The 144179-nt window shown below is 34.9% G+C and overlaps 6 protein-coding genes and 7 long non-coding RNA genes across 16 annotated transcripts; 8 read left to right on the forward strand and 5 right to left on the reverse strand.

Annotated features, from left to right (window-relative positions):
• Positions 1–5915: 5915 nt before the first annotated feature.
• nxf2 (nuclear RNA export factor 2) lies at positions 5916–24599 on the reverse strand. Its single transcript, XM_075305234.1, has 13 exons — positions 24419–24599; positions 22673–22908; positions 22163–22618; positions 21965–22102; positions 21757–21906; positions 17803–17904; positions 17440–17746; positions 17042–17379; positions 16846–16984; positions 16535–16782; positions 6471–6593; positions 6189–6394; positions 5916–6128 (listed from the first exon to the last, which is right to left on the reverse strand). Exons 1-13 carry the CDS (start codon positions 24438–24440, stop codon positions 6032–6034), a joined length of 2562 nt encoding a protein of 853 aa, XP_075161349.1. The 5' UTR covers positions 24441–24599; the 3' UTR covers positions 5916–6031.
• Positions 24600–27763: 3164 nt separating this feature from the next.
• Positions 27764–28435, forward strand: LOC142236542 (uncharacterized). The gene is made up of 2 exons (XR_012722080.1): positions 27764–28172; positions 28230–28435. It is a non-coding gene; the product is annotated as an uncharacterized LOC142236542 (long non-coding RNA).
• Positions 28436–29336: 901 nt separating this feature from the next.
• On the reverse strand, positions 29337–29694 carry LOC142234499 (uncharacterized). Its single transcript, XR_012721633.1, has 2 exons — positions 29607–29694; positions 29337–29539 (listed from the first exon to the last, which is right to left on the reverse strand). It is a non-coding gene; the product is annotated as an uncharacterized LOC142234499 (long non-coding RNA).
• Positions 29695–30737: 1043 nt separating this feature from the next.
• On the forward strand, positions 30738–39950 carry LOC142233806 (uncharacterized). Of its 2 annotated transcripts, none has more exons than XM_075304837.1 (6): positions 30738–31037; positions 31090–31557; positions 31614–31768; positions 32236–32491; positions 38740–38788; positions 39032–39950. In XM_075304837.1, the coding sequence occupies exons 1-6, from the start codon at positions 30965–30967 to the stop codon at positions 39804–39806; spliced, it is 1776 nt and encodes a 591-aa protein (XP_075160952.1). In that variant the 5' UTR covers positions 30738–30964; the 3' UTR covers positions 39807–39950. The 2 variants fall into 2 exon arrangements, with proteins under 2 accessions (XP_075160952.1, XP_075160953.1); XM_075304838.1 differs by having other exon boundaries at positions 31626–31768.
• On the reverse strand, positions 32753–33409 carry LOC142233465 (uncharacterized). The gene is made up of 2 exons (XR_012721411.1): positions 33273–33409; positions 32753–33209 (listed from the first exon to the last, which is right to left on the reverse strand). It is a non-coding gene; the product is annotated as an uncharacterized LOC142233465 (long non-coding RNA).
• A 1648-nt stretch (positions 39951–41598) lies between the features above and the next one.
• On the forward strand, positions 41599–42105 carry LOC142236459 (uncharacterized). Its single transcript, XR_012722042.1, has 2 exons — positions 41599–41834; positions 41892–42105. It is a non-coding gene; the product is annotated as an uncharacterized LOC142236459 (long non-coding RNA).
• A 5564-nt stretch (positions 42106–47669) lies between these two features.
• Positions 47670–48168, forward strand: LOC142234702 (uncharacterized). The gene is made up of 2 exons (XR_012721687.1): positions 47670–47897; positions 47955–48168. It is a non-coding gene; the product is annotated as an uncharacterized LOC142234702 (long non-coding RNA).
• Positions 48169–51622: 3454 nt separating this feature from the next.
• On the forward strand, positions 51623–53053 carry LOC142234708 (uncharacterized). Its single transcript, XM_075305883.1, has 4 exons — positions 51623–52140; positions 52245–52404; positions 52462–52579; positions 52635–53053. Exons 1-4 carry the CDS (start codon positions 52062–52064, stop codon positions 52974–52976), a joined length of 699 nt encoding a protein of 232 aa, XP_075161998.1. The 5' UTR covers positions 51623–52061; the 3' UTR covers positions 52977–53053.
• Positions 53054–56490: 3437 nt separating this feature from the next.
• LOC142236880 (uncharacterized) lies at positions 56491–57114 on the forward strand. The gene is made up of 2 exons (XR_012722244.1): positions 56491–56667; positions 56775–57114. It is a non-coding gene; the product is annotated as an uncharacterized LOC142236880 (long non-coding RNA).
• Positions 57115–57805: 691 nt separating this feature from the next.
• On the forward strand, positions 57806–79021 carry LOC142234768 (cleavage and polyadenylation specificity factor subunit 6-like). Of its 3 annotated transcripts, none has more exons than XM_075305949.1 (6): positions 57806–58262; positions 58333–58575; positions 62548–63021; positions 75840–75995; positions 76201–77024; positions 78177–79021. In XM_075305949.1, the coding sequence occupies exons 1-6, from the start codon at positions 58206–58208 to the stop codon at positions 78451–78453; spliced, it is 2031 nt and encodes a 676-aa protein (XP_075162064.1). In that variant the 5' UTR covers positions 57806–58205; the 3' UTR covers positions 78454–79021. The 3 variants fall into 3 exon arrangements, with proteins under 3 accessions (XP_075162064.1, XP_075162065.1, XP_075162066.1); XM_075305950.1 differs by having other exon boundaries at positions 75843–75995; XM_075305951.1 differs by lacking the exon at positions 75840–75995.
• A 2244-nt stretch (positions 79022–81265) lies between these two features.
• On the reverse strand, positions 81266–92264 carry LOC142234769 (bax inhibitor 1-like). Its single transcript, XM_075305952.1, has 4 exons — positions 92064–92264; positions 89448–89901; positions 89216–89386; positions 81266–81610 (listed from the first exon to the last, which is right to left on the reverse strand). Exons 1-4 carry the CDS (start codon positions 92117–92119, stop codon positions 81572–81574), a joined length of 720 nt encoding a protein of 239 aa, XP_075162067.1. The 5' UTR covers positions 92120–92264; the 3' UTR covers positions 81266–81571.
• On the forward strand, positions 83748–84648 carry LOC142235084 (uncharacterized). The gene is made up of 2 exons (XR_012721791.1): positions 83748–84361; positions 84429–84648. It is a non-coding gene; the product is annotated as an uncharacterized LOC142235084 (long non-coding RNA).
• Positions 92102–98023, reverse strand: LOC142234770 (uncharacterized). The gene is made up of 2 exons (XM_075305953.1): positions 97474–98023; positions 92102–92531 (listed from the first exon to the last, which is right to left on the reverse strand). Exons 1-2 carry the CDS (start codon positions 97766–97768, stop codon positions 92395–92397), a joined length of 432 nt encoding a protein of 143 aa, XP_075162068.1. The 5' UTR covers positions 97769–98023; the 3' UTR covers positions 92102–92394.
• Positions 98024–144179: the final 46156 nt, after the last annotated feature.

Consider the following 144179-nt stretch of genomic DNA (forward strand, 5'->3'; position numbering starts at 1 on the left):
GTGGAAGTGAGAAAGATGTGAGGGAATATACAATTGGGCAGAAACAAAATTTTGAGCATTCAGGTCGAAAACCTATGTTGTTAGCACCTATATTACCTGTTTATTTTCATAATTCATTATGATTGTAAATATATAAATGAATAAATAAAATTTTGAGCACAATATTGTTTGGGAGAATATTTTTTAAGCATATAATATTTTTGGGTGCAAAATGCTTCCAAACATATTATATGGTCACATAATAACATATTGTTTTTTGGAAGACAACATTATTGAATTTGGATGCAAAAATACAAAATGTTTGGAACTTAGACTACCCAAACATATATTGTTTAGACCAATATGCTTTCCAACATATTATATATTGGAAGAGATCAAACATATAAATGTTTGGGCAATAGCCAAAAATGTATATGCTTGAAGCAAAATATGTTTGGGAGTATATGTTACAGAAGCGATTTTTTGTGAGGGTGTAGATATTGGAATAGTCTCCCACTTACGTTGCGGAATTTTTCTCATTCCAAACATAAATTAAAATATCTATATTTAGATCACTTTGAATAAACAATTTATGATGGATTCATGGCAAGTATATATTCCCAGTAACACAAATTTATATATATTTAATATAAATAATTATTAAATACCATTTATATATATAATCAGAACATAAATTTATATATATATTTAAATGGAATTATTAAATATTATTTTTATTATAATTTTCTATCTGCTCATTGCGTTGTAGTATTACTATATTAATCATATATGGCCCTACTGGGCTCGATTAAATAAATAAAAACAAATGAAATGAAATGAAAATGAAAATTGTGTTCCACCCTAGTGCATTAGCCAAATTAAATTTTGAGTCTATAGATTTTGTAAAAGTCTATCAAATTCTGTCCAAATCGAGTGATATTTAAATGTATGTATTTGGGACAAACCTTTATATATATCACCCAACACATTTGACGGATGTGATATGGTATCGGAAATTTAGATCTACAAAGTGGTGCAGGGTATAATATAGTCGGCCCCGCCCGACTTTAGACTTTCCTTACTTGTTTAATTAATTGTTTTTTAGTATAATTATAAATTTCGTAATTTTTGAGTACGGAGTTGATATGTGCCAAACAACTAGTGCTTCCAAAACCAGAATTGTGAGAACTTTTTCCTTATAATCCATAGCGTTATCAAGCGGGAAATTATGACTCCTAAAAATGTGCAAAGAAAATTTTCAGTTTGTAAACCGGGTTCTGCCATGATCTGCCAGGATAGAGATAGCACATAGCACATCGAGATATTCTGGGCCTTTGTGAAATTCGATCGAGGCGATCTAGCGAAACCCGTCCGTCCGTCTGTGGAAATCTCGCGAAATTACGAACTAAACAAAGTATCGACTTGACGACGATGGCTTTTGGCTATGTGTGCGTGTGGTGGTGATGGAAGCGACACTGATAATCGCTGAGTAAACTCTGCTGTTCTAAATGTGCATTGAGTTGTACCTTTAAGACATATTCCGTAATCTTCGACAAAATTGGTAAAAACCATATGGGTCTGTAACTATCTGAGCGTACATTATCCGATTTCTTTCTTATAGGGTTAATTTTGGCTGTTTTCCAACCAGCTGGAAACGTCGAAGTCATTATAATGATATTAACTAGAGGCCTGCACAATTCCATTTGTAAATGAAGAGTACACGTGTACTTGCTACATGAGTACATCTATTTGAGAGAGCCGCAAAACAATTGGTACACATTTTGATGAACACCAAAAGCCACGAGTAACTTCTTGTTGCTACTCTGATGTCTTCACTACCAACAAACACATATTCCTCTTTCTCTCTTATTGAAGTGTACTCAGAGTGATCACGTCGAGTATGTTGCGAGAACAAAACTTCATAGAGTACTCCATGTACCACGTGCAGTTTCAGAAATACAAAAAACAGTTACTCTCCATAATATATGTTTTCGGTTTGTTATAAAGAACGGCAAACGTTAAGGTAAGTGTGTGACATACAGAAATATATGAAATATGTGACATACATACATATCTATGATTAATAATAATGGAAAGTTTTGCTTCGCACATAACTGAGAAATACTTGTGGTACCACGTGAAGTGAAGAGAATCCATGTTGTACTTTTTCTCAAGTACTTGCATTTTTATTGTTCCTTTTTTTCGGAACACATATTTTTTCGGATAAGTACTTGGTGGTATTTGACAAGCAAGTGTTCTCTTCACTTCACTACTTGCGCTCTGAGAGAAAGACAGTGTATGTACTATATTCGACAGCGAATTGCATACATGTAGTGAAAAGTTATTCGATGCAGACCTCTAGTATTAACCAAATGAAGCAGCATGCACGCTCACAAAAATTCGCTTCTGTAACATATACTCCCAAACATATTTTGCTTCAAGCATATATATATTTGGGTATTGCCCAAACATTTATATGTTTGATCTCTTCCAATATATAATATGTTTGAAAGCATATTGGTCTAAACAATATATGTTTGGGTAGTCTAAGTTCCAAACATTTTGTATTTTTGCATCCAAATTCAATAATGTTGTCTTCCAAAAAACAATATGTTATTATGTGAACATATAATATGTTTGGAAGCATTTTCACCCAAAAATATTATATGCTTAAAAAAAATTCTCCCAAACAATATTTACAATCATAATGAATTATGAAAATAAACAGGTAATATAGGTGCTAACAACATAGGTTTTCGACCTGAATGCTCAAAATTTTGTTTCTGCCCAATTGTATATTCCCCACATCTTTCTGACTTCCACGAGATTTTTTAGTTCTTAGCACCTTTTTCTGTAATACAAACATTGTAGAAGAAATTATTCAATTGTATGATTTTTTTTATTTTAATTTTACCTTTTGCCGGACGGGGATTCGAACACCGGACCACACAGTTTGTAAGGATCAAAGAAGTAGCTGATCAATTGCCCAAGGAAAAATAAAATGTTAATTTTGTAATAACAAGCAACAACCACCAACTTAATTCAATATCGCTCCCTGTTAAATAGCGCTCCAAGCTACTAAACACATATATGTTTATAGGCTATTTCTAAATTAATATATGTTTGCATCCAAGCATATTATATTTACAAACATTTTATGTCCCAAACATAATATGTTCTAACATATTAACATATATGTCCCAAACATGTTATGCAAGTTTATGGACATTATATGCTTGCACTCAAAAATATTGTGTTTAAAAATTTGTGTTCCAAACATATAATGTTTATAGCCAAACATATGAAAAACAGTCTTTTTCATCCGTGTGCCACAGATATGTGGAAAAATTATTTGATAAAATTTTAAAGGGAGACCATCATTGCCAGGGGCATTCGACTTGATAGAAGAAAAGGCAGTAATCAAGTCGTCATGCGATATGCAACAAAAGGAAAAACCTCCTTCGCTTTCAGCACTACCAAAAATGTGGTCAGCTTCTCCTACCGTATTAAGCTGATTCTGGAAAAATACAGAATTCAGTTCATCAACATCGACTGTATTACAATCGTGCTTATCCGTACCAATCAATCAGTTTTCCCGTATTATCCCCCAAAGCGCTTTCGGACCCTCACAACGGCTAAACATTTCAGTATGGCACTTTCTCTTCTCCCTCCTTTTTGCGGCCTTAGCCCTATTTCTTGCCCTACAATAAGCCCTCCAGTTCTCCTGGTCACGGTTCGCCAAAAAGGCCCTACACGCAAAAAAATAATTCTTTCCTCCCAAACGAAATTTTAGACAAACAAAGTTCGTTTCTCATTTGCTTTTCTTTGAAAGGAAGTGTATTTGGAAGAAAAGTATATAGTTTTTGTGATAAACGTTTATTCTTTTCCAGGATGTGAAAGCAATTTCATAAAGACTAACTCAAAAAATTTTTTTTCTGGCTAATTGCATTTTCCCTCACATCTTTCTCACTTCCACGAAGTTTTTTAGTTCTTAGCACATTTTTCTGTAATACAAACAATGTAGAAGAAATTATACAATTTTATAAATTTTTAAAATTTTTTTTACCTTTCGCCTGGACTGAGAATCGAACCGCGGACCATGCAATTTGTAAGGCAGCACACTATCCACTGAGCTACGTAGCTGTTATTGTCATCAATAGCTAATTATCCATATAAGTTATATTAATATAGCATAGCTTGCGGCGCCCACGAGCCAATTAAACAAAGTTTATTTAACAGAAAAATACATTTAGTTTGGCACCGTGGAGCAGTGGTTGCTACGTCGGACTTGCATGTCAAGGGTCGTGGGTTCAATCCCTGCTTCGACCAAAGTTTTTTTTTATATATATATATTCCAGATATGGTCGGAAGATTCCGAAAAAATGTTCAACATTACATTCTACTATATTAAATTTTTACTATGAACTGTAAAATGTGTCTTATTAAAGACCTAAAGTCAGAAAAGAACAGTGTTTGATATAAACGAAATTTTATTCGTTTAAACAATTTTGTCGCTTTAACACTTTCTACAACAAATTTAATACTGTGATTGTGATTGAAAATATCCCCAAATCACGACTTTATCCCCAGCCAAATCCCCAGATCCCCAAAGTGAAAAAAATATCCCCAACCACGTGAAGAAGTCCCCAGTTTGGGCGAAAACCCCCTAATCTGAAAACACCAGTCCGACTTTAAACTTCCCATTAGAGGTGTGCACGCTCACGACGGAGAAATCTTATTCACGCACACTCACGCACGATATTTTTTGGTAGGACTCACGCTCACGAAAAGCAAATTTGAACTCACGCACACTCACGCACGAAAATCTTTTAAATGTCGTGACTCACGAAAAATGTCGTGACTCACGAAAAACTTCGTGACTCACGAATAATTTTATGAGTGATTTACCTTTAGAACCTGACTGAAAATATGAGTATGGTTAAAATCGTTTGCGTTATAAAAATCTTACCACCTAGGATGTCACTAAAATTATAAATGAATTCAAATCGTAAGCATTTTACGTTCGTCAGCGGGATTATTTTCGTGAGCGTGTTTTTCCGAAATTCGTACTCACGCACACTCACGAAGATATTATTTTCGTGACTCACGCTCACGCACGACATTTGGTTGGTTAATCACGCTCACGCACATTCACGCCGTTGCCGCCAGCGTGACTCACGACTCACGCGTGTGTTACGAAAATTTTCGTGAGTCACGACAATTTCGAGTCACGTGCACACCTCTACTTCCCATATGCCATAACATAGTATGTACTATATACTATGCCATATATCTATGAGTTGTATTGTATTATTTCATATATCCTTAAAATAGGCTACAAGTGATTATCGTATTAGCTTATTGCGGAATCTTTTGGCAAGTTTCCATCATTACCACGAACCACACGGTATAGCATTCCAGGTCCTTAAAGTATACTATAAAATCGTGTTGGAACATGCATCACTGTATTATAAAATAGTGCATAGGAACATTACAAATGATGAGAAATGGTTGCAAGCACCATTGCAATTAGGGCCGACTGGACCCAAATTGGTCCAAAATTCAAATTGTTAAATCCGATGATCGGGTCAAATGGAATTTGGTTATTTTTGGTTCAGTTTTCATCAACATGTACAACGTCATGTTACTCAATTAAACAGTTTTTAGATTATATTTCCAATGAATCCATTTTGACCCAATTTCAAATGTATAAATATAAGATTTAATAAAAACATTACCTTTACATATGTAATGTAAAATCCACAACATATATTTTCGTTTTCCTAGTGATACTGATGTACAGCCTCATCCTGTAAATATAGAAATATGCTGCAATAACGTAACAACATAAGCATTAATAAAAAAATGCATGTAAGAGTTGCATTAAACCCGAAGCAAGTTGCTGTAATAACAAGTAAAATATCTATCAATAATCCTTTGCATGATCCAGATTCCAATTTATTTCAACAGATTGAAATAACTACACATACTTTGTATGTGTTAATAAAATAAAAAATAGACACATAAAAAAGAAAAAACAATAAGAATGTAATCATTTGAAAGCTGCATCGGGTATTTCCTTCTTTTCACACAGCGCAATAAACACTTCCAAGGCTTTCGAAAAGTTCCACTTTGCTTCTTCTAAACATCTGATTGACAGAAAACATAATTTAGCTATGTGTGTTAGTAAAATTATTTAGTATTGATACCTTGTACACCAGATAGACTTAAGCATAGTAGTTTCCTGAAACATAACCAACAGAGCTTCTTTATCCTCAACGGTTAATTCGAACTTCTTTGAAGATTCCATGCTTTTAAAATATTTGAAGGCAAATTTCGTTTGGGTTGCGGTAGGATTATATATATTAAGTTGTTCATTAGCAATTTTATACAGTGAAGCACATTTCAATGAACCCTATACGTACAACGAATATATGTTTATATAAATAATATTGTATTAATAAGTCTTTCTTATTTATTTACTATCTTACCACTTTTCGTTTAATTGGTTTCAGTATAAATGTCCTGGTAAAAGCCATTAATATATCTGTTTCCACAATACTGGGGGCCTGATCTAAATAAACACCATTTACAGTGATCACAACCATGTCATCCTGATATAAAAAATGATAATTAGTTGTATATAGAATATTCAACAATTATACTAATACTGAAAAACAAGTGAGTAAAGTAGAAATTCGGGCGGGGCCGACTATACCATACCCTAAATAGTAAACATAACCATTTGTGGGGTATCATTGCTATATATGGGAGCATGCATGTATATGGGAGCTATATCTAAATCTGAACCGATTTGGATGATATTTTGCAGGTTTGGTTGGCACCACAGAAGATTACTGTGTGCTATATTTTAGTAAGATCGGTTAATAAATAAGGCTAGTAAGACTAAATTTTCGCGAATCGGGCGCTGCATATATTTGGGAGCTATATCTAAATCTGAACCGATTTGGATGATATTTTGCAGGTTTGGTTGGTACCACAGAAGATTACTGTGTGATCCAACGGCGGCGGGTTCTGTGTACCGGATCGACCCGATGGATCCCATCCATTGGCCAGCGGCTGCCACATCAGTGTACGTGTTGTTTCGTCCGTCTTTTTGTGTTGGAGAAGGTGCATCCCGAGGAGCCTTCTCCGTTTGCTGTTGGTCCGAGCCGGGATAGAGGAGAACCCCGGACCATGGTATTGTTCAGTCTGCCGAAACCTGATCCACCACCGTTCGGTTTCGGTCAGGTGTAACAGGTGCTTGGAGTGGGTGCACTTCCGGAACTGCTCCGGCTTAACATCACTGCGGGAGTATAGTCATACTGACTACGTGGCAGGATGCTGTGCCAGCGATAGCAGCAGCGGGTCGTCTGACTATGCGACTCCCCCGACATCTCCCGTACAACAATATACTCCGCCGCAGCATCTCACACCCAATATTGTTGTTCCAGTTCCGGATAGTGCATCGTTTAATTGCAACGGGCTCCGGGGTAAGATTAGCGAGATCGTGGACTTTATGAATCGGAAAAGGATAAGGGTCGCGGCGATCCAGGAAACAAAGCTGAATTCCACCTGCAGCCTACGCCATTGTGATGGATACAATGTGCTTCGAAAGGATCGCACGAGAAGTGGAGGTGGTGGCCTGGCTTTCATATTACACCGTTCCGTGCAGTATAGACCTATCCCGCTTGTGCTAGACACTAGTGACCCGTATATGGAATGTATGGGGGTAGCAGTTAAGTCTGGGGCTGCCGAGATAGAGCTATACAATGTGTATATACTAAAGGCCTGCACAAGACGTCTTATAAGACATATCAAGACATTTTTGTCTATTGAGGGTCATTGTTTACTCTCATTTGTTCCCGCAAATCATTGTATTTTTCCCTACACATGAACTATTATCTTGTGTGTACAAATACAAAAACTCACGCCAAACACTATTTACATATTCAGCATTTGCAAACTTACACACATCTCGCGTATTTGCAAGTTTTATCCACCACCATTTGTTTGGAGTTGTGAGTAAGTGAGAGAAGGAGAAACTGAGAAGCAGAAGAGAGCAATATAATGTCAAGTAGGGATGCCATATCACAATAAAACAAATGTTTTTATAGCTGAAAGCAGGGAGATTGATGGTAATTGCGGTGGTAATCAAATTCCTAAATATTTTTTGGTTTAAACTGGTAATATTACTACTAATAACTGACTATTTTCAGACTATTGCACCAGCAACTAACAATGAAAATATAACGGTTCACATATGAATTCTCTCCATTAGTGTTACCGCCTATTTTGCCGCTGCATGTAAATATAAAACTCCAAAATCGCAATATTTTCAATAAGTATAGAAAAGACAACCATATTATGTTATTTGAATTTTGATATATAACATAGGTACCTTTATGTTTAAATAACTAATAAACCAACATTCGTTATTTTTAAATTAAGTTTCTTTGCATTTCGATTAATAACATTTAATTAAAGGAGGTGATTCAGAGTCGATCGGTATATATTTTATGGGGTCTAAAATCAATATTTCTGGTAGGCACATTTTTTGTTGTTATTATACCCTGACCACTATTTAGGGTATAAAAATGAATGTAATTGATCGAAACACAGTCAAAAAATACCACTTTTTCTTCCTACAAGTTGGCAACTCTGACTAACAAATGCACCACAAAAGCATAGCAAAGCAAAGAGATGAATCTCTAGGAATACTCGGTCGCTATGCTTCGTGTCCCGAGTATTTGATGTTGTTTTGTGTTATTTATTCATCGATGAATGTGTTTATGCATTTTGCCTTTGCAAAGAGAGTATTTGAGTTTGCGGGATCAGGGCAAATATTGGAAGTACGAGTATTTGTTGAAATAAATACACACTATGTTTAATTTGCTCAGAGCTTCTTCGGTTACAAATACTATTTGTACTCTCATTTATACTCTCATGTCTTGACTTTGGCCGTAAACACCATTTGGTATTTGCCTGCCAAATACATTTGTGCAGGCCTCTAGTATATACCGCCGGTTGGTAGCTGTGCTCCAGGTTATAGCCCAAACATTGAGTGGCTGTTGTGCGGGCATAACCGATTGGTTCTAGGAGACTTTAATGCCCACCATGAACTTTGGCATTCTCTCCTAGGTAATGACCAGAGAGGCATAGCTTTGGCAGAGCCAGCGTTGCCAATTTAGCTTTTTTCCCGCTAGATTTGGCTTTTTTTGAAGACGTTTAGCGGGGAAAAAATGCATTTATCTTTTAGCTTTTTTTCTGGCTTTTTTTCATGACCCTTTTAGCTATTTTTGGCTTTTTTTATTTTCGAGATGTTCCTATTGCAATATGGATAAAACTTCGATTTTATCTAAGCCTTGCAGCAAATACACCTTGTTGTAAAGTTTTTTCCTCGTATTCATAAAAGTTATCGTAAACTTTAAATCTACTATTACCTTACAAATTCCTTATATAAAATGTCAGTAAATTATTAGGAATATTAGCATTTGACTCGTTTATTCTTTTTATGTTATTATAATATTTCAAAGTTATTATGATATTACTAAATTAAAATAGTAGATGTGAATTGCTTTGTATACTGAAAAAATATTGTCGTGAGACCAGAGATTTCATGTCCTTAAAATACGAACGCGAATTTTGGTTATAATAGCATTTGTGAATTTCTCTTATATAAACTGTTTTCCTTGTCCAAAAGCCGATAAAGTCGTTTTGTCCTTATACGAGTAGTTGTGATTCAACTTAAAAATCGGTATCTTTTCATGAAAGAAGACTAGGGTCAAATCTAAAAATTTCTTAAAATTAATGATATAGTCTTTAAATTTGTGGATTTTTTGTATCTTGACCACAAACTAAAATAGCGTTCAAATAACGTTCAATAGAAGAGGTTTTTCAACATTTTATTCTTATTAAAGTCGAGTCTGAATTTGGAAATTTAAGTTGTCGTTAGCACGTTTTTAAAGCGCTGTGATAGCTCATGAAGAAAAAGGTGAAAAAAACGAATGAATTCAAATTTGACTCAGAATCAATACCAAAATCATTAGTGTACAAAATCTTTGGAACCGAACATAGAAATAATAAGGGAAATAAAGTTTTAAATGTGGTATTATTTTTTTAACATCAAAAAAATGCAATAAAAAAATTCGTAGTGATAGGATCAAAACAAATCTGCTATTTATTAATGAAATGGATTTACATTTACGAAAATTGGACAACAATAGGTTTGTATGGGAAGTTTGCGAAAAAAGTTATTCAATATAAACTTGCAAGACAGTTAGAATGGGTTTTATTCTCTTGGGAAAAATTAGGAGAATTGTACACGTTCACGAATTTATGATTAATTCGGTTAAAATATATAATATATTGATATTTTCTAATGCAGTTCTATGTGACATTGTGCAATATATCACACATTGGACTTGTTGATGATTAACCAGCTGATAATTGCAAGTTTACTGGGAAAAATGTTTTTACTAGGAAATATGAACGAAGGACGAAAAATTTGTGATAGTAACCAAAATGTATCGAGTACGCAAATAGAGCTAATATGACATAGATTTTCTTACAGTCTCACAGAAATGGAATTAAAATTAACACAACTAAAATAATATGCATTTTAAGTGAAATAAAGCCTTAAAGTTGGTTAAATTTCAATCAAAAATGTGACTTTTGATACAAAAAAAATTTAGCTTTTTTTCTAGCTATTTTTTTAATTTTTTTAGCTTTTTTTGGCTAGTTTTTTTGGATAAATCTAGCGGTTTTTGGTGAAACAATTCTGGCAACGCTGGGCAGAGCAGATAGATGACTCCACATTTTGCACGGTGAACGAAGAGGCCCCCACGAGGATTATGGGTGACTGCAGCAGTTCGCCAGATTTATCTTTAGCGTCGCCTGGTCTGATAAATGACGTCTCCTGGCAACCCGTTATTTCATTGGGATCGGACCACCTCCCCATAATTCTCACCATCAACCGACCCTCCGATTTCATAACCTCTGAACGCCGGACGTTTATTAATCAAAAGAAAGCCAACTGGGAAGGCTTCAGAGATTACACCGATCGCCGCTTCAGTGAGCTCCCGTCCCCCTCTCATGTTTATGTTGCCCAGAGGGCGTTCCGGGACATCATCAACGCAGCAGCCGCTCGCTTCATACCCGCTGGTCGAATTGCCCAAGTGAGGCCCAACTTCCCAGCCGAAGCGGCGGGACTCGCAGACGAGCGTGATGAACGCCGTCGTGCTAATCCTGCTGATCCTAGAATCAGAGAACTAAATCTAGAGATTAGTAAGATAGTCGACGAGCACAAGCGGAACACTTGGTTAGAGCACCTGAAGCAATGTAACTTAGGCACAGGGACTGGTAAATTGTGGTCAACAGTTAGAGCCCTCTCGAACCCCGCTACAAGGGATGATGGGATTTCAGTCACCATTGGCGACGTAACTGTGACTGATCCGAAGAGATGCGCCAAATACTTCAACCGACAGTTTGTCGAGCATCCCGAGAGTGATAGAGCGAAAAGGAGAGCCACACGTCGTATACGTGGTCTCCGAGCCGACGACACACCACAATTTACTGTAGCCGAAGTTACCAGTGTCATCAACAGCGCGAAACCATCCAAGGCGCTGGGCCCCGACGGAATTTCAATGCTAATGTTGAAGCATCTGGGAATACTGGGAGTTGAGTACCTGACCAGACTCCTCAATTTGTCCTTAGAATCACTCATTATACCCGATGTCTGGAAGATGGGAAGGGTGATTCCACTACTGAAACCAGGCAAAGATTCGAGTAAAGGTGAATCGTACAGACCGATATCCCTTCTCTCGCCAGTAGCCAAGACACTTGAGGCACTACTCCTCCCTAGCCTTGTGGAGAATTTTCCAGCTACCCGCCATCAACATGGATTCCGTAAGGTACACAGTACGACGACAGCCTTACATGCCATTTCGACACATATCAATAAGGGACTTAATCAGCCCAGGCCGTGTCATAGGACGGTCCTCGTGGCGCTTGACCTATCGAAAGCATTCGATACGGTCAACCATGCCAAATTATATGAGGACATCGAGAATAAGTCCCTACCGGCAGGAGTGAAACGTTGGATGCTGAATTATATGTGTGGACGCCAGTCGTACGTGGAATTCAGGGACAAAAAGTCAAAACCCCGTAGAGTTAAACAGGGAGTTCCCCAGGGTGGGGTGATATCTCCGGCACTGTTTAACCTCTACCTGTCCTCGATTCCACGCCCACCTGACGGCGTCGAGATTGTATCATATGCGAATGACTGTACAATCTTGGCATCTGGGCCCAATGTTGATGACATCTGCGATCGTTTAAATGTCTACTTAGCTAATCTTACCAGTTATTTCACTGCGAGAAACTTGAGGATATCCCCCACCAAATCCTCAGCCACACTATTCACTACATGGACGGCAGAAGTGCGCAGGCAGTTGAATATTAGTGTCGATGGCGAAATAATTCCGACCACAAATTACCCCAAGATTCTTGGGGTCACATTCGACAGCCTTTTCAGGTCGTCTGCCCATGCCACTGCAATTTGTAATAAGCTCCGTGGTAGAAACAAGGTCCTCAAGTCACTTGCCGGCAGTACTTGGGGTGCGGACAAAGAAACCTAGTTAGCTACCTATAAGGCAATTGGCCGGTCAGTGGTAAACTATGCAGCGCCAGTGTGGACACCGCAGACTAGTGATACGCAGTGGAATAACATACAAACCTGTCAGAACGCTGCCCTTAGAACTGCGACTGGGTGTCTCCGCAGCACACCCCTGGATCACCTTTATGTGGAGACAAAGATCATCCCTGTGCGAAGACACAACTACATGTTGTCAAAGCAGTATCTCCTGGGTTGTTAGCTACCTATAAGGCAATTGGCCGGTCAGTGGTAAACTATGCAACGCCAGTGTGGACACCGCAGACTAGTGATACGCAGTGGAATAACATACAAACCTGTCAGAACGCTGCCCTTAGAACTGCGACTGGGTGTCTCCGCAGCACACCCCTGGACCACCTTTATGTGGAGACAAAGATCATCCCTGTGCGAAGACACAACTACATGTTGTCAAAGCAGCATCTCCTGGGTTGTTATCGCAGTAATCATCCAAACCACCATCTCATGGATGCACAACCACCACCCAGGAACGTAAGGGTTGATATACATAATCTAGAGCGCGAGATCCAGCGCTACAAAAGAGAACCTCTAGATCAAGCAGCGTACCAGGCAGGTTTGAACAGGATTCATGAGGATACTGTAGCTGAAGCGGTGAGAAGCTACAAGGTTAATCCTGTTCTCGGAGTCCGTCCACCGCCCATAGCACCGGAGGAAAGAGACCTCCCACGGCAGATTAGGGTAGTTTTAGCCCAGTTAAGATCAGGCAAGTGCAGCCGCCACAATTCCTATTTATCAGTGATTGATAGCACCGTAGCTGACGTATGTCCAATTTGCAACCAAGGGCCACACGACACGCGTCATCTTTTCTCTTGCCCAGCTAAACCAACCCGACTTACCGCCAGGTCACTCTGGACGCACCCCACCTTAGTCGCAGAGTTCCTCGATCTGGCCACAAGCTGAAGTACCAAAGCGTATAACATAAAAATGGATGAAATCACAATAAACTGTTACAACAACAACAACTGTGTGCTATATTTTAGTAAGATCGGTTAATAAATAAGGCTATTAAGACTAAATTTTCGAGAATCGGGCGATACATATATATGAGAGCTATAGCTAAATCTAACCGATTTCGATGATTTTTTGCACATATAGTAAGTGCTATAGAAAACTAGATTTGGCCAACTTGAAGTCATATCGATTGATAAATAAGGGCCAAATTTGGGAAAATTTGGAAAGAATGATGGAAATTTGGAAAGAATGATGGAAACGCAAGGCGAATAAAATGTGAATATCGGTTATGTCAAACCCTTGCCAGTCCCTCGCAATTTTGTTTTCGTTGATTCCGTTCCCGTAATTCGAATGTCAAAGATACCCCAAGCACTGGAAGGTCAATTGTCTATAAAATTCATGGACATAGTTGAGTCCCACCGTCATGTAAACACTGCCAAAGGACTAAAGATTGCTAAAAGAATCGTTTGGAACCATTTCAATAAGGCTACCTCAAATATTTAAAAAAAATCGCATTTTTCTATATTTATTTATTTTTTTTTTTTTTTTTTTGACAATTAAACAACTACTAATTAACAAATGGTAATTAAAATGGTAATTCTGATAAGATATTTGTACCAATATACTAAATCAGCAGTATGGACAGGGGATGAGGAATCACAATATTTTAATGCATTTACTGGAGAAAAGCAAGGTTGTTTACTATCGCCATTATTGTTTACGCTATCGTTAAATTGTCAACAAAAAAATGGAACAAACAAATTGTCTACGCCTAAGCAATGGAATTTTTGCAACAAAGAACAAATGTTACGAATTCGATAACATGAGATTATTTTTTTGTTTCTTTACAGAATCAAATCTATAAAAATTAAAATAATTTTATTATTTTTTCTATGGAGATTTTTATGGGGAAAAATTAGGTTAGGTATTTAACAAATGCGTGCACCTAAATAAGTGTGCACGAGATAGTTTTAGAGAATCTCTCTCAAAACTATATACGAACATATTTACGGTCATACTCGCCCTACACGACCCTTCAGAGCAGTGTTGCCAGGTTAGGGGTTTTTTTTCATTTCATTTCATTTATTGAATGGTGGGTTTTTTTCACGTTTAGGGGGATTTTTAGGGGTAACATTTATTTGGGGGGATTTTTGGGGGTAAAAAATTATTTCAGACCTTATAAAGTGGAGCAATACTCAAGCAAATTCGGAACAATTCTAGCATGAGTTATGAGAAAAAAGATGCGGAAAGTCAACAAGAAGATCCTAAATACAAACAAGTATCCAATAGCATTATTTTCGTTATCTTTTTTAAACTCTTCTGTTGAAAGGGCATTTTTAATATTTGACAAAATTAAAAACAATCGTATCTTAACTCAGCAGCTGAAAGCTTTTTAAGATTAGGTTAGGTTAGGTTAGGTTAAAGTGGCAGCCCGATTAAATTTCAGACTCACTTAGACTATTCAGTCCATTGTGATACCACATTTAACTAAAAGTACATATTACATATGGGCACTTCTAGTCTTAACCACTGAACCTTCTCTATTATTTACTTTTGTGGAACCAACCAGATTGCTCCAAAAACATTAACAAACTGCTTAAGTTAACGTTTTCCAGGTCAGCCAGTAATCTAAAGCTATATGCTCCTAAAATTCGCTTACGCCTTACACAAAAAGCAGGACACTCACACAAGAGGTCATGACAGCTTATACAATAGTCATTATACTTCGCACCTATAGTTTTTGCAAATTCGCCTATCAGGCAGCGACCCGTTATAGCAGATATTAGGAGTGCTATCTGACGCCTTGAGAACACTAGCATATCTAGTGTGCGGTTTAAGTTTAAATGGGGCCATATTTGCTTGGTGTCGTTACAACCCTTGCAATTTTCCCATCGAATATTGGCCATCATAACAGCCTTAAGAGTAAGCCCGCTTTTTAAATTGATATACATATTGTATTATTACATCCATAGAAAAAAAAAATCCTCAGGGATGAAATTTTAAACAAACGAAAATCTCTTTTGTTTTAAAGTATTTTCTTAAATAGCAAATTTTATTTTTTATTTACTTCAAAGGAAAAAAAATTTAGCATCAAAAGAAAACTTAGTTTTTCTAAAATTTCGTTTCTCAGGAAAGAACTCTTCTTTCGGGATATATATTTTAAACAAACGAAAATCTCTTTTGTTTTAAAGTATTTTCTTAAATAGCAAATTTTATTTTTTATTTACTTCAAAGGAAAAAAAATTTAGCATCAAAAGAAAACTTAGTTTTTCTAAAATTTCGTTTCTCAGGAAAGAACTCTTCTTTCGGGATATATATTTGTGTTAAATTTATTTTTAAAGTGTGTCACTACAGGATTTTTTTCACGTAATTTTGGAACCACATTTTGTACTTTTATATTCTGAAAATTGTTGGGGGTTTTTGAAAAAAGCTTAGACCAATTTAGGGGTTTTTTTTCTTAAGATTTGGGGGGAAGAATCAAAAATCACCTGGCAACACTGCTTCAGAGACACACAAATTTACACACGCTCACAATTTAATCACGATTTTTGTAAAACTCATCATCGTAATTAAGTTCACGATCCGCCCATGATCCCGCCCATGAATTTAATAACATTATACTCATTTCTGTAGATTTTAAACTTATCCCATATATCACTTGTGAGGGATGGAAATTATCTTAAATCACATGAGAAGTTTCTGGATTTAGTAATTATAATTGTCGTGAGTCACTGTAATGTCATTTTACTTTTTGTTTGTTACAAGAATGTTTTTTAGTTGGTGTGTCACGAGTGTACGTGGGTTCAAATTTTGCATAATGATCTTGGGTGTCTCACGTGCACACCTCTACAAATTCCAAGTTTACTGCTTTCTTTACTTACTTTTGAGTTGTGATAAAACAAATGGCTTACTTACTCGAAATATTGTGCAGTCTGTAGTAAAACTTAACATGTCATATGTTACGAGAGGCATATCCATAAAGAGTCGCATTATTTCCTTTGAACCAATAAACGCTTTTGAACGTAATTCTGAGGCCTCAATCTTATCCTTAAAATTCCGTGAATGTTGTGTGTATTTCGAAATACGTTTCACATTGTGTGGAGTTGACTTGACGACATTATAATTACAATTTAAAGATAGAATAGAGTTTTCATTATACAATTCTGGAAATATCAAGAAATTAAATTTTGTTGGTTTGTTTACATAAAAATAAGACTATGACAAACCTTTTAGTCCTGATCTGTCATGCTCGAATGCCTTGAAAAATCTGGTTACAAATTCTTCAACAAAATCATAACCTCCAGTATTACATAAGAAATTTCTGGGCGAAGTTAAATTGTCCCTGGCAGTAATCTCAACTCCATCCTAGATTTATGATTTTTTAGTTGATGTCTTGTTCTTGTTTATGAATAAATGTATTACCAATTTAGTTAAATCCGGAAAATACTTCTTCACAGCTTTGATATATTCAGCAGCAAATGAAAATTCTTTGCATAAAGGATTACCATCTAGCCTTAATGATGTTATACCCAAAACAGCGAGATCTTTCACATCTTCTAATGAATGTATCCAATTATTGCCCAAATCAATAGCTTTAAGATTTCCCATTAAAGCCAAAATCTTAGGAAAATTTGCGCTTACTATTTTGTTATGGGCTAAACGTATTTCAATGCAATTGGATACAAATTTGCGCGAAGCTTGTATTAATACGCGCGATAAAATTTTTGGAGAGCTAAGATTGATGAAAATGTTTTCCAAACCTGTAAAACATCAATAAAAAATATCATATTTGTCATCCAGTACAAATTAAAGTGGATAACCTTCAGTTGTTTGAAAATTGTTCAAATTTAGCATACGTTCCATGGCACTGAATCGACGATTAAGGGCTTTCTCTATACACTCCATTGGCTCAATTTGACCCTTTTTAAAGGGACTGATATTCATACATATGTGATAAACCAAGGTGGAGTCCATAACTACCTGTGGTGTAAAATCTGTTGTGGACTCGGTGGGAGGTGGTGGTGCAACGAGACGGGGTATTTTAATTTCTAGATTACAGTTTTCGACTAAATATTTTATTTGATCGAAGCATTGACGCACCAAAAATTGATGTTCCCCTGTCGTGTACTAATAATAACAATGAAATATATCAACAATTTTATAAGGAAGGGTATCATTCATACCTTGTAATAGCAGGGATAAATTTCGCTAAATGATGTTGAAACCGTTAAAAAGAAATAATCCATAATTTCTTCTTTGGTATACGTCGCGTGCGGATCGGGTATCTTGATTTTGGACAAAAATAAAATAATATACATTTATTTCTGTGGGCATATATGATTTAAATATTTATTAATTTTATCCATGGTATAATTATTTATAAGGTAGCCTTAATTCATTAGGTGACTTTAAAGGGCTCATCAAAACGTCAGAACATCTTGCTGGCATTTTGACTTTTGTTGTAGTTAAACCAGTAAGGAAAGTCTAAAGTCGGGCGGGGCCGACTATATTATACCCTGCGCCACTTTGTAGATCTAAATTTTCGATACCATATCACATCCGTCAAATGTGTTGGGGGCTATATATAAAGGTTTGTCCCAAATACATACACTTAAATATCACTTGATCTGGACAGAATTTGATAGACTTCTACAAAATCTATAAACTCAAAATTTAAGTCGGCTAATGCACTAGGGTGGAACACAATGTTAATAAAAAATATGGGAAACATTTAAATCTGAAGAAATTTTAAGAAAACTACGCAAAAGTTTATTTATAATTTATCGCTCGATATATATGTATTAGAAGTTTAGGAAAATTAGATTCATTTTTACAACTTTTCGACTAAGCAGTGGCGATTTTACAAGGAAAATGTTGGTATTTTGACCATTTTTGTCGAAATCAGAAAAACATATATATGGGAGCTATATCAAATTTGGCACGAATAGCTACGATGCTAATTCTACTCCCTGTGCAAAATTTCAACTAAATCGGAGTTAAAAATTGGCCTCTGTGGTCATATGAGTGTAAATCGGTCGAAAGCTATAAATGGGAGATATATCTAAATCTGAACCGATTTCAATAAAATTTGGCACACTTGACTACACTACTAATTGTACTCCTAGTGCAAAATTTCAACCAAATTGGGGTAAAACTCTGGCTTCTGGGACCATATTAGTCCATATCGGGCGAAAGATATATATGGGAGCTATATCTAAATCTAAACCGATTTCAATAAAATTTGGCACACTAATTGTTCTTCTTGTGCAAAATTTTAAGCAAATTAGGGTAAAACTCTGGCTTCTGGGGCCATATAAGTCCATATCGGGCGAAATATATATATGGGAGCTATATCTAAATCTGAACCGATTTCTTCCAAAATCAATAGGGTTCTATTCTGAGCCAAAACACATACTTGTGCCAAATTTTAAGTCGATTGGACTAAAACTGCGACCTAGACTTTGATTACAAAAATGTGTTCACGGACAGACGGACATGGCTACATCGAGTCAGGAGCCCACCCTGAGCATTTTTGCCAAAGACACCATCTCGTCTCCTTCTGGGTGTTGCAAACATATGCACTAACTTATAATACCCTGTTCCACAGTGTGGCGCATGGTATAAAAATTAAATTCAAAAAAATAATACGGAAATATCTAAAACACAAGGAAGCAATGCTTTGTTATCTTTGTTACAAGCGGGTAAATTGTGAAAATAGCCAAAAATCGTGCACACAGTTAAATATTTTTCACTCAAAATGTATTTAATCATAACATTAATAAACATTAATAAACATTTCCCATGAGTGATACAGAATTCAAAAAAAATATTTTTGTACTTGTTTATTTACTTTTTACTGACATTGTGATAAGCTGTTTTTATATTTTTTATACCCACCACCATAGAATTGTGATGGGGGTATAATATGTTTGTCATTCCGTTTCTAACACATCTAAATATCGATTTCCGACTATATAAAGTATATATATTCTTGATCAGGGAGAAATTCTAAAACGATATAAGCATGTCCGTCTGTCTGTCTGTTGTAATCACGCTACAGCCTTCAATAGTGGCGCTATCGTCCTGAAATTGGCACAGGTTCGTGTTTTGTTTGCAGGTCAAGTTCGAAGATGGGCTATATCGGTCCAAGTTTTGATATAGTCCCCATATAAACCGACCTCCCGATTTAGGGTCTTGGGCTTTTAAAAACCATTATTTTCATCCAATTTGCTAAATTTGAAAATCTAGAGGTGTTTTAGGACTATCAAAAAGTGTGCCGAAAATAGTGCCTATCGGTCCATGTTTTGGTATAGCCCCCATATCGACCGATTTCCGGATTATGCTTTTTGGTCGTCTAGAAACTGTATTTTTTATCCGATTTTCCTGAAATTGAAAATCTAGAGGTACTTTAGGACCAAAAATTGGTATGTCGAAAATGGGGTGTATCGGTCCATGTTTTGGATTTTACTTCTTGGGCATCTGGAAACTGTATTTACAACCCGATTTGACTGAAATTGTAAATCTAGAGGTATTTCGGGACCATAAAGAGGTGTGTCGAAAATGGTTCGTATCGGTCCATGTTTTCGTACAGCCCCCATATAGACCGATCTCCAGATCTTATTTCTTGGGCTTCTAGAAACTGTATTTACTCTCCGATTTGCCTGAAATTTGAAATCTAGAGGTATTTTAAGACTTAAGACCCAAAATCGCTAAATTGTTAATAAAATCGGTTATAGTCGATAGAATTAAACGAATCATTTTTTGTTTATTTCTACTAATAATTGTCATTATATTATGGAATAACATTAAAAAAAAATAAAGCAGTGATTTAAAAAAAAATAATTTTCCAAAATTTCCAAAAAAAATAATATTAAAAAAAAAAACTGTGTCATGTATCCAAAAACCCCAAACTCTTTTTCCACTAAAAAATATAACAAATTAAATCACATCGTTTGACATAGAAATCATTCATTTCCGTTCAAATTTCGATTTTTAATGAAATTTTTAAAATTTTTTTGAGTTTGCCCAAAAATGGTCTTTTTCGAATAAAACTGCATGTGAATGTAGAAAATCTTAAAAACTCTTATAAAATTTATATATTTTTATAATGCTATAATATTTTCTTTTATTCTAAGATATAAAGCTCTAATATCCGTTAATATTTGGAATTTTTGCAAAATTTTTAAGAAAATAGACCAAAAACTGAAATAAAACGGAAATTTCACAAAAATTACACCTAAGGTTAACAGAAAATCATATTTTTTTATTTTTTCCATTAGAACTACGTACGCTTTAATAAACAAATTCATTTTGATGTATAAAACTTTTATTTCTGACAAATTCTATACATTTTATGGTAAATTTGATTTTACTCAAAAACGGGATTTTCGCAAAATTTTTACCAAACAATGAAAATATATAAATTGTTTGGTAAAATTGTGAGTATCGGTCCATGTTTCGGTGTAGCCCCCATATATACCGATCTCCCAAATTTACTTCTTAGGATTCTAGAATCTGTAGTTTTTATTCAATTGCCAGGAATTAGAAATCTAGAGGTATCGGTCCAAGTTTTGGTATAGCCCCCTTATAGACTGATCGTCCGATTTTACTTCTTGGGCTTCTAGAAGTCGTAGTTTTTACCTAATTTGTCTGAAATTGGAACTCTAGATGTATTATCATTTAAATAATGGCGGTAAAAACCTACAGATTTAAGATTTCAAATCAAGGCTTTTTTCATCATTTACACGATATGTTTATGATTTCTCTAAAATTCAAACAAAATTGTTTCTTATAAATCCAGAATCTGATCTAGCCTTCATAGGTAGAATCTTTAAATGTATCTTCGGGAAGTGTACTGGTTGAATTGATCTGCTTGGAGAATATCTGTCATCAAACCCCTGAAATTCTACACATATTATCAAGATTCCTGCACCGACGAAGAGTTTTCAAAGGAAACTATTTTATGTATTTGATTCATGGTGGTGGGTATTTAAGATTCAGTCCGGCCGAACATACTACTGTATATACTTGTTGTTGTTATTTTTGGTCTAGTGAGGCTACCTTACACATAATTGTACCATGATTTTATCCTATTGCATCGGAAATTTCAATAATAAGTAAGAAGAATTTCATCCTACCATAAATGCATGCCAATCGTTGCTTTTCTCAAATTTCTTAAGATCCGCTTTATTAGACCAATCGATTCGATATCCCTCAGATTGACCATTTACACTCGAATTGGTAGGAGGCCTATAATCTTTCGATAGATTCTCTGTGGGTATACCATCCTAAAATAAAATATTTAATTTAGTACCTTTTGCTTAAAACAAAATATTATTAACTTACCAATAATTTAAAATTTTTTAATATTTGCCTCAGACATTCGGGATATTGTGGCGATTTCGTTATAGGATTTCCCAACAGCTTTAACTCGGTGGCTTTAATTTTCTCCAAATCTCGACTTAGTTGTATGTATGACTGAATCTAGAGGGGCACAACAAAATTAAAACAATCAAAATAAATAAAAATGTGTGATATACATACGTTATTATCTCTCAAATCCAATTGTGAGAACTCGATACCATCAAACAGTTTAAATGGTGACATCGTCGTTATTCCATTATCTCTCAAAATTATACCTTTTATTGTGCGAAAACGTTCATCATTGCGAAATATCAATTCGCAAATACGTGCAAACACACTACGATTTCCCAAATTAACGATTATATCGAAAAGTTCACTGTTCTGATCGAAACGCGCCAAATTCAGTATACCCTCTTCTCCATCCAAGCTTCCCATGCGATCGTAAAGTTTATTTAAGGTTTTTGTTATTTGATTGATTGGAGATATTTGCCCATAATTAAATGCGGCAACATTCAATTGGACTTGTAGTTGTACAGGTACACCGCTTGATGTAAAAATTCGAAGATTTTGAGCAAAAAGTTTATTTAAAGCCTGCGGACACTGGCGTACTAAAAAGCGGTCTTCCTTGCGGCTGCGCTGTAATTTTTTTTATATTTAAACACACGGTCAACTTCACAGATGTGTACTCACTCTATAGGCAACAGGGTATAATTCTTCACCTTCAATGGCTTCATAAATGGTTTTTAGTATCTCATTTCGACCCTCAATGCCCATACCCATGTTGGAATTATGATGTACAATAATCTGATGCCAAATGAAACCTTGGTTCATAACTTTTTCATCGTAAGTGCTGCATTTCGAATAGCATATGGCGTTGTCGTAAAATATTTCAATACTCATATGATGTGGAAAATGAAGAACTTCGTCTGTAATTTATATAACACAATTATTTTCCATAATTATTTTAAGTTTTGTATAGATATGTTGCATCAGCCTTACGGCTTCAAATTACAAAATTGAGCAAATAAATGAAATGAAAAGTTCACAGCTATATTAGGACGCGATTTTCAGTCTCACATAAAATTTTTCACATGTTACACAGTTTGTTTAAATGCGATATGTACATGAAATAAGATTAATACTAGAAAACAATTTTAAAGGAAATCAAAAATATAATAAAGTTTAACAATTCGATTCAGAATTTAAAATTACTACATATGGTAGGGGGTCGGTTTATATAGGCATTATATATAATTATCAACCGATATGGATAAACGTTTACATGATATTAGAGAGCATATACTGACATCACGTACTAAATTTCAACTGGAACGGATGAAATATACTCCACCAAGAAGCTCCGGAAGTCAAATCTAGGTATCGGGTTATATGATGCAGACCAATTTTTGCACTTTCGTTGGAAAACATATGATGACAAAGTAATTGCAATTATGAACCGATATGGAACAATTTTTGCATTGCAATTAGGATGCCAAATTTAAACCGCATGGCATTAAATTTGTTCTTCCAGAAATTTAATATTGGGGGTCGGTTTTTTATTGAGGCTATACATAATTATCAACCGATATGGATCAATGTTTGCATGAAATTTGAGCGTATATACAGTGAGCAAAAAACAAAGTTGTACACCAATTTGAAATAAATTGCGGAAGAATATAAAAAATATGAATTAAATATATATTTAATTTAACTTAAATTAATCTCAAGCTTTAATTTAAAGTAAAAAAAGTAAAAAATATATATTTAGTTCATATTTTCAATATAGTTTCACAATATATCTCAGTTGTACACCAAACTTTATTCTTTGCTAACTGTATATTAACAACCGGATCGGATGAAATTTACGCCACCAAGAGGCTCCGCAAGTCAACTCTAGGAATTAGATTACCAATTTGTTCACGTTCGTTGGAAAAAAAATACTAACATCACGTACCAAATTTCAGTATCAGGGATCAGGATCCGGAAGTCAAATCGGGGGGGGGGGGGGGTGTTCAATTTCTCCGATGGGGGTCGGTCGAAGAAGTCAAATATTTGGGTTATACCTAAAAGTGGTCCGGTATGCCCATTTGTAATGCTAATTTAATTTCACCACAGCCTATAATAGCTCCTGAGACCAACATTTCCATGTGTTACGAACAGAATGCAAAGTTAGTATACCCCCAATCCTATAGTGTAGGGCACAAAAACAAGATTTCGAGCATAGTGTAATATAAAAAATTTTGTTTCATCTGTGAAACACAAACTTAATACCGGCCTTTAGATTTTATATTAAGACAGCTAGTGAGTTCTTTCCTTTCGTTAATAATTCTTTTTTGTCAAGTGCAAGCTTTCAATCATTCCCTCCATAGTTAGCAGAAATTTAGTGCATTTACTTTCAATGCAAAAATAAAATGTTCACAAATCACATTATCATACCGGGTTTCTTTAAAGACGTCATCGCTATTCGTTATGTCCTTTATTGAAATGAACAACAAGAGGAATTCAACGTAAAAAACATTCACTTAAATATGATCCCATAAATTCAATGAACACGGATAATTTGGAAGAAGTTTGTCTAAATTTTGTTTGTTTACATTTAGACCGCAAAGCGGCATTGAATTTGATCCTATTTTGTTATCGAAAATGGAACCAGTGTTGCCAGTTAATTACTGTCACCAATTTCTAAAAGATTCGTGTGTGCACACATTATGCGCTTTACAGATTATCAGTTATTCCGGACGGAATGTCGGTGTTTGTAAGGAATCTTACAGTGTGTCGGATCGATACGACTTGTCGGCGATGACTAAATAATCAGTAAATGTGTTATCGATCCCATAAACATGCAGCAGTATCGATTATGCCTTCGGACTTAACTTATAATGTGCAAAATATATGGGATATGTTCGACACGAGCACTGTCGTCCGGAATAACTGATAGTCTGTAAAGCGCATTACTGTCGATACGCGAATGGCGAATTATGCGCCGTCCACCTTATGCGCTTTACATAGTATCAGTTATTCCGGACGGAATGTCGGTGTTTGTAAAGAATCTTACAGTGTGTCGGATCGATACGACTTGTCGCGATGACAAAATAATCGGTAAATCTGTTATCGATCCCATAAACATGCAGCAGTATCGATTATGCCTTCGGACTTAACTTATAATGTGCACAATATATGGGATATGTTCGACACGAGTACTGTCGTCCGGAATAACTGATAGTCTGTAAAGCGCATTACTATTTAAAATAAAAGAGGAATTAAAAATGTATATTTTAATAAAACAAAAATTTATTCATATACAAATTAAAAAAGACACTTCAACTTCAAAACACGAAGTTGTACCTTACAATTCACTTTTTCTGATAGTTTGAAGGGGCTGTTATTGGCATCGTTCTAAATTTATTAAAAAAGGCGATACTTTTTTGTAGTAACTTGGCGTGGTACAACTTCCCAATAGTGACGACGCTTTTCCGACGAGTTTTGGATGTTGTATACGATTGTTTTCGACGTGGTGGGGATTCTCAGAAGCGCCGTCAAATTCAAAAAATGTTGACAGGGAATATCAAAAAATAAAGACGAATTGAAAAAATTTTAAAAAATTACAAAGCCATCTCAAATGCCTTTTGCTAATACCTTCATGTTCTTTTATAAGAAATATTCAAGCAACCACACACAATACTATTAAATATATTTTAGTTATTATAACACTTTATATTTTTCCAGTAATTCAATATTTTAACAATTTTTCAACGAAGCGGCAGCACGCGGGTGTACTAATGATTTTTAATGCGTCCTACAGACTATACGTTTTTCCGAACGGAATGTCTGTGTTTGTTTCGATACGATTTGTCGTCGATGACTAAATAAATGTGTTATCGATTCCATAAACATGCAGCAGTATCGATTATGCATTCGCACTTTACTTATAATGTGGCCAATATATGGGATATGTTCGACAGAGCACTGTGGTCCGGACCCTGCCAGCATTTCAAAGTTCCATTTCAACCTCATCGTTACCACAGACTCGTAAATGTCACTTCAACCATCATGAAAAGGTACATCAAAAAGTACATGCAAGTAATTTGCCATCCCTACTGTTAAAAAAGCCATTTTTTTGTGAAACGCCAAGCGCAACCAGCTTGTTATATTTTAATTAAATAAAAACGAAAATAAAGTTCTGAAAACATAGATTATACGCTTAAAATTGTGAAAGGTATATTGGTGAACAATCTGGTGATTTTCCAAATGGAATAAAGTGATTGTTTTTCAGATATTTTACAGACACGCTGCCTCCATGGAATAAAAACACTGATTGATAGACGCAGCAACATGTAACTCGCTACTTGTAACTCAACATAGTGGTATAAATGTTATATTTTTAAGAATTTGTAAATGTTTAATCAAATTAATAAATATCTAAACAAACGTGTTTTACTCGACCACAATGATTCTTTTACAACTATCTTAAAATGCACTTTTTCTGATTGTTTTGAGGGTCCCTTATTGGCGTCGTTCTAAATTGATCTATAAAGGCACCTAATAATTGCACTCATGCGAAACCTTTTTGTAGTAACTTGGCGTGGTACAACTTCTCAATAGTGACGGCGCTTTTCCGACGAGTTTTTGATGTTGTATATGATTGTTTTCGACGTAGTGGGGATTCTCAAAAGAGTCCCCAAATTCAAAAAATGTTGGCAGGGGATAAACTTATAGTCTGCAAGGCGCATGAGTTTACAAAAAACGACCCATATATTGATATCCCATATATTGTGCACATTATAAGTTAAGTCCGAAGGCTTAATCGATACTGCTGCATGGTTATGGGATCGATAACAGATTTACCGATTATTTAGTCATCGCCGACAAGTCGTATCGATCCGACACACTGTAAGATTCTTTACAAACACCGACATTCCGTCCGGAATAACTGATAGTCTGTAAAGCGCATAAGGCTTGTCTGCCGGATACTATACACCATGGCTGAACAAGAAGGTTAAATCATAGGCCCATACCCTGCCAGCATTTCAATGTTCCATTTCATCCTCATCGCTACCACAGACTCGTAAGTGACACTGCAACAATCGCCAACTGTGATAGTATTTTGCCATCACTATTCTCATGAAAGTATTTTGCCATCACTATTGTTACAAGAGCCATTTTATATTTTGTGAAACACCAAGCGCAACTGGCTTATTATAATTTATTTCAATGAAAACGAAAATAAAGTGCTGAAAACATAGTTATTACGCTTAAAATTGTGAAAAGTAAATTGGTGAACAATTTTTGACTTTCCACATGGAATAAAGTGATAGTTTTTCAAATATTTTTCCAGACACGCTGCCTCCATTGGGAATAAAGTACTGGCTGATAGACGCTACAACATTTAAGTTACAACTTGTAACTCAACATCAATCTCTTATTAATGCATAAAAATGTGTTAAATGTGATGTGATAGTCGTATAAATGTTATATTTATGAGAATTTATAAATGTTTCATAAAATTAATAAACATCTAAACAATCGTGTTTTACTTGACCACAATGATTCTTTTACAACTATCTTAAAATGCACTTTGTCTGATTGTATGAAGGGGCTCTTATTGGAGTCCTTCTAAATGTATCCAGAAGGGCTCCTAATAATTGCACTCATGCGATACTTTTTTGTAGTAACTTGGCGTGGTACAACTTCTCAATAGTGACGGCGCTTTTCCGAGGAGTTTTGGATATCGTATACGACTGTTTTCGACGTAGTGGGGATTCTCAGAAGCGCCCCCAAATTCAAAAAATGTTGGCAGGGATATGATTACAATTTTTTTATTTCGACAAAATTTTAAGATGTCAAAATCATATGTTTATGGTGATTGCAGCTCTCCAAATGACACTTCATAGCAAATGCATCTCAAACAAACTCGCGCATTCATAGCTGGAGAATTGTTCAAAGATGACTTGACCCTGCCAGCATTTCAAAGTTCCATTTCAACCTCATCGTTACCACAGACTCGTAAATGTCACTTCAACCATCATGAAAAGGTACATCAAAAAGTACATGCAAGTAATTTGCCATCCCTACTGTTAAAAAAGCCATTTTTTTGTGAAACGCCAAGCGCAACCAGCTTGTTATATTTTAATTAAATAAAAACGAAAATAAAGTTCTGAAAACATAGATTATACGCTTAAAATTGTGAAAGGTATATTGGTGAACAATTTGGTGATTTTCCAAATGGAATAAAGTGATTGTTTTTCAGATATTTTACAGACACGCTGCCTCCATGGAATAAAAACACTGGTTGATAGACGCAGCAACATGTAACTCGCTACTTGTAACTCAACATCATCATTAATGCCAAAAATTATGTTAAATGTAATGTGATAGTGGTATAAATGTTATATTTTTAAGAATGTTTAATCAAATTAATAAATATCTAAATAAACGTGTTTTACTCGACCACAATGATTCTTTTACAACTATCTTAAAATGCACTTTTTCTGATTGTTTGGAGGGTCCCTTATTGGCGTCGTTCTAAATTGATCTATAAAGACACCTAATAATTGCACTCATGCGAAACATTTTTGTAGTAACTTGGCGTGGTACAACTTCTCAATAGTGACGGCGCTTTTCCGACGAGTTTTTGATGTCGTATATGATTGTTTTCGACGTAGTGGGGATTCTCAAAAGAGTCCCCAAATTCAAAAAATGTTGGCAGGGGAGTATCTTGATAACATATTCCAGACCCAAAATACCACGCACATCAGCTTTTAAGCTGCATCATAAACTGTTTTTGTTAATAGATGGCAAAGATCCATTTGACTGACTTCAATTCTTAACTTTGGTGGGTATTATAGTCTTATTTGTCTCATATCGGCGTTCCTCGGATGAATTATCCACTTCACAATCACTCATAGGTGACGCAATTAAATTTGAACCTTTATTTTTCTCTGGATTTGAATTATTTTTTCAGGACAATTGAGAGAATAAATAATTGTCACTTTTACCAATGCCATACGATTCTTTTATCAGCTGATTTTGACTTCTTAAAATTGTAAACAACATATTGAAATTTGTTGTTTTTGTTATCGTGATTCAACCTCCTTATTCACCCTGCCAACATTTTTTGAATTTGGGGGCGCTTCTGAGAATCCCCAGTACGTCGAAAACAATCATATACGATATCAAAAACTCGTCGGAAAAGCGCCGTCACTATTGAGAAGTTGTACCACGCCAAGATACTACAAAAAGGTTTCGCATGAGTACAATTATTAGGTGCCTTTATAGATCAATTTAGAACGACGCCAATAAGAGACCCTCCAAACAATCAGAAAAAGCACATTTTAAGATAGTGGTAAAAGAATCATTGTGGTCGAGTAAAACACGTTTGTTTAGATATTTATTAATTTGATTAATCATTTACAAATTCTTAAAAATATAACATTTATACCACTATCACATCACATTTAACATAATTTTTTGCATTAATGATGATGTAGAGTTACAAGTAGCGAGTTACATGTTGCAGTGTCTATCAGCCAGTGTTTTTATTCGATGGAGGCAGCGTGTCTGTAAAATATTTGAAAAACAATCACTTTATTCCATTTGGAAAATCAAAAATTGTTCACCAATATACCTTTCACAATTTTAAGCGTAAAATCTATGTTTTCAGAACTTTATTTTCGTTTTTATTTAAATAAAATATAACAAGCTGGTTGCGCTTGACGTTTCACAAAAAATAAAATGGCTTTTGTAAAAGTAGTGATGGCAAAATACAGTCTGTCAAGAAAGTCTTTTGACATTGCCAACTATTTCAAATCCAAAAAAAAAAAATTGAAATATTAAATATTTTATTAAATTTTTAATTCTGTGTACGTATGTATACTTTGCAAAATACTTAATAAAATATTATTTTAAAATTTCATTATATTTAATTTTGGAACAAAACATAATTTTGATCCCATTGTCAAAACACTTTCTTGACAAACTGTACATGTATGAAGTACATTTTGTACTTTATGATATGCTGCCCCCCCCCATCACAGTAGGATGGTTGTAGTGACATTTACGAGTCTGTGGTAGCGATGAAGATGAAATGGAACTTTGAAATGCTGGCAGGGCAGCCATGCTATACACTTTTATTAATAGGGCTGTTTTCTTTTTGCACTGGATACAACATTTGTATGGGCTATCCAGAACATCGTTGCACTGGTGTTCTATCCAGAACATCTCATCGGTGCAAGTCGCGCCGATCTTGCCAGATTGTGTTTTGATAAAGTGACGCTTCATCGATTCAAAATAGCACTTTATTGTGACTAATTTATCGAAAAACATGAAATTCAAAGTGGTATAGTTTCATAAATAATCGCAGCAGTAAATATTTATTACTAATTGGAGCATTTCATACATTAAAAATGCAAGATTTCACCTCTTTTCTGTGATTGTTTTTGAACAGCTGATGACAGTGTTGCATATTTTTGGAGATGTCCTTTTGTAGTGAGCTACTCATTTGACGACAGGGCAGACAGAGAAGTCGCAAGTTTTTCCTAGATATTTCCCCCCAATAAAATCTTGCAAACCAGGTTGCCTGCTGGTTGTTGATAATAAGCAAAGCACCAGTACAAAATACATTTTCCGCAACTACAAAAGTTAAAGGATTCGTTTTTTGTTTTTAATGTGCATATAGTTACTGGATGCCGTTCGCGTACTTTTTAGCAAGTTTAAGCAAAGAAATTAAAATACACTCTTACTCTCTTTCTAGTTTTTATTGGATATTTTTTACTGGAAAAGTACGCGAACGGATAAATTTATAATAAGAACGGCGCATCACGTTACTATGTAACACTAATTACATTCTTTACATTGGCGAGTAAATAATAATCGAATGTTATCGAAATGTTGTTACTCATAACATACCGTTACATCTGCTGTCTTATCCAAATAATACTGTTGTACTAATTATTTGTATTAAATGTCAGAAATAACTTTTGAAAAATGGATGGTAAAACCGATATGAATTCTAGCGATGCCACATATTGTCCTGATGCTGAAACTATGATGCAAAATGGTAAATAATAACTTTGTTTTGAAAGTGCTTATAAACATGGCCAATTTTTCAGCTTCAATGGATGCTTCTCAAACATTACGTCGATCTGTAAGATTATCTCAAAGGCCACGAATACGTTATATGTATACTAAGCGCAAAGGAAACTCTAAATGTTCCAAGCATTCGAGTGTCTTAAATATGCAACATAATATTACCAATACACCTCCAATAGGTATTTCGAAGCCAATATTAAAAGAACGCCCACAGGACAATGACTTGGTATTATTACAAAAAGAATATAACATGTTGGTTTCGCATTCAAATGCAGATACCAATGAAGTCACATGTACACAAGCCAATGAATTTACATGTACACAAGCATTATTTACCATTGCCGATATTATAGAAGATGAAGAACGCACGGTATCAATGAAAATGCCAAACAATATGCATTCATTAAACAAAAAACGAAGACATGGAATTGATCTTTCCCAAAAATTGTCCGCAATTCCCAAAACAACCAGAGTGGAATTGACAGAAGGTAACAATATGCCTATTAGGTATCTCCGAATATAATGATAAAAAATTTTTTGTAAGAAACCGACATAGATCGAATACAGTATCAAAACCCTGTTGGACTTGAGCTTCCCGAATACAATGGTCCAATTGGGCCTAAGACAATGCGGCGCAAAATAAGGGCAAAAACGAGCAACAAATCGGCCAAGAAACCCAAGGAGGTTTTTAAATCAAAGGTAAGGTATAAAAAAATGTTTACCGCGTTCGCACAAATTATAATAATTACAATAATAATATTACTTATATCATAAAGAATCCAGACATTAAAACATATATGACTCAAAAGTTACTTAGTTTCTTGAATATGATACAATAATATTACATCAAAAATTAAATTAAATTAAATAAATTGATACAAGTAGAAATACAAAAAAACAAACACATAATAATCATAAAATTTACTATTCGACATTACCTTGCATATAGACTAGAAATGTTTTGCTCAAAAGTGAGAGACCAAATATATTGTCTCTTACGGGTATTAAAAATAACTTTAACGCTTTATTGCTTTTTATCATTTTTTCACAATAAAATAACTCAAACTCCATTTGAATTTATTTCATGCATCGTTGCCGTAAAACTCAATTGATCTGCTATATTCTAACATTTCTATTTCGAATTATGCTATACTTCTATATTTTAGCGCAAAACTCAAGCAATAAATAGTGGTTTAAAATCCTATAATCTAAGCGACAATGTTTGGCTAAAAGATATACCTTTGGATTTAACTATGAAGAAATCTGAAATGTTATCTAGTATAACGCAGAGAACTGAAAAACTCAACTTAAATGATATTACCTTATCGATCGAAACAATATCGAATATGGCAAATACAGACCAAGGAGGGTCTCTGATAGATAATATGCGGGAGGTCGTTTTAAATGGATCAAACCAATTAGGTAAGAGCATATATTTAATAACTGTTTGCACAACTTTTATCACCATTAATTTCCAAAGTGTGGTCATAGTACAAATACATTATTTCCTATTGAGGATTAAGAGCGGCTCAATGCTTAGGTCTGATTAATCATCTTCTGTGGTTTTGGGAAACAGTACAATTAAATTCGTATTTGATAATACAAATTCTAAATTCGAATCTAACAAATTAAATCGTATTTGAGGCTATAATTCGTATTCGGACAAAGCGTTCTACTGTAAAGTTTGATTTAACTTATTTCTTACATGGGGGTTTATTCAAATACATTTTTGAAAATGTTTTTAGAAATGTGCGATATTCTAATGTTTTTTATAACTTCCATGGTTCTAATAAAGACTGTCTTCAACAATTGACTTGGTTGTGTTGTGGTTGTTGTAACAGTTTTTAATGTAATTTCATTAATTTTTTTCTATGCTTTGATACTTCAACTGGTGTCCAGATCTAGGAACTCTGCGACATGGGTGGGGTGCGTCCAGAGTGGTCTGGTGGTGAGTCGGGTAGGTTTAGCTGGCCAAGCGAAAAGGTGATGAGTGTCATGTGGCTCTTGGTTACAGATGGGACACACGTCAGCTACGCTGCTATCAATCATTGATAGGTAGGAATTGATGCCCTAGTGACAAAATATTGCCGGTGACAAAATATCATAAAACTTTTTAACATCGAAGTCCAGAGATCGTTACCTGCGGATTTACTTTCGAAATTTATTTTCTCCCACTTTGTTAGGAACCCACAGATTAACATACCTCAGATTTCCTGTTCTACATTCGAGAGATCGTACATAGTGTCCGTTGCTAGAATTTGGAATTCTCTCCCGATAACACTCAGGTGCTTCAACTTTACTGTTTACCAATTTATTATTATATTATTTGAACCTTTTGCCATATTTTTATTTTTATTTTTTACTTTTTATTTTTATTATATGATCGACGCGGATCCAGGGGTGGTGGTGTAGGCATTTATATTTCGACTAGGATAAAGCATAAAGTGGTCTTTAGAACTTTATTCAGGTAGTTCTAAGATATTGTTAGGAGTTGTTTACGTGCCACCAGTGGGGGATATTGTGTCATTTGAGGAACTTCATTGTAATTTTCTTCTTAATTACTCAAATGTAATCATATCTGGTGATTTTAATTGTAATATGTTTAACTTTTCAAGAGCTCATCAGATGCGTACTATTTGTTCTAGGATGGATTTGTCTGTGTTGCACAACTCTAGACCTACTCACTTTGCTATTCCTAATCTCTCTACGTCTTTAATAGATTTTTTCTTGGTAAGTGATGGTCTCATTGTCCGCAGGTCTAGTCAGGTTCAACTCCCTGGTGTATCTCATCATGCTTTAATTTTTGCTTGTTTCGATATTCTTGTTACTTCTACTGTTGAGGTTATTGAATTCTATGACTACAATAATGTTCAATGGGATGGTCTTTTGATGTGTTTGTCATAGTTTGATTATAGATCTTTCTATTCGACTTCTGATGTTAATTTTATGTGCTGTCTTGTTTCTCAGCTTTTCCAAAATCTTTTTACTTTTGTGCCTGTTGTGCGTCGAAATTTTCGGCCTGATGACGACAGTTGGATGGAAGCAAGAGAAATAAGATTGGCCCAATCTCTGAGAGACTTGGTATTTCAGCTGAACGGAACTCGAGAGAATTGGGATATATACTAGAAGTATCGGAATAAGGCTAAGTCGGCTTTTCGTAAATGTAGACGCAGACATTTTCTTAATACTTTTAGATCTTTGGATACAAAATCGTTTTGGCGCTTGCTTCGCAATTCTGGATGCATGGGTGGAGATGAAGTTGATTATAGTGCTAACGTTGATGAGATTAATAACTTTTTTACGTCTAGTTTTTCTGACAATGGACCTGGGAATGTTGATTTTGATTCGTTTCATGACTTGCCTTTTGGTTATTCATTTGATTATGTTAGTGAAGATGATATTATTATTGCTTTGAGTAAAATCAAATCTAAATCTGTTGGTGTGGACAATATTTCTATCAAATTTTTAAAACTCATATATCTTTATGTGGCTGATTTGATTCTTAATATATTCAATGCAATAATTATGACATCTGTATTTCCTGATGTATGGAAAACTGCTCGGGTCGTGCCTATTCCTAAATGTTCTGTTATTAGTGGTCCTGAGGATTTTCGCCCGATTTCCATTCTTCCGGTTCTTTCGAAGGTTTTTGAACACATTTTGAAAGATCAGATTCTGGATTATACTAGGGGTAAACTCTTTGAATCACAGTATGCTTTTCGTTGTGGTCATAGTACCACATCTCTGTTGCTGCACATTACTGAGACTGTGAGGAAAGACCTTAATGATAATAGGATAGGTGCTTTGGTTTCCCTTGATTTCTCTAAAGTATTTGATTCGATATGTCATGCTACCATGGTTTGTAAGCTAGGGAGTGAGTTTGGTTTTTCTAAGTCTGCCTGTAGGCTTTTGATGTCTTACATGCAGAATAGATTTCAATTTGTAGAGCTCAATGGTGCCTCATCATCTATACGTTCATTGAAAATGGGAGTTCCACAGGGCTCTGTCCTTGCGCCTCTCCTTTTTATTCTGTATATAAATGATATTTTTCGATATCTTGATCCCAATCTGTGTACAGTGTTTCTGTATGCAGATGATGTATTCCTCTATTTTAGTGGCTCCCGTGAATTTATTCCATGTCTGGAACATAATATGAATTTATGCTTGAACCAAACCCTAAATTGGTCATCTCGAAATAATCTTATGATAAATCCGTCTAACACGAAGGCCATTTTATTCGGTTCTAGCTCTAATGAGTTAAATGTTTTCCTTGGGGTTTCTAATGTTGAATTTATGGATCGATATAAGTGCTTAGGTGTGATTTTGGATAGGAACTTGAATTTTAATGAGCATATTGATATGGTTTACTCTCGAGTTTATAGAATCTTGCGTAGGTTGTATTCGCTTTCCATTTATTGACCCGAATGGGTTCATTCTTTGTTGTTACCTCATTCTTTGTTGTTACCACAGTTGCTTTATGGGCTAGAAATAGTATCTGGGACATTGGACTACTTAAGTTGCGGTAACGCTTGCCGATGGCAAGGTATCTTAAAACCTCCTAACACCATCTTCTAAATTGTATGTAAGTCCATACGTGGTATATATTAAATCAAACAAGTATATACGGCCGTAAGTTCGGCCAGGCCGAAGCTTATGTACCCTCCATCATGGATTGCGTAGAAACTTCTTCTAAACACTGCCATCCACAATCGAATTACTTAAGTTGCGGTAACGCTTGCCGATGGCAAGGTATCTTAAAACCTCCTAACACCATCTTCTAAATTGTATGTAAGTCCATACGTGGTATACATTAAATCAAAAAAGATCGATCCAATACGTATATAATTCAGTTTGACAAAGTAGACATAACATTTTGACAAAATTTTCTACAGAAATAAAATTTTATCAAAATTTTCTATAGAAATAAAATTTTCACAAAATTTTCTATAGAAATAAAAATTTTGACAAAATTTTCTATAGAAATAAACTTTTGACAAAATATTGTATAGAAATAAAATCTTGGTAGATTATTTTTGGTTCGAGTGGCAACCATGATTATGAACCGAATAAAATTTGAACAAAATTTTCTATAGAAATAAAATTTTGAAAATCTTTCTCAAAATTTTGACAAAATTTTCTATAGAAATAAAATTTTGACAAAATTTTCTATATAAATAAAATTTTGGTAGAATTTGTTTGGCTCTAGTGGCAACCATGATTATGAACCGATATGGACCAATTTTTGTGTGATTGAACCAATTTTGGATCGGCTTATATGGGGGCTATATATAATTATGAACCGATGTGGACCAATTTTTGCATGGTTGTTAGAGACCATATAACAATATCATGTACCAAATTTCAGGCGGATCGGATGAAATTTGCTTCTCTTTGAAGCTCCGCAACCCAAATCTGGAGATCGGTTTATATGGGGTCTATATATAATTATGGACCGATGTGGACCAATTTTTGCGTGGTTGTTAGAGACCATGTACCAACATCATGTACCAAATTTCAGCCGGATCGGATGAAATTTGCTTTTCTTTGAGGCTCCGCAAGCCAAATCTGGGGATCGGTTTATATGGGGGCTATATATAATTATGGACCGATGTGGACCAATTTTTGAATGATTGTTAGAGACCATATACCAACACCATGTACCAAATTTCAGCCGGATCGGATGAAATATGCTTCTCTTAGAGGCTCCACAAGCCAAATCTGGGGATCGGTTTATATGGGGGCTATATATAATTAAGGACCGATGTGGACCAATTTTTGCATGGTTGTTAGAGACCATATACCAACATCATGTACCAAATTTCAGCCGGATCGGATGAAATTTGCTTCTCTTTGAGGCTCCGCAAGCCAAATCTGGGGATCGGTTTATATGGGGGCTATATATAATTAAGGACCGATGTGGACCAATTTTTGCATGATTGTTAGAGACCATATACCAACATCATGTACCAAATTTCAGCCGGATCGGATGAAATATGCTTCTCTTAGAGGCTCCACAAGCCAAATCTGGGGATCGGTTTATATGGGGGCTATATATAATTATGGACCGATGTGGACCAATTTTTGCATGGTTGTTAGAGACCATATACCAACACCATATACCAAATTTCAGCTAGATCGGATGAAATATGGTTCTGTTAGAGGCTTCACAAGCCAAATCTGAGGGTCCTTTTATATGGGGGCTATACGTAAAAGTGGACCGATATGGCCCATTTTCAATACCGTCCGACCTACATCGATAACAACAACTTGTGCTAAGTTTCAAGTCGATAGCTTGTTTCGTTCGGAAGTTAGCGTGATTTCAACAGACGGACGGACGGACGGACATGCTTAGATCGACTCAGAATTTCACCACGACCCAGAATATATATACTTTATGGGGTCTTAGAGCAATATTTCGATGTGTTACAAACGGAATGACAAAGTTAATATACCCCCATCCTATGATGGAGGGTATAAAAATTAAAAATCAAATTTGACGTCGGAGTCAAAAATGACCAATGCACGAAATATAGCCCCTGATCAACCACGAACAACGATATGCGTTTCTTTTCGATCGGACTTCAAATGACGACACAGCACAATAAATTGTATTTCGGGGGGTCGTAGGGTGCACGGAAAAAAAGTTTTGGTGTTCTGAAATTGTCTTCGAATATGCTACAAAACTGGGGGGTGACCGCATCAACTTTTTTCGTGACCCTATCTAGTGTACCTGTCCCCCTTTACAATTGGTTTAGCTTTTCACGTTCCAGTAGGAATACACAGATTATTATACCACTTATTCACAAATCCGTCTTTGAAAGGTCATTTTTTGTTCGTGTGGCCAGATGTTGGAATGCCTTACCTGCTGAACTGCGCATTTTCTCACACTCGAACAATGTGTTCCGTATCAAAGTGTTTAGACATTTTTCTTATTTTGTAGTGTTGTTGGTACATGATTGCTAATGGGATTTATTTTTAGTATATTTTTCTTTTCTTTACATATGGCTGGGGAGCCAATCATGATTAAATCATTAGTTTATAATTCTAGTTGTATATAAATTTATTACATTCACTTCTATTCAGATTATAAAAACTTTGTAATACAAATGTATTTGGCCATGAAGGCTTAGTATTACTGAATAAAACTGATAAATAAATAAAAATAAATATGCTTTATTTTTGCTTATTTCGTTTGCACTTATATATTCTACACTTTTTCTAAAAATTCATTCATATTGTTATTTAATTAAATGGTAAATTTATTTTAGATTTTATATAATTAATTAGTTATAGCAATATTTTTGCTTATTTGATTTGCACTTATATATTCTACACTTTTCTAAAAATTCATTCATATTGTTCTTTAATTAAATAGTAAATTTATTTTAGATTTTATATAATTAATTAGTTATAGAGGCAATGCGCTATTATTGGCCTTTCTGGCTTATTGTATTGTCGTAAATAAAATAAATATAAATAAAAAAATTGTATATTAGTCCATATGGTTATGTTAAAAAGAATAGCAGATCAAATACATATATAAGCAACTTTAATTATTGATAGGTTTATGTAGGGGCGGTGTCTAATTATGGGCCTATATTGACCATCAGCAGCCTCCAACTCCACAGATGTAGTTGGTAAAATAAACTATTCTTTCTTCTATTTTGCAGGTCACACAGAGAAGAAAATTGAACATATATCCGATAAAAAGATTAAGCGGTAAATATTGTGATACGACGATTTAAAATTCAATTATATTTGTATTTATATAAATTTTATAGCAAAAAATCTTTAAAGCTATTAAATAAATCCACAATTCAGAATCTTTCTAATAATATTGGTACGGTTAAGTTTCAGAAGCCCACCATAAAAAACAACTACAGTGAAAATTCAAAGTATATTTTGGATATTATTATTATGTTTGATTTTTAATGTATCCTAATCGAGAAATTTCCTTTATAGATCATTGTTTTTGGACGAAACTAAGATGGAAATATCGCCGTCTGTGAAGAAACGAAAAATGACACAGAATTACAAAATAGCAACGGAAGAAGAACGACCAAGTCGCATACTAAAAACGCCGTGGAATATCGGAAACAAAGAAGGTAACAGCTCTACTCAGAATAAGACCGGCATACATATCAAAGAAGAAAGTTTTGGATATACCAAAATGCAGCAAGCAACGAGAAATGATATGGAGAAAATTAAAAGAAATGAATTTTACGGGGGTTCAATGTTGCCCGACATTTATCCACCACATTTTAAGTATCAATTACCACCGGAAGTTGTATTGACACAACCATCAACGATGGCAAAACCTAATTCGTTTACACCCGAGCAGGCATTCTCTTTTGATTTGAAAGATTCCAGTTCAACATCACCTTCTTTAACAGAATCCTTGCGAGAAACTTTTGATACAGATGATGTGCGAAATCTTTTGAGCATTGAAAAATCATCATATCGCTTGTATGATTACCATGTGCAAGCATTGGCTATAATTTTAAATATTAACGAAAATTACTTAAACGAAATTTTCAATAAAGTTTTAAAGATTAGTCCAACCGCCCTACGCAAAGTGAGTAAAGCAGTAAAAACGCCATTTGTTCAAGATCAGGATATATTCGAAATTCAGAATTCTCTCGAGAATAGTCCTTCAGACAACGAAATCATTCCATGTAGTCAACGTGTTTACGGGAATTCAAGACTGAAGTCACTCAAAAGTGAAAATAATCCATAAACTTCATCAAATGTGTATTCAATATTTCATAAATTTCATATATCAATAAATAATGTATAATGTGTGTGACTGAGCCGAGCGGTAGATATATATATATATATATATAGGCGAAAACGGACGATCACTTTCATTTTATAGCCAACAGTTTTTTCTGGTATATATTAGACAAAAAAGGTATGTGTAGGTAAGTCTACAAATAATTACGAATCGATATGGACTTTTGCACGGTACGTAGAGTGCCAGAATTGAAATATGGGGGTCGCTTATATGGGGGCTATATACAATTATGAATTTGATATGGACCAATTATTGTGTGATTGGGGATCGATTTATCTGAGGGCTATATATAACTATAGACCGATATGGACCTTGTTAGGCATGGTTGTTAACGGCCATATACTAGCACAATGTACCAAATTTCAACTGACTCGGATGAAATTTGCTCCTCCAAGAGGCTCCAAAACCAAATCACGGGTTCGGTTTATATGGGGGCTATATATGATTATGGACTGATATGGACCACTTTTGGCATGGTTCTTAAATATCATATACTACCACCACGTACCAAATTTCAACCAGATCGGATGAATTTTGCTTCTCCAAAAGGCACCGGAGGTCAAATCTGGGGATCGGTTTATATGGGGGCTATATATAATCATGGACCGATTTCGACCAATTTTCGCATGGGTGTTTGAGGCCATATATTAACACCACGTACCAAATATCAACTGAATCAGATGAATTTTGGCCTTCCAAGAGGCTCCGGAGGTCAAATCTGGTGATCGGTTTATATGGGGGCTAAATATAATTATTGACCGATGTGGACCACATTTTGCATAGTTTTTAGAGACCATATACTAACACCATGTACCAAATTTCAGCCGGATCGGATGAAATTTTCTTCTCTTAAAGGCTCCGCAAGCCAAATTTGGGGATCGGTTTATATGGGGGCTATACGTAAAAGTGGACCGATATGGCCCATTTGCAATACCATCCGACCTACATCAATAACAAATACTTGTGCCAAGTTTCAAGTCGATAGCTTGTTTCGTTCGGAAGTTAGCGTGATTTCAACAGACGGACGGACGGACATGCTCAGATCGACTCAGAATTTCACCACGACCCAGAATGTATATACTTTATGGGGTCTTAGAGCAATATTTTGATGTGTTACAAACGGAATGACAAAGTTAATATACCCCCATCCTATCAAAGATTATAGAAGAGGAAGATGGGAGATTGGATACTGAACACATCAAACCATTTACCACATTAGTTTAATACTCGAACCATACGTATACGACAAGTATTGACATAGCATTAAAATGCAAATAAAAAGAAATTAAGAGCACGAAATAAATTTCCATAAAGGGGAAAATGTAATTTTTTTGTTGTTGCCTAAAATTTAACATTGTTTCATTAAGAAAATTACATTTTTCATTTAAAAAATTAAAACTAAAAACCAAAGATAATAAACTTGAGGAAGATAGGAAATTGGCTACTGAGGAGATCAAACCATTTACCGTGTTAGTTTCATACTCGAACCAAACGCGTATACGACAAGTATTGACATAGCATTAAAAGGCAAATAAAAAGAAATTAAGTGCACGAAATAAATTTCCTTAAACGGGAAAATGTATTTTTTTGTTGTTGCCTAAAATTTAACATTGTTTCATTAAGAAAATTAAGTTTTCCATTTAAAAAATAGAAACGAGAAACAAACAAAAAATTACAAACATGTATGGAACTAACATGGTAAATGCAACATTTGGTATGACGCAAGCCAATTTCCCTGCCAGCATTTCAAAGTTCCATTTCAACCTCATCGTTACCACAGACTCGTAAATGTCACTTCAACCATCATGAAAAGGTACATCAAAAAGTACATGCAAGTAATTTGCCATCCCTACTGTTAAAAAAGCCATTTTTTTGTGAAACGCCAAGCGCAACCAGCTTGTTATATTTTAATTAAATAAAAACGAAAATAAAGTTCTGAAAACATAGATTATACGCTTAAAATTGTGAAAGGTATATTGGTGAACAATTTGGTGATTTTCCAAATGGAATAAAGTGATTGTTTTTCAGATATTTTACAGACACGCTGCCTCCATGGAATAAAAACACTGGTTGATAGACGCAGCAACATGTAACTCTCTACTTGTAACTCAACATCATCATTAATGCCAAAAATTATGTTAAATGTAATGTGATAGTGGTATAAATGTTATATTTTTAAGAATTTGTAAATGTTTAATCAAATTAATAAATATCTAAACAAACGTGTTTTACTCGACCACAATGATTCTTTTACAACTATCTTAAAATGCACTTTTTCTGATTGTTTGGAGGGTCCCTTATTGGCGTCGTTCTAAATTGATCTATAAAGGCACCTAATAATTGCAATCATGCGAAACATTTTTGTAGTAACTTGGCGTGGTACAACTTCTCAATAGTGACGGCGCTTTTCCGACGAGTTTTTGATGTCGTATATGATCGTTTTCGACGTAGTGGGGATTCTCAAAAGAGTCCCCAAATTCAAAAAATGTTGGCAGGGTTCTTATCTTCCTCTAGTTTATTGTCTTTGCTAAAAACAACTAAAAGATTACAAACATGTATTAATCTGGTAAATGCAACATTTCGTAACACGCAAGCCAATCTCCCATCTTCCTCAAATCTATAATCTTTGATTTGGGTATCCTATTTGAGAGAAATGTCAATGAGACGAAGAAAATGTATACACTTTTTTGACAATTCACCATAATTTTGTATATTTGCAGTCATAGACCAAGAAAATATAAAGACATACCCCCATATTCATAAAAGTTAACGTACACTTTAAACCTACTATTACCATACAAATTCATTCGATAAACTATCAGTAAATTATTATGAATATGGATCATACTTTAGGGCTGTTTTCTTTTAGCACTGGATACCCTAAGCCGTGAAGGACTAAAAGAAAACAGAGTAATCGTTTATCCAGGACATCTCCAAAAATTTGCAACACTGCCATCAGCTGTTTTAAAACAATCACAGAAAAGAAGTGAAATCTTGCATTTTTAATGTATGAAATGCTCCAATTAGTAATAAATATTTACTGCTGCGATTATTTACGACACTTTACCACTTTGAATTTCATGTTTTTCTATAAATTATTCACAATAAATTGCTATTGTGAATCGAAGAAGCGCCACTATATCAAAATACAATCTGGCAACACCGGCGCGACTTGCACTGATGAGATGTTCTGGATAGAACACCAGCGTAACGACCCAATAAACACAAACGTTTGAAAAATGCCAAATTTCAACAATTTTCAAACATTTTTTCAAAGGATTAGGGTAATATTCAAGTTGAGAAATTGTTGAGAAAATCGCGTTCTCAACAAAAAACAGACATTACCCTCAACAGTGACATTCAACACATTAGCAATAATATCTCAACCCAATAAACACAGGATGAGCGTTTTTCAAATGCAACAACTTTTCAGTTTGAGGGTAAATATAATTTTCAACATAAATTCAACTTGACTTGAAATAGCTTATCTTCAATACATCTTCAAATTGTTTGCGAATTACTTCCAATTTGCACAAATGTTGACGAAATCTTTGAAAAGTTGTTGAAGATAATATGAGAAAACTTTGACAAAACACTACCCTAAAATGCAACGAAAAAACCATGTGGTTTTCAATACTTATTTGTGCAACGAAGTTCGTGGTCAATTGCAAGAAATAAAAAAATGGAAAATTTTAGACAAATAACCAAATAGTTTATAAAAATAGGTAAGTGAAAATAAAAAATGAAATAAAACTTTAAGGAAGTCACTAAATGTATATCTCTTTGCAGAAAACTAAAATTATGGATTCTACGTTCTTGAAAACATTAAAAAGCTGACCGATGAAAAAATGGTGGACAATTAACTGGAATTGCTTCAAATAGTTTATAATAATTGGTACGTCAATATGAAAAATTAAATCAAAACTTTAGAGAAGTCACTAAATTTAAATCTCTTTGCAGAAAACCAAAATCTTTGGATGTTACATTCTTGCAAACATTAAGAAGCTGACTAATGAAAAATGAGTGGCTTATCGACAAGAAAAAGTTTCCAAAAACATTACAAGTGCAACCAATTAAAATTGTTAAAAACAACAAATTGTTGAAATCAACAACTTCTGGATGAAAATGGGCATCACATCGTCAGTTTAATTCATATGCTATTATCAGTTTAAGGCCGGTACTCTGTTCGGTTTTCGCGTTGAAACTCCATACAAAACCAAAAAATGCGAAAAATTTGCGAAATTTTTTCCATTTGTGATACTTTGTTTTTTCGTGTTGAAAAACTGACGTTTATAGCACGGCGCCATTTGCAATGTGAATTAAGAAATAATTTATTTATTAAAAACTATTTGTGCGGGTTTATAAATCAAACACGGACCATATTTTTGTTCCGAAACTATACAAAGGATCAACGGAATAGCAGATCAATAGCCCAAGGAAAAATAAAATGTTATTTTGTAAAAACAAGCAACACCACCAACTTAATCCAATATCGCTCTCTGTAAAATAGCGCTCCAAGCTACCTAAAAAAACGCCGCTTTCTATGTGCGAAATAATGGTTTCCATAAAAATTTTTCGCAAGAATGAACATAGTACCGGCCTTTAAAATGGATATTTTGTGAATTTCTTCTGCTGGAAATCAATTCTAACACGCGGTCCAGTACGTTCCTAATTTCAAATTACCCGCTTGTTAATAAATTTTAATGCTATTTTATGACACCAAAAGGAAGGAAAACGAATTATCAATGCAAAAGTGTTTACTAATAATGTTTAAGATATTTAAAGTTTTGTTGTTTGTTTTTTTTTTTGTTCTTATTTGTTGATATGTTTAATAAGATTATTATTTATCAATTGGTATTGTAGTGTATTATGTAGTGTAGTGTATTATTATATATTTTATTTAGATGAAAATGAATAAATTATACAAAATTCATAGAATTTTGGCTTTGACTTTCAATTTGAAGTGGGGATATCATTCATACAAATTTAGGTTGAAAAGTATTTGCAACGATGTTAATTTTGAAATTGACTCGCATCGAAAATTGTTTGACAAATTATTGAGTAGCGATGCATTTCAATTTGAGGATAACACTTGAGATATTATTGCTAATGTGTTGAATTTCACTGTTGAGGGTAATGTCTGCTTTTTGTTGAGAACGCGATTTTCTCAACAATTTCTCAACTTGAATATTACCCTAATCCTTTGAAAAAATGTTTGAAAAATTGTTGAAATTTAGCATTTTTCAAACGTTTGTGTTTATTGGGAAGTGTTATCTTCAAATTGAAATGCATCGCTACTCAATAATTTGTCAAACAATTTTCGATGCGAGTCAAATTTAAAATTAACATCGCTGCGAATACTTTTCAACCTAAATTTGTATGAATGATATCCCCACTTCAAATTGAAAGTCAAAGCCAAAATTCTATGAATTTTGTATAATTTATTCATTTTCATCAAAACAAAATATATAATAATACACTACACTACATAATACATTACAAACAAATTGATAAATAATAATCTTATTAAACATATCAACAAATAAGAACAAAAAAAAAAAAACAAACAACAAAACTTTAAATATTTTAAACATTATTAATAAACACGTTTGCATTGATCATTCGATTTCCTTCCTGTTGGTGTCATAAAACAGCATTAAAATGTATTAACATGCGGGCAATTTGAAATTAAGAAAGTGTTAGAATTGATTTCCAGCAGAAGGAATTCACAAAATATCCATTTTAAACTGATAATAGCATATGAATTAAACTGACGATGTGATGCGCATTTTCATCCAGAAGTTTTTTTTTTTTTTCTAGGCAACACTGGTACTAAACAGACGTGTATTTTTTGTGCGAATTTTTCATTCCAAGTTTAATTGTATTTAATACATAACAAATAACATCTCAGGCATCCTATTTGCATACAACTGCATCTATGATGCCTGGTCCTTTACCCCAAGATATGGAATTTGATGTTGTAGAGGTTGAAGCTTCAACTTCTCGTCATCACCCGCCGGCTGTGAACAATGACAAAGCTGAATCCAAAACAAAAACAAAAAAACAAAACATAATTAACCCTAATGACCGCAAGCGTCAGCGACTTGAAAGTGCATTATCACCGATAAACATTTCAATTCCTGACCTTTCTGAGAGATTGGCGAACCACAACCCCGCAGACCAGAATAGATTTGGCATACTAGGTGTTCTGGCAGATATTGACATTGGCCGCTGTGAGCCAGAAAAAAAACAGAAACCTCAACAAAGTAACGAGAACAAAAACAATTCTAAAGTAAAATGGTGCCCTCCAATTTTCCTTTATAATGTGAACATTGCCACACTTGTCGATAAGCTGAAAGCAACAATTCCCATTTTCTCATTTAAAGGCCGGTACTATGTTCATTCTTGCGAAAAATTTTAATGGAAACCATTATTTCGCACATAGAAAGCGGCGTTTTTTTAGGTAGCTTGGAGCGCTATTTTACAGGGAGCGATATTGGATTAAGTTGGTGGTTGTTGCTTGTTTTTACAAAATAACATTTTATTTTTCCTTGGGCAATTGATCTGCTATTCCTTTGATCCTTTGTATAGTTTCGGAACAAAAATATGGTCCGTGTTTGATTTATAAACCCGCACAAATAGTTTTTAATAAATAAATTATTTCTTAATTCACATTGCAAATGGCGCCGTGCTATAAACGTCAGTTTTTCAACACGAAAAAACAAAGTATCACAAATGGAAAAAATTTCGCAAATTTTTCGCATTTTTTGGTTTTGTATGGAGTTTCAACGCGAAAACCGAACAGAGTACCGGCCTTAAAGTAAAAAATATAAACAAAAATAAGAGCAAAATCTATTTTTCTGACCCAGCAGTTCATGCATCTATGATGTCAATTTTACGTGAGAAGAAAATACATTCTCACTCATTTACGCCAAAGGAATTCAAACAAACTTCTGTAGTTCTAAGGGGACTATTTGCCAATACTGCGATAGATGACATTAAAGCCGAATTAAATAAAGAAGTTCCAAACACAATAGCAGATGTCACCAAATTTAAAACATCTAGTTCCATCAAAAAAAATTTCGACACTGGCCTATTTCTGGTAACTCTGATCCCAGGAAAGGACATTCTCATTTTTCCAACATCAGAGGCATTCTAAATCAAATTATTAAATGGGAAGTCCCCAAGAAAAAAGAAACGGACATTCAATGCCGCAGATGCCAAAGGTGGGGTCATATCTCGAAGAATTGCAATTCCCCTTACAGGTGCGTCAAATGTAATCTCGACCATGAACCAGGTGAGTGTCTCCGTACCAGAGAGGATCAGACGGACCCTTTCTGTAATAATTGTGGTGAAGCTGGTCACCCAGCCAATTGGAGAGGTTGTCCTACATACAAAAAGTATGTGGCCATACGAAAGCAAAGAATAAACAAAGCCATAGAAGAAAAGGCAGCTGCCAGAAACAACGTAAACCGTGCCATAACTTCGTCACTAGTATCTCCTGGACGAACTTTTTCTAATCTTTTTCAACAACAATCCACTAAAATGCACCTCATCCAATATGCACCAAAAAGCATCATAGATCAATTCATGGAACTAGCAAGTTACTTTATGGATCCTGAAGAACTTACGCTGGAACAGGAAATAAACTTATTCTTAAAAAACTACAAAAGTATGTCAAAGTCTGACGCAAAAACTGAGTTTAAGCGTCTATTTAATAAAATTAAACATATTAATAATGATCCATAGATACATTAAATTAATAACATTCAACGTAAGGTCTCTTAATGACACTACCCTGCCAGCATTTCAAAGTTCCATTTCAACCTCATCGTTACCACAGACTCGTAAATGTCACTTCAACCATCATGAAAAGGTACATCAAAAAGTACATGCAAGTAATTTGCCATCCCTACTGTTAAAAAAGCCATTTTTTTGTGAAACGCCAAGCGCAACCAGCTTGTTATATTTTAATTAAATAAAAACGAAAATAAAGTTCTGAAAACATAGATTATACGCTTAAAATTGTGAAAGGTATATTGGTGAACAATTTGGTGATTTTCCAAATGGAATAAAGTGATTGTTTTTCAGATATTTTACAGACACGCTGCCTCCATGGAATAAAAACACTGGTTGATAGACGCAGCAACATGTAACTCTCTACTTGTAACTCAACATCATCATTAATGCCAAAAATTATGTTAAATGTAATGTGATAGTGGTATAAATGTTATATTTTTAAGAATTTGTAAATGTTTAATCAAATTAATAAATATCTAAACAAACGTGTTTTACTCGACCACAATGATTCTTTTACAACTATCTTAAAATGCACTTTTTCTGATTGTTTGGAGGGTCCCTTATTGGCGTCGTTCTAAATTGATCTATAAAGGCACCTAATAATTGCAATCATGCGAAACATTTTTGTAGTAACTTGGCGTGGTACAACTTCTCAATAGTGACGGCGCTTTTCCGACGAGTTTTTGATGTCGTATATGATCGTTTTCGACGTAGTGGGGATTCTCAAAAGAGTCCCCAAATTCAAAAAATGTTGGCAGGGTAGTCGACAGTTAGACCTGGCAAGCTTGTTGCTCCATAAAGGCCGGTACTGTGTTCATTCTTGCGAAAAATTTTTATGGAAACCATTATTTCGCACATAGAAAGCGGCGTTTTTTTAGGTAGCTTGGAGCGCTATTTTACAGGGAGCGATATTGGATTAAGTTGGTGGTTGTTGCTTGTTTTTACAAAATAACATTTTATTTTCCCTTGGGCAATTGATCTGCTATTCCTTTGATCCTTTGTATAGTTTCGGAACAAAAATATGGTCCGTGTTTGATTTATAAACCCGCACAAATAGTTTTTAATAAATAAATTATTTCTTAATTCACATTGCAAATGGCGCCGTGCTATAAACGTCAGTTTTTCAACACGAAAAAACAAAGTATCACAAATGGAAAAAATTTCGCAAATTTTTCGCATTTTTTGGTTTTGTATGGAGTTTCAACGCGAAAACCGAACAGAGTACCGGCCTTAACAAGATAGACATCGGATTCATCCAGGAGTGTCACCTGCGAAGAAATAGAAAAATTAGAATCAATGGATACAATATAATCACCGATAACTCACCTGTTGGCACAGCTGTTGTTATCAAAAATTGCATTAATTTCAGTAGAGTATATCTCAACAACATTGGAATGAATACTTGCCTTGTTCAAATTGATTTCATAACATCTGGAATACGCAAGCGATATCTCTTTGGCTCCGTTTATATCCCATGTAACCATCCCTCACAAATATTAGAATCTGACCTTGAAAAACTTTTGCAATTTTGCAAAACTTTTGATGCCTTCGTCCTAGGGGGTGACTTAAACTCAAAAAATACATCTTGGGGTGACTCTAACGAGAACTCAAACGGCAGGACACTTCATTCTTGGCTTGGTAATAATGTGCTCGATATTATACGCATTTGTGATACATCTCCATCTTATCCAAATGGCTGCTCATTTCTTGATCATTTCCTTGTCAGCACACAGCTCATAGACATCATAAACCAAAACTACAAAATTCAAACTCTCCCAACATTTTCTGATCATTTCCCGATCAAAATGGATTTGCAGCTTCATCAGGCCGGACCGCTTATGAGATCACCTAGAATTGTTACTTCATACGCTGCCACAAACTGGGACAATTTTCGTGACGATATTGATGACGCCATCTGCAGGCTAACTCCTATAACAAATAATAACCTCCAAAATCATGAAATTGATGAATTAATATCTGATTTCAACTTATCTTTCAGCGCAATCCATAATACCCATTCACAGCAAATTGAAATTAAGGATGGAAAATTTCCCCTCTCCGAAAGGACAAAAAAACTCTTTAGATTGAAGTACTCCTGGCAGAAAGACCTTAAAAAAATGTTTCATCGTGCTGGAAACAGGACATCCAGTGAGTATAAAATTTTGTCCAAACAAATTCAACTACTGAAAATAATAATAAAAGAGTCAGTAGCTATTGAACAAGCTAACAAATTCAAAAATACACTGGGAAAAATAAACCCTGGTCCTTCCGCCTTCAAACAAATTTACCAAGTAATTGAGAAAAATAAACACCCCTTCTGCAATAAGATAACGCACAATGATTGCACCATTACCAACGCCATTGATATAGCTGATCACTTCAAAAATTTTTATTCCGAAGTTTTCCGGGAAACAATTCCGCAACACCCGGTTCCTGACCTTGTTTCTAGAGTGACTTCTTGCATCGAGCCCATTCCACGCCATATATACTCGTTCAATGAAAGCTTTACAGCACTTTCTAATACGGATTCGCAAAATTTTACAACTTCTGAAAAGATTAAAAACATTATCCAATTCATAAACAACAAAAAATCATCTGGCATGGATGGAATTTCAAATTACATTCTTAAAAAATTTCCCGAATCGACAGCAAACCTGTTGGCGGTCATTTTCAACAACTGCATAAATAATAGCTATTTCCCTAATGACTGGAAAAAAGCTAAAATACTACCGATAAAGAAAAAACCAGATAGTATCAACCTCTGCGATTTCCGTCCAATATCGTTATTGTCTAAAGGCTGGTACTCTGTTCGGTTTTCGCGTTGAAACTCCATACAAAACCAAAAAATGCGAAAAATTTGCGAAATTTTTTCCATTTGTGATACTTTGTTTTTTCGTGTTGAAAAACTGACGTTTATAGAACGGCGCCATTTGCAATGTGAATTAAGAAATAATTTATTTATTAAAAACTATTTGTGCGGGTTTATAAATCAAACACGGACCATATTTTTGTTCCGAAACTATACAAAGGATCAAAGGAATAGCAGATCAATTGCCCAAGGAAAAATAAAATGTTATTTTGTAAAAACAAGCAACAACCACCAACTTAATCCAATATCGCTCCCTGTCAAATAGCGCTCCAAGCTACCTAAAAAAACGCCGTTTTCTATGTGCGAAATAATGGTTTCCATAAAAATGTTTCGCAAGAATGAACATAGTACCGGCCTTAACGTGGGGAAAATTTTTGAAAATGTCATAAAAGAAAAACTGGAAAACAATTTCATTGTAGAACCCATCTCTGATTTCCAATTTGGTTTCAAAAAGACGCACGGAACGCAACACGCTCTTATCAAGTTTCACAACGACATTGTCGCTAACTTGCGAAACAAAACTTGCACCGTAGCAATATCCTTGGATATTGAAAAGGCATTCGACTCAGCATGTCATAAAGGCATCCTGTATAAACTGGTAGAACTGGGAACACCACCTCACCTGGTCAAATTAATTGAGAGTTTTTTAACAGATCGCCAATTCTCAGTATTCATCGAAAATGAATCATCCGCAATGGGTTCTATCAATAGTGGAGTCCCCCAGGGCAGTGTCCTAGCACCCTATCTATTCAACATTTTCCTCAATGACTTCCCTCATATCACAGCTGACTCTCAGGCTATCCTTTACGCCGACGATTGCTTGATATACGCGCATAGCCTGTCGCCGATTGATGCCTTACATAAAGCTGAGTCACATCTTAGCCTCATAAATGAATTCTACCAAACATGGGGCATCAAAATAAACGCAGCCAAATCACAAGCTATCTGCATCAGGAATGCTTCAGGAAAATGTCATAGATCAGTCGTCCCGCAAAGTAAAATACTGCAATTGTTTCTTGAGGACACTGAAATCCCATTTATGGAGACTATAAAATATCTCGGGGTCAATTTCAACAATCTTCTTAAATTCAATGAACACGACCGGAATTCACTACAAAAGGCAAAACGAGTTTTAGGATCATTTTCATACATCATGAATAGCAGATACTTACCACAAAAGACTAAATTACTGCTGTATAAAGTGGCCATCAGACCGCTGCTTACTTATGGATTTCCAATTTGGTTCACCATCTCGCCGATAGTGATTAAAGAATTGGAAATCTTTGAACGTAAAATACTGCGGAGATGCATAAATAAACACTATGCTTCACGGAACAAAAAATTCTCCAATAAACACATATACGAGGTCGCGGAAGTTAAGCCTTTCAGTGAATATGCGTTTAACCTTCATACGACGTTCGTGCAGAAACTTGCCACTCATGAAAATGACCTTTTAAAAGAAATCTACAACTTGGAAAATCATACACATTGGTCTGGTTCGACCTACTTGTCATCAATCGCCATAATCAATGAGAACACATTTGATAAAAAACAAAATAAAACGTGCAGAGGCGTGGGATGCAATTAGCAAATCTATTGGTGTTCCTGGTAAGTATAATTATAATTGTGTACATAATGTAAAACTCCTGACAATGGAGTTTACGTATGTTTCTGGAGGATTCCAGCAATAATATCCATGTGTTATGTTTCAGAGTCCGATTGCCAAACTCGATGGCGAAGTTTGCGTGACCGTTATGTTAAGGAATACAATAAAATCCATCGTGCATCTGGAAGTGGCTATGATGGTAACGACAGTCAGTGGCCTTTATTTAAAAACATGGAATTTCTCCGGGAACAAGTGGCCCCAAGAAAGTGAGACTTTATGTTGTATGTACAAAGGAAAGGGTTTAACATAATCATATATTTCAGAACAATATCGAATATAGCAAGACAACAGCATAGCCAAGTTCATGAAATTGATATTGGCGTAAATATGGAGTATTTAAATTCCGAAGAATCGTTTATAGATAGCAATGAAGCGGATACGGTTCGTAAACTATACATCTGTAAATTACATTACATGTACTATATCGTCTTTTTAGCCATGCACTTTCGATTATATTGATTACGACTCCCAGGAAGCGACACCATACCAAAACCAAAAAACATCAGATAATGAAGCCAAGGCAAATGGTAACCGAATGCGAAAAAGAACTAGCAACAGCAACGAGTTAGGTGATTTTTTAAACAAAATATCAACTATTGCCGAAAAGCGTTTTTGTTCTAATGCCGAAGAAGTTCCACCGACTGATAATAAACATAAAGGATTTTTCCTTATGGTTCAAGATCTCTTTAAAAAGTTGCCAGAAGAGGAGGTTGATGATTCAAAAATTTATTTTATAAATTATTTGCATGACAAAATCAAACACGGTCATTTCTTGTAATATATAAATTTTAATATAATATACTTACTTTAATTACTTATACAAACTTTAGAAAATGGAAAAATAATGTTATTTTATTTGGTAACGTTTTTTAATCTAAATTTGGTTTAAGAACAGGTATTCACATAAATAGTCCCTTTGCTGAAATGCTTTTTTAGTCGAATTGTTGGACGATAGCCTAGACATTTTTTTAGGTTTGTCATTTTCTTTTCTCCATAATCCTTCAATAAGAACTCCATTTTTTTCTCTGTCGACAAATTCTTCTGGGCAATAGTCAATATACAACTCCTTCAAAAAATTGTGAAGTACCAAACAAGCACATACAACTTTCTCTGCAGATTCTGGAGACATATTTAAAGAATTTCGCAAAATTCGCCATCTTGCAGTCAAAATTCCAAATGCATTCTCTATAGTTCTCCGTGCCCGAGAAAGTCTTTTATTAAAGTTGTATTTTTTCTCATTTAATAATAGTCCGGGATAGGGTCGCATCATATAAGATTTCAATGGAAATGCGGCATCTCCCACAATATAAAAAGGGAAATCATTTTCAGTGCCAGGCAGAGGTGAGTTAGGGGGAAACCCCAAATAATTGCTATCAAGTTTTCTTCCAAACTCAGAATATGTCAGGACACCACCGTCACTCTGACTTCCGAAAGCCCCTATATCTACTGCTGTGAACATGTAATTTGCATCACACACACCGAGAAGTACAATGCTGTAAGTACCTTTAAAAATATTTGTTTTTATATCGGATTCGTTCAGTTTCAGCATTAAACCCACCTTTGTAATTATAAAATTGCGAACCCGAATTTTTTGGGCAGGTAATCGCGATATGTTTGCCGTCAATCGCGCCAATACAATTTGGCAGATCCCACATATTCTTAAAGTCTTCGGCAATTTGCTTCCAATCTTCTGTGTCTGGTGTTTTTAGGTATACTGTGTGGAGTTCGTTCCATATAATTCCGCAAGTCTCCAAGACAATTTTTCTTATCGTGGGCACAGACATTTTAAATGTCAATGAGAGGTATTGTCTTGAGGGTCCATGGGCTAAATAACTTTGTATAATGAAGAATGAGGTTTATTTATAAGTACATTTTATTTAATGTTACACTTACATCAATGTGAGCAAAAGACGAGATTGAGGAAGAATTGCTCTAGACGAACTTTTTATCAATTTTGCTCCGACTTTTTGAAAAAGGATGTCGAACACATCGGGACTCATCCTAGTTGCCATGAAGAATCGCTCTGGGTCATTTCTTAGCGTTTCAAAGGTTGTAGCAAAAAATCCAGAAATGTCCCTCTCCAAAAACAAATCCCGTACCCAAAATCGTCTTTTAACCCGTTCAATAGATTTCCAACCAGATGCTGTACACAACGCGATAATTACTAGATCCAAAAAATCGAGGAAATCTTTTGTAACGTTTATTTCAGAAAACATTTCGATAAATTGTAATCAAATATACGTTAAAATAGAAATCAAAACAGCTGATGACAAAACGCATTTAGTTTCCGACGCATGTTGTGTAACTCCATTGAAAAATCGTAGTCGTCAACGCATTCGAATATAACGTACGCACGCATGACCGCATGGTATGTAATTCCACCTTTACCCAACACAAATACCACTGTGATATCATTCTGCATATTTTACACACTGTTAGTCATATATTTAACAGTCTAATTGTTAACTCGTTTTAAGTTATTCATTTATTTTTGTTATTTATTTATTATCGGTAATCTCTCTTGCATTACCATCAATCGATATAGGCCGCGAGCAAGCCTTTTCCTACATTTGTTTTGCTACGTATTTTCTTTATACGTTCACTAGTAGCCATTGCAAGCAAGTAGCTAACGTACTTAACCATCGTGTATTAGAATAAGACAACAATAGTTCTAAGTATTAAAAATATACATTCGCTCCTTACTCATTGTATCACAAACAAGAAGAAGACTCAATAAAAAAATACTTACTTACTTACTTTCATCCAGAAGTTGTTGATTTCAACAATTTGTTGTTTTTAACAATTTTAATTGCCCTGCCAGCATTTCAATGTTCCATTTCATCCTCATCGCTACCACAGACTCGTAAGTGACACTGCAACAATCGCCAACTGTGATAGTATTTGCCATCACTATTCGCATGAAAGTATTTTGCCATCACTATTGTTAAAAGAGCCATTTTATATTTTGTGAAACACCAAGCGCAACTGGCTTATTATAATTTATTTCAATGAAAACGAAAATAAAGTGCTGAAAACATAGTTATTACGCATAAAATTGTGAAAAGTAAATTGGTGAACAATTTTTGACGTTCCAAATGGAATAAAGTGATAGTTTTTCAAATTTTTTTCCAGACACGCTGCCTCCATTGGAAATAAAAGTACTGGCTGATAGACGCTACAACATTTAACATACAACTTGTAACTCAACATCAATCTCTTATTAATGCATAAAAATGTGTTAAATGTGATGTGATAGTCGTATAAATGTTATATTTATGAGAATTTATAAATGTTTCATAAAATTAATAAACATCTAAACAATCGTGTTTTACTTGACCACAATGATTCTTTTACAACTATCTTAAAATGCACTTTGTCTGATTGTTTGAAGGGGCTCTTATTGGCGTCCTTCTAAATGTATCCAGAAGGGCTCCTAATAATTGCACTCATGCGATACTTTTTTGTAGTAACTTGGCGTGGTACAACTTCTCAATAGTGACGGCGCTTTTCCGAGGAGTTTTGGATATCGTATACGACTGTTTTCGACGTAGTGGGGATTCTCAGAAGCGCCCCCAAATTCAAAAAATGTTGGCAGGGTGGTTGCACTTGTAATGTTTCTGGAAACTTTTTCTTGTCGATAAGCCACTCATTTTTCATTGGTCAGCTTCTTAATGTTTGCAAGAATGTAGCATCCAAAGATTTTAGTTTTCTGCAAAGAGATTTAAATTTAGTGACTTCTCTAAAGTGTTGATTTAATTTTTCACATTGACGTACCAATTATTATAAACTATTTTAAGCAGTTCCAGTTAATTGTCCACCATTTTTTCATCGGTCAGCTTTTTAAGTCAGTAACGTAGAATCCATAATTTTAGTTTTCTGCAAAGAGATATACATTTAGTGACTTCCTTAAAATTTTATTTCATTTTTTATTTTCACTTACCTATTTTTATAAACTATTTGGTTATTTGTCTGAAATTTTCCATTTTTTTAATTTCTTGCAATTGACCACGAACTTCGTTGCACAAATAAGTATTGAAAACCACATGGTTTTTTCGTTGCATTTTAGGGTAGTGTTTTGTCAAAGTTTTCTCATATTATCTTCAACACCTTTTCAAAGATTTCGTCAACATTTTGGCAAATTGGAAGTAATTCGCAAACAATTTGAAGATGTATTGAAGATGAGCTATTTTAAGTCAAGTTGAATTTATGTTGAAAATTATATTTACCCTCAAACTGAAAAGTTGTTGCGTTTGAAAAACGCTCATCCTGTGTTTATTGGGGTTGTTCTGGATAGTCCATATAAATGTTACATCCAGTGCTAAAAGAAAACAGCCCTTTTGATAATCCACATGGTTTTGTTTATTTGCAGTGCGCAGTCATTCCACTCAATTCCGCATTCAAGTGACTCAATTCGCTTTTTGGAAAACGAGAAATACCGTACAAATCAGTCAATTTGCATTACCAGAAAGGTGTGGATATATAGAATTTTACATGTTTTCCAATATTTGGTGTTTCATAAAAAGAACAAAGGAAAGAAAACAAATTAAAGTCAAATTAAAAAATCAATCAATTGCAGACGAAAAAGAGCCATCTACGGTGTGCAGACAAACTACGGCGCTGTGAATTCACTTGAGATGTCTATACCTTCCTTGGTCTATGTTGCAGTGCTCAGTCATTCCACTCAATTGCGCAGTCAACTAATTGGAAAACGAGAATTACCGTACAAATCAGTCAATTTGCTTTAAAAAAAGATGTGGATGTAAAGAATTGTATATGCTTTTATAATATTCGGTGTTTCATCAAGAGAACAAAGAAAAGAAAACTAATTAAAAAATCACTTATTCGCAGACGAAAAAGAGCAATCTACGGCGTTAATACCCAATAAACACAACCATTGGAGAAATGCTTAAACTCAATACGCGTTCAAACTTTTTTTTCAAAGAATTAGCTTAGAATTCAATTTGAGAAATTGTTGAGAAAATGGCGTTCTTAAAAAAAAACGGACATTATCCTCAATAGTAGAATTCAACACGTTAAGCTGAGTACTATGTTCAATTTTCAAGCTGAAAACCAGCTTGTTTTCACGGTTACTTTTTTTAATTAATTAATTTAGAAATATAAAATTATTTGCAATCAATTCCATGGATTTTTTCAATCCATTATTTGGCAAGACTTGATCAAAATATAATCGTCTTCATAAATATATTTGTACTTTTAATTTAGTGTTTTGGTGAAAAACCCTTTAGCAACAATTTCTCAACATATTAGCAACAACTTTTCAAACTAAATTTCATTTTAATGCTTCAAACCTATTGGAAAATTTGTTGAAGGCAATCAATTTGCAAGGCTATTTGAATTAATGTTGAAGATGTGATTCACTATCATATTGATATGATGTTAACTTTGAAAAATGCTCATCCTTGTGTTTGTTGGGTATGCAAGAAAAAGGCGCCATCTTCCTGTAAAGGTGCAGATGTAATGCTGACATCTCAAAGTAGCTTCCGTCGCAGTCAATGTTTAAATTTTGTTCGTAGCCGATTGCATCTTCCAAACGCCGTTCAAAATGTCGAAAGACTCAAAAATCTGAGCTTGTCAATTTTTTTAGCGAGACGATGGAACGCTTTTGTAATTGAAAGTTTCATGGTTTCTGAGTGGTGATTGTGAAGAAGGAATATTGAAACATAGGCATTTAATTTGGAAAAATCAGTCTTTCGTATAGAACATATGAGAAGTTGAAGTAAAGCCAGTAAATTTTATATTGAGTAAGAAATCCCGTCAAAAATCTAGAATTATAAGGAAAAAGCCTCCATAAGTACACCGGTTACGGTGTTCGAGAAAAAAAGGGACGCCGTGTATGTATGCGTAATAAAACGAGAAGTGGACAATTGCATATTATCATCTAAAATATATTTGGAGATATTGTACAGTACCCGAATAAACGTATGCAGTTGGTTTGTTGGTGGCAATTGATTTTGATATTTGGTTAAAATAGGGAATTCAAACCAATATGGCCGACGGCGTGGTGTTGGATCTATATGCTGAAGATTTAGATACACAAAATCAAGTAAATATATTTAATTGTGGAAAATTTCCAACTGTAGGATAGCTTATAAAGTTATTTTTGTCATAATTAGGATGAATTTGCTGCCGATGGGGTGGATTTATACGATGATATCGGTGGAGCACCAGAGACGGCAAGTAGTGGTGCTGTAATAGCGCCATCTTCTGGCGGAGACAGTCCCAGCTCTGGAAATAATGGGCCAGAAGGAGGTGCTGGAAACGCCGGTTCAAATGGAGTCTACCATCAAGGTGCTGGTAGTTTGGCTCCTAACCAAGCTGGCAGGCGTTTTCAGCTTTACGTAGGCAACCTTACTTGGGTGAGTATTTTTCATTAATGCACATAGTAGTTTTGAAGTAGTAGTCGTCGTTCTCCTTTCGAATGGTGAATAGAAGAATAAGAACATTTGCAAAAATAAGCACATTTGCCCATCGCAAACCTATTCATGCCATACACACACATTTTTATTTAATTATTACAAGATTACAATAAAATATACAAAATTAGATGCTAACAACAAATGTTTTAGACCTAATATAGTTAGTTAAATTCAACTATATAAGATGAAAAATATTGCAATATTTTAGGAGTGTATTTGTATCACGGGAAGGCAAGTTTTTCCAATGAGGTATATTTGAGCTGCGCTAATTGTGCAGCATTTTTTTTTTTGCTGACAGCTTTTAAAAAATTTACACCATCCACTTTAACTTAAAATTCCAATGAAATATTGTATCTTTGCAATCAAGATAGTTTGTGTCGGATAAGTAGTACTTGTGCAGCGATCAGGGCTGTGGAGTAGAGTCAATATTGTTTGACGGAGGGTACTAAAAAAGGACCGATATCAATTATCTTACTTATGTATGTGTGCATTTTAGTGGTCTAAAAGAAGTATATACTTAAAAAAAAAATTAAAATAAAAAAATTATATTATTGTTGTTGAGAATCAGACTCATGTTATTTATATCGATTTTAGCAAGGCTTTTGACCGGGTGAATCATAAGCTGTTGATATATAAACTGGATAGGATTAGATTGGCCAGTACAGTTTTGAATTGGATTTCGTCGTATCTTGAGTGCCGTGCGCAGATTGTGTCTTTTGGGGATTGCTATTCGAGGTGTTTTTATGTGCCATCGGGAGTGCCTCAGGGTAGTCATTTGGGGCCTGTCTTATTTTTGTTATTTATAAACGATTTACTCTATGTCCGGATTACGGTGTGTACGGATTACGGTCGGAGGGGCGTTCAAAAAAAAAAATGACCAAAGTTTTTATAGAGGTCCCATCACAATATGAGCAGATACCAACAATCTTCACCATACTTATTCGGCTTCAAGAAGTTTAAGAAGTAAAATACTGTTACGGGCACATATGGGTATTATATAAAAAAAAATATCCGATATCAACAAAAGACCACTAATTCGAATGTGGAATCAAGAATCAGTTTATGTAAGGCTATATCAAAACCTGGACATATTTTACATATTTCTAAGGGACCCCAAATGCTGCCAAATCATATGAAAATGGCAAACTGGCAAAAGATGCTAGATCTTTTGGCAAAACCAATCTAACTTAGTCTAATCTAAGGACTTAAGAACTCAAGAAGATCGTTTTATAAGTGAGTGCTGCTATATCACAAAATTGTTAGATGTGACATGTCTTCGAGCGTGAAATCTATAGACAAACGGATATGGCTATATTGTCCTAAACTAAAATTGAAAAAAAAAGATAAATTAAAATCGATATTTCGAAATGTTAGAAATAGACAATTTTATGGTGGAGGGTTGTCTTGTCTAACCTTCTAGAAAACAAAGATTAATTTCCATTATTAGAAGTTGCAGCGCAATTACAGTCATACCCCACAGCTGTAAGAAGCTACCATAATAATAACCAGGTCCACAATAAACCCTTCATCATATCTTAAGGTGGGTATTGTGTTCGGTGTTTCCACCTAAACTTTCCATCAAATTTTGCCAAATCATGAATGGAAAAAATTGGAAACATTTCATAGTATATCTAAATTCATCCATTTTAAAAGGTAACAGTGCGAAAACAGAACATAGTACCAACTTTGAAACCCATTTTTCATGTTTTCCAGTTTGTTGCCTACAATTTTGGGGTTTATAAAGTAACAGTCCATTTTTTTGTACATATCCCATAGCTTATGGAATTCTCTACGGTTTTTTTTAATAACGTTTGACTTCTCGAACTATCTTTTGAAGATGAAACTAATGAAACATATTTAAGACTAATTTTTTTTATTTGTTTAGTATCAGAGAAATATTGCGTCTATTATATTGGAAAGTACATGATATAAGTATTTGACAGTCTGAAAAAATTGAATAAATTCACCACATATGCCAATATGTTAAATTGTTATACCTCGTGTTATATGAAAGTTGTAGTCCTAAATAAGACATTAATTACTAAATTATTATTCAACAATCCCAGGAATAATCAATATATTATATATATTATAATCAGAATTTACACGCCCCTCCAAACATTGTGGAGGGTCGTGTATCTGTGTGTACATTTGGAATATGTAGAGATACATATCTTTTGAAATATCTAGACTTTTGGAGATATGTGTACACTATTAGGTACACAGTAAAAAAATGGATGCTCTTCCTAAGCCATTAGTCATTGAGTAATAGACATTTTGTCAATAAAGTCAAAGTCGAATTTTTGTAATCTTCAAAATCGACCAAACGGCTTTTGAATTATTTGAAATACGACTAGTAGTCATCGACGAATTCAACTTTTGATGTTAGTCAAAAACGATTTTATAGTGACCACAATCGATTAATCGATTTTGAGTAGTTTTTAATTCTTTAATTCATTTGTTTTCTTACGGGTTTTTCTTATTTTTTATTCTTTCCTTAATAAACTTTATTTTTTTTATAATTTTAATTTGGCTTTTGTTAATTGATTTAATTATTGTGTACTCTTTTATTTAAAATTATAAATACTATTTATATTACTTTTTTCTTGTTTTTAAACTCTTGTTGGATTCGTGAAGAAAGAATAAATAAATAAATAATCGAACATTAACGAGAAAGTTGAAAAGTCGAATGCGAATTTTCTATGAATTTAAAAAAGTTAATTTAGTCGACTCGTTTATTCCCATTACAATCCTACCCGGAGAATGTGCACAATCTCTGCAAGTACAATTAGGTACACAGTAAAAAAATGGATGCTCTTCCTAAGCCATTAGTCATTGAGTAATAGACATTTTGTCAATAAAGTCAAAGTCGAATTTTTGTAATCTTCAAAATCGACCAAACGGCTTTTGAATTATTTGAAATACGACTAGTAGTCATCGACGAATTCAACTTTTGATGTTAGTCAAAAACGATTTTATAGTGACCACAATCGATTAATCGATTTTGAGTAGTTTTTAATTCTTTAATTCATTTGTTTTCTTACGGTTTTTTTCTTATTTTTTATTCTTTCCTTAATAAACTTTATTTTTTTATAATTTTAATTTGGCTTTTGTTAATTGATTTAATTATTGTGTACTCATTTATTTAAAATTATAAATACTATTTATATTGCTTTTTTCTTGTTTTTAAACTCTTGTTGGATTCGTGAAGAAAGAATAAATAAATAATCGAACATTAACGAGAAAGTTGAAAAGTCGAATGCGAATTTTTTATGAATTTAAAAAAGTTAATTTAGTCGACTCGTTTAATCCCATTACAATCCTACCCGGAGAATGTGCACATTGATGTCCATTGATTTTCATTTACTTTATCAACTAATTGACACTATCTACGTCTACGTTTATAACATACTTGTCGCTTATACTAGTGAGTCCTTCTCTGTACCTGGTTACAACCAAATTTTCTAGCAAATAACTACAACTTGTAAAAATGTCCTTAAAAATTAATAAAAATAACATTTCACACCTCTGACGAAATTATATGTTTGTCTACAAATAAAATTGCTAGTCGATGAAAATACATGATCTCTTTTTTTCACAAAACAACACAATTTTAAGGTTAGAAGAGGGGAACCAGGTGTATAATAGAAAATAGAGTAATACAATGTTTGTTATTTTATTCGCATTTGTTGCAACTAATCTAAATAACATAACATACACAAACAATATAGAAATATCTGTTTCCCTTCAATATATTTAGTTTTTAAGCTGTTGTCTTATATATTCCATACATACGTAGGTATTTACTACAATACATGTAAAATAGGCCTTTATTGGGGCTTCCTTTGTATGATAGCAAAGCATGATTTAGTAATAACGATAATTAAATTGATATGTATTTCTATATTTTAGTGGACAACCGATCAAGATATTGCCAACGTTATGCGTGACATCGGCGTTCCTGACTTTCAGGAGGTCAAGTTTTTCGAGAACAGAGCCAATGGTCAGTCAAAAGGTTTTAGTGTAATTTCATTGGGTTCCGAAAATAGCTTACGTGTGGTATTGGATCGTCTACCCAAGAAGGAGTTGCATGGCCAGGCGCCAGTTGTTACATATCCAACAAAGCAGGCTTTAAATCAATTCGAGAGTCTACAAAAAACGAGACCTGTACCACCACCACAACAAAATGGGCCACCGCGAGGACCTGCTCCACCAAATATGATGCAAGGCGGGCCAATGCCACCACATCCGGGTGGGCCCCAAGGCGTACCTCCAGGTCATCAACCTCGTTTACCAATGAACCCAAATATGCCACCTGGACAATTTCGACCGCAACATATGCCACCACAAGGGCCCCCAGTGGGCCAGGGACCTCCAAGAATGCAGGTATGTTGTTATTAGCTAGCAAATGTATTAGTACCAAATAATATAACTTATTTTTGTATATTATAAATAATTATTGGTAGTTTAATATATATGAATTTTATGCAAATTGAATCTGATTGATCTCTATTCGTACAGAAAACGACACTGTATTTGTTTGTCCTAACTATAAAATTTTCTATTTATTTGTGTCTATATTATCTATTGTCTTAATTGGTTATGGTTTCCTCTTCAATCAACTTGTCCATATCCTTTTTTTTTGTTCCTTACTATTTCTTTTATTATTAGTTTTTGTGCTGTATATCCTTAACATTATCTCAATTGTTCTGAATGCCTTAAGTTTCATAAAAAAATAAAATTCTATGAGTTCATTTTTGTTGTTCATTTCTCATTCTCATACATTTTGAATATCTTTGAATTTACAAATAATTATGTTCAAATAATGTACCTTGATAAACACTGATGATGTACTTCAGAGCAATTACAATATAACTTACATGATAGTCGATTTTCTAATTTAATTACATCTAGTCACATATACACATTTAATTTAAGCTATTCGCTATTGTCTTAAAAATCCAAACAAAACTTAAGCATATATAAAAACAAATTAATTTGCTGTTTAAAGTGATAGGATTGAACATATTGTTCATCGAAAATATAGCTCATGTCGCTAGTTTGTATTAAACTCTTGTACAATGGACGGTTCTTGCGATGTTTATTTGATGCTTATATTAAAGATTAGTTAAAATACTAAACGAATATGAAATAGATAAGGTCTTTTCTAAAAAACTATTTTTAAGTCGTCCTGTATCTATAACTCGCAATGTTTTTCTTTCTCTCAAATGTTGCTATTTTTTTCTCCTAGTGATGTTTGTCTTAATGGAAATAACCAAAGACAGGCATTACAATACTGAAATCTCAAACTGTGATACAATGTATTTCTTAATTGATAAACTAGAAATTTAAGAATGCATGATGTTGTTCCATTTTTATCTCTCCACTCATACATATCTTTTTATATACAACAACACATACAAATATGTAAATATCAGTGATGTATGTATTTATAAAGAAAAAAGAAAAATTTATAAAAAGTAAATATAATGTCATGATTTCAACAAAGACAAAAAGGCATTTGATATTGTGTAAATGCCTATTGCCTACCACAAAATATGAAAATTATGTCTTCCACTTATAAAGTTGTTGCATACTGTCTGTAAAACAGTCTAAATGCAAAAGTAATGTGTCACATTAATTGACTTTTGTTAAGAGAATAATTGAAATACTCTAATAAAAATTTAACCAAAATTACAGTGAATCGAACATTTTATTTTTGGGGGTTCGCTATGTCTTTTTTTGTTTTTATATTAAAACTTTAGCTATACAATTTTACTTTTGTTGGATATTTTACATTTTATATTTGTAATATTATCACTCTCTCTCTACTCATTCCCTCTACAGAGGACATGTCATTATTATAGAATACTCAAATCGCATAATATTTTCGATTAATTTCTACTTGTACAGCTGGCAGAATTCTACCAAAAATGTAGGTTTTGATTGGTAGAATTCATGGCCTTTTGGTAGATTTTGCAATAGAATGTACATCAATTACTATCAATATTTGACGAATTTAAAAAATCATATTAATTAGGATATTAATCCTAATAATAGTTTGGTTTAGAAGCTTTGCGATTTTATACAACCAAATATTGTCTAATATATTGAACCAACCAAGCTTTATGTAATGGCTGTAAATGTCAACAAAACAAAATTCTGGAAGAAACACAAGGAAGAAACATATGTAAACACCCCATTTTTTGAGTATAGACATGAAGGGTGCCTTATTAGAGTTCTAGAAAATCATATTAATTAGGATATTAATCCTAATAATAGTTTAGTTTAGAAACTTTGCGATTTTATACAACCAAATATTGTCTAATATATTGAACCAACCAAGCTTTATGTAATGGCTGTAAATGTCAACAAAACAAAATTCTGGAAGAAACACAAGGAAGAAACATATGTAAACACCCCATTTTTTGAGTATAGACATGAAGGGTGCCTTATTAGAGTTCTCAGAAACTACTTGAGATATTTGTTATCCTGAAAGATAACAAAATGTCCTACATTTTAAGTATCTTGCTGGTGCCTTTTATCAAAATACCATACAAATACAAAGTATATTTTTTAATAGTGATTTCCAATATTTCATGTTTTTCCCATTTTATTTATTTATTTTAATTTACAACCAAGCCGAAATGACCATATACGAAAAAATATAATTTTGCAAAAATATTGAGTTGTTTTTGGGATATATAATTTTATGTAATTCAGAAAAATTGCAAATATTTCTAAAATTTTTCAATTAATGCGTCAAGAAAGATCGCATCAAAGAAGAGCAAGCCGCGTTACCACAGCAGCTACTGGCCACCACAGCTTAAAATTTGGTTTTCATAAGAAGTTACATATATTATGTATTAATTCTTTAATTACAATATGAAAGTATATTTATATAGCAAAAAATAAAATAAATAACAACCGCGGGAATTTTACTTTCATTTTTGATACAATTTTCTACATATAATAGGTTAGGTTAGGTGGCAGCCCGATGTATTAGGCTCACTTAGACTATTCAGTCCATTGTGATACCACATTGGTGAACTTCTCTCTAGGTAACTGATATATATCTATCAGTTACCTTGTTGGAAACCCCTTTCAAATGTAGAACTATAAACGTGCTTTCTTATGAATAGAAGAAATTTATTTTTTCTGTCCATGGGAAAATCGTTTCCATTCTGAAAAAGGAAATCACCCCAAATGTATAAAAGAATAATGTTCCACGAAATATTGGGGAAGAATAAATAAAATATTTAAAAAGACCTGAGCTTGAAGAAACATTAATTTATAGGGACCGCAACGGTTATAAGAGCTATCGAAAACGTTATTTTTAGTCGTTGTTTGTGTAAAACAGTTACTTTCCAACCTAAAAATAAAAGGTCGAAACTCTTAAAAAAATAGAGTTCTATTTATCCGTCATAAATGTAACTCTTTTTAGGAGATTTATTTTTTCCTTCAGAAAAAAAACTCTTTTTCAGAAGTTTTATTTTTTCCGTCTTAAGGCCGGTATTATGTTCGGTTCGGGTTCGAGTTGAAAATCAATTTATTGTCGCCATTACTTTTTCTGAAGTCATCAAATTTATACATGAAAAACATTTTTACTGTTAAATCTTGATGAAATCTGGACGACAAAGAACGTTCGTATCAATGGGGTTAAATTCTCTACTTTAAATTAAACTATTTTAATAACCACAAAAATTTCAACGTGAAAAGGAAACATAGTAACGGCCTTTATATAAAAGTCATTTTTCAAAGTTCACCGCTGATCTGATCATTACAATTTGTAAAACAGTGTAATTACTTCACGAAACTTTTTTTATACCCTCCACCATAGGATGGGGGTATATTAACTTTGTCATTCCGTTTGTAACACATCGAAATATTGCTCTAAGACCCCATAAAGTATATATATTCTGGGTCGTGGTAAAATTCGGATCTGGACATATCCGTCCGTCCGTCTGTTGAAATCACGCTAACTTCCGAACGAACCAAGCTATCGACTTGAAACTTGGCACAAGTAGTTGTTATTGATGTAGGTCGGATGGTATTGCAAATGGGCCATTTCGGTCCACTTTTACGTATAGCCCCCATATAAACGGACCCCCAAATTTGGCTTGCGGGGGCTCTAAGAGAAGCAAATTTCATCCGATCCGGCAGAAATTTGGTACATGATGTCAGTATATGGTATCCAACAACCATGCAGGAATTGGTTGAAATTTGGTACGTGGTGGTAGTATATGATATTTAACAGCCATGCCAAAAGCGGTCCATATCAGTCCATAATCATATATAGCCCCCATATAAACCGATCCAGTGATTTGGTTTTGGAGCCTCTTGGAGAAGCAAATTTCATCCGAGTCAGTTGAAATTTGGTACATTGTGCTAGTATATGACCGTTAACAATCATGCCTAACTAGGTCCATATCGGTCTATAGTTATATATAGCCCTCAGATAAATCGATCCCCAATCACACAAAAATTGGTCCATATCAAGTTCATAATTTTATATAGCCCCCATATAAGCGACCCCCATATTTCCATTCTGGCTCTCTACCACGTATGGACTAACTCACAATTTAGAAAACGATGTTAAGAAGTTTTAAGATACCACAACCCAAGTAATTCGATTGTGGATGACAGTCTTTAGTAGAAGTTTCTACGCAATCAATGGTGGAGGGTACATAAGATTCAGCTTGGCCGAACTTACGGCCGTATATAATTGTTTTTTCTTGCAGTCAAGTTAAATCGAATTCAAATGACATTATGCGTTCAAATCGTTCCGTTGAAAGTTTGGAAAAAATATGTTCGTTGAATTAAACAAATTAATTAATATAAACTTTATATGGACTCAATTAAGCAAGAAACTGTAAAAAAAAGAATATGAGTTTTATTTATGACGGAAAAAATAAAACTGAAAAGAGTTACTTTCTGAAGGAAAAAATAAAACTCCCTAAAGAGAGTTTAATTTTGAGTTTCATCCGACCTGTTATTTTTACGTTGAAAAATAAATCTGAATAACTTTGGAATTGGGAACGTTTTTTACATAGATTCTGAAATAGCTTCTTACAGTATAGGTCTCCGTTGACTCTAACATGAAGAGTTTTTGAGTTAACATTTTCTGGATAACTGTTATTTACGGTCCCTGATTTATTATTCTAACAAAAAAGGTCGAGGAAAATCAATGGGAAATCGAAGAAAAAATTATTTTGTATACATTTTATGGAAACCAAGGATGTTGTATGGTTAGGTTAGGTTAAAGTGGCAGCCCGATTAAGTTTCAGGGTCACTATTCATTCCATTGTGACCACATTAACTGAAAGTACCTATTACATATGGGCACTTCTAGTTTTAACCGCTGAACCTTCTCGATTATTTTCTTCTGTTGAACCAACCAGATTGTTCCAAAAACATTAGCAGACTGCTTAAGTTTACGTTTTCCAGATCCGCCAGTAATCTAAAGCTATATGTATGCCCCTAAAATTCGCTTACGCCTTACACAAAATACAGGACACTCCTTTTCTCTGCATCATGACAACTCATACAGTAGTCATTATATTTCGCGCCAATGGCTTTTGCAAAATCGCCTATCAGGCAGCGACCCATTATAGCAGATATCAGGAGTGAAATCTGACGTCTTGAGAACACTAGCATATCTAGTGTACGGTTTAAGTTTAAATGGGGACATATTTGCTTGGAGTTACAAACCTTGCAATTCTCCCATCAGACATTTGCCATCATAACAGCCTTCTCACGCTTGCAGGTAGCCAGAGGCATACCAACAGATTCTAGTTCCCCTGGAATATGTAAGGTAGTTCCTCGCCTTGCTAACTCATCCGCTTCGCAGTTTCCCGGTATGTTCCTATGGTCAGGCACCCATATTAGGTGAATATTGTACTGCTCAGCCATCTCGTTTAGAGATTTGCAGCAGTCTTTGGCCGTTTTCGAGTTAAGGAACACGGAATCCAAGGATTTTATGGCAGGTTGACTGTCAGAGTATATATTAATGCCAACATTTGTTGGGACATTATCTCTCAGCCAATTTGCCACCTCTCTTATTGCTAATATTTCAGCCTGAAAAACACTACAGTGATTAGGTAATATTTTCGCTATTCAAAGGTTCAGGTCTTTAGAATATACTCCGAAACCCACTTGTCCACCCAATTTGGAGCCATCAGTGTAGAAATCTATTTGACGTCTGTGTGCACCACGCCTGTGGGGAATTACAGTATCAAACTTTTTGTCGAAAAGCGGCCTCGCCAGAGTGTAATCCACTACGTTTGGCAGGTCTGGTATTATTTTGAGAACCGAACTGTGACCGTACCCTTTTTTCGACCACAGCGATAGCTCGCGCGACCGCACAGTCGTTGTTGCAGCTGACTGTTTGGTCAAAATCTCTAAAGGTCATTATGCCGCATTACGTTAAGGGAATATGTCCCTGTCTTACTGAATGCGCCTGAGATACACAAGCAAGCCATGCGTTGAACTTTACTAAACTTGTCGGCTGAAGTGCCGGCCACTAGACTACAACGCCATATGGCATTATAGGTCTAACCACTGCAATTTACAATGCAATGTACAATTTTTGTCTTTTAGTCCCCACTTTTTTTCTATTCCCGTGTAAAAATTGGAGGATCCAATCCTATCTAATAATATCAAATTGAGTCTAATTGGATCTGTTCAGATATTGGTTCAGACATAATTAGATATGCGCAGATATGCTATATATGGTGCTAGATCTAGTTAGATATAATTGCAGATCTCATCATATATAGTATAATATCTAATTATATCTGGCATATCTAATAATATATGCTTGGATAGGACCATATATAGCACTATATCTAATAAGATATGGTAGATATAACATCATATCTGACTATATATGGGGTTAAATACGGTCCAAAATATAAAAAAAAAATCATGAACAAGTTAAAAAGATTTTTGAAATACACGTCTAAACCTCAATGCCATTATGTCAAATGTCAACGCCGTCAGGGGCATCACTTCTAAACAAATTTAACGCCAGACTAGCTGAGAAAATTAAGAAATTTAATATAATTGTTTTAAATGTGTTCCTTTCATAAAGGTTATATCGTTTCCTTTATTGCGGAGATTATGTAGGTAAGTAGATTGTATTTGTTATTTCCTTAGTAGTTATTTTCATATTGTTTTACTATTTTCTAGATTTGAAAAAAAAAGGTAACCTCAGTGGTGTACTGGTTAACATGCCCGCCTTGCATTCAAAAGGTCACGGGTTCAATCCCAGTTCCGACCAACACCAAAAATTATTTCGGCGGTGGATTATCTCCTCGCAGTAATGTTGGTGACATTTCTGCTTCAAAGATTCACTAAGTTGTTTCAGCGCAACGTGAAATGCCGATAGGACTCGATTATAGCAAGGAGGTCCCATGTTATTGAGCTAATTATTGAATCGAGCAGCAGTCAGTGATAAGTGAGATATTGATCACTGTGATGTCATGATGGTCTGAATAGTATGTATGAGCCTAAAATAACAGCCTATCGCTATACCTAACCTAATCCCGAATACACTTTAAATGTGAGTATTAAAAGCAACATAAAATTATATGGCAATTTTTATTGCAACTTAAAGAAGAATGATCCAAAACAATACTAATACTTGCTTACATAGTTCAATATATTCCCATATTTGTTTATTCCTATATTTGTTTAATAATTGTTTTTTTACTTAATTTCATTGCAGATTGCTTTAACGCTGTAATACTTTAGTCGCGTGTCTAAGTCCAAAGCAGAAGAAACAAACACAAAAACCCTTGGACAACACTCTAACTCAACTGTCAATACTCTTAAATAGCTTTGATGGATCAATTTAAATTAAACATATTTATTATGCACATACTTTTTGTCTGTATTATTAAATAAAACAATTGATCTCATTTTATATACAAATTATGGGCTTTTATGTGTTGAAAGATCTCGAAAGATACAATTGTATCAAATCAAATTATATCAAATTAGATCTGATTAGATGTGTCTCATTTTTGAGATCTGATCAGATCCAATTTCATAGTATTTAGATCTGACCAGATATAACCATTTTTCGGATCTGCTCAGATCTGACCATATCTTGGCTCAGATCTAACCATAACAAATCAGATCCCCCAATTTTTACACGGGTTGCCTTTTTATACAAGTACAAAGCTACCGTTAGGTTAGGTGGCAGCCCGATGTATCAGGCTCACTTAGACTATTCAGTCCATTGTGATACCACATTGGTGAACTTCTCTCTTATAATGATAAGCTCAATGACAAGGGACCTCCTTTTTATAGCCGAGTCCGAACGGCGTTCCACATTGCAGTGAAACAACTTAGAGAAGCTTTGAAACCCTCAGAAATGTCACCAGCATTACTGAGATGGGATAATCCACCGCTGACAATCTTTTTGGTGCTCCGAACCCACGACCTTGTGTATGCAAGGCGGGCATGCTAATCATTGCACCACGGTGGCTATCTACCGTTGCTTTTCTCGCCCTTTCTTCAATATTATGCTTAAAGTTCAGCTTCCTGTAATAACGCCAAGGTATTTTGCACACTCACCAAAGATAATTTCAATACCCTCTAAGGATATCGGTTAATCCCATATCCTTGCGAGTTTTGCGATCTTTGCAGTACATGACTAGTTTTGTCTTTGCAGGATTTACCCCAAGACCATTCTCATTTGCCCATTTCTCAGTCATCCGCTGGGCTCTCTGTGTAATATCTCTGTGTAGTATCTCTGAATACGTCGCTTCGTTTGAAGTTGGTCTAACAGCCTAAGTATCAACATTCAGAGTTGTCAGTCCATTTAATATCGAGCTCGGATGGACGTTATTGGATGCCCCTTAGATGTCTAGAAACCCCACAATTGTGTATTCATTGATTGGTTGGTCAATACAAATGTAATAAAAGTCAAAAGGAAACCATCGAACAGTTTCTGGGAATACAAAATTTGAATTTTGCAAATTCGTAAATCATGACACAGTGGGGGATAACTACGAATCTCAAAAAGGGCGAAATCATATATGTTACATTTACCAAAACTAAATGCTATGGGATTTTATATACAGTTGGTGTTTGTTTTAATATTTTTGCACTTCATGATCCAGCGAACAATATGTAAAATTTTTACTTTTAAAAATGGTAACTAAATTATTTTCAAGAACCGATAATATATTTTTTTTCTTTTTTTATATAATTAACTCATTTTAAAACCAAGCCTAAACGGACATATACGGTTACAGACATACTCATCATAGAGAAAATACATTAAATTTGAATTATGACTAAAATCAAAGACTGAATCAATCGATAAAACTTAATACTAAATTCTAGACCTCTAACGTTCCTAAAAGCTCCTAAATGCGACATTTTGTCAAATCGGAAAGTACGCCGATATTTTTATTTTTGATATTTTTGAAAATTTCATGTTTTTTTCAAAATCGAGTAATAGAATTTTAACTATATAAAGCCGATGTCTGGTGGTGCTTTATCTCATGATTTGATTCTGTAATATTGATTTTTTGTTCAAACTAGAAGTGTGCGCGTGACAAGATGTTCGGGATGCACGTGAATCACGTGTCATGAATGAAATTTAAACTCTTGAATGTGCGTGAATGGGGAAAAAATATGTCGTGCGTGAGCATGAGTCAAAATCAAATTCTGTTCGTGAATGGACATTTCTTCGAAATCACATTCACGAAAAATTCCACGTTCACGATAAAAAAAAAATACACTTATGAACATTTTAAAAGCGTCCATTGTTTGATGGCTCGCTAGTGGACCATATTTTACTTTTGCTAATCCGTCGTGAATTATGAAAATGTTCTTTACTCATGAGTAATTGGATCGATTCACGAGATTTGTCGTGAATCACGAATATTGCCATAGGTCACGAGAATTTTCGCCATTCACGAGAAAATTAGTTAATCACGAGAATGTTCGTGAGTCACAAGAATTGTCGTGTCCTGAATATATTCGTGAATCACTAGAATTGTCGTGAATGTGAGGCTTAAAATGTTGCTCGTGCGTGAGTACGATTTTTATTTCGTGAATGTGCGTGAGTGTGAATTCCTACCCACATCTCGTGCGTGTGAGGCTTAAAATGTTCCTCGTACGTGAGTACGATTTTTATTTCGGGAATATGCGTGAGTGTGAATTCCTACCCACATCTCGTGCGTGTATGTGCGTGAGTAAAAATGCTTCTTCATGAATGAGCGTGAGTGATATTTTACTCACGCGCATACCTCTTGTTCTAACCAATATCTAGCATTGGCTTCTTGTCTGGCCAATTCACTGGTTTTCCGGATATGGGCGATCTAATATCGGTGCTATATAGCCGCTATCTGTGACGCTGTATCTCTAATACTGTACATGAGACTTTTCATTTTCTAATTTTGATTTTATGCCGTGGCCAATATATACCACTGCCATTTTGTCTGGTCAATTAACCAAAAATGGTTTTCCGGATATGGGCAATCCAATATCGGCCCTATATATAGCCGATATCTGGTGGCGCTATATCTGAAATACTGTACATGAGACTTTTAATTTTTTGTCCTGGCCAATAAATACTGTTCATGAGACTCTTGATTATTTTAATTTTGGTTCAATGTTCTGGGCAATATATACCTCCTTCATTTTGTCTGGTCAATTCACCGAGAATGGTTTTCCGGATATTGGCGTCATCATATAGTCATTATGTTGTCAAACTATGGTATTTTGAATGGTAAAAGTCCTAAAGTGCTGCAAAAGTAGTAAAGCTATTTTACGTTTTTGATCAATAAAATATGTTAATATTAAAGGAATGCTATAGAAACTCTTTTAAATTATGAATTTAAAAATTCGGCTTCGCCTTCATGGGACTGAAAGTTTCATCCGATGCGGTTGAAATTTGGTACGTGATGTCAACACATGCCCTCTAACAACTACATGTGTAAAAATTGGTAGCTATCGGTTCATATTATACTTCATGAGCGTTCTGAAAGCTGTTTGAATCCGATGCTCCCTGTACGTCACATTAGTATTCATTTTCTTACTACAACACAAAAAATAGTCGATTGAACATTTGGGACATTTGCGTAGTGTGTGTCCTATCCACTTTCATATTCGTCTGGTTATCAGTCTTGTTATGGGTTCTTCGTTTGTTCAATTTTATGGTGGTTTGGCTCTGTTCAGTCTGCCTTTCACATTCTCTTCTACACCTCCACCACTGCCCATATAACATCCCAAGTAGCAAAAGGATTTCATTGTAGTGGCTCGTTGTTAATGTTGAGGTGATGGCATCGACCGACGTTCGGACTCGGCATATCATTGAGCTAAGCATAGAATCGGACAGCACTCGGTGTATATATTAGATAAAAAACGCAGATTAAGTACGTCTAATTACGTAGTCTAAAAATAATTACGAATCCATATGAACTTTTGTGCGGTAATTAGAGAGCCAGAATTAAAATATGGGGATCGTTTTATATGGGGGTATATATCATTATGAACCGATATGGACCAATTTTTCCATGGTTGTTAGAGACTATATACTTACATCAGGTACCAAATTTCAATCGAATCCGATGAAATTTGCTACTCAAAGAGGATCCGCAGTTCAAATTTGTGGATCCGTTTATATGGAGACTATATATAATTATCGACCTATATGGACCAATTTTTGCATGAATGTTAGTGACCATATTGGACCTTTTCAAATTTTGAAAAAATCGAATAGTCGATTCTAATCATTCAATCCCTACGCTAAATTAATTCAGCCATACCCATGACCTATGTTCTTGGGAATTATGTTATTCTACCAAAATATCTAATATGATTAAAAATTGACTGATATCTTTGCCACTTTCAATTATTTTTTTATTGTTCAATAAAATTGTACTTGATTTTTATCACAAAGCTCAACTAATTTTTATTTAAGGATATCATTTAATTATTTATAATTATTTCACCTCTATGTGAAATATATAATAATTTTATAAGAGTTCTTATGATTTAGCAGTTTCTTGTGTATTTTCAAATTATTATTATAGTTGGATTTTATTTGGTTTTAGCAAAAATTTAATGAACCAATTAATGTCTCATAAACCAATTATATCCTAACAAAATTTTCAATTATATTTTTAATTTTAAATATTACATCCAATACAAAAAATATAAATTTGAACAATTAATATTTTAATTAAAAACCTAATATCTTTCAATCTGATTAAAGTTTTTATTTGATACAAAAGATAATTCGTCAGTTAATTTTTTATTTGACTACGACTTTATCCATCTTTTTGATTCGAAATATTTTGGTGATATTATTTTCTGTGTACATGATTAAATAAACATCGTTTGTATAGAATATATTTCAACTAATTATATAGGAAATATATACACTATACTCGCGCTAACGTGAACACCCTTTTTCTTACACTAACTACTCCGTAACGCTGAAAACCATGAAATTTTACGTCAAATGCAGATTCACAATGTCAAATACAATTTCAAACACACTTACGAAATTTCTTAATGATCCAGTTTGGCTTTTTTCTTGAATTTTAATTATTCATTTAAATTGCTTTATAACTACATACCTACTTATATTTTTCCGATCACTTATTTTAATTTTTTTCATGAAATTAAATTAATTTTTTAATTTTACTAATAACAAAAATAAAAGACTATCACGCTAGAACGTGTAAAATTCCCGAATGTGTTTTGTTCTGAAATTTGCTGAAGTTCGCTAACGTGAACTCTGTCGGCTTTAATTAGTTCACGTTACCGCGAGTGCACTGTAATTGCAAAAGTTTTTCGTCAGTATTACTATTTACACATTTTTTTATTTATTTCTGACCACTAAATTATATTAATGAATTGTTAAACTTTTTCGTTTATATGCCTGTAAATGTAGTTAGTCGAGATTAACAATAAGTATAATAAAATCAAATGCAATAAAGTATATATAGTTCTAATATAAGTAACTAGAAAGAAAATTATTAAGCCTTTTTATTGAATTTTATAATTAATTTTATGATTTAGTTACTACTGTTATTCTATTATCTCTTGTTCCATGTTCATCATCTTCTCCATTCAACTACTTAAACAATAAATAAATAAAACGAAAACATTACAAATTATACAATTCTTAAAACAAATCTCAACACTACATACATAACACCAACGTCGCCATAAAGCAGCCACCAATGCACCAGGGCCCACCAATGGTTCCACAACAAAACATGCAAGGACCTCCCCGATTTGGTCAACAATCTCAATGGCCTGGACAACCGCGGCCTAATGGTCCAAGGCCTGGGCCGCTCAATGGACCACCCCAACGTCCACCGCAAATGGTAAAAATGAAAATATTTTTTTTTTATAATTTTAGTGCTGTTCCATTCAGATTGTTAATTGTTAATAGCATATAAGCATTCAGAATAATGAGATAATAACCGATTGTAATGTTTCAAAATTCTATGGGAACTTCTGATCTCAAAAACAAGCAGACAATGAAGAGTGTATTAGAAAGATGATTATTAATATTGATAATATTTCTAGTTTCAGGGACCACCCGGGGGTGGGATGCCAATGCGTGGACCTCGGCCCGATTGGCGACCACCAATGCATGGAGGTTTTCCCCAGGGTCCGCCTGGAGGTCCTCCGCAGGGCCCGCCCCATATGCAAGGACCACCTAGGGGACCTCCAGGTGGACCTCCACAAATGGGCGGTCCCGGAGGCCCTCCTCCGACACATGGTGGTCCTGGACCAGCCCCACATGTTAATCCAGCCTTCTTTAATCAACCTGGTGGTCCTCCTCAACATCCTGGTGGTCCACCTATGGCCGGTGGCCCACCTCATGGTCCTGGTCCACAGCAAGGTATGAATATGCAACCGCAACATGGTCCACCTCCTCATTTCGCCCAGCAAGGTGCGCCACGTGGCCCTTGGCCAGGGCCACCTGGCCCTGTAAAACCGCAAACGTTCCCCGATCCCCAACCTATGGGTCCACAACTTAACGAAGCCGAATTTGAAGAAATTATGGGACGAAATCGTACCGTCAGCAGTTCAGCAATAGCTAGAGCAGTTTCAGATGCTGCAGCCGGTGAATATTCTAGCGCAATCGAGACTTTAGTTACAGCAATCTCACTAATCAAACAATCGAAAGTTGCTCATGATGAACGATGCAAGATTTTAATAAGTTCCTTACAGGATACACTACACGGCATCGAAACAAAAAGTTATAACAGGCGTGAACGTTCAAGATCCCGAGAAAGATCTCATCGTCAGCGGCCTCGTCGGGAAAGATCATCATCGCGGTATCGTGAGAGATCACGCGAAAGAGAACGTGATCGTGAAAGAGAGCGAGATCGTGATGCTGGAGGGTAAGTAATTACTATACATATATTGCATAATATAGTATAGAGGTAGAGCAAAGCGGATCTTTGTAGTAAACCTGAATTTTTTCAGGTTTATCGGATCATTAGTTTATTAAAAAGGGATGAAAAGCAATTTCGCATGTTTATATAACGTTGTTTTTTGAAGAGAAAAAATACAATTGAATTAAAATTGTGGCTTGAGTTTCTGGAGACTGCACCAGGAAAATCACCCAACAATATTTTCCTATTCCCGGTTTCCTTATTCTAAATAAAATCTGGGGATTTTTTCACTTTTACTGTTCCTTTTATTCTAAACTATTTTCGAAATAGAAAAACTTAATATTACAAATGGTAACGAAAGAGGGATATTAATTACAAATGTTGGGATTAATTCCCCTAAAAATATACGTGAATTAGACCAAAAATGTAAGTATTCAATTTGTAAAAGCAGTTCCATAGCAACAGAAATGCACCTGCGTCTATTTTTCAAGACGGCATTGTATCGTTCGACGACATTGCGGGATTTGAAATGAATTGCATTGTATTTAGCTTCAACGTCATACTCTAGTGGATATCTATGACAGGTTAGAATCCACGGTTTTAGGGAATATCATATGTATCGTATTAATTAATTCTTTTGTCAATTAAAACCTTAAAAATGCGCCAAAAACTTCTATTAGAGTATAGATGCTTATTTCTTGACGAAGCAATAATCGGGATATGCGTTCTGTCAACACATCATAGTACTCTGGTAATGCCAAACTTTACATAAAAACTAACGAAAATTGACCTTTTTCATCTTCGATTTTGATGAAAAAGATCCACTTTGTTACACAATTGTCCAGGCTACACCGGTCAATGATTCGTCGCAAGTTTTCCCTATGGCCCTTTGGTATACACTTTCAACAAAGAAGTTTACATTTTACAAGTGGTGTCAGTGGTTCAATATGAACCATTAACATGTCAACAGATATTTCAAGGCATGCTTGTTTACCCTGTAATATGCAAAAAATAAATGTTCAAATTGAGATCGTGAGAAGCCATAAAAAATTTTAAAACAATTTATGACATATCTTAAGCTAAGGTTATGTTACATTAAGTTATCTAATCGTTATCCTATCAATGAAACTTTCCATTCCAATTTTTGTCTTTTTGTAGATATCGAGATCGTTCCAGAAGCCGAGAACGTGAACGTCCCAGTACAAACGATCATTACAGAGACGATAGTTCCAGCCGATCAGCGAGAACACGTAAAACTCCAGAACCAGCAAGTGGGGATGTTGGCGCCGAAGCTCCTTCAAAACGCAGTTATTACGAAGAACGTTATCGATCTTCAGATCGTGATAGAGAACGTGAACGTGATCGCGATCGTGAACGTGATCGTGACCGCGATCGTGAGCGTGAAAGGGATAGAGAGCATCGTTCTCGGCACTAGACATTACTAAACAATTACATAATTACAATTTATATATAATTTACAACAAGAGATGTTGATCCGTGTTTCAACCAATGATATGCAATCATTGGCGATACACAAATATAATAAGGAACCCAATCAAGCAAAACAAACAAACCCCTATGATTGTCATAAGTTCTTATGATGAAACAAGAAGAAGTGCATACATATATATGTACAAGATGAAGACAAGAGACTTCTACTACCATTACTCCGACTAACTGAGGAATAAAATACACACATATTGGAAATTAGACTATCGATCAAAATTCATTAAGAGTGATGAATAAGTGAAAAAGTGTTGTAGCCTTTTTTAATGTCTTACTATATTAAATAGAAAAAAGACAACTTCTCGTTTCTTTGCCTTTTCACATCTCACACTTGAATAACTGAATTTTAAAACCGGTCATCAAACAACAATAATTTCTCTCTTATTTTTAATTCAATACACTCTAACTACAACTACACAGAATGTTTGTAAATTGATCATTCAGTTTAATAATAAATATATATAAACATGATAACTACCAAAAAATATGATAAATAATATTTTTAATCTTCATTCATAATAACAAAATTACAGTGGGCTTGGGTAGCACCGTGGAAGTGCGTTAGTCTTGCATTACGAAGGTGTCGGCAAAAGTAATTTACCTACTTTTTTAATTTTACAATTATTATTCGAGCTTTATGGACAAATTAGATTAAGGAACTTGATTAATAGAGTCATTGAAAAGAAAACGCCAGATATAAATGTATAATTTCGTGTTGTTGCATTACTGCAGTAACACAACGAAATAAAAACAAGTAAGGAAAGTCTAAAGTCGGGTGGGGCCGACTATATTATACCCTGCACCACTTTGTAGATCTAAATTTTCGATACCATATCACATCCGTGAAATGTGTTGGGGGCTATATATAAAGGTTTGTCCCAAATACATACATTTATATATCATCACTCGATCTGGACAGAATTTGATAGACTTCTATAAAATCTATAGACTCAAAATTTAAGTCGGCTAATGCACTGGGGTGGAACACAATGTTAGTAAAAAATATGGGAAACATTTAAATCTGAAGCAATTTTAAGGAAACTTCTCAAAAGTTTATTTATAATTTATCGCTCGATATATATGTATTAAAAGTTTAGGAAAATTAGAGTCAATTTTACAACTTTTCGACTAAGCAGTGGTGATTTTACAAGGAAAATGTTGGTATTTTGACCATTTTTGTCGAAATCAGAAAAACATATATATGGGAGCTATATCTAAATCTGAACCGATTTCAACCAAATTGGGCACGCATAGATACAATGCTAATTCTACTCCCTGTGCAAAATTTCAACTAAATCGGAGTTAAAAATTTGCCTCTGTGGTCATATGAGTGTAAATCGGGCGAAAGCTATATATGGGAGATATATCTAAATCTGAACCGATTCCAACCAAATTTGGCACGCATAACTACAATGCTAATTCTACTCCCTGTGCAAAATTTCAACTAAATCGGAGTTAAAAATTGGCCTCTGTGGTCATATGAGTGTAAATCGGGCGAACGATATATATGGGAGCAATATCTAAATCTGAACCGATTTCAATAAAATTTGGCACACTTGACTAAAATACTAATTGTACTCTTAGTGCAAAATTTCAACCAAATTGTGGTAAAACTCTGGCTTCTGGGACCGTATTAGTCCATATCGGGAGCTATATCTTAATCTGAACCGATTTCTTTCAAAATCAATAGGGTTCTATTCTGAGCCAAAACACATACTTATGCCAAATTTGAAGTCGATTGGACTAAAACTGCGACCTAGACTTTGATTACAAAAATGTGTTCACGGACAGACGGACATGGCTATATCGACTCGGGAGCCCACCCTGAGGATTTTTGCCAAAGACACCATGTGTCTATCTCGTCTCCTTCTGGGTGTTGCAAACATATGCACTAACTTATAATACCCTGTTCCACAGTGTGGCGCAGGGTATAATAACATTAAAGGACTTGGAGTTATATGAAAAGATGATGTACAGTGAGAGTAGAGATTCAATTTGTAAGAGGAAAATTCATAGATGTTTTCTCCATAAGGAGTTAGCATAAAGGGCACAAAATTGAGTTATCTATCCCAGCCAGATCTATACTAACCGGTATGCACCTCTCGCGAAATTGTCGGTAGCAAAGATTTATTTAAGTCTACAACAAAAAACGGGTTGTTTATAGAGTGTAGAGTAGCATAATGCATACAAATTTTAAACCAGACAATCGTTTTTAAAAATTGGTATATTTGTTCCAAATATTCCTCAAATAAATTGTTGGTTATATACAGATCTCTTAAAACTTTTACACACATAATGATTGTAATAAATTTACTGCCAAAAGTTGTCAACATCTCTCCAAAATATGCTTTTTACAACCCTGTTATGAACAAAATTTTTCATGAGAAGGCCGGTATGCACCTCTCGCGAAATTGTCGGTAGCAAAGATTTATTTAAGTCTAGATCCGTAAAATGTAGATATAGCCCCAGACTCGGCTTAAAAAAACGAAACGTGCAGAATTCAATAATAATAGAGTTCGACTACCCGCGTGCTTTCCGTAAGCTATCGTGAAAAAAATATTCTCACACAACTCAATTCTCCGAGGTGACATCATTGAAGATATACAAGCCGATAGCTATGATGATCCAGAGACAGCAATCAAACCCAGCAAAAACTTTCATTACCGAATAATTTCGTAGTAATGCTTCTCTGCAGCATTACTAGCAGCTAAATTGTAAGGCGACGAGAAATTGCAGAAGTCTTATCTATGTTATAAACAACTATATTTTATTGTTATTATTTTTGAGTAATTCATATAGGAAACTTAAACGCATATTGTTTAAAGTGTATTTTTCAAAAATTATTATATGTATTAAAATACAATTTAGAGTTAAACAAAAGATGCTTATAATGAGTATCTTAAAATACACTGACAATTTCATGAACTTAAACTTTAGTCGAAAACAATATTACTATTAATAATTTATGAAACAAATTTTAAATTTAATTTCCAAATAAATGATACTTGTTTTCCAAGATTATTGTTCTTCTATCCAATAAAACGTACTTAACGACGTTTACGTTCATTATCGCGCCTGCGTTCCTCCTGAAATGAAGTAAAAATAGTTTTTTTTTCGATATTAAAAATGTATAGTGACTCAAAGAAATGATTAAAAAAGATTTTTAGGGTTTAGGATTTATTAAAAGTAGATACTAATATAGCTATATACAGATACCAAAATACACAATGTTACCAAATAGTTTCCATATAGGGGTTTTCCCGGGAACGGGATCCCAGGATTTGCAATATTTTCTCTCCTGCTTTCCCAGGAATTAAGTGCAGCAATGACGGGAATAACTTAATTGGTTGTGGCAATTAGGTTTTATTTAGAAGATACTATGAAATAAAATAATTTACCTAAAATGATCCCCATATTTCTACCAACCTGCTTCTCTATGGATTAGTAGACTACGTAAGCCTTCATAAACAATGCGCCAATTTACCTTATTTAGCGTTTGAAATAACATAATTTCAAAATATTTTTATATTTTTTTTAATAAAGTATGAGGATGTCATCCCCATACGTGATATAATAACCACTTATTAATTGTCATTGCTCCGGATATATAACTATATGGATCGATTTATATATAACTATAGACCGATATGGACCTAGTTAGTCATGGTTGTTAACGGCCTTATACTAGTACAATGTACCAAATTTCATCTGACTCGGATGAAATTTGCTCCTCCATGAGGCTCCAAAACCAAATCTCGGGATCGGGGTTATATATGATTATGGACTAATATGGACCACTTTTGGCATGGCTGTTAAATAAAGGGTGATACGGTCAAAATTTGTATAAATATAAACTTGACGTATTTCTTTCAATTTTGCATTTAAAAAACCTGAACACCCCTCATTTTGAAGGTGTGTGTGTAGAATGTTGCTCCTATTTTGATTTTGGAATTCACTCTTCAGTTGTCAAAATGCCGTCCAAGCAAGAAGAGCAGTGTATCAAAATTTTGCTCGCGCATCGCGAAAATCCGAGCTACTCGCACGCAAAGCTGGCAAAATCTCTAAAAGTTGCCAAATCAACCGTTACAAATGTAATTAAAGTGTTTGGGGAACATTTGTCGACAGCCAGGAAGTCTGGATCGGGGGGAAATCGAAAACCGGAAGCCGCTGAGACGAAAAAGAGAGTTGCCGGTAGTTTCAAGCGAAACCCTAACCTCTCTCTCCGAGATGCCGCAAATAAGCTGAGTGTATCGTCTACAACCGTGCATCGAGCCAAAAAACGAGCCGGACTATCGACTTACAAGAAAGTAGTGACTCCAAATCGCGATGATAAACAAAATACGACGGCCAAAGCGCGATCCCGGAGGCTGTACACGACGATGCTGACGAAGTTTGACTGCGTGGTAATGGACGACGAACCCTACGTCAAAGCCGACTACAAGCAGCTTCCGGGACAGGCGTTTTATACGGCAAAAGGAAGGGGAAAGGTAGCAGATATTTTCAAGTACATAAAACTGTCAAAGTTCGCAAAGAAATATCTGGTTTGGCAAGCCAATTGTACCTGTGGCTTGAAAAGCAGCATTTTCATAGCTTCCGGGACTGTCAACCAGGAAATTTACGTGAAAGAGTGTTTGAATAAACGTCTGCTGCCTTTCCTGAAGAAACGCGGTTGTTCCGTACTGTTTTGGCCGGATTTGGCATATTGCCATTACGGTAAAAAGGCCATGGAGTGGTACGCCGCCAACAACGTGCAGGTGGTTCCCAAGGACAAGAACCCTCCCAACACGCCAGAGCTCCGCCCAATTGAGAAATACTGGGCTATTGTCAAGCGGAACCTAAAGAAGACCAAAAAACTGCTAAGGACGAGCAGCAGTTCAAGGCAAACTGGCTTTCTGCGGCGAAGAAGGTGGGCAAGGTGGCTGTACAAAATCTAATGGCAGGTGTCAAGCGTGAGGCCCGGCAATTCGGATTTGGAAAAGCGAAAGCCTAACTGAATATTTTTCCTGAATTTTATACTAATTGAACTTGAAAAAGAAATTTAATTTGATTTTTTAAATAAACGATTTCACCGATTTACACGCGTTTTCCCTTGACCAAATTTTGACCGTATCACCCTTTATCATATACTACCACCACGTACCAAATTTCAACCAGATCGGATGAATTTTGTTTCTCCAAAAGACACCGGAGGTCAAATCTGGGGATCGGTTTATATGGGGACTATATTTAATTGTGGACTGATATGAACCAATTCCTGCATGGTTGTTGGATAACATATACTAACATCACGTACCAAATTTCAACCGAATCGAATAAATTTTGCTCTTCCAAGGGGCTCCGGAGGTCAAATCTGGGGAACGGTTTATATGGGGGCTATATATAATTATGAACCGATTTCGACCAATTTTTGCATGGGTGTTTGAGGCCCTATATTAACACCACGTACCAAATTTCAACCGAATCGAATAAATTTTGCTCTTCCAAGAGGCTCCGGAGGTCAAATCTGGTGACCGGTTTATATGGGGGCTATATATAATTATGGACTGATTTCGACCAATTTTTGCATGGTTATTACCCTGCCAGCATTTCAAAGTTCCATTTCATCTTCATCGCTACCACAGACTCGTAAATGTCACTACAACCATCCTACTGTGATGGGGGCAGCATATCATAAAGTACAAAATGTACTTCATACATGTATTTTACCATCACTACTTTTACAAAAGCTATTTTATTTTTTGTGAAACGCCAAGCGCAACCAGCTTGTTATATTTTATTTAAATAAAAACGAAAATAAAGTTCTGAAAACATAGATTTTATGCTTAAAATTGTGAAAGGTATATTGGTGAACAATTTTTGATTTTCCAAATGGAATAAAGTGATTGTTTTTCAAATATTTTACAGACACGCTGCCTCCATCGAATAAAAATACTGGCTGATAGACGCTGCAACATGTAACTCGCTACTTGTAACTCTACATCATCATTAATGCAAAAAATTATGTTAAATGTGATGTGATAGTGGTATAAATGTTATATTTTTAAGAATTTGTAAATGATTAATCAAATTAATAAATATCTAAACAAACGTGTTTTACTCGACCACAATGATTCTTTTACCACTATCTTAAAATGTGCTTTTTCTGATTGTTTGGAGGGTCTCTTATTGGCGTCGTTCTAAATTGATCTATAAAGGCACCTAATAATTGCACTCATGCGAAACCTTTTTGTAGTAACTTGGCGTGGTACAACTTCTCAATAGTGACGGCGCTTTTCCGACGAGTTTTTGATATCGTATATGATTGTTTTCGACGTACTGGGGATTCTCAGAAGCGCCCTCAAATTCAAAAAATGTTGGCAGGGTAGAGACCCTATACTAGGTTAGGTTAGGTATAGTTACACAATGTACCAAATTTCAGCCGGATCGGAAGAAATTTGCTTCTCTTAGAGGCTCCGCAAGCCAAATCTGGGAATCGGTTTATATGGCGACTATATACAGTTATGGACCGATGTGGACCAATTTTTGCATGGTTGTTAGAGGTCATATGCTGACACCATGCACCAAATTTCAGCCGGATCAGATGAAATTTCCTTCCCCGCAAACCAAATTTGGGGGTCCGTTTATATGGGGGCTATACGTAAAAGTGGCCCATTTACAATACCATCCGACCTACATCAATAACAACTACTTGTGCCAAGTTTCAAGTCTATAGCTTGTTTCGTTCGGAAGTTAGCGTTATTTCAACAGACGGACGGACATGCTCAGATCGACTCAGAATTTCACCACGACCTAGAATATACATACTTTATGGGGTCTTAGAGCAATATTTCGATGTGTTACAAACGGAATGACAAATTTAATATACCCCCATCCTATATAACAAAATGTAACAAATCATCTAAATAAGATTACAGGCAAATTATTTTCACAGTTAAAATATAAATAAATGTTGTCGTTTATTCACATTATGTTCGAAATATACTAAAAGTGGATTTTATATATCCCTTTTTATAAGGCAAATGACAGTTGAAGTCGATTTTGAAAGTGTAATGTGAATGAGGTATAATAAAGCATTTATTTAAAATGGTAATATCATTAATTTAAAATACAATTATTATGAAATATTCGTGAAGAATATTCCTTAACGGAAAAAATCTTCAGAATTACCGTTACATAACATATTCTTTTTGAGTTTTTTTATTCTATTTTATTAAGTCATTAACACATCATGTTGGCGCTGGGATAACAGCTATAGAATTTGCGAAATACTTCGAAATTTTATTAAATCAACCTTCTTCAAAGTCGGTAGTGCACTACGCACCCCCATTTAGACATATACCATACCTGGACGACCCAATATCAATGTCTGAATTGAAAAGTATTTTGAAAACACTCAAACTGAACAAAGCCCCGGGAGAAGATAGAATCCCCTATGAATTTATAAAGAATGCTCCAGATAACTTCCATACGTTGCTTCTCAAATCGTATAATATGGCTTTTAATAATTGTGAAATAGATGAATCCTTTACCAAAACTATAATATTCCCAATTCACAAGAAGGGAAATATTAATGAGACTAGCAACTACCGTGGAATTGCATTCTCGAACTGTATTGTAAAAGTACTAATGGGTATACTCAATCAAAGACTGCTCAACTGGGTAGAGTCGCAGAAAGTTTTAACGGAATACCAGGCTGGTTTTAGGAGAGGATATTCAACTATTGACAATATTTACAATCTTTCATCGATAGTAAGTCTCAAATTTCAAGAGAAGAAGAAGATATATGCTTTTTTTGTAGATTTCAAGGCAGCATTTGACAAAATATCAAGGCAAGCATTGATTTACAAATTATTTACAATGGGCATATCATACAAATTTGTAAAGTTTATTGAAAAAGTTTATTCAGAAACCAAATATGCAGTATGGACAGGGGAAGAGTTCTCTGAATATTTCAAAACGACCGATGGATTAAAGCAAGGCTGTCTACTCTCTCCACTGCTATTTGCATTATATATCAACGATATACATGAAGAACTACAAGGTGGATTGTACTGTAATCAAATTAATATAAGGGTTTTGTTGTATGCCGATGATATGGTACTATTAGCTGATGATACAAACACAATGCAACATATGATTCTCAATCTAGAAAAATACTGTAGCAAATGGAATCTGGAAGTTAATATGACTAAATCTGAAATAATGGTTTTTAGAAAAAGTGGCCGACTTGGACAACATGATAACTGGTTGTACAATGGTGAAGAAATAAGGATAACTAAGGAATATAACAATTTAGGTGTGGTTTTCACACCGAAACTTAGTTTCATGAAGCATTTAGAAAAAAGGAATATGCAAGCCAAAAATGCCCTGAATACATCATGGGAATCCATTATGAATAATCCGCATGTACATTTAAATATGAAATGGAAAGTGTTTTTTGCCATATGTAGATCGATACAAAGTTATTCAGCGCAGGTTTGGGGCTTTGCTTATTTTGATGAAGTCGATAAGCTGCAAAGATTCTTCTTAAAAAAATTCTGAAACTTCCCAAAAACACACCAAATTACGCTCTGATGCTAGAGACGGCAGCAGAGGAGAGTTACTTATACACCCTTAGACTGCATCTTAAATATATTCAAAGAATAATTGTGCACTATTCCGAAAGGCGACTACCAAAAATTTTAACTGAAATGATCTTCAATCAGAATCTCTTTTGGGCGAAAGAATTGAAGAACATGGCAACTTCTCTTAATATTCGGTGGCCAGGCTCACAACCAACAGGGGAACAATGGAATGCATTTTTCAATGATCTATTAGTCTCAATAAAATTAAAAAATTTCCAAAATAATATTATAAGAAAGCAAAGTAGTGACCGGCTCTATAAACAACTGGACTTTTCTAGAGGACTTGCATACATAAACGATCAAAACTCTATGGAAAACATAATGTGGATATTTAGAGCGCGATGTGAAGTTCTACAGCTCAATGGAAATATGTATGGAGCCACGGACCGCGAGCAACTTTGTAATATTTGCAATCTACAAGAGCGAGAATCAACAATACATTATATAGGCACATGCCCTGGTTTCAAAGAATATCGTATCGCATGTTTTCAGAAACACACATTAAGCGAGTCAGAATTAATTTTTATTTTAAATGGCGAAGGCTGCGACAACTGGAGCAATTTAATCAAATATTTGAAAACTACATGGAAATATAGGCAATTTCTAGTAAATAGTGAGAACCTTTAAATAAAATTACTTGGAGGCAGACGTTTTTTATAAAACATTGTCTAAACTAAAATTTTTCTTTTTTTGCTATAAAGTTATGTAAGAAATTGAGTACATTACAACATTTTGTAAACAAATACCTTTATTCAATAAAAAGAAAGAATCAATCAAATGTCAAAGTCATTAACAGCCAAATGCATTACATTTTGAGAATATCAATTCAAAAATTACCGAGAAGTATTTATTATTGCCATTTTTCGGTTTAAAATATTTTTATTTCTGACGCAATTCTATGTCGGAAAATCAAGGAAAATCCTTATTTGATGCGGGAAAAAATGTGGATATATATTCAAGAACAGTAAAAGCTTCCAAAACTATAAAAATGGCGACGACGCTGAGATCAATGGCACAAGGACATCGTGAAAGAAAACAATCAGCTGATGTGCAAAACTGAATTTTAATTAGTTGCGTAATATGTAAAAATAATAAATGATAAATTTGACTCGGAAAATGATTTACATTATCAAAGTTTGGTGCTAAATAAAATACATTGGCCTTGAAGGGTTTATATTAAAAATAAATGGAAAATCAACTCGTTTACTTTAATTGTGCAGTTTTCTTTTCTATGATGTGAATGTGATGACCATAACTACTATATAAACAGATCTTTGCAAATTTAGTATAAATAGCGCATTTTTATATCAATAGATTTGAGATCGTGTCAGATCAGGACTCCTTGATATAGAACATGAGTTCCTCAAAGAGTGGAAGCTGGAATAAATACTTGAACAATATAGATTTTTTAATAATAGTTACACCTTTTCTACCATTTGTTACAATTTGTCCCTAAAGTACAAAGACATTGAACTATAAACCATTTGTTCCAACCAGATTTAAATCGTTGGAGTCAGTCTAGTTCATCTAATGGCTGATCTCTAACTCCTTTTTTCCCCATTTTTGTAATTGTTGATGAGTCACTTTACCTCTTACCTCTTACCAATTTCCATTTTTAAATTTATTTTTCAATTGTTCGATTAATAAAGTTTAAAAAACTTCTTCAAAAATTAATAATTAAACTCGTCGATGGTAAATTTAACGGCGACACCAATAATAGCGATTTTCGTCGATAGCGACAGACGAAATGCGACGGCGACGGGAATAAGGGTAAATATAAAAATATTCTTTGTACCCTATTATAGCAACAAATTGAAGTTTTCCTATTAGAAAAAAAGATCGGAAGACGAGAGTAGAAATTTGCCATCTCTCGGAACACTAGTTTATAAATTATAGCATTTTGAGTTAGACATGTGAATTATTTTCCCAGCGAGCATTTTAACATAGAGCTTTGAAAAATATTTAAGAGATCTATCTATTCAATACCGAATATCCAATTTCAAAATGATTACACATGAAGTAAAATGCATTTTTCTAATGTCTAAGTTTCAATATTTAAATACATACCTTTTGTGTGAGAATAATCAGTAAACGTCTGAACATGCTCAAAACATCAAAGAACAGGTCCAATGAATGTTGCACTACGTCACGATTTCCAAGACGAACTTTTTCAACTATATTTTGTGTATCAAATAGAATGAAACCGGCCATAACAAAGACTCCAATATAAAGTTGACTCTATAAGATATTGATATTGACAATTTTGCATTTTAATTAAAAAACAGAAGTAAACTCTTACCATTTGTACAAATACGGATTTGAAAAAGATATTCAGAAGGCTTAAAAGAGTCATTGTATTGATGACACTGATCAATATACCACCCAAAAATAGGAATTTTCCACGACCAGCTAATAAGGCTGCTATTGACAATGATGCAAATGTTATAAATGTGCCAACTAAAGCCGTAGCAATTATCGAGGGGTCAACGCTGACAACATATCGCAAGAGCGGTCCCATTGTCTGGCCAGAACAAAATCCAAAAGCATACAGCATAGCAACACGGGTATAATAGTTTTTTCCATTATCACGATAGAAGTGCAGCCCCAATACTAAGAAAAGCGAGCCCAAAGCTGCAAGCATGCCAAGGTCAATAAAATGCTTCATTTGGAGAATGGACCCAATGGCTGTTACAGCTGATGTTCCACCCAACATCATGTATACTTTAGCAAGATGATGTTGGACATGTGGTTCACTGAAAAGACAAAACACACAGTATTACATAATTAAAATATATTTTACATGACAGCATTCGGTGAACCTCTTAAACATACACATTCCATAATGCGGACAACTCTGCAAAGTCTACTTTTTTTTGACACTTTTTATCCTTTATCAAATATCAAAAGTGGACAAGAACCAAATATGGACACTTCTGAGAGGTTTGACTGTATATGTATTCGTTTTAATTATTACACGTTGCAAAAAAGTCTGCTAAGGATGTGAGTCGTTGTATGCTTGTACATTAATGATTAAGTTTTATTAGTGTTTAACATGAGAATACATTTCGGGTACCTTACTTTTGGATGTTATATTTAATTATATTGATGGGATACCTAAGTATGTTATTAGATAAAATTACCTAAAACTAAAGACTACATTAAACCCTTAAGGATAAACTCTTATCTGTAATGTGGGAGCAAGCTATCGGAAGAAAGTCCAGCTTTGTCCAACAGGAGATTTGTGTGATTTATATGCATTCTCCTTATGGTCCTGACCTGCCAATAAGTGATTATCATTTGGTCCTGAATAATTTTGCTGGTGATAATTCGTTTTAAGGGAAGCTTGTGAAGATCTACCTAAATCCGTTCATTCTAACTATGGTAAATATTACACCTGATATTACCATAACTAATAATTATAATAAACATTTATTTGATCATTTATTTTGCTATATTCTACATTAAATTTTTGTTTCAGTATCATTTCAGTACTTCAAAATAAAACGAATAAAAAATAAAATAACAAAAATAAGACAAATACTATTTTAATAACACTCAGATGAATGTTTTATTGGAAATCGAGTGGAGACGGATATTTAATTGAGGATATTAGTTTTTTCCCATATTAGATGGTGGAAAAATTGCTTGCCAGATTACTACAAACTAATCAGTTACTGACCGAGGGCAAAAAATTATAGATATCAAAAACTAATTCGTCAACACGGTCAACCAGCAGACATTTTCAGCTCGTATTGTACATATATAACATTGCGATAGAAGTGTTTTCCAAAAACGGAAAAATGTGTACTACTCATTTTGGTCTAATATTTGTCATACCCTTAATATATAACTCAAAATTTGCTCATATGTTATCAGCCAAAAGATAACCCATTTGGAGGTAACTATTGGTTAGCTGAAACTTATGCAGGGTATGTGGGTACTCGTTCGTCCCAATGCCAACATATTAAAAGTGAAAATGATTTTACATGGGATATGAGTTCACTTTTGAGCCACCTTTTATTCAGTTTTGACTAACCATTTGTTAGCTTAACGTTACCTCAATTTTTTACGGGGCTGAAAATAGACACATCGTCGACTTTTATCTGTGAGGTTTAATAGGTGCATGGGTTCAATGTAATGGAAACCTCGCCTAAACTCGGTTATAAAATAAGAGCCTCTTGTCCTTCAGCTAAACAATATGTGGTTGTACTCAACAACGTCAGTTATTGCTCGGGTGCTGAAAGCTTTTGATAGAATTTAGTAGTTTTATGAGAACCATGACTTGTCTGAAGAGATAGACAACAATTTTGGACTTTTCATTGAATATTCTGAGTGATGGAGTGAAAAAGTAATTGTTTTAGCACGGATAAATCTGCAATGTCATTAAAACACTGGACCGATAGACTGTGCTGTTAGTACAATTATTTACAATTTGACACAAATCAAAGACACTCATTAATGGGCTCCGTTCAAGACTTGTATTTTTAAAATTAGCTTCTTCACTCGCACCACAAGGCAGTGATGTTTAGATCCACATCGTAAGAGGCTAGTGGCAAATATTGGATCGATCGTTAAAACTGTTTGCTCTATTTTTCAAGGGCATTATGTATGGTAGATATTATGGATATTTAATTTACCTTTACGATCTCGTGAGGCCTTGTATTTATGATTCATTAAATTGTTTATCAATCAATAATCATAACGTGTACTTTTGATATTCTTGAAGATATAAGAAAATGTGAATGTTATAGGTAGAAAGTCCAAATAAAATATTTGTACAAGCACTTAATATGACCAAAATAGATATCAGCCATACATTCGTAATTTAAAGATAATGCTAATACCTACACATAATGTATATCCCTACGGAGTAATAACATGGATAACATTAAAATTAGCATTGCAAGGTACTTACTATTTCTCTCCAAGTCCGGTAGTAAACCGATTGAATCGATTCTGAAATGACTCCATTTGTAGCAATTTGTTTCTTTATTTTATAGCAATTTTGTTTTTTTTTTTTAACTTCTGTGTTGATTTTTTAATCTTCGTAAACTTGATGAAATTTCTTGAGACTTCTTCACCTTGCAATTTATTAAAATTATGTATATGGCAGAACAATTTATTATTTTTTTTTTTTTTGTGTTGTAGTTAAATTATGGCGATGTTTGAACCATCAAAAGCCAGGTTGTTAAACGATCGATGTACCACAAAAATACATCTATGAATTGTTACGTCCAGGTGACCAGCTACTCCCAGCAGGTCTTCAGCTTCATACAACGAAAAAAGGGGGCCCTTATTAGATCCAGTCTATTAGGGCGCCTTGGTGTGAGTGGCTTCTGTGACGAGTGTTTCAATATCCATATGAGTACTTCATTTTCCAATTCTTAGTGAAAAAAATTATTAAAAATTGATGCTAATAAACAATCATCAACTTTTGAATTAGTGTAGTGGATAAGAGTAGATGTTTCTATAATCATAGTAATATATTTCATTAGTGTATAAATCAGGTACAAATAGTTATAACGAGCGCATATAAAATTTATGCATTAAACAGATACTATATCTATATCACAGATCATATCACAGCGATATCTGATTAGGCCTCAGATTGCCATGTTTGTTTCACAAATAAATTTTGCTAATTTTTCATATAATTCCATATTCTTTGACAAAAGAATGTCATCAATCGAGCAATAATCATTGAAAAAGTCATATTTGTTTCTTAATTCAGCATGTTTTACACAATCAAAGATGGCATGATGTGTCGTGTCCATTTGCCAACATCGATCACATATAGGAGTTGATATTGCCCCTATTTTATATAGAAAGGGTTTATCATATAAATGGCCAGTGAGTAGTCTGTTTATAATCTTGGTTTCCTTGGGGCTTAGATTAGTGGACGCATACAAGGGTTTGTCCATCACACTATTGTAGACCTTGAAATAATCTTTGCCATGGGTCCTCGATATTTCTATAAATTGGTTGTTCCATCTACGCCATAACTGGTCTTCAATAACTCTTAAGGCCTCTTTCTCAGTGTACTTTACTTCGAGAGGCGCTCCACAGGATGTCGCCATTTTAGCGATCTCGTCCGCCTCTTCATTAATTCTAATATTTCTGTGGCCAGGAATCCAGACCACATGGCATAATTCAACATCGGAGCTCTCTAATTTTGAGTGGAAATTCAAGGCGATATAATTATTGTCATTAGCACAAGCCAAAACCTTACACGCAGCAAGGCTATCAGTGAAAATGACAATTTTTTCGTACTCATTTTCAACTGCAATTTGCAAGGCTTTATATAGAGCTACCATCTCACCAAACATGGAGGAGGCCTTGAAATTGATTTTAAAATAAAATCTATTTTCAAGCCCCGGTATATAAATACCACAGCCCGTGGTGTCTTCAGCTACAGAGGCGTCCGTCGAGATGATGACAAAACCATTTTCTTTATACCACTCTATGTTCTGATTGTAGATGGCATGAATGACTTCATCTGGTGTTTCATCTTTTTTACTAGATAATAGGTTGAGTGTAACAGAGCATTTATCAGAGGATTTACAATTAGAGACGTATTCAATATTATCAAAAACCTCTTTAAAGTCATGATAAACATGGCTATAACTGGACTTGACCAGGGGATTGTCAGAGACAATATCAAACAACTCAAAGTTATATTTCTTAACATTCATCAATTCTTTAGCCGTAAGCAACATAGCCCTGAACTCGGGAGGCAGTTCATGCGCTAAAGCATATAAAGAGTGAACAGGTGTGTTTCTGCAGATGCCCAGGCACCTCCTAAGCATGTTATTTTGTAATCTTGCAATCCTTTTGTTTACATATAGGGGGGAATGTGAAGTGGTCGTTCTTGCATACTCAATCTTAGATCTTACACAGCCCTTATAAAAGTTTAAGGCCACCCTCGGGTGCAAACCACCTTTAATAGACGTAAGACATTTCAGCATGTTGACTCTATTTTGAGTCTCTTTGGTAATCGAGACGTAGTGCTCATTAATTGATAGGGAGTTGGTAATAATTCTACCCAAAAACTTCATTTTTTTGACTTGAGGAATATTTACCTCACCAATAGTCAGGCCAATGACCTTTTTGCTACCTTTAGCAAAATACATAGTGTTGCATTTTTCAGGATTAAAGGATAAATTCAATTTATCACAATTTTCCGCAAACAACGCAGTTTTACATACAAGATTTCTTTGTGCCCTCTCAAACACCTTATCATATGACATCAAAACAAAATCATCTGCATATTGGAACAATTGTGTACAATTATTTTCAATATTATGAAGACCAGCTGTATATAAATTGAAAAGGATGGGCGAGAGACAACTGCCCTGCGGAAGACCATTTCGCACAATGACTTCCTCCCTTCCCAGCTTTAATTTCCTAAAGGATAAGAAGTTGATAATCCAGTCACAATACATGCGATCAAGTCGACCATCAATTAACATTTTATGAAGAATGCCAAGATTCACACAATTGTAGGCATTCCCAACATCTAGGGCAAGAATCATGACTTTATAGTTATTTTCTTTTAAAATGGCAATTCTATGTAGAAGCTCGTTGAGACAATTGTTAGTAGAGGAATGTTTTTTATAAGCAAAAGACCTTCTAGGTATGAGTTCATTTGCTTTAATTTGTGGCGTAATTCGCTCCTTGACCATGAGATTAATGCACTTCAAGAAAACAGAAATAAGCGAGATGGGTCTATAACTACTAATATCGCTATAGTTCTTATTTGGCTTGGGTATTGGTACAATTTTAACAGTTCTCCAACTGTCAAAAATGTTGTTATTGACAAAAGCATTATTCATTGCCGTGAGCAGTGCTCTCTTGGAGATACCAGGCAATGCCTTTAACATGGTGTATGTTATACCATCGTCACCAGCTGCTGAATTGGTTTTCCTCTTATTTAAGCAATCTTCCAACTCTTCAAAAGTAAAAAGTTCAATTCTCAAACCAGTCTTCTCTTCCTTTCCCAGTATCAGGGGTTCCGAAACACCAACTACCTGCCTCTCCAGCATCTCCAAGTATTCCTTATTTCTTTCCATATTCCATGAGTCTCCTTTTGGTTTATTCCGGCCACGTATGTTGTTTATAAATTTCCAAGCCATTCTAGTATTGGGTGTCTTGTTAATCTCCTCAATTTTCTCCAAAAAACTTGATTTTTTTGCTTTCTTGACCTCCGATTTCCATTTTTCAATCTCCTTCCTTGCAGACTCAAGGTTTTCAAAGGAAGGATTAATTCTCGCTTTCTTATTTGCTGCAAGCTGCCTCCTGAATAACGTCTTCAGCTCATTTGTCCACCAGTATTTTGGGGCTTTATCATTGTCAATCTCACTTGTCGCAAATGCAATTTCATCTTTCAGAGTGCGTTCAATCGTATCAAAACAAGGTTCGAGTTCCACTTCATTTAACGATTTCATTAATTTATATCTGGATAAAAATTTAATCCTTTTCATGTTTCCTACCTCAATCGTTACAGTTATAGGAAAATGGCGGCTGCCTCCGATATACCCTTGATTTACCTCCCAAGAGCCTGATAAATCAGCACTAATGAAAGACAAATCCAAAACCGAACCTTGCGATTCACCATTTCGCTGAAAAGTGATTCTACCATCATTTACACATATCAGTCTGGAGTCACTAATAATTGACTCAAGTTCCTTGCCTTTTCTATTCGAGACGACATCACCCCATATGATGTTTCTGGCGTTGAAGTCACCCAGCATAACCACATTCTCGCAACAGTCCAAAAAAAGGCATAACCTCCCAACTTCCATCACAAAAACGTCAGCAGGTAGGCTTGGCGGAAAGTAGACTGCTACAAAAACTAGATTTTTTCTCAGGTTTGTTGTTTTTACAATAAGCACATCCAATTCAGTTTCAAACTTCATAACAGCATATCTTATGTTTTTTCTTAGGCCAATGGATACACCTCCATAACCATCAGCTCTAAATCGTTGTATCAAATTAAAATTTATCAATCTGTTGCAATTATCGGGGTTTTCAGCAAAAATTTCAGATAATACAACTACGTCATAATCATAATTATTCAGAAAAAATTCAATAGAGTTTTTATTCTTAGTAAAAGATTGTACATTATATTGCAAAATTTTGACCATTATTATTATTAACCATATATATATCGTTGTATTCAGGAGAGCTAATACCACATTTATTCAAACGTGTAGAAAAATGACTCATCGCATCCAAAGCTGCAGAGTTTCCTGACATTCTCATGAAGTCTACCATGAAACGCATCATCTCACTGGTGATTTTCTCCAACTCTGTCACTCTTTTGTCATCTGTCATATAGACAGGGGCAGAAGGTTGAGATTCGGCAAACATCCTTGGCTGCATCTGAACTCCTTTTTGATGAATATACTGCTTTTTTTTCTTTTTCAGGATTGAGCTATAGGTATACGGAGTGAGGATTTCATTCACTTCCTTATCCTTGTTGTTCACACACTCATTTACTTTATTACTTGTCTTCTTGTTTATCATCATCTCTGGAAACTGGTCATCGTCCTCCAATAAGTCAAACCGATTCTGGCTCTTGTAAAGCTCAACCACCTCTCTTTTGGACATCTTTTTCTTAGTCATTATCTTGTTTGTAGCAATTTCTTGCTGCCAAACTGGGCACTTCTCCTTCTCATCCGCTAAGTGATTCTCACTTTTACATAGAATGCATTTCTTTTTTTCACACTTACTGTCACAAATTTCTTCATTCGCCCCACATTTCAGACAACGTTTTTTTGATCTACACCCATTCCTCGTATGTCCCAACCTGCCACAATTGTGACATTGACGTACAGCAGGATAAAAGGTGTCAACATTTAGCACAGTTTTTTCATAGATTATCCATTTCGGGTGATCATCACCACAAAAACCCACTTTTACCGTCTCAGTGGGATGCCAGACATTTGGATCTTCTGGATCTCTTTTTGTGAATCTTTTTACAGACAGAATTTTCTTCCCTGAAATCGCCCTAGCCATGATATCCTCTTCACTAAAGCAAAGAGGTACGTCTCTAATTACCCCATACGTCTCAATGAAACTTCTTGGGACAAAAGCCCTCAATTTCCTATTCCTCAACTCTTCATTGTCTAGAAAGCGGTTAGCTGATTGAATATCTTCAAAGGTAAGTTTATATAGAGTCACCCCTATAGCAACTACCTTTTTGATTTTCTCAAACTCATCCGCCTTGATATCTTTTATTTTAGAGATGAAATATAAACCATTTTTAACTTTTCTATTTGACATGTTGTCAGCCTCAGAAGAGTCTACCAAAACTACAATCTCACCTGCATGATCCTCCGAATAACGAACCTCCGCATCTCTCACCTTTCGTTTTTTGGGGTCACTCACAGTCTCATCCTCTCGTCTCCTTATGTTTTTGCCACACCTCTCTTCGCCATCCACTCCATCTCTTTCTCCATCTACATCATCATCTGCCACACACCGCTTAGCGTCGTCAATAAAATTTTTTGTCCTCATGGGACGCGTCATCTTTTGGTTTTTAACCACTTTTTCATTGGTATCTATTCGGCATATTATCATTGAGCTTGAGGGTCCTGCCCTCACCTCTTTTTCACTCATCTTGGCCTCCACACTGGCCCCAAACACTTTTACGTCACACCACTCACACAAATTACTTTATTGTTTTCGCTCCAAAGCAATACAGAATCTTCACAAATTAATCCACTAAAACATTTAGTGGCTCAAAAAGAGTCTACAATACTGTTCAGAACAGTAAAAACACTTATTAAATTCACGATTTTCACCGATCAAAAAATTCCAAAAAAATCTCTCAGAAAAAAAGCGTCTGTATACACCAAGATGGCTGCCGGAAGTGACAATTTATTAATATTCACAGTTTCTGTCCTCAATTGTTTCTTTTTCTTCTAGATGTTTGTTTTGGTGCATATGAAATTGGATAAGTTGTGGTGAAATTGGTTGTGGTGGACACGTCAGTCATGCCAGATATGTGTTACCATATTTTTCTTTTCAATACAACGGACACAATGAAGTCGGTCCATGGCTGAATAAAGAGGTTGAATCACGATTACAAAAACAACAAGTATGTACGGCCGTAAGTTCGGCCAGGCCTCCACCATGGATCGCGTAGAAAATTCTTGTAAACACTGCCATCCACAATCGAATTACTTAAGTTGTGGTAGCGCTTGCCGATGGCAAGGTATCTTAACACCTCCTAACACCGTCTTCTAAATTGTATGTAAGTCCATACGTGGTTATATTAAATCAAAAAAGATCGATCAAATACGTATATAATTCATTTTGACAAAATTTTCTATAGACATAAAAAATTGTAACAAAATTTTCTATAGAAATAAAATTATCACAAAATTTTCTATAGAAAGAAAATTTTGATAAAATTTTCTACAGAAATAAAATTTTAACAAACTTTTCTATAGAAATAAAATTTTAACAAAATTTTCTATAGAAATAAAATTTTGACTAAATTTTCTATAGAAATAAAATTTTAACAAGATTTTCTATAGAAATAAAATTTTTACAAAAATTTTCAATAGAAATAAAATTTTGACAACATTTTCTATAGAAGTAAAATTTGGAGAAAAAAATCTATAGAAACAAAATTTGGAAAAAATTTTCTATAGAAATAAAATTTGGAAAAAATTTTCTATAGAAATAAAATTGTGACAAAATTTTCTATAGAAATAAAATTTTAACAAAATTTTCTATAGAAATAAAATTTTGGTAGATTATTTTTGGCACGAGTGGCAACCATGATTATGAACCGATATCATATGCTGACACCACGTACCAAATTTCAACCGGATCGGATGAAATTTGCTTCTCTTAGAGGCTCCGCAAGCCAAATCTGGGGATCGATTTATATGGGGGCTATATATAATTATGGACCGATATGGACCAATTGTAACGACGGGTTTTCCCTCGTGTGCTGGGGTATAACTCGCGGGGAAAAGGGTTCGTCACAGAAATTTATATTTCTAGTGGCACGAGTAGAGAAAGACCTTGTTTCGATTTTTAAACTGAACAATCGGTTTTATTAGTGGAATAGCTACACCTACAATACAATTTAATCTAAATGTTCCTTATCTACTGGTCTTTCCCGTCCTCGACGTGACCTAGACCGGCACTTCGTCGTTGGCAACACGGCTTCGTGGAAACAGCTCGATCCTTATATATTGAGGGCACGATGTTTGACGTGGCCTGGAACGACACTACGTCGGAAGTACGTTGGCTATTCTACTTAGTCCTCAGAAATAACTACTGTCGCCGAGACGTGGCCTGGTACGACACTTCGTCTGTTAGTATGATGAGTCGGTGGTGTTTCGTTGTCGGGTCTTGGGTCTGGGGTCTATAGGCGTGGCACAGCGCGTAGTATAAGTGACTGTGGGATTTCGACAACGTGGTGGACTAGGGTAACGTGGACTTCCGCGGTTCTCGATCGTACGGAATGTGTAAAGGCGAGGGCGGTCGCGATCAAGGTGTTTTATTATTTGTTTCGTATGATGTCGTAACACGTATCGTGACGAAGTGGCTTACGACAACACACTCCACAGATTGTTCACGGGTTATCAAAACTTACGTCTCACGCGAGTGGCTTATGGTACCACACTTCCTAGAATTCGGGCAATGACTTAAGAATATCGATAGCGGTAGGTGGCATGCGACAACACACCTGGTCAGAATAGAACCGCGACAAGTGGCTTGCGACAACACACTTGGTGGCTAATCGTATAGAAGGGGGTCACGGCAAGTGGCATACGACAACACACTTGGAAGAATCTCTAGTCACGGGTGATTGGTTTTGCGCGTGGCAAGCGGCTTATGGCAAGTGGCATACGACAACACACTTGGCAGAATGGAATCACGACAAGTGGCTTGCGACAACACACTTGGAAAGAATCTTTGGTCACGGTGATTGGTTTTGAGCGTGGCAATTGGCTTGCGACAACACACTTGGGAAGAATCTTTGGTCACGGGTGATTGGTTTTGAGCGTGGCAAGGGAATCACGGCAAGTGGCTTGCGACAACACACTTGGAAAAATGGAATCACGGCAAGTGGATTGCGACAACACACTTGGTCAAAGGGAATCACGGCAAGTGGCTTGCGACAACACACTTGGTCAAAGGGAATCACGGCAAGTGGCTTGCGACAGCACACTTGGTTCTTAAAGAGGTTATGTAAAGGTAAGTACTATGTTCGAGTTTTTCACCAAAACACTAAATTAAAAGTGCAAAAATATATATGAAGAGGATAACATTTTTATCAAGTCTCTTCAAATTATGGATGGAAAAGATCCAATGTATTGATTGCGAACCATTTAAAATTTCGAAATTGATTGATTAAAAAAAGTAACCGTGAGAAGAAGCTGGTTTTCAGCTTGAAAACTGAACATAGTACTCAGCTTAACGCGGTAAATGCAAGTGGCATACGACAACACACTTGATCAGGATTATATTTAGTCACGGGTGATGGTACGGAGTCACGGGTTTTGAACGTGTCAAGTGGCATGCGACAACACACTTGATCAAGATTATATTTAGTCACGGGTGGTGGTACTGAGTCACGGGTTTGAACGTGTCAAGTGGCATGCGACAACACACTTGATCAAGATTATATTTAGTCACGGGTGGTGGTACTGCGTCACGGGTTTGAACGTGTCAAGTGGCATGCGACAACACACTTGATTATCAAACGAGGTTATGTCCCGCGTTTAGTGCAAGTGGCATACGACAACACACTTGAACGCGATAAATGCAAGTGGCATACGACAACACACTGGGTTTTAAACGGGTTATGTAACGCGATGATTGCAAGTGGCATACGACAACACACTTGGTATTATAAAACGTTATGTAACGCGGTCACTGCAAGTGGCATTTATCGAAATCCGTCTGGGTCACAATACACTTTGAGTTAAATAATATAACAGTTCACTGTACTTACCCGCTGTGTCTAGCACTCTCGATGAATAAAATGTGGGTCACTGGTTTTCGTTGTTTTGTTTTCCCTCAGTTCTGCCGATGGTAGACCTGGATTACACTGTTGCCGATGGTAGGCACGCACTGCACTGACTGACCCAGATTCAAGTTTTGCAACTCCTTTTATTGTCATCTGTGGCTGTGATATTCACCACGGCAGAGCAGCCTCTCTCTGGCTTGGCAGTAGCAGAGATCTCAGCAGTGATGCTTCTGTTCGGTTATTTTGTATGTACATCAACACTGAACGATGGTCTTCCATACTTACATTCCATTGCCACTGCTCGTTGTTGTTGTTGTTAGTGATCATCACCACAGCCTGTTGTGATATTTGTTGGTGCTGTATAACGGCGAGGTATTTGGTAAAGTTGAAACATGCGAAGTTTAACACATGTTGCAATGGACATTGTTAGTGTTAAATAACGGCGAGTTATTTTGCAAAGTTGAAAATATTCTATTTTGCAAAGTTTAACACCTGTTGCAATGGACATTGTTGGTGATAAATAACGGCGAGTTGTTTTGAATATTTTGAAATGTTGTAAACAAGTATGAGGGTCGCAACATATGATAGGGAAATAACTAGCCTTCTCAAAACGGATGGGAAAATATTATATATGTTTTATAGTATATTAAATTTATATTATTTATATTATATTAAATACTTATACTATATATATACTTAAACTATACTATACATTATTATTAGATTAACCTAAGGAATTCATTTAGAATGAAAGGAAAAATAAAAGAAATTCATTTGTTTTTACATTAGAAAAATAGAAAAGAAATTAAACAAAATATAAAAAATATTAAAAAAATAGAAAAGGAAATTAAACAAAAACAAAAGAATTAAAATTGTGTGGCCGAAAACGAGGTCCGACTTTCGGTCGTCACACAATTCCTGCATGGTTGTTGGATACCATATACTAACACCACGTACCAAATATCAACCGGATCGGATGAATTTTGCTCCTCTAAGAGGCTCCGGAGGTCAAATCTGGGGATCGGCTTATATGGAGGATATATATAATTATGGACCGATGTGGACCAATTTTTGCATGGTTGTTAGAGACCATATACTAACAGCATGTGCCAAATTTCAGCCGGATCGGATGAAATTTGGTTTTCTTAGAGGCTCCGCAAGCCAAATCGGGGGATCGGTTTATATGGGGGCTATATATAATTATGGACCGGTATGGACCAATTTCTGCACGGTTGTTAGAGACCATATACTAACACCATGTACCAAATTTCAGCCGGATCGGATGAAATTTTCTTATCTTAGAGCAATCGCAAGCCAAATTTGGGGGTCCGTTTATATGGGGGCTATACGTAAAAGTGGACCGATATGGCCCATTTGCAATACCATCCGACCTACATCAATAACAACTACTTGTGCCAAGTTTCAAGTCGATAGCTTGTTTCGTTCGGAAGTTAGCGTGATTTCAACAGACGGACGGACATGCTCAGATCGACTCAGAATTTCACCACGACCCAGAATATATATACTTTATGGGGTCTTAGAGCAATATTTCGATGTGTTACAAACGGAATGACAAAGTTAATATACCCCCATCCTATGGTGGAGGGTATAAAAATGTCAATATGGTGCTTACAATTTTAAGAAGTCAAAATCAGCTGATAAAAGAATCGTATGGCATTGATAAAAGTGGCAATTATTTATTTTTCAATTGTTCTTAAAAAAATAATTCAAATCCAGAGAAAATTGAAGGTTCAAATTTAATTGCGTCACCTATGAGTGATTGTGAAGTGGATAATTCATCCGAGGAACGCCGATATGACACAAATAAGACTATAATACCCACCAAAGTTAAGAATGGAAACCAGTCAAATGGCTCTTCGCCAGCTATTAACAAAAACAGTTCATGATGCAGTTTAAAAAGTGATGTGCGTGGTATTTTGGGACTGGGATATGTTATCAAGATACTACACTGGTAGAAAAAAGGCGGTATGTGGCCATTACCGTTTGGTATTTATAAATTGATTCACGTTACCTTTTAATTTTGGTACCACTTTGCATCAAGTCATTTACATCCGGTATTATTGTGGTATTAACTATCACAACGCCGTAACATGTGATATGTAGACGTTGCGACCAATTGTAATTGCGGCTTGTAAATAACAACAGTTTGGGATAAGATGACGAAAATTAAATGAATTCAATGAATATAGCGAAGTATAGGTAAGTATAATATTTTTTAGCATTATTTATGTTTTCTAATTCGATCATCCTTTAATTAGATGCGCAACTGACATACAAAAACCTTCCAAATACAACAACAGACGACTTGAGGGATGCAGTGCCTGAATTGCGAAATGAAGCTGAATTGGGAGAAAAACTTTGCATGGAAAAATTATTAGGTTTTTGTATGTGTGTTATGTATTAAACGAAGTACGTAACAAAGACATTTTACGTGTGTTTTATTAAACTAAATATTATTAAACCAATACCATTTAGGTATTATTGGTAATACCGCACTGTTTATACATCAATACTTTTATGGTATAAATAATAGTACCGCTTAGATATTATTTTCAATACCAGATTGGTAGTTTAATAATACCGAATGGTACTTTCATGCTTTGCGTACCGCCTGTACCATTCGGTATTGATATTGTACCATACGGGGTTGGCTAACTATCAATAACGTACAGTATCGATTTGAGCCCGTATGGTAATAATTTTTCTATGGGTGTAAAGTCATCTTCGAATAATTCTGCAGCTATGAATGCGTGAGTCGGTTTTAGATGCAGTGTTTATGCTCTTTGTATGCATCACAACAAATATTACCCCAACGCGATTCAATAAATAGTAAAAGTAAACTGAACATACGTAAATGTCACACTACGAGATTTTCCTATGCCGTTATTTTCTAATTAAATAGTGTTTTACTTTATATATCAGAGTCGAAGAAGAGCACGCCGATGTTACTTCTTCACTTTGTACTCTGTTCTAAATGTAAACAAAGTTCTTTCAATAACATTTTTCACAAAAACACCAAACAAATGACTTGCAAAGTATTGTAAGATAATTAGCTTGAGTTGAAAGTGGGTTATTTTATGTATATGTTATGAACCTTTTTCTATGTCTAAGTGAATTGTTATGGAATTAAATGTTTTTATTTATTTTGAAAAAGTGTGCTCTTTTTCGTATATGCTCTTTTTATAAACTGAATGTGCTCTTTTTGCCTCTTCGAAATTTGGCATCCCTACTTTGGTTTTGTATTGTTTTTGTTCGTGAGTACAAACTCAACCAATACCGAAAAGTATTGCGGTTTTTCGTGAAACATAGAACACAAAACTGTACACATTCAATGCAAACGCTTAGCAAGGTTAGGTTAGGTTAGGTGGCAGCCCGATGTAACAGGCTCACTTAGACTATTCAGTCCATTGTGATACCACATTGGTGAACTTCTCTCTTATCACTGAGTGCTGCCCGATTCCATGTTAAGCTCAATGACAAGGGACCTCCTTTTTATAGCCGAGTCCGAACGGCGTTCCACATTCCAGTGAAACCACTTAGAGAAGCTTTGAAACCCTCATAAATGCCACCAGCATTACTGAGGTGGGATAATCCACCGCTGAAAAACTTTTTGGTGTTCGGTCGTAGCAAGAATCGAACCCACGACCTTTTGTATGCAAGGCGGGCATGCTAACCATTGCACCACGGTGGCTTAGCAAACGTTTGCTTATTAAATCATTACAATAAGAAAAATTCTCAAATGTTATTTTTTTGCTTTATTTTTTCAATTTATTATTGAAAAAATTACACCTGTTATATTGCTAAATGAGAATATTTTTGGTTATGTCCCATTGTTATGATCGTTTCGCATAGCAAACTTTTTATTCCCATTTCGTTACTTCTCTATGTATTATCACCTACCAACAATTTTCGTGTTCACCCTCCATCTTTTTCTATCAGGTACACTCGCTTTTACAGGGTTGTACGTAACCCACCGACATACAACTCTGTAACTTGGCACCACTTTTGTCGATCATGCCCGAATACCCGTCAACGGTCACATTTTATTTCTTGTTCGGTCGGCCATACCACTACCATCGAACGAAAAATTATAATAAATCATTCCCAATAATAAACAAAACAACTTAATTAAATAATTAAACAATATTAACATAATATAGCGTTCCAAGCATGTTTTGGGATTTGAAATGTTTTCATGTTCAAAACACAAGTTTTCATGCAAAACACGTCAATTTTAAAATCAAAACGCCGCTAATTTGGAATATGCTGATTGAACATACTCTTTTAAAAAATATGTCATATTATTAAAATAAAATTCGTAGAAAAAACGAATAAAGAACATAGGGGTGTGAAAAGAACTTAAAAAAGGTTTTCCCTTTGCGATCGCGGTATTTATTTGAACAAACGGTTCGTATATTTGAATTTGGAGTAAATGGGAATTTCGAGTATCCATGGCAACCGTCAAATTAAAACATCTCAACTCGGTGTGAACGGTGAAATGTTTTGGAAAAACGAGTCAGTAGGAACATAGCATAACTCGAGGCAGAGGCAAATCTGGTGCCGCGTGTAGCACCTAAGGCAGGGTGGCCCTGTTATGTCCATCCACTTTGTGCCCCCTCCACTGTCAATCTGCGGCAACCGTAATCCATCTGTGCCCAAGACTCCATGCCGTGGGATGGTGTGTTATTCAACTTGATATGCAACATAGTTTGACAGTTGCCATGGAAACTCGAAATTCCCATTTACTCTAAATTCGAATATACGCACCGTTTGTTCAAATAAATACCGCAATCGCAAAGGGAAAATATTTTTAAGTTATTTTTACATCTCTATGTGGTCCCGAATTAAAGTCCTTTTCGCTCTAGGAAGCATATTTAAGGAGATATGACCAAAAGAAGTTTTTCATATAAAAATTCTTTTAGGATTTGGGTGGATTTTTCAATTTTTTAATTGAAAATCTATGACGCATATTTAAGGAGATATGACCAAAAGAAGTTTTTCATATAAAAATTTAAATTTTTTTAGAATTTGGGTGGATTTTTTCAATTTTTTGAGGATGGTCACGAATTATCGTCCTTTTCGCTGTAGAACGCTCTAGGAGATAGGGTCAAAATAAAAATTTCAATTTTTTGTAGGATCTTTTTCGTTCTAGGACACATATTTAAGGACACTTCTAGATTTAACCGCTGAACCTTCTCGATTATTTTCTTCTGTTGAACCAGATTGTTCCAAAAACATTAGCAGACTGCTTAAGTTTACGTTTTCCAGATCCGCCAGTAATCTAAAGCTATATGTATGCCCCTAAAATTCGCTTACGCCTTACACAAAATACAGGACACTCCTTTTCTCTGCATCATGACAACTCATACAGTAGTCATTATACTTCGCGCCAATAGCTTTTGCAAAATCGCCTATCAGGCAGCGACCCGTTATAGCAGATATCAGGAGTGAAATCAGACGTATTGAGAACAATAGCATATCTAGTGTACGGTTTAAGTTTAAATGGGGACATATTTGCTTGGTGTCGTTACAACCCTTGCAATTCTTCCATCAAACATTTGCCATCATAACAGCCTTCTTACGCAGTAAGAGCTTGCAGGTAGCCAGAGGCATACCAATAGATTCTAGTTCCCCTGTATGTTTCTATCGTCAGGCACCCATATTAAGTGAATATTGTACTGATCAGCCATCTCGTTGAGAGATTTGCAGCAGTCGATGGCCGTTCTCGAGTTAACCTTCTAATGCCCCAATTTTTTTGTCAGCTGATTAAATATTCAATGTTAACGACACAAAAGCAAGAAAACTAATCAAGAAAAATTCATACGGTAAAATTCAGTATAGGCTGCAAAGGCTCTTGAACAGTTTCAACTAAGTTTTCTTTTTATACCCTCCATCATAGGATGGGGGTATATTAACTTTGTCATTCCGTTTGTAACACATCGAAATATTGCTCTAAGACCCCATAAAGTATATAAAGGGTGATACGGTCAAAATTTGGTCAAAATTTAAAAAATCAAATTAAATTTCTTTTTCAAGTTCAATTAGTATAAAATTCAGGAAAAATATTCAGTTAGGCTTTCGCTTTTCCAAATCCGAATTGCCGGGCCTCACGCTTGACACCTGCCATCAGATTTTGTACAGCCACCTTCTTCGCCGCAGAAAGCCAGTTTGCCTTGAACTGCTGCTCGTCCTTAGCAGTTTTATTGGTCTTCTTTAGGTTCCGCTTGACAATAGCCCAGTATTTCTCAATTGGGCGGAGCTCTGGCGTGTTGGGAGGGTTCTTGTCCTTGGGAACCACCTGCACGTTGTTGGCGGCGTACCACTCCATGGCCTTTTTACCGTAATGGCAAGATGCCAAATCCGGCCAAAACAGTACGGAACAACCGTGTTTCTTCAGGAAAGGCAGCAGACGTTTATTCAAACACTCTTTCACGTAAATTTCTTGGTTGACAGTCCCGGAAGCTATGAAAATGCTGCTTATCAAGCCACAGGTACAGATGGCTTGCCAAACCAGATATTTCTTTGCGAACTTTGACAGTTTTATGTGCTTGAAAATATCTGCTACCTTTCCCCTTCCTTTTGCCGTATAAAACTCCTGTCCCGGAAGCTGCTTGTAGTCGGCTTTGATTTAGGTTTTGTCGTCCATTACCACGCAGTCAAACTTCGTCAGCATCGTCGTGTACAGCCTCCGGGATCGCGCTTTGGCCGTCGTATTTTGTTTATCATCGCGATTTGGAGTCACTGCCTTCTTGTAAGTCGATAGTCCGGCTCGTTTTTTAGCTCGATGCACGGTTGTAGACGATACACTCAGCTTATTTGCGGCATCTCGGAGAGAGAGGTTAGGGTTTCGCTTGAAACTACCGGCAACTGTCTTTGTCGTCTCAGCGGCTTCCGGTTTTCGATTTCCCCCCGATCCAGACTTCCTGGCTGTCGACAAACGTTCCCCAAACACTTTAATTACATTTGTAACGGTTGATTTGGCAACTTTTAGAGATTTTGCCAGCTTTGCGTGCGAGTAGCTCGGATTTTCGCGATGCGCGAGCAAAATTTTGATACACTGCTCTTCTTGCTTGGACGGCATTTTGACAACTGAAGAGTGAATTCCAAAATCAAAATAGGAGCAACATTCTACACACACACCTTCAAAATGAGGGGTGTTCAGGTTTTTTAAATGCAAAATTGAAAGAAATACGTCAAGTTTATATTGACCAAATTTTGACCGTATCACCCTTTATTCTGGTCGATCTGAGCATGTCCGTCCGTCCGTCTGTTGAAATCACGCTAACTTCCGAACGAAACAAGCTATCGACTTGAAACTTTGCACAAGTAGTTGTTATTGATGTAGGTCGGATGGAATTGCAAATGGGCCATATCGGTTCACTTTTACGTATAGTTCCCATATAAACGGACCCCCAAATTTGGCTTGCGGATCCTCTAAGAGAATCAAATTTCATCCGATCCGGCTGAAATTTGGTACATGGTGTTAGTATATGGTCTCTAACAACCATGCAAAAATTGGTCCACATCGGTCCATAAATATATATAGCCCCCATATAAACCGATCTACAGATTTGGCTTGCGGAGCCTCTAAGAGAAGCAAATTTCATCCGATCCGGCTGAAATTTGGTACATGGTGTAAGTATATGGTCTCTAATGACCACGAAAAAATTGGTACACATCGGTGCATAATTATATATAGCTCCCATATAAATCAATCACCAGATTTGACCTCCGGAGCCTCTTGGAGGACCAAAATTCATCTGTTTCAGTTGAAATTTGGTACGTGGTGTTAATATATGGCCTCAAACACCCATGCAAATATTGATCGAAATCGGTCCATAATTATATATAGCCCCATATAAACCGATCCTGAGATTTGGTTTTGAGCCTCGTAGAGAAGCAAATTTCATCCGAGTCAGTTGAAATTTGGTACATTGTGCTAGTATATGACCGTTAACAACCATGTCTAAGTAGGTCCACATCGGTCTATAGTTATATATATCCCTCAGATAAATTGATCCCCAATCACACAAAAATTGGTCCATATCAAGTTCATAATTGTATATAGCCCCCATATAAGCGACACCCATATTTCAATTCTGGCTCTCTACGTACCGTACAAAAGTTCATATCGATTCGTAATTATTTGTAGACTTACCTATACATACCTTTTTTGTCTAATATATACCACGTATGGACTAACTCACAATTTAGAAAACGATGTAAAGAAGTTTTAAGATACCACAACCCAAGTAATTCGATTGTGAATGACAGTCTTTCGTAGAAGTTTCTATGCAATCCATGGTGGAGGGTACATAAGATTCGGCCTGGCTGAACTTACGGCTGTATATACTTGTCTTATTAACTTTTGTTGTCTTAAGATGTGTTTTACTAAAAGCTTCCTTATTTAATGAAGCCCGCCTAAAGGCGGGATTGGGTATTAGAGGGTTAAGGAACACAAAATCCAAGGATTTTATTGCAAGTTGACTGTCTGAGTATATATTAATGCCAACATTTGTTGGAACATTACTTCTCAGCCAATTTGCCACTTCTCTTATTGTTAATATTTCAGCCTGAAAAACACTACATTGATTAGGTAATATTTACGCTATTCAAAGGTTCAGGTCTGTAGAATGTACTCCGAAACCCACTTGTTCATCCAATTTGGAGCCATCAGTGTAGAAATATATATGACGTCTGTGTGCACCACGCTTCACTGTTGGGAATTAGAGTTTCAAAGTTTTTGTCGAAAAGCGGACTCGCCAGAGTGTAATCCACTACGTTTGGCACGTCTGTCATTATTTTGGGGACCGAACTGTGACCGTACCCTTTTTTGACCACAGCGATAGCTCGCGCAACCGCATAGCCTTTGTTGCAGTTGACTGTTTGGCCAAGATGTCTAAAGGTCATTATGCCGCATGACATTAAGGGAATCTGTCCCTGTCTTACTGAATGCGCCTGAGACACACAAGCAAGCCATCCGTTGAACTTTGTCTAAACTTGTCGACTGGTGAGGTGCCGGCCACCAGACTACAACACCATATAGCATTATAGGTCTAACCACTGTCGTGTAGAGCCAATGCAAAATTTTTAGTTTTAGACCCCACTTTTTATACCCTGTGCCACACTAGGTCGCAATTTAAGTCCAATCGCCTTCAAATTTGGCACATGTTCCTAATTTGGGTCAGAATAGAACCCTATTTAGATATAGCTCCCATATATATCTTTCGCCCGATATGCACTAATATGGACCCAGCAGCCAGAGTTTTATACCGATTTGCTTAAAATTTTGTACAAAGATAGCACTTAGTCGTATAGTCAAGTGTGAAAAATTTGATTGAAATCGGTTCAGATTTAGATATAGCTCCCATATATATCTTTCGCCCGACATGGACTTATATGGCCCCAGAAGCCAGATTTTTGGCCGAATTTGGTTAAAAATTTGCACTAGGAGTACAATTAGTAGTATAGTCAAGTGTGCAAAATTTGATTGAAATCGGTTCCGATTGAGATATAGCTCCCATAAATATCTTTCGCCCAATATGGACTAATATGGTTCTAAAAGCCAGAGTTTTGGCCCAATTTGGTTGAAATTTTGCACAGGGAGTAGATTTAGCATTGTAGCTATGCGTGCCAAATTTGGTTGAAATCGATTTAGATTTAGATATAGCTCCCATATATATCTTTCGCCCGATATGCACTTATATGGACCCAGAAGCCAGAGTTTTATCCCGATTAGCTTGAAATTTTGCACAAGGAATACAATGGGCTTATATAGCCCCATGGGCTTATATTGGTCCAATTTGGTTGAAATTTTGCACTAGGAGTACAATTAGTAATATAGTCATGTGTGCCAAATTTGATTGAAATCGGTTCAGATTTGGATATAACTACTATATATATGTTTTTCTGATTTCGACAAAAATGGTCAAAATACCAACATTTTCCTTGTTAAATCGCCAAAGTTGTAAAAATGACTCTAATTTTCCTAAACTTCTAATACATATATATCGAGCGATAAATCATAAATAAACTTTTGCGAAGTTTCCTTAAAATTGCTTCAGATTTAAATGTTTCCCATATTTTTTACTAAAATTGTGTTCCACCCTAGTGCATTAGCCAACTTAAATTTTGAGTCTATAGATTTTGTAAAAGTCCATCAAATTCTGTCCAAATCGAGTGATATTTAAATGTATGTATTTGGGACAAACTTTTATATATAGAACCGAACACATTTGACGGATGTGATATGGTATCGAAAATTTAGATCTACAAAGTGGTGCAGGGTATAATATAGTCGGCCCCGCCCGACTTTAGACTTTCCTTACTTGTTTCCTATTGCCTTTTTGCACGAGTACAAAGCTACCTTTGCTTTCCTCTCCCTTTCTTCAATATTAAGCTTAAAGTTGAGCTTCCTGTCCAAAATAACGCCAAGGTATTTTGCACACTCACCAAAGGGAATTTAAATACCCCCTAAGGAAATGGGCCTAACCGTGAGAGTTTTGCGATCTTTGCAGTACATGTCTAGTTCTGTCTTTGCAGGATTTACCCCAAGACCATTATCTTTCGCCTATTTCTCAGTCATCCGGAGGGCTCTCTGTACAACATCTCTGATTGTGGATGGGAATTTTCCCCTGACTGTTAGAGCCACATCGTCTGCATATGCCACCACTTTTATCCTTTCTTTTTCTAGGGAAACCAGAAGGTTGTTTATAGCAACATTTCAAAGAAGAGATGATAGAACTCCTCCTTGGGGAGTGCCTCTGTTCACATACCTTTGTATGTTTGCTTGTCCTACACGCAAAGAAAAAAAACGTTTGGAAAACGTGTACCGAAAACGTTTTTCTTTTGTTAGAGTTTTTTGAATTGCTTCGAAAATTTTAAACTTTTATCACCAAAAAAATTCGTTTGTTACAAAATTTTTATTTTTTCAATAAAAAAAGTTATTTTTGAAATAACAACACAGTCCATTTCGTTTATATCAAACACTGTTCTTTTCTGACTTTAGGTCTTTAATAAGACACATTTTACAGCTCAAAATTTAATATAGTACAATGTAATGTTGAACATTTTTTCGGAATCTTCCGAATATATCTGAAATATATGTAAAAAAAAAACAAAAGCAAAAAAAAAAAACTTTGGCCGAAGCAGGGATCGAACCCACGACCCTTGGCATGCGAGTCGGACGTAGCTACCACTGCTCCACGGTGCCAAACTAAATGTTTGTTTCTGTTAAATAAACTTTGTTTATTCGGTTCGTGGGCGCCGCAAGCTATGCTATATAAATATAACTTATATGGATATTTATCTATTGATGACCATAACAGGTACATAGCTCAGTGGTTAGTGTGTTGGCTTACAATGTGCATGGTCCGCGGTTCGATTCTCCGTCCAGGCGAAAGGTAAAAAAAATTTTAAAAATTTATAAAATTGTATAATTTCTTCTACATTGTTGGTATTACAGGAAAAGGTGTTAAGAACTAAAAATCCTCGTGGATGTGAGAAAGATGTGAGGGACAATGCAATTAGCAAGAAAATAATGTTTTTTTTTTTGAGCTAGTCTTTATGAAATTGTTTTTACATCCTGGAAAAGAATAAACGTTTATCACAAAAAGTATATACTTTTCTTCCAAATACACTTCCTTACAGCGAAAAGCAAATGAGAAACGAACTTTGTTTGTCTAAAATTTCGTTTGGGAGGAAAGAATTATTTTTTTGCGTGTAGTGTGGCCGAAATAAGTCTCCTCATTAGCAGTTCATCTAGCAGCCTAAGTATACCTGGATCAACATTCAGAGTTGTCAGTTCATTTAATATAGAGCTCGGAAGGACATTATTGAATGCCCTCTCGACGTTTAGAAACGCCACGATTGTGTATTCATTGACAGATAGTGAGCTTTCAATAAAGCTGAGTAGTTCATGCAAAGCGGTCTCAGTAGACCTGCCCGCCCTTCGAGGATGCATGCTGTCGTTTCGAGAGCAAACTTGAATCCACGCTAGTTCTAAGATAAATGTCTATCATCCTCTCCAGAGTCTTAAGTAGGAATGAGGATAAGCTGATTGGTCGGAAATCCTTCGCACTCGAGCGAGCGGCTTTTCCCGCTTTAGGTATGAAAACGACTTTTGTTTCCCTCCACTTTTCTGGAATATATGCAAAGTTTACACATCGTTTATATATCACCGTCAACCAGGGGATAAAACTTGCACAAATCATAGAATACTAGTTGAAAAGCTCGTCAAACGACGGTCGAAAAAACAAATTGTTTTTGTTCTCGCACCACAAATTTCATTTTTGGAAAATGTATTTCTGCTTTTTATGTGTGTTTGTTGTTCTTTTTGTGAACATGACTCGCTTTGTTTGGCCATAGCAACAACAACAAAACAGCCAAACACACATGTGTAAATGAAATGGCGCAAAACCTGCGAAAAGAACGTGCCTAATTCAGCGATGGAAGCAATAAAGAGATATTTCCAAACGTGCATATTCTTTTAAAAATTTTGGTCATTTTGCCAGTTACTCAGGGATGGAAAATACAATTTTTAAGAAAGTCCAAAAATGTATTTTTTGAGCGGAAAGGTACTTTTTACTAAATTTCAACAAAAATTTCCCTAGAAGATTATTGTCAAGAGACTGAATTTTAAAGAAAATAAAATTTTGACAAAATTTTCTATATAAATAAAATTTTGCAAAAATTTTCTATAAAAATAAAATTTTGCAAAAAAAATTCTATAGAAAAAAAATTTTGCAAAATTTTTTCTATAGAAATAAAATTTTGCAAAAAGTTCTTATAGAAATAAAATTTTTACAAATTTTTCAATTGAAATAAAATTTTGACAAAATTTTCTATAAAAATAAAATTTTGCAAAAATTCTATATAGAAATAAAATGTTGACAACATTTTCTACCGAAATAAAAAATCGATAATATAGAAGCGCTTTCTTTTTTCGACTAAAACATTCTTGAAGTTCAATAAAATCCTGTTTTTGACTATGTCTTTTACAAAATCGAGATTTTCTTCCCACATGAACATGTCTGTTTTGTCATATTTGTGAAAGACTATTAGCAAATAAGGTTGATAAAGACTTTCTCAAAATATTAAAATATTTTGTCAAAGCTATTGTAGCATAAATCTGATATCGATTCAAAAATATCTACGCAAAAGGTATTAAATCATTCGCGGGGGTACTACGGTACTGACCGGGGTGAAAAAGTTTTGAAAAAAGTACTATAGTACTGCATTTTCCATCCCTGCATTTACTACGTGCTCATCCGAACGTTCATTTTCAACAATGAAGAGATTAAAGACGTATCTTAGAAATTCGACTAGCGAGAGTAGACTCAAAGGATTGGCATTAATGTCGGTTCATCGCCGAATAAATGTGCCGACTGAAGAAGTCATTGATTTATTTGCTGCCCAAAAAGCCCGTCGGCTCAATTTAATATTATAAAAATATTGTATACATACCTATGCATAAATAAAATTTTCTACATGAGATTATATGAATATTTTTTTTTTAAGTTGAACCTCCCCGAATTAAAATCCTGGCTACGGCCTTGCTGTAAGCGTCCCAATCCTCAGGAGTTCTGGTGGACTTTGCTTTGTTAAAGAGCTTCCTGCAGGATTTCCTCATATTACTTAACTCCGTAGACCACCATGGTGGTCGATTTTTCCTCCTTGGCTTCCCTCTAAGGCGTGCAGCTTTCAGTGAGATGTTCAAGGCCTTAGTAATCAGCTTTCCTAACATTTGGCGGAAATATGGTCTTTGAAGTACGAACAGCCAATCTGAAACTGATGTAGCGATGATCTGAGAAGCTATGTTCCCTCAAAACTTGCCACCCAGATATCTTATCATTCAGTTCCGGAGATGCCAATGTGACGACCAAAACCTCTTGCCTGTCTTTGGTGACGAAGGTTGGTGCATCTGCCTTATTGCAAACTACCAGGTTGGCACGCAAAATAAACTAAAGCAGAAATAAGTTTAGTTCGTTTTTAGCAAATATACATGCTCGATTTATATCTTTACCGGTATTATGCAAAAGTTTGAAACCCGGAGTGCTTAATTCACAGATCTTGTTCTTATATACTGTTGCGTTTTTATATTGAGGCGTGTTTAATAACCCGAAAATTAAAACACAGCTCTTTTCAAATAACGACAATCTACAATTTATTTGTTTAACTGATAGGTTTCACTTATTTGCTCTACGATGTGTACTGTATAAACTTTAGCTTACGACTGACTTTACAGCTCTCTCCGCCAGAGGCTTATATACCGTGATTTGACGATTTCGAATATTCTGGATAGTCTGGCCTACAACCATCTAGAACTATCTAGATACAATTTTCTAACAGCACATATTCAACTGGTTATCTTCATTGCCTACAGCCATCTGGAATGTTCTACTAATGTCCGGCAGATGTCGCACATGAATAGCTGATCACGTTCATGGTCTTGCCTACAATTATCTAATCATTTTGTCGTTTCTGCCTATCTCGTAAATTAGCTGACAAAGGATTGTGCTTATATTACTACAACAATAACAAAACAAAAGGGGTTACTACAATTATTGTGAAACTAAGAACACAAAAGATGATTAGGAAAGTACTAGAAAATAAAGAAATGAATGGGATGGATGACGAAATTTGACCGTTACAATTTGAAATTTTAAATTAACGGAAACTAATTTGAATAAACTTAAATCTAGAAATATCAAATTCGTAACAATATGTATGGTTCTTGAATAAGAACTATATCTATGTCTCCTTTCATCAGGAGAACTTTTAAGGCAGCACAAGCGGCCTTACAATGGTGAAGATCTGGAAAGCAGCAGAAAAGCCAAATACGTATGGTCGAGCAAGTGGTGGAATTGTATGTGGGGTTAGAAAAAATCTCCAATCAACGGGAATTAAACATATATTTGTACAGGAGAACAGATTAAATTTGATTAGAATAATAACGCCAGTTATACGTTTTACTTTTTTGCCTGTTTATATACGAGGAGAAAATTGGACAAGTGAATTCGAAATATTACGAAATATAAAGATTAGAAGGAGAACACATAATATTAGCAGGTGATATAAATATTCGAATTGGTAACCTTCAACAAAGCCTTGAGAGTTATTTTGAAAGTGAATTCACTGCAGGATTAGAGAACCGAGTTTCAAAAGACTCAACAGATAACGCGAGAGGTAAAAAGTTTGTGGAGCTCTGCGAAGATAATGGGCTGCTAATCTTAAATGGAAGAACTCAAGGAGATGAAGAAGGTCACTATACATATGTTAGCACAAATGGTAGTTCGGTAAATGACATAGCAGCAATATCATACGACGGTTTGAAAATGGTCAAGAGTTTTGAAGTTGAGGAAAAAATATGGTCAGACCATATACCTATCAAAGTAAAATTAGAATTGACCCAAACAGAAAACACAGAGAGAACGTTGAATTTGTTACCAAAATTAATTTGGAGCCGTGAAGTACCAGACAGGTTCAAAAAAAGATTGAATCGAAACCTAATTTTAGCCAAAAGTAGTAATGGTTTAAATAATTTAGTAGACCTTTCGGATGTGGTACGGAAATCGGCTATTAACACATACAAACAAAATAACCAAACTAAATTTAAATCCAGCTGGTACAACAGTCGATGTGAGAAGGCAAGAGCTGAGTCTTTTAAATACCTTAACATATATAGAAAAAGAAATACGCAGTATGACAAAATATTTGAATGCAGTCAAAGTATACAAAGTGATATGCAAGCAAAGGAAAATCGAGTTCGCAAGGGAGTTGGAATTGAAAATAACAATGACTTCCGATTCCAAGCAGTGGTGGAAGATTGCAAAGCAAATAAAAGGCAATAACACAAAGATCGGTACAAATATATCGGCGGAGCAATTTAGAGCATATTTTAATGGCCTGTTAAATAAACCACAGTTTGCTATTGATATTCAATATGCGGTATGCTATAGAACTGATGCTGTGCTGGATAGAAAAATTGATGTAGTTGAGGTTCAAGAAGTATTGCGGAGGTGTAAAGAAAATAAGGCTCCTGGAATGGACAGGGTGCCGTATGAATTTTTAAAGCATGCATCGTATGAATTTCTTGTTGAATTGGCATATCAGCATAATCATATATATGAAACAGGAGAAGTAGACACTATCACAGAAGAATCTGTAATGTTCCCCATCTATAAAAAGGGAGATATAAATGTGCCGAATAATTATAGAGGAATCTCCTTCATGAATACGATGGCAAAAGTTCTGACCGGAGTTATAAACAATAGATTGAAAAAATGGATAGAGGATAACAACATACTCAATGAATTTCAAGCTGGGTTTAGGTCAGGATATTCAACGGTGGACAACATTTATAACTTAGCCTCAATTGTTCATTATAAATTTGACGAAAATATGAAAGTATATGCCTTTTTTGTTGATTTTTCCGCCGCCTTTGATATGGTCCCCAGGCAACTACTAATTTATAAACTACATGAGATGGGAATATCCACCAAAATGGTAAATCTGATAAGGAATTTGTACCAGTGTACTATATCTTCAGTATGGACTGATGATGAGGTATCACAGCATTTTAATACATTTACTGGAGTAAGGCAAGGATGTTTACTGTCGCCATTATTATTTACATTATACTTAAACGATCTACACAAGTGGTTGGAAGAAGGTCTTATGGTTGAAGAACTAAATATTCGAGTATTATTATACGCTGATGACATCGTTGTCTTAGCTGATGATAGATGTGTATTACAAAGAATGATAAACAGGCTGGAAGAATATTGCGAACGATGGAATATGAAGGTAAATATGGAAAGTCCAAGATAATGGTTTTTCGGAAAGGAGGTAGATTATCAGCAAATGAAAAATGGAAATATATGAACCAAGAAATTGAAATAGTAAACGAATTTTGCCATCTTGGAACCTTACTAACACCAAAAATGGCGTTTAAAAAGCACGTGGATTGTCGAAATAAAAAGGCGAAGATATGTTTAAACGCAACCTGGAGAAACTTTATTAGTAAACCTCTGGTATCACTAATATCGAAGTGGAAAATTTTTCAAAGTGTGTGTAGAACAACACAGTCGTATGCGGCCGAGGTATGGGGATACAAATGGTTTGAGGAGGTAAACATTATTCAAAGATATTTTCTCAAAAAGGTTCTCAAACAGCCAACATATATGCCAAATTATATTTTATCATTAGAAACAGACATACAGGACAACCACTTTCATACACTTAAACTACACATAAACTATATTTATAATACTTTGTTCAAATATAACAATAAAAGGTTGCCACATACATTATGGAATAAACGAATTTTCTGGGCCGAAGCAATGGAATCTTTGTCACAAAGAACAAATGTTTCGACCGAAAATATAATAAGAACAGGAGAAGATTGGATCGTAAAAACTGAGGCACTCATAAATGAACTGAAACGACAAGGATATATAGAGAAATTGGAAAAGGCTAAAACAAGTACACGATTTTATAGATTTCTGAATCCAGATGCCGGAATAGAGTATATGAGCAATTTTTGGAACTTGGAAAAAATTTCAATCATAATGAAAACAAGGGCTGATTTACTTCAGTTGAATGGAAACAAATTTGGAGTTGAAGGACACGAATGTACCATCTGCAACAAAAGAGAAGTTGAAGATTTGCAACATTTCATAGCCAAATGTCCAATGTTACGAGAATTCAGGGTGAGGTATTTGGGCAGTACATATTTTAATGAAAATGAATTAATAACCATTCTAAATGGTATTTTTGATAATGGATGGGAGAGGTTGTATAACTATGTGCGTAGTGCTCTTATGTATAGAACACATATAATCAGAGAGGAATTTTAATAGTGTAATATAAATCAAATATATAGACTAGATTATTTAACAGCAAAATAGCAAACTAGGGTATTTGACAGACAACTTAAAAGTTATTGTCATTTTCTAAAGATTTTGTTATAATTTAACCCCAACTGTATATTGAGAAATTTTGAATTGTAAAACAATGTGGAAACAAAATAAAATCTATCTATCTATATATCTATCTATCTGGTGAAGATTTTTCTGGAGGAACCGTAGAACCATCCACATTTTCAACCACCGTCACATCAGCCGCTTCAATTGAGTCATAAAGGTCTTCCTCTTCACAGATCTCGGTGACTCTCGCAACAACCCGCGGTTCAGCTATGGTGAGGTTTGAGCCTGTAGGGACTTCCCGCATACGATGTTCGTCAATGTCTGCAGTTTTTATGTCTCCTTCGGCAAGATTTTTCTTCTTCTGACTCTACCGGAGGCTTGTTCGTTTCGGAATCCTTTGGCTGATCGCTTTTGTATACCTTCATATGGATATCATGAAAGCCATAACTTACACGTCCTTGTGTCTGGGCTAGATGTGGCAGCGACTCAATGTTCAATATAAACACCGCATGTCGTCTTAGTCCATACACCTCATCCAAACGACCAACTTTCCAATCGGCGGTTGGAAGATCTGGGTTACATTCCTTTAGTCTGTTTAGTATTGACTCAGGATCTGGAGAATTTGCAGGTATCCATGCATGTGCTCTAGGTTTAGCCGGTATGTCTTTTCTATCGACTAACTCCAAAGCGGCTCCTTCCAAAACTTCACCAATTAGCATCAAAGCAGCTTTAAAGCAATCCATAGACCTCTGGTCCGCAAATACTATTAACTTATATCGTCCTTGATACCATCCAGTATTTTGCCTTGGTCCGGGAAACTTTTTTCGTACCTCTGAGTAGACACCAGACATCGCTATTTTTTCAATTTTTTGGGGGTGGTCACGAATTAAAGTCATTTTCGCTCTAGGACGCATATTTAAGGAGATATGGGCAAAAGAAGTTTTTCATATAAAAATTTCAATTTTTTTAGGTTTTGGGTGGATTTTTCAATTTTTTGGGGGTGGTCACGAATTAAAGTCCTTTTCGCTCTAGGACGCATATTTAAGGAGATATGGGCAAAAGAAGTTTTTCATATAAATATTTAAATTTTTTTATGTTTTGGGTGGATTTTTCAATTTTTTGAGGGTGGTCACGAATTAAAGTCCTTTTCGCTCTAGGACGCATATTTAAGGAGATATGGGCTAAATAAGTTTTTCATATAAAAATTTCAATTTGTATAGGTTTTGGGTGGATTTTTCAATTTTTTGGGGGTGGTCACGAATTAAAGTCCTTTTCGCTCTAGGACGCATATTTAAGGAGATATGGACAAAAGAAGTTTTTCATATAAAAATTTAATTTTTTTTTGGTTTTGGGTGGATTTTTCAATTTTTTGGGGGTGGTCACGAATTAAAGTCCTCTTCGCTCTAGGTCGCATATTTAAGGAGATATGAGCAACAGAAGATTTTCATATAAAAATTTCAATTTTTTTAGGTTTTGGGTGGATTTTTCAATTTTTTGGCGGTAGTCACGAATTAAAGTCCTTTTCGCTCTAGGACGCTTAGTTTAGGAGATATGGGCAAAAGAAGTTTTTCATATAAAAATTTCAATTTTTTTAGGTTTTGGGTAGATTTTTCAATTTTTAAAGTCATTTTCGCTCTAGGACGCATATTTAAGGACATATTGGCAAAAGAAGTTTTTCATATAAATATTTCAATTTTTTTTAGGTTTTGGGTGGATTTTTCAATTTTTTGGGGGTGGTCACGAATTAAAGTCCTTTTCGCTCTAGGACGCATATTTAAGGAGATATGGGCAAAAGAAGTTTTTCATATAAAAATTTCATTTTTTTTAGGTTTTGGGTAGATTTTTCAATTTTTTGGGGGTGGTCACGAATCAAAGTCCTTTTCGCTCTAGGACGCTTAGTTTAGGAGATATGGGCAAAAGAAGTTTTTCATATAAAAATTTCATTTTTTTTAGGTTTTGGGTGGATTTGTAAGTCTTTTGGGGGTGGTCACGAATTAAAGTCCTTTTCGCTCTAGGACTCTTAGTTTAGGAGATATGGGCAACAGAAGTTTTTCATATAAAAATTTCAATTTTTTTAGGTTTTGGGTGGATTTTTCAATTTTTTGAGGGTGGTCACGAATTAAAGTCCTTTTCGCTATAGGACGCTTAGTTTAGGAGATATGGGCAAAAGAAGTTTTTCATATAAAAATTTCAATTTTTTTAGGTTTTGGGTGGATTTTTAAGTCTTTTGGGGGTGGTCACGAATTAAAGTCCTTTTCGCTCTAGGACTCTTAGTTTAGGAGATATGGGCAACAGAAGTTTTTCATATAAAAATTTCAATTTTTTTAGGTTTTGGGTGGATTTTTCAATTTTTTGTTGGTGGTCACGAATTAAAATCCTTTTCGCTCTAGGGCGCTTAGTTTAGGAGATATGGGCAAAAGAAGTTTTTCATATAAAAATTTCAATTTTTTTAGGTTTTGGGTGGATTTTTCAATTTTTGGGGGGTGGTCACGAATTAAAGTCCTCTTCGCTCTAGGTCGCATATTTAAGGAGATATGAGCAACAGAAGATTTTCATATAAAAATTTCAATTTTTTTAGGTTTTGGGTGGATTTTTCAATTTTTTGGCGGTAGTCACGAATTAAAGTCCTTTTCGCTCTAGGACGCTTAGTTTAGGAGATATGGGCAAAAGAAGTTTTTCATATAAAAATTTCAATTTTTTTAGGTTTTGGGTAGATTTTTCAATTTTTAAAGTCATTTTCGCTCTAGGACGCATATTTAAGGACATATGGGCAAAAGAAGTTTTTCATATAAATATTTCAATTTTTTTTAGGTTTTGGGTGGATTTTTCAATTTTTTGGGGGTGGTCACGAATTAAAGTCCTTTTCGCTCTAGGACGCATATTTAAGGAGATATGGGCAAAATAAGTTTTTCATATAAAAATTTCAATTTTTTTTAGGTTTTGGGTAGATTTTTCAATTTTTTGGGGGTGGTCACGAATTAAAGTCATTTTCGCATATTTAAGGAGATATGGGCAAAAGAAGTTTTGCATATAAAAATTTAATTTTTTTTTTGGTTTTGGGTGGATTTTTCAATTTTTTGGGGGTGGTCACGAATTAAAGTCCTTTTCGCTCTAGGACGCATATTTAAGGAGATATGGGCAAAAGAAGTTTTTCATATAAAAATTTAAATTTTTTTAGTTTTTGCGTGGATTTTTCGATTCAAATTAAAAGTCCTTTTCGCTCTAAGACGCTTAGTTTAGGAGCTATGCGCAATAGAATTTTTTCATATACAAATTTCAATTTTTTTAGGTTTTGGTCGACCCAAGCACGTTGTCGGCTAAACAAAGCGATTCCTTAAAATGGGCTCAAGGAATTCTTGAGGCTGGAAAAAGGGAACGATCACCATATGAGCTGGCATCCTCCAAAAGGGATCAACGACCCTTTGCCTCAGTTGCTAAAGACAGCCTTGTGATGGCTATCATAAATAAAGGAGCATTGGACGGTATGGTTCCAAAGCAAAAATGGGGGGAAATTGAGAATGCTTTGTCTGGCGTCTACTCACAGGTGCTGGAAAAGTTTCCCGGCCCAGATCCTCGACACCAAGAGGCTGGTTGGTATCAAGGACGATTTAAGCTAGTCGCATTTGAGGACCAGAGGTCTATAGAATGTTTTAAAGCTGCTCTGATACTAATTGGTGAAGTTTGGGAAGGAGCTGCTCTAGAGTTAGTCGAGAAGAAAGACATACCGGCTAGACCAAGAGCTCATGCGTGGATACCTGCAAACCCTCCTGACCCTGAATCTATTTTAAATAGACTGAAACAATGCAATCCAGATCTTCCAACAGCTGATTGGAAGGTTGGCCGTTTGGATGAAGTGGATGGGCCAAGACGGCATGCAGTGTTTATATTGAAAACTCAGTCTTTGCCACATCTAGCAAAGTCTCAGGGCCGTGTATGTTATGGCTTTCATTATATCCAAATGAAGGTGTATAAAAACGATCAGCTAAAGGATTCAGAAATGGACAAGCCTCTGTCTGAATCAGAAGTAAGCGGATCATCTTGCGAAGTCGAGGGAGATACCAAAGTTGAAGACATGGATAGATACCGTATGCGTGAGGAAGCTTCTACTGCCTCAGAACTCACCAAAGTTGAACCTATGGTTATTGCGAGAGTCACCGATATCTCTGAAGAGGACATTCTTGATGACTCGATTGAAGCGGCTGATGTGACGGTTGTTGAAAATCTCGATGGTCCTACGGATCCTGATGAAAGGGGACATAGACATAGTTCTTATTCAAGAACCATATGTTTATAGAAACAAAATATGTGAATTAAGTACTCCGGGGTTCAAACTATTGCAGTATACTGGTAATGATGTAATTCGAGCCTGTATAATTGCTAAAAACGAGCTTAACTTGTTTCTGCTTCCTTCAATGTGCAATGCAGACACTGTCGTTGCCAATTTAGAAATAGCCAAATGCAAATATTGGGTATCTTCGGTCTATATGGGACATGACAGGGAGATGCCTCCATGTGCCGTTAAGACCTTAGTTGAGGAGTCACTGAAAACAAAGACGAAACTCATTATGGGATGCGATGCGAATGCGCATCATAGTATATGGGGAAGTAGTGATACTAATGCAAGGGGAGAGTCGCTAATAGAGTTTATTTCGCGTACTAATCTGGTAGTTTGCAACAAGGGAGATGCCCCAACCTTTGTCACTAAAAACAGGCAAGAGGTTTTGGACATCACCTTGGCCTCGCAAGAACTGAATGAAATGATATCTGAGTGGCATGTTTTAAGTGAACACAGCTTCTCAGATCATCGCTACATCAGTTTCAAATTTGATGTTCATACCACCAAGACCATATTTCCGCCAAATGTTAGGAAAGCTGACTGGAATAGGTATAGGGAATCGTTCAATATGATGATACCGGAAATACCAGAGACAAATATGAGCACTGTGCAAGTTATCGAACACGCAGTGGAGGGGATTACTAAGGCCTTCAACATTTCACTGAAAGCTGCATGCCCTAAAGGGAAGCCAAGGGGGAAAAATCGACCACCATGGTGGTCTACGGAGTTAGGTAACATGAGGAAATCGTGCAGGAAGCTCTTTAACAAAGCAAAGTCCACCAGAGCTCCTGTGGATTGGGACGCTTACAAGAAGAATCTGAGAGGATACAAGCGAGAACTGAGAAAGGCTCAGCATAACTCTTGGAATGATTACTGCAGCAGCATTGAGAATACGTCCGAGGCTTCCAGACTACGGAAGGTGCTAGCATCCACGAGCTCCGCTCCAGGTTTCATTAAAACATCGGAGGGCAATTGGACAACGTCCAGTGAGGAGACGCTGGAGGTACTATTGGACACACATTTTCCCGGAAATCAGACGGTTGAACCATGCACTGGCGGTGCCACAGTGGCTTAGCGGTCGTTTCCTATCGAGGAAATTGTATCAGAATCTAGAATAAAATGGGCGTTAAATAGCTTTGGATCATTCAAATCCCCCGGACCTGATGGAATTACTCCGGCGGAGTTAAAAGCGGTGGCTGACAGAATTATCCCCTGGTTGTCGGCGATATATATAGGATGTATCAACTTAGCATATATTCCACGAAAGTGGAGAGAATCAAAAGTCGTTTTCATACCTAAAGCGGGAAAAGCCTCTCACTCGAATGCGAAGGATTTCCGACCAATCAGCTTATCATCATTCCTACTTAAGACTCTGGAGAGGATGATAGATATTTATCTTAGAACTAGCGTCGATTCAAGTTTGCTCTCGAAACGACAACATGCATACTCGAAAGGCAGGTCTACTGAGACCGCATTACACGAACTAGTCAGCTTTATTGAAAGCTCACTATCTGTCAAAGAATACACAAACGTGGCATTTCTAGACATCGAAGGGGCGTTCAATAACGTCCATCCGAGCTCGATATTAAATGGACTGACAACTCTGAATGTTGATCCAGGTATACTTAGGCTGTTAGACGAACTTCTAAGAAAGAGACGCATTTCAGCCACACTAGGACAAGCAAACATACAAAGGTATGTGAACAGAGGCACTACTCAAGGAGGAGTTCTATCACCTCTTCTTTGGAATGTTGCTATAAACGACCTTCTGGTTTCCCTAGAAAAAGAAAGGATACAAGTGGTGGCATACGCAGATGATGTGGCGCTAGCAGTCAGGGGAAAATTCCCATCAACAGTTAGAGATAATATACAGAGAGCCCTCCGGATGACTGAGAAATGGGCGAAAGATAATGGTCTTGGGGTAAATCCTGCAAAGACAGAAATAGTCATGTACTGCAAAGATCGCAAAACTCCCACGGTTAGGCCCATTTCCTTAGGGGGTATTGAAATTCCCTTCAGGGAGTGTGCAAAATACCTTGGAGTTATTTTGGACAGGAAGCTGAACTTTAAGCTTAATATTGAAGAAAGGGCGAGGAAAGCAACGGTAGCTTTATACTCGTGCAAAAAGGCAATAGGGAAAAAGTGGGGACTAAAACCAAAAATTGTACATTGGCTATACACGGCAGTGGTTAGACCTATAATGCTATATGGTGTTGTAGTCTGGTGGCCGGCACTTCACCAGCTGACAAGTTTAGACAAAGTTCAGCGTATGGCGTGCTTGTGTATTGCAGGTGCATTCAGCAAGACAGGAACAAACTCCCTTAATGTCATACTGCATCTATTGCCTTTAGACATTTTGGCCAAACAGTCAGCTGCAACAACGGCTGTGCGGTTGCGCGAGCTATCGCTGTGGTTGGAAAAAAATTACGGTCACAGTTCGGTCCTCAAAATAATGCCAGATGTGCCTAACGTAGTGGATTACACTTTGGCGAGTCCACTTTTCGACAAAAAGTTTGAGACTCTAATTCCCAACAGTGAGGCGTGGTGTACACGGACCCCGGCGAATAAAAGATATATAGATTTCTACACTGATGGCTCCAAATTGGATGGCCAAGTGGGTTTCGGAGTATATTCTAAAGATCTGGAACTTCGAATAGCGAAAAGATTACCTGATCACTGTAGTGTTTTTCAGGCTGAAATATTAGCAATAAGTGGTGAATTGGCTGAGAAGTAATGCTCCAAGCAATATTGGCATTAATATATACTCAGACAGTCAACCTGCAATAAAATCCTTGGACTCTGTGTTCCTCAACTCGAAAACGGCCATCGACTGCCGCAAATCTCTCAATGAGATGGCTGAGCAGCACAATATTCACCTAATATGGGTGCCTGGCCACAGGAACATACCGGGGAACTGCGAAGCAGATGAGCTAGCAAGGCTAGGAACTACCTTACACATTCCAGGGGAACTAGAATCTGTTGGTGTGCCTCTGGCTACCTGCAAGCTCTTACTGCGTGAGAAGGCTGTCATGATGGCAAATGTTCGGTGGGAGAATTGTAAGGGTTGTAACGACACCAAGCAAATATGGCCCCATTTAAACTTAAACCGCACACTAGATATGCTAGTGTTCTCGAGACGCCAGATATCACTCCTGATATCTGCTATAACGGGTCGCTGCCTGATAGGCGAATTTGCAAAAACTATAGGTGCGAAGTATAATGACTATTGTATAAGCTGTCATGACGTGGAGGAAAAGGAATCAATTAAACACCTCTTGTGTGAGTGTCCTGCTTTTTGTGTAAGGCGTAAGCGAATTTTAGGAGCATATAGCTTTAGATTACTGGCTGACCTGGAAAACGTTAACTTAAGCAGTTTGTTAATGTTTTTGGAGCAATCTGGTTGGTTCCACAAAAGTAAATAATAGAGAAGGTTCAGTGGTTAAGACTAGAAGTGCCCATATGTAATAGGTACTTTTAGTTAAATGGGGTATCACAATGGACTGAATAGTCTAAGTGAGCCTGAAATTTAATCGGGCTGCCACTTTAACCTAACCTAACCTAACCATGAGCAAAAGAAGTCTATTTTTTTAGGTTTTGGGTGGATTTTTCAATTTTTTGGGGTGGTCATGAATTAAATTCCTTTTCGCTCTAGGACGCTTAGTTTAGGAGATATGGGCAAAAGAAGTTTTTCATATAAAAATTTCAATTTTTTAGGTTTTGGGTGGATTTTTCAATTTTTTGGGGGTGGTCACGAATTAAAGTCCTTTTCGCTCTAGGACGCATATTTAAGGAGATATGGGCAAAAGAAGTTTTTCATATAAAAATTTCAATTTTTTTAGGTTTTGGGTGGATTTTTCAATTTTTTGTGGGTGGTCACGAATTAAAGTCCTTTTCGCTCTAGGACGCATATTTAAGGAGATATGGGCAAAAGAAGCTTTTCATATAAAAATTTCAATTTTTTTTTAGGTTTTGGGTGGATTTTTCAATATTTTGAGGGTGGTCACGAATTAAAGTCCTTTTCGCTCTAGGACGCTTAGTTTAGGAGATATGGGCAAAAGAAGTTTTTCATATAAAAATTTATTTTTTTTAGGTTTTGGGTGGATTTTTCAATTTTTTGGGGTGGTCATGAATTAAAGTCCTTTTCGCTCTAGGACGCTTAGTTTAGGAGATATGGGCAAAAGAAGTTTTTCATATAAAAATTTCAATTTTTTTAGGTTTTGGGTGGATTTTCAAATTTTTGGGGGTGGTCATGAATTAAAGTCCTTTTCGCTCTAGGACGCATATTTAAGGAGATATGGGCAAAAGAAGTTTTTCATATAAAAATTTCAATTTTTTTAGGTTTTGGGTGGATTTTTCAATTTTTTGGGGGTGGTCACGAATTAAAGTCCTTTTCGCTCTAGGACGCATATTTAAGGAGATATGGGCAAAAGAAGTTTTTCATATAAAAATTTAAATTTTTTTAGGTTTTGGGTGGATTTTTCAATTTTTTGGGGGTGGTCACGAATTAAAGTCCTTTTCGCTCTAGGACGCTTAGTTTAGGAGATATGGGCAAAAGAAGTTTTTCATATAAACATGGATTTTTCAATTTTTTGGGGGTGGTCACGAATTAAAGTCCTTTTCGCTCTAGGACGCATATTTAAGGAGATATGGGCAAAAGAAGTTTTTCATATAAAAATTTCAATTTTTTTAGGTTTTGGGTGGATTTTTCAATTTTTTGAGGGTGGTCACGAATTAAAGTCCTTTTCGCTCTAGGACGCATATTTAAGGAGATATGGGCAAAAGAAGTTTTTCATATAAAAATTTAAATTTTTTTAGGTTTTGGGTGGATTTTTAAATTTTTTGGGGGTGGTCACGAATTAAAGTCCTTTTCGCACTAGGACGCATATTTAAGGAGATATGGGCAAAAGAAGTTTTTTTTGGGTGGATTTTTCAATTTTTTGGGGGTGGTCACGAATTAAAGTCCTTTTCGCTCTAGGACGCTTAGTTTAGGAGATATGGGCAACAGAACTTTTTCATATAAAAATTTCAATTTTTTAGGTTTTGGGTGGATTTTTCAATTTTTTGGGGTGGTCATGAATTAAAGTCCTTTTCGCTCTAGGACGCTTAGTATAGGAGATATGGGCAAAAGAAGTTTTTTATATAAAAATTTAAATTTTTTTTGGTTTTGGGTGGATTTTTCAATTTTTTGAGGGTGGTCATGAATTAAAGTCCTTTTCGCTCTAGGACGCTTAGTTTAGGAGATATGGGCAAAAGAAGTTTTTCATATGAAAATTTATATTTTTTAGGTTTTGGGTGGATTTTTCAATTTTTTGGGGGTGGTCACGAATTAAAGTCCTTTTCGCTCTAGGACGCTTAGTTTAGGAGATATGGGCAAAAGAAGTTTTTCATATAAAAATTTCAATTTTTTTAGATTTCGGGTGGATTTTTCAATTTTTTGGGGGTGGTCACGAATTAAAGTCCTTTTCGCTCTAGGACGCATATTTAAGGAGATATGGACAAAAGAAATTTTTCATATAAAAATTTCAATTTTTTTAGGTTTTGGGTGGATTTTTCAATGTTTTGGGGGTGGTCACGAATTAAAGTCCTTTTCGCTCTAGGACGCTTAGTTTAGGAGATATGGGCAAAAGAAGTTTTTCATATAAAAATTTCAATTTTTTTAGGTTTTGAGTGGATTTTTCAATTTCTTGGGGGTGGGCACGAATTAAAGTCATTTTCCCTCTAGGACGCATATTTAAGGAGATATGGGCTAAATAAGTTTTTCATATAAAAATTTCAATTTGTTTAGGTTTTGGGTGGATTTTTCAATTTTTTGGGGTGGTCACGAATTAAAGTCCTTTTCGCTCTAGGACGCATATTTAAGGAGATATGGACAAAAGAAGTTTTTCATATAAAAATTTAATTTTTTTTTGGTTTTAGGTGGATTTTTCAATTTTTTGGGGGTGGTCACGAATTAAAGTCCTTTTCGCTCTAGGACGCATATTTAAGGAGTGGATTTTTCAATTTTTTGGGGGTGGTCACGAATTAAAGTCCTCTTCGCTCTAGGACGCTTAGTTTAGGAGCTATGCGCAAAAGAAGTTTTTCATATAAAAATTTAAATGTTTTTAGGTTTTAGGTGGATTTTTCAATTTTTTGTGGGTGGTCACGAATTTTTCGCTCTAGGACGCTTAGTTTAGGAGATATGGGCAAAAGAAGTTTTTCATATAAAAATTTCAATTTTTTGGGTTTTGGGTGGATTTTTCAAATTTTTGGGGGTGGTCACGAATTAAAGTCCTTTTCGCTCTAGGACGCATATTTAAGGAGATATGGGCAAAAGAAGTTTTTCATATAAAAATTTAATTTTTTTTAGGTTTTGGGTGGATTTTCCAATTTTTTGGGGGTGGTCACGAATTAAAGTCCTTTTCGCTCTAGGACGCTTAGTTTAGGAGATATGGGCAAAAGAAGTTTTTCATATAAAAATTTCAATTTTTTTTAGGTTTTGGGTGGATTTTTCAATTTTTTGGGGGTGGTCACGAATTAAAGTCCTTTTCGCTCTAGGACGCTTAGTTTAGGAGATATATGCAAAAGAAGTTTTTCATATAAAAATATAAATTTTTTTATGTTTTGGGTGGATTTTTCAATTTTTTGAGGGCGGTCACGAATTAAAGTCCTTTTCGCTCTAGGACGCATATTTAAGGAGATATGGGCAAAAGAAGTTTTTCATATAAAAATTTTAATTTGTTTAGGTTTTGGGTGGATTTTTCAATTTTTTGAGGGTGGTCACGAATTAAAGTCCTTTTCGCTCTAGGACGCTTAGTTTAGGAGATATGGGCAAAAGAAGTTTTTCATATAAAAATTTCAATTTTTTTTAGGTTTTGGGTGGATTTTTCAATTTTTTGGGGGTGGTCACGAATTAAAGTCCTTTTCGCTCTAGGACGCTTAGTTTAGGAGATATATGCAAAAGAAGTTTTTCATATAAAAATTTCAATTTTTTTAGGTTTTGGGTGGATTTTTCAATTTTTTGAGGGTGGTCACGAATTAAAGTCCTTTTCGCTCTAGGACGCATATTTAAGGAGATATGGGCAAAAGAAGTTTTTCATATAAAAATTTAAATTTTTTTAGGTTTTGGGTGGATTGTTCAATTTTTGAGGGCGGTCAAGAATTAAAGTCCTTTTCGCTCTAGGACGCATATTTAAGGAGATATGGGCAAAAGAAGTTTTTCATATAAAAATGTCAATTTTTTTTAGGTTTTGGGTGGATTTTTCAATTTTTTGGGGGTGGTCACGAATTAAAGTCCTTTTCGCTCTAGGACGCTTAGTTTAGGAGATATGGGCAAAAGAAGTTTTTCATATAAAAATTTCAATTTTTTTTAGGTTTTGGGTGGATTTTTCAATTTTTTGGGGGTGGTCACGAATTAAAGTCCTTTTCGCTCTAGGACGATTAGTTTAGGAGATATATGCAAAAGAAGTTTTTCATATAAAAATATAAATTTTTTTTAGGTTTTGGGTGGATTTTTCAATTTTTTGAGGGTGGTCACGAATTAAAGTCCTTTTCGCTCTAGGACGCATATTTAAGGAGATATGGGCAAAAGAAGTTTTTCATATAAAAATTTAAATTTGTTTAGGTTTTGGGTGGATTTTTCAATTTTTTGAGGGTGGTCACGAATTAAAGTCCTTTTCGCTCTAGGACGCATATTTAAGGAGATATGGGCAAAAGAAGTTTTTCATATAAAAATTTAAATTTGTTTCGGTTTTGGGTGGATTTTTCAATTTTTTGGGGGTGGTCACGAATTAAAGTCCTTTTCGCTCTAGGACGCATATTTAAGGAGATATGGACAAAAGAAGTTTTTCATATAAAAATTTAATTTTTTTTTGGTTTTGGGTGGATTTTTCAATTTTTTGGGGGTGGTCACGAATTAAAGTCCTTTTCGCTCTAGGACGCATATTTAAGGAGATATGGACAAAAGAAGTTTTTCATATAAAAATTTCAATTTTTTTAGGTTTTGGGTGGATTTTTCAATTTTTTGGGGGTGGTCACGAATTAAAGTCCTTTTCGCTCTAGGACGTATATTTAAGGAGATATGGGCAAAAGAAGTTTTTCATATAAAAATTTAAATTTTTTTAGGTTTTGGGTGGATTTTTCAATTTTTTGAGGGCGGTCACGAATTAAAGTCCTTTTCGCTCTAGGACGCATATTTAAGGAGATATGGGCAAAAGAAGTTTTTCATATAAAAATTTCAATTTTTTTAGGTTTTGGGTGGATTTTTCAATTTTTTGGGGGTGGTCACGAATTAAAGTCCTTTTCGCTCTAGGACGCTTAGTTTAGGAGATATGGGCAAAAGAAGTTTTTCATATAAAAATTTCAATTTTTTTTAGGTTTTGGGTGGATTTTTCAATTTTTTGGGGGTGGTCACGAATTAAAGTCCTTTTCGCTCTAGGACGCTTAGTTTAGGAGATATATGCAAAAGAAGTTTTTCATATAAAAATATAAATTTTTTTAGGTTTTGGGTGGATTTTTCAATTTTTTGAGGGTGGTCACGAATTAAAGTCCTTTTCGCTCTAGGACGCATATTTAAGGAGATATGGGCAAAAGAAGTTTTTCATATAAAAATTTAAATTTGTTTAGGTTTTGGGTGGATTTTTCAATTTTTTGAGGGTGGTCACGAATTAAAGTCCTTTTCGCTCTAGGACGCATATTTAAGGAGATATGGGCAAAAGAAGTTTTTCATATAAAAATTTAAATTTGTTTAGGTTTTGGGTGGATTTTTCAATTTTTTGGGGGTGGTCACGAATTAAAGTCCTTTTCGCTCTAGGACGCATATTTAAGGAGATATGGACAAAAGAAGTTTTTCATATAAAAATTTAATTTTTTTTTGGTTTTGGGTGGATTTTTCAATTTTTTGGGGGTGGTCACGAATTAAAGTCCTTTTCGCTCTAGGACGCATATTTAAGGAGATATGGACAAAAAAGTTTTTCATATAAAAATTTAAATTTTTTTAGGTTTTGGGTGGATTTTTCAATTTTTTGGGGGTGGTCACGAATTAAAGTCCTTTTCGCTCTAGGACGCTTAGTTTAGGAGCTATGCGCAAAAGAAGTTTTTCATATAAAAATTTAAATGTTTTTAGGTTTTAGGTGGATTTTTCAATTTTTTGTGGGTGGTCACGAATTTTTCGCTCTACGACGCTTAGTTTAGGAGATATGGGCAAAAGAAGTTTTTCATATAAAAATTTCAATTTTTTGGGTTTTGGGTGGATTTTTCAAATTTTTGGGGGTGGTCACGAATTAAAGTCCTTTTCGCTCTAGGACGCTTAGTTTAGGAGATATGGGCAAAAGAAGTTTTTCATATAAAAATTTCAATTTTTTTTAGGTTTTGGGTGGATTTTTCAATTTTTTGGGGGTGGTCACGAATTAAAGTCCTTTTCGCTCTAGGACGCTTAGTTTAGGAGATATATGCAAAAGAAGTTTTTCATATAAAAATATAACTTTTTTTAGGTTTTGGGTGGATTTTTCAATTTTTTGAGGGTGGTCACGAATTAAAGTCCTTTTCGCTCTAGGACGCATATTTAAGGAGATATGGGCAAAAGAAGTTTTTCATATAAAAATTTAAATTTTTTTAGGTTTTGGGTGGATTTTTCAATTTTTTGAGGGCGGTCACGAATTAAAGTCCTTTTCGCTCTAGGACGCATATTTAAGGAGATATGGGCAAAAGAAGTTTTTCATATAAAAATTTCAATTTTTTTAGGTTTTGGGTGGATTTTTCAATTTTTTGGGGGTGGTCACGAATTAAAGTCCTTTTCGCTCTAGGACGCTTAGTTTAGGAGATATGGGCAAAAGAAGTTTTTCATATAAAAATTTCAATTTTTTTTAGGTTTTGGGTGGATTTTTCAATTTGTTGGGGGTGGTCACGAATTAAAGTCCTTTTCGCTCTAGGACGCTTAGTTTAGGAGATATATGCAAAAGAAGTTTTTCATATAAAAATATAAATTTTTTTATGTTTTGGGTGGATTTTTCAATTTGTTGAGGGTGGTCACGAATTAAAGTCCTTTTCGCTCTAGGACGCATATTTAAGGAGATATGGGCAAAAGAAGTTTTTCATATAAAAATTTAAATTTGTTTAGGTTTTGGGTGGATTTTTCAATTTTTTGAGGGTGGTCACGAATTAAAGTCCTTTTCGCTCTAGGACGCATATTTAAGGAGATATGGGCAAAATAAGTTTTTCATATAAAAATTTCAACTTTTTTAGGTTTTGGGTGGATTTTTAAATTTTTTGTGGGTGGTCACGAATTAAAGTCCTTTTCGCTCTAGAACGCTTAGTTTAGGAGATATGGGCAAAAGAAGTTTTTCATATAAAAATTTAATTTTTTTTTAGGTTTTGGGTGGATTTTTCAATTTTTTGGGGGTGGTCACGAATTAAAATCCTTTTCGCTCTATGACGCATATTAAAGGAGATATGGGCAAAAGAAGTTTTTCATATAAAAATTTCAATTTTTTTTAGGTTTTGGGTGGATTTTTCAATTTTTTGAGGGTGGTCATGAATTAAAGTCCTTTTCGCTCTAGGACGCTTAGTTTAGGAGATATGGGCAAAAGTAGTTTTTCATATAAAAATTTCAATTTTTTTTAGGTTTTGGGTGGATTTTTCAATTTTTTGGGGGTGGTCACGAATTAAAGTCCTTTTCGCTCTAGGACGCTTAGTTTAGGAGATATATGCAAAACAAGTTTTTCATATAAAAATTTCAATTTTTTTAGGTTTTGGGTGGATTTTTCAATTTTTTGAGGGTGGTCACGAATTAAAGTCCTTTTCGCTCTAGGACGCATATTTAAGGAGAAATGGGCAAAAGAAGTTTTTCATATAAAAATTGAATTTTTTTTAGGTTTTGGGTGGATTTTTCAATTTTTTGAGGGTGGTCACGAATTAAAGTCCTTTTCGCTGTAGGACGCATATTTAAGGAGATATGGGCAAAAGAAGTTTTTCATATAAAAATTTAAATTTTTTTTTAGGTTTTGGGTGGATTTTTCAATTTTTTGAGGGTGGTCATGAATTAAAGTCCTTTTCGCTCTAGGACGCTTAGTTTAGGAGATATGGGCAAAAGAAGTTTTTCATATAAAAATTTAAATTTGTTTAGGTTTTGGGTGGATTTTTCAATTTTTTGAGGGTGGTCACGAATTAAAGTCCTTTTCGCTCTAGGACGCATATTTAAGGAGATATGGGCAAAAGAAGTTTTTCATATAAAAATTTAAATTTGTTTAGATTTTGGGTGGATTTTTCAATTTTTTGGGGGTGGTCACGAATTAAAGTCCTTTTCGCTCTAGGACGCATATTTAAGGAGATATGGACAAAAGAAGTTTTTCATATAAAAATTTAATTTTTTTTTGGTTTTGGGTGGATTTTTCAATTTTTTGGGGGTGGTCACGAATTAAAGTCCTTTTCGCTCTAGGACGCATATTTAAGGAGATATGGACAAAAAAGTTTTTCATATAAAAATTTAAATTTTTTTAGGTTTTGGGTGGATTTTTCAATTTTTTGGGGGTGGTCACGAATTAAAGTCCTTTTCGCTCTAGGACGCTTAGTTTAGGAGCTATGCGCAAAAGAAGTTTTTCATATAAAAATTTAAATGTTTTTAGGTTTTAGGTGGATTTTTCAATTTTTTGTGGGTGGTCACGAATTTTTCGCTCTACGACGCTTAGTTTAGGAGATATGGGCAAAAGAAGTTTTTCATATAAAAATTTCAATTTTTTGGGTTTTGGGTGGATTTTTCAAATTTTTGGGGGTGGTCACGAATTAAAGTCCTTTTCGCTCTAGGACGCTTAGTTTAGGAGATATGGGCAAAAGAAGTTTTTCATATAAAAATTTCAATTTTTTTTAGGTTTTGGGTGGATTTTTCAATTTTTTGGGGGTGGTCACGAATTAAAGTCCTTTTCGCTCTAGGACGCTTAGTTTAGGAGATATATGCAAAAGAAGTTTTTCATATAAAAATATAACTTTTTTTAGGTTTTGGGTGGATTTTTCAATTTTTTGAGGGTGGTCACGAATTAAAGTCCTTTTCGCTCTAGGACGCATATTTAAGGAGATATGGGCAAAAGAAGTTTTTCATATAAAAATTTAAATTTTTTTAGGTTTTGGGTGGATTTTTCAATTTTTTGAGGGCGGTCACGAATTAAAGTCCTTTTCGCTCTAGGACGCATATTTAAGGAGATATGGGCAAAAGAAGTTTTTCATATAAAAATTTCAATTTTTTTAGGTTTTGGGTGGATTTTTCAATTTTTTGGGGGTGGTCACGAATTAAAGTCCTTTTCGCTCTAGGACGCTTAGTTTAGGAGATATGGGCAAAAGAAGTTTTTCATATAAAAATTTCAATTTTTTTTAGGTTTTGGGTGGATTTTTCAATTTGTTGGGGGTGGTCACGAATTAAAGTCCTTTTCGCTCTAGGACGCTTAGTTTAGGAGATATATGCAAAAGAAGTTTTTCATATAAAAATATAAATTTTTTTATGTTTTGGGTGGATTTTTCAATTTTTTGAGGGTGGTCACGAATTAAAGTCCTTTTCGCTCTAGGACGCATATTTAAGGAGATATGGGCAAAAGAAGTTTTTCATATAAAAATTTAAATTTGTTTAGGTTTTGGGTGGATTTTTAAATTTTTTGAGGGTGGTCACGAATTAAAGTCCTTTTCGCTCTAGGACGCATATTTAAGGAGATATGGGCAAAATAAGTTTTTCATATAAAAATTTCAACTTTTTTAGGTTTTGGGTGGATTTTTAAATTTTTTGTGGGTGGTCACGAATTAAAGTCCTTTTCGCTCTAGAACGCTTAGTTTAGGAGATATGGGCAAAAGAAGTTTTTCATATAAAAATTTAATTTTTTTTAGGTTTTGGGTGGATTTTTCAATTTTTTGGGGGTGGTCACGAATTAAAATCCTTTTCGCTCTATGACGCATATTAAAGGAGATATGGGCAAAAGAAGTTTTTCATATAAAAATTTCAATTTTTTTTAGGTTTTGGGTGGATTTTTCAATTTTTTGAGGTCATGAATTAAAGTCCTTTTCGCTCTAGGACGCTTAGTTTAGGAGATATGGGCAAAAGAAGTTTTTCATATAAAAATTTCAATTTTTTTTAGGTTTTGGGTGGATTTTTCAATTTTTTGGGGGTGGTCACGAATTAAAGTCCTTTTCGCTCTAGGACGCTTAGTTTAGGAGATATATGCAAAAGAAGTTTTTCATATAAAAATTTCAATTTTTTTAGGTTTTGGGTGGATTTTTCAATTTTTTGAGGGTGGTCACGAATTAAAGTCCTTTTCGCTCTAGGACGCATATTTAAGGAGATATGGGCAAAAGAAGTTTTTCATATAAAAATTTAATTTTTTTTTGGTTTTGGGTGGATTTTTAATTTTTTGAGGGTGGTCACGAATTAAAGTCCTTTTCGCTCTAGGACGCATATTTAAGGAGATATGGGCAAAAGAAGTTTTTCATATAAAAATTTCAATTTTTTTAGGTTTTGGGTGGATTTTTCAATTTTTTGAGGGTGGTCATGAATTAAAGTCCTTTTCGCTCTAGGACGCTTAGTTTAGGAGATATGGGCAAAAGAAGTTTTTCATATAAAAATTTCAATTTTTTTTAGGTTTTGGGTGGATTTTTCAATTTTTTGAGGGTGGTCATGAATTAAAGTCCTTTTCGCTCTAGGACGCTTAGTTTAGGAGATATGGGCAAAAGAAGTTTTTCATATAAAAAATTTAATTTATTTTAGGTTTTGGGTGGATTTTTCAATTTTTTGAGGGTGGTCACGAATTAAAGTCCTTTTCGCTCTAGGACGCATATTTAAGGAGATATGGGCAAAAGAAGTTTTTCATATAAAAATTTAAATTTGTTTAGGTTTTGGGTGGATTTTTCAATTTTTTGAGGGTGGTCACGAATTAAAGTCCTTTTCGCTCTAGGACGCATATTTAAGGAGATATGGGCAAAAGAAGTTTTTCATATAAAAATTTAATTTTTTTTAGGTTTTGGGTGGATTTTTTAATTTTTTGAGGGTGGTCACGAATTAAAGTCCTTTTCGCTCTAGGACGCATATTTAAGGAGATATGGGCAAAAGAAGTTTTTCATATAAAAATGTCAATTTTTTTAGGTTTTGGGTGGATTTTTCAATTTTTTGAGGGTGGTCATGAATTAAAGTCCTTTTCGCTCTAGGGCGCTTAGTTTAGGAGATATGGGCAAAAGAAGTTTTTCATATAAAAATTTCAATTTTTTTTTAGGTTTTGGGGGTGGTCACGAATTAAAGTCCTTTTCGCTCTAGGACGCATATTTAAGGAGATATGGACAAAAGAAGTTTTTCATATTAAAATTTCAATTTTTTTTAGGTTTTGGGTGGATTTTTAAATTTTTTGAGGGTGGTCATGAATTAAAGTCCTTTTCGCTCTAGGACGCTTAGTTTAGGAGATATGGGCAACAGAAGTTTTTCATATAAAAATTTTAATTTATTTTAGGTTTTGGGTGGATTTTTCAATTTTTTGAGGGTGGTCACGAATTAAAGTCCTTTTCGCTCTAGGACGCATATTTAAGGAGATATGGGCAAAATAAGTTTTTCATATAAAAATTTAAATTTTTTTAGGTTTTGGGTGGATTTTTCAATTTTTTGGGGGTGGTCACGAATTAAAGTCTTTTTCGGTCTAGGACGCTTAGTTTAGGAGATATGGGCAAAAGAAGTTTTTCATATAAAAATTTAATTTTTTTAGGTTTTGGGTGGATTTTTCAATTTTTTGGGGGTGGTCACGAATTAAAATCCTTTTCGCTCTAGGACGCATATTAAAGGAGATATGGGCAACAGAAGTTTTTCATATAAAAATTTCAATTTTTTTTAGGTTTTGGGTGGATTTTGCAATTTTTTGAGGGTGGTCATGAATTAAAGTCCTTTTCGCTCTAGGACGCTTAGTTTAGGAGATATGGGCAAAAGAAGTTTTTCATATAAAAATTTCAATTTTTTTTAGGTTTTGGGTGGATTTTTCAATTTTTTGGGGGTGGTCACGAATTAAAGTCCTTTTCGCTCTAGGACGCTTAGTTTAGGAGATATATGCAAAAGAAGTTTTTCATATAAAAATTTAAATTTTTTTAGGTTTTGGGTGGATTTTTCAATTTTTTGAGGGTGGTCACGAATTAAAGTCCTTTTCGCTCTAGGACGCATATTTAAGGAGATATGGGCAAAAGAAGTTTTTCATATAAAAATTTAATTTTTTTTAGGTTTTGGGTGGATTTTTCAATTTTTTGAGGGTGGTCACGAATTAAAGTCCTTTTCGCTCTAGGACGCATATTTAAGGAGATATGGGCAAAAGAAGTTTTTCATATAAAATTTCAATTTTTTTTAGGTTTTGGGTGGATTTGTCAATTTTTTGAGGGTGGTCATGAATTAAAGTCCTTTTCGCTCTAGGACGCTTAGTTTAGGAGATATGGGCAAAAGAAGTTTTTCATATACAAATTTCAATTTTTTTAAGGTTTTGGGGGTGGTCACGAATTAAAGTCCTTTTCGCTCTAGGACGCATATTTAAGGAGATATGGGCAAAAGAAGTTTTTCATATAAAAATTTCAATTTTTTTAGATTTTGGGTGGATTTTCCAATTTTTTGGGGGTGGTCACGAATTAAAGTCCTTTTCGCTCTAGGACGCTTAGTTTAGGAGATATGGGCAACAGAAGTTTTTCATATAAAAATTTAAATTTTTTAGGTTTTGGGTGGATTTTTCAATTTTTTGAGGGTGGTCACGAATTAAAGTCCTTTTCGCTCTAGGACGCATATTTAAGGAGATATGGGCAAAAGAAGTTTTTCATATAAAAATTTCAATTTTTTTAGGTTTTGGGTGGATTTTTCAATTTTTTGGGGGTGGTCACGAATTAAAGTCCTTTTCGCTCTAGGACGCATATTTAAGGAGATATGGGCAAAAGAAGTTTTTCATATAAAAATTTCAATTTTTTTAGGTTTTGGGTGGATTTTTCATTTTTTTGGGGGTGGTCACGAATTAAAGTCCTTTTCGCTCTAGGACGCATATTTAAGGAGATATGGGCAAAAGAAGTTTTTCATATAAAAATTTCAATTTTTTTTAGGTTTTGGGTGGATTTTTCAATTTTTTGAGGGTGGTCATGAATTAAAGTCCTTTTCGCTCTAGGGCGCTTAGTTTAGGAGATATGGGCAACAGAAGTTTTTAATATAAAAATTTTAATTTATTTTAGGTTTTGGGTGGATTTTCCAATTTTTTGAGGGTGGTCACGAATTAAAGTCCTTTTCGTTCTAGGACGCATATTTAAGGAGATATGGGCAAAAGAAGTTTTTCATATAAAAATTAAAATTTTTTTTTAATTTTGGGTGGATTTTTCAATTTTTTGGGGGTGGTCACGAATTAAAGTCCTTTTCGCTCTAGGACGCTTAGTTTAGGAGATATATGCAAAAGAAGTTTTTCATATAAAAATTTAAATTTGTTTAGGTTTTGGGTGGATTTTTCAATTTTTTTGAGGGTGGTCATGAATTAAAGTCCTTTTCGCTCTAGGACGCTTAGTTTAGGAGATATGGGCAACAGAAGTTTTTCATATAAAAATTTCAATTTTTTTAGGTTTTGGGTGGATTTTTCAATTTTTTTGAGGGTGGTCACGAATTAAAGTCCTTTTCGCTCTAGGACGCATATTTAAGGAGATATGGGCAAAAGAAGTTTTTCATATAAAAATTTCAATTTTTTTTAGGTTTTGGGTGGATTTGTCAATTTTTTGAGGGTGGTCATGAATTAAAGTCCTTTTCGCTCTAGGACGCTTAGTTTAGGAGATATGGGCAACAGAAGTTTTTCATATAAAAATTTCAATTTTTTTAGGTTTTGGGTGGATTTTTCAATTTTTTTGAGGGTGGTCACGAATTAAAGTCCTTTTCGCTGTAGGACGCTTAGTTTAGGAGATATATGCAAAAGAAGTTTTTCATATAAAAATTTCAATTTTTGTAGGTTTTGGGTGGATTTTTCAATTTTTTGGGGTGGTCATAAATTAAAGTCCTTTTCGCTCTAGGACGCTTAGTTTAGGGCAAAGGGCAAAAGAAGTTTTTCATATAAAAATTTCAATTTTTTGGGGGTGGTCACGAATTAAAGTCCTTTTCGCTCTATGACGCTTAGTTTAGGAGATTGGGCAAAAAAAGTTTTTCATATAAAAATTTCATTTTTTTTAGGTTTTGGGTGGATTTTTCAATTTTTTGGGGGTGGTCACGAATTAAAGTCTTTTTCGCTCTAGGACGCATATTTAAGGAGATATGAGCAAAAGAAGTTTTTCATATAAAAATTTTAATTTTTTTAGGTTTTGGGTAGATTTTTTAATTTTTTGGGGGTGGTCACGAATTAAAGTCCTTTTCGCTCTAGGACGCTTAGTTTAGGAGATATGGGCAAAAGAAGTTTTTCATATCAAAATTTAATTTTTTTTTAGGTTTTGGGTAGATTTTTCAATTTTTTGAGGGTGGTCACGAATTAAAGTCCTTTTCGCTCTAGGACGCTTAGTTTAGGAGATATATGCAAAAGAAGTTTTTCATATAAAAATTTCAATTTTTTTAGGTTTTGGGTGGATTTTTCAATTGTTTGAGGGTGATCACGAATTAAAGTCCTTTTCGCTCTAGGACGCTTAGTTTAGGAGATATATGCAAAAGAAGTTTTTCATATAAAAATTTCAATTTTTTTTATGTTTTGGGTGGATTTTTCAATTTTTTGGGGTGGTCATGAATTAAAGTCCTTTTCGCTCTAGGACGCTTAGTTTAGAAGATATGGGCAAAAGAAGTTTTTCATATAAAAATTTAAATTTTTTTAGGTTAAATTTTTAAATTTTTTGGAGGTGGTCACGAATTAAAGTCCTTTTCGCTCTAGGACGCATATTTAAGGAGATATGGGCAAAAGAAGTTTTTCATATAAAAATTTCAATTTTTTTAGGTTTTGGGTGGATTTTTCAATTTTTTGAGGGTGGTCATGAATTAAAGTCCTTTTCGCTCTAGGAAGCTTAGTTTAGGAGATATGGGCAAAAGAAGGTTTTCATATAAAAATTTCAATTTTTTTAGGTTTTGGGTGGATTTTTCAATTTTTTGGGGGTGGTCACGAATTAAAGTCCTTTTCGCTCTAGGCGCATATTTAAGGAGATATGGACAAAAGAAGTTTTTCATAAAAAAAGTTCAATTTTTTTAGGTTTTGAGTGGATTTTTCAATTTTGTGAGGGTGGTCATGAATTAAAGTCCTTTTCGCTCTAGGACGCTTAGTTTAGGAGATATATGCAAAAGAAGTTTTTCATATAAAAATTTCAATTTTTTTAGGTTTTGGGTGGATTTTTCAATTTTTTGAGGGTGATCACGAATTAAAGTCCTTTTCGCTCTAGGACGCTTAGTTTAGGAGATATGGGCAAAAGAAGTTTTTCATATAAAAAATTCAATTTTTTTAGGTTTTGGGTGGATTTTTCAATTTTGTGAGGGTGGTCATGAATTAAAGTCCTTTTCGCTCTAGGACGCTTAGTTTAGGAGATATGGGCAACAGAAGTTTTTCATATAAAAATTTCAATTTTTTAGGTTTTGGGTGATTTTTCAATTTTTTGGGGGTGGTCACGAATTAGAGTCCTTTTCGCTCTAGGACGCTTAGTTTAGGAGATATATGCAAAAGAAGTTTTTCATATAAAAATTTCAATTTTTTTAGGTTTTGGGTGGATTTTTCAATTTTTTGAGGGTGGTCACGAATTAAAGTCCTTTTCGCTCTAGGACGCATATTTAAGGAGATATGGGCAAAAGAAGTTTTTCATATAAAAATTTCAATTTTTTTAGGTTTTGGGTGGATTTTTCAATTTTTTGGGGGTGGTCACGAATTAAAGTCCTTTTCGCTCCAGGACGCTTAGTTTAGGAGATATAGGCGAAAGAAGTTTTTCATATAAAAATTTAAATTTTTTTAGGTTTTGGGTGGATTTTTAAATTTTTTGGGGGTGGTCACGAATTAAAGTCCTTTTCGCTCTAGGACGCATAGTTTAGGAGATATGGGCAAAAGAAGTTTTTCATATAAAAATTTAAATTTTTTTTAAGTTTTGGGTGGATTTTTCAATTTTTTTGAGGGTGGTCACGAATTAAAGTCCTTTTCGCTGTAGGACGCTTAGTTTAGGAGATATATGCAAAAGAAGTTTTTCATATAAAAATTTCAATTTTTGTAGGTTTTGGGTGGATTTTTCAATTTTTTGGGGTGGTCATGAATTAAAGTCCTTTTCGCTCTAGGACGCTTAGTTTAGGAGATAAGGGCAAAAGAAGTTTTTCATATAAAAATTTCAATTTTTTAGGTTTTGGGTGGATTTTTCAATTTTTTGGGGGTGGTCACGAATTAAAGTCCTTTTCGCTCTAGGACGCTTAGTTTAGGAGATTGGGCAAAAAAGTTTTTCATATAAAAATTTCAATTTTTTTAGGTTTTGGGTGGATTTTTCAATTTTTTGGGGGTGGTCACGAATTAAAGTCTTTTTCGCTCTAGGACGCATATTTAAGGAGATATGAGCAAAAGAAGTTTTTCATATAAAAATTTTAATTTTTTTAGGTTTTGGGTAGATTTTTTAATTTTTTAATTTGGGGGTGGTCACGAATTAAAGTCCTTTTCGCTCTAGGACGCTTAGTTTAGGAGATATGGGCAAAAGAAGTTTTTCATATCAAAATTTAAATTTTTTTTTAGGTTTTGGGTAGATTTTTCAATTTTTTGAGGGTGGTCACGAATTAAAGTCCTTTTCGCTCTAGGACGCTTAGTTTAGGAGATATATGCAAAAGAAGTTTTTCATATAAAAATTTCAATTTTTTTAGGTTTTGGGTGGATTTTTCAATTTTTTGAGGGTGATCGCGAATTAAAGTCCTTTTCGCTCTAGGACGCTTAGTTTAGGAGATATGGGCAAAAGAAGTTTTTCATATAAAAATTTAAATTTTTTTAGGTTAAATTTTTCAATTTTTTGGAAGTGGTCACGAATTAAAGTCCTTTTCGCTCTAGGACGCATATTTAAGGAGATATGGGCAAAAGAAGTTTTTCATATAAAAATTTCAATTTTTTTAGGTTTTGGGTGGATTTTTAAATTTTTTGAGGGTGGTCATGAATTAAAGTCCTTTTCGCTCTAGGCGCATATTTAAGGAGATATGGACAAAAGAAGTTTTTCATATAAAAAGTTCAATTTTTTTAGGTTTTGGGTGGATTTTTCAATTTTTTGGGGTGGTCATGAATTAAAGTCCTTTTCGCTCTAGGACGCTTAGTTTAGGAGATATATGCAAAAGAAGTTTTTCATATAAAAATTTCAATTTTTTTTAGGTTTTGGGTAGATTTTTTCAATTTTTTTAGGGTGGTCACGAATTAAAGTCCTTTTCGCTCTAGGACGCTTAGTTTAGGAGATATGGGCAAAAGAAGTTTTTCATATAAAAATTTAAATTTTTTTAGGTTTTGGGTGGATTTTTCAATTTTTTGAGGGTGATCACGAATTAAAGTCCTTTTCGCTCTAGGACGCTTAGTTTAGGAGATATGGCCAAAATAAGTTTTTCATATAAAAATTTCAATTTTTTTAGGTTTTGGGTGGATTTTTCAATTTTGTGAGGGTGGTCATGAATTAAAGTCCTTTTCGCTCTAGGACGCTTAGTTTAGGAGATATGGGCAAAAGAAGTTTTTCATATCAAAATTTAAATTTTTTTTTAGGTTTTGGGTAGATTTTTCAATTTTTTGAGGGTGGTCACGAATTAAAGTCCTTTTCGCTCTAGGACGCTTAGTTTAGGAGATATATGCAAAAGAAGTTTTTCATATA

The sequence above is a fragment of the Haematobia irritans genome, chromosome 4 (assembly GCF_050003625.1).
Source record: "Haematobia irritans isolate KBUSLIRL chromosome 4, ASM5000362v1, whole genome shotgun sequence".
In the NCBI taxonomy this organism is placed as follows: Eukaryota; Metazoa; Arthropoda; class Insecta; order Diptera; family Muscidae; genus Haematobia; species Haematobia irritans.

What these genes read in the sequence shown, in the direction of transcription:
- nxf2 (XM_075305234.1), bottom strand. Translation starts at nt 24,440, where the DNA reads ATGACGTCTTTAAAGAAACCCG. An exon ending in GACGTCTTTAAAGAAACCCG is followed by an intron (nt 22,909 to 24,418) that starts GTATGATAATGT and finishes TATAAATTACAG; the next exon opens with ACGAAGTTCTTCATTTTCCA. An exon ending in TGGATTTGAGAGATAATAAC is followed by an intron (nt 22,103 to 22,162) that starts GTATGTATATCA and finishes GTGCCCCTCTAG; the next exon opens with ATTCAGTCATACATACAACT.
- LOC142233806 (XM_075304837.1), top strand. Translation starts at nt 30,965, where the DNA reads ATGGATGGTAAAACCGATATGAATTCTAGCGATGCCACATATTGTCCT. An exon ending in AAATGGATCAAACCAATTAG is followed by an intron (nt 32,492 to 38,739) that starts GTAAGAGCATAT and finishes TCTATTTTGCAG; the next exon opens with GTCACACAGAGAAGAAAATT. An exon ending in TCCGATAAAAAGATTAAGCG is followed by an intron (nt 38,789 to 39,031) that starts GTAAATATTGTG and finishes TTTCCTTTATAG; the next exon opens with ATCATTGTTTTTGGACGAAA.
- LOC142234708 (XM_075305883.1), top strand. Translation starts at nt 52,062, where the DNA reads ATGAGAACACATTTGATAAAAAACAAAATAAAACGTGCAGAGGCGTGG. An exon ending in GAACAAGTGGCCCCAAGAAA is followed by an intron (nt 52,405 to 52,461) that starts GTGAGACTTTAT and finishes CATATATTTCAG; the next exon opens with AACAATATCGAATATAGCAA. An exon ending in ATAGCAATGAAGCGGATACG is followed by an intron (nt 52,580 to 52,634) that starts GTTCGTAAACTA and finishes TCGTCTTTTTAG; the next exon opens with CCATGCACTTTCGATTATAT.
- LOC142234768 (XM_075305949.1), top strand. Translation starts at nt 58,206, where the DNA reads ATGGCCGACGGCGTGGTGTTGGATCTATATGCTGAAGATTTAGATACA. An exon ending in ATTTAGATACACAAAATCAA is followed by an intron (nt 58,263 to 58,332) that starts GTAAATATATTT and finishes TGTCATAATTAG; the next exon opens with GATGAATTTGCTGCCGATGG. An exon ending in ACGTAGGCAACCTTACTTGG is followed by an intron (nt 58,576 to 62,547) that starts GTGAGTATTTTT and finishes TCTATATTTTAG; the next exon opens with TGGACAACCGATCAAGATAT.
- LOC142234769 (XM_075305952.1), bottom strand. Translation starts at nt 92,119, where the DNA reads ATGGAGTCATTTCAGAATCGATTCAATCGGTTTACTACCGGACTTGGA. An exon ending in ACCGGACTTGGAGAGAAATA is followed by an intron (nt 89,902 to 92,063) that starts GTAAGTACCTTG and finishes TTGTCTTTTCAG; the next exon opens with TGAACCACATGTCCAACATC. An exon ending in AATCCGTATTTGTACAAATG is followed by an intron (nt 89,387 to 89,447) that starts GTAAGAGTTTAC and finishes AATATCTTATAG; the next exon opens with AGTCAACTTTATATTGGAGT.
- LOC142234770 (XM_075305953.1), bottom strand. Translation starts at nt 97,768, where the DNA reads ATGAGTGAAAAAGAGGTGAGGGCAGGACCCTCAAGCTCAATGATAATA. An exon ending in TTATTCGGAGGATCATGCAG is followed by an intron (nt 92,532 to 97,473) that starts GTGAGATTGTAG and finishes TTTTTCACTAAG; the next exon opens with AATTGGAAAATGAAGTACTC.